Source organism: Oncorhynchus clarkii, chromosome 13 (assembly GCF_045791955.1).
Source record: "Oncorhynchus clarkii lewisi isolate Uvic-CL-2024 chromosome 13, UVic_Ocla_1.0, whole genome shotgun sequence".
Taxonomy (NCBI): domain Eukaryota; kingdom Metazoa; phylum Chordata; class Actinopteri; order Salmoniformes; family Salmonidae; genus Oncorhynchus; species Oncorhynchus clarkii.
Genome location: NC_092159.1, coordinates 30,107,328 through 30,251,506, shown reverse-complemented (window position 1 = coordinate 30,251,506; position 144,179 = coordinate 30,107,328). Strand labels below are relative to the sequence as shown.

Genomic DNA, 144,179 nt, shown 5'->3' with positions numbered 1-144,179 from the left:
TGTCAGAATATAATAGAGACAGTAGATTTAGCTGGTCTGTCATAATATAGTAGAGACAGTAGAACTAGCTGGTCTGTCATAATATAATAGGTACAGTAGATCTAGCTGGTCTGTCATAATATAATAGAGACAGTAGATCTAGCTGGTCTGTCATAATATAGTAGAGACAGTAGATCTAGCTTGTCTGTCATAATATAATAGATAGAGTAGATCTTGCTGGTCTGTCATAATATAATAGATAGAGTAGATCTTGCTGGTCTGTCATAATATAATAGATATAATAGATCTTGCTGGTCTGTCATAATATAATAGATAGAGTAGATCTTGCTGGTCTGTCATAATATAATAGATACAGTAGATATATTTGGTCTGTCATAATATAATAGAGACAGTAGATATAGCTGGTATGTCATAGTATAATAGAGACAGTAGATCTAGCTGGTCTGTCATAATATAGTAGAGACAGTAGATCTAGCTGGTCTGTCATAATATAATAGATAGAGTAGATATTCCTGGTCTGTCATAGTATAATAGAGACAGTAGATCTAGCTGGTCTGTCATAATATAGTAAAATATGTAGATCTAGCTGGTCTGTCATAATATATTAGAGACAGTAGATCTAGCTGGTCTGTCATAATTTAACAGATACAGTCGATCCAGCTGGTCTGTCATAAGAAATAGATACAGTAGATCTAGCTGGTCTGTCATAATATAATAGAGACAGTAGATCTAGCTGGTCTGTCATAATATAGTAGAGACAGTAGAAATAGCTGGTCTGTCATAATATAATAGATACAGTAGATCTAGCTGGTCTGTCATAATATAATAGAGACAGTAGATCTAGCTGGTCTGTCATAATATAATAGAGACAGTAGATATATTTGGTCTGTCATAATATAATAGAGACAGTAGATATAGCTGGTATGTCATAGTATAATAGAGACAGTAGATCTAGCTGGTCTGTCATAATATAGTAGAGACAGTAGATTTAGCTGGTCTGTCATAATATAGTAGAGACAGTAGAAATAGCTGGTCTGTCATAATATAATAGATACAGTAGATCTAGCTGGTCTGTCATAATATAATAGAGACAGTAGATCTAGCTGGTCTGTCATAATATAATAGAGACAGTAGATATATTTGGTCTGTCATAATATAATAGAGACAGTAGATATAGCTGGTATGTCATAGTATAATAGAGACAGTAGATCTAGCTGGTCTGTCATAATATAGTAGAGACAGTAGATTTAGCTGGTCTGTCATAATATAGTAGAGACAGTAGAAATAGCTGGTCTGTCATAATATAATAGATACAGTAGATCTAGCTGGTCTGTCATAATATAATAGAGACAGTAGATCTAGCTGGTCTGTCATAATATAATAGAGACAGTAGATATATTTGGTCTGTCATAATATAATAGAGACAGTAGATATAGCTGGTATGTCATAGTATAATAGAGACAGTAGATCTAGCTGGTCTGTCATAATATAGTAGAGACAGTAGATTTAGCTGGTCTGTCATAATATAGTAGAGACAGTAGAAATAGCTGGTCTGTCATAATATAATTGCTACAGTAGATCTAGCTGGTCTGTCAGAATATAATAGAGACAGTAGATTTAGCTGGTCTGTCATAATATAGTAGAGACAGTAGAACTAGCTGGTCTGTCATAATATAATAGGTACAGTAGATCTAGCTGGTCTGTCATAATATAATAGAGACAGTAGATCTAGCTGGTCTGTCATAATATAGTAGAGACAGTAGATCTAGCTTGTCTGTCATAATATAATAGATAGAGTAGATCTTGCTGGTCTGTCATAATATAATAGATAGAGTAGATCTTGCTGGTCTGTCATAATATAATAGATAGAATAGATCTTGCAGGTCTGTCATAATATAATAGATAGAATAGATCTTGCTGGTCTGTCATAATATAATAGATAGAGTAGATCTTGCTGGTCTGTCATAATATAATAGATACAGTAGATATATTTGGTCTGTCATAATATAATAGAGACAGTAGATATAGCTGGTATGTCATAGTATAATAGAGACAGTAGATCTAGCTGGTCTGTCATAATATAATAGAGACAGTAGATCTAGCTGGTCTGTCATAATATAGTAAAATATGTAGATCTAGCTGGTCTGTCATAATATATTAGAGACAGTAGATCTAGCTGGTCTGTCATAATTTAACAGATACAGTCGATCCAGCTGGTCTGTCATAAGAAATAGATACAGTAGATCTAGCTGGTCTGTCATAATATAATAGAGACAGTAGATCTAGCTGGTCTGTCATAATATAGTAGAGACAGTAGAAATAGCTGGTCTGTCATAATATAATAGATACAGTAGATCTAGCTGGTCTGTCATAATATAATAGAGACAGTAGATCTAGCTGGTCTGTCATAATATAATAGAGACAGTAGATATATTTGGTCTGTCATAATATAATAGAGACAGTAGATATAGCTGGTATGTCATAGTATAATAGAGACAGTAGATCTAGCTGGTCTGTCATAATATAGTAGAGACAGTAGATTTAGCTGGTCTGTCATAATATAGTAGAGACAGTAGAAATAGCTGGTCTGTCATAATATAATAGATACAGTAGATCTAGCTGGTCTGTCATAATATAATAGAGACAGTAGATCTAGCTGGTCTGTCATAATATAATAGAGACAGTAGATATATTTGGTCTGTCATAATATAATAGAGACAGTAGATATAGCTGGTATGTCATAGTATAATAGAGACAGTAGATCTAGCTGGTCTGTCATAATATAGTAGAGACAGTAGATTTAGCTGGTCTGTCATAATATAGTAGAGACAGTAGAAATAGCTGGTCTGTCATAATATAATAGAGACAGTAGATCTAGCTGGTCTGTCATAATATAATAGAGACAGTAGATATATTTGGTCTGTCATAATATAATAGAGACAGTAGATATATTTGGTCTGTCATAATATAATAGAGACAGTAGATATAGCTGGTATGTCATAGTATAATAGAGACAGTAGATCTAGCTGGTCTGTCATAATATAGTAGAGACAGTAGATTTAGCTGGTCTGTCATAATATAGTAGAGACAGTAGAAATAGCTGGTCTGTCATAATATAATTGCTACAGTAGATCTAGCTGGTCTGTCAGAATATAATAGAGACAGTAGATTTAGCTGGTCTGTCATAATATAGTAGAGACAGTAGAACTAGCTGGTCTGTCATAATATAATAGGTACAGTAGATCTAGCTGGTCTGTCATAATATAATAGAGACAGTAGATCTAGCTGGTCTGTCATAATATAGTAGAGACAGTAGATCTAGCTTGTCTGTCATAATATAATAGATAGAGTAGATCTTGCTGGTCTGTCATAATATAATAGATAGAGTAGATCTTGCTGGTCTGTCATAATATAATAGATAGAATAGATCTTGCTGGTCTGTCATAATATAATAGATAGAGTAGATCTTGCTGGTCTGTCATAATATAATAGATACAGTAGATATATTTGGTCTGTCATAATATAATAGAGACAGTAGATATAGCTGGTATGTCATAGTATAATAGAGACAGTAGATCTAGCTGGTCTGTCATAATATAGTAGAGACAGTAGATCTAGCTGGTCTGTCATAATATAATAGATAGAGTAGGTGTTCCTGGTCTGTCATAGTATAATAGAGACAGTAGATCTAGCTGGTCTGTCATAATATAGTAAAATATGTAGATCTAGCTGGTCTGTCATAATATATTAGAGACAGTAGATCTAGCTGGTCTGTCATAATTTAACAGATACAGTCGATCCAGCTGGTCTGTCATAAGAAATAGATACAGTAGATCTAGCTGGTCTGTCATAATATAATAGAGACAGTAGATCTAGCTGGTCTGTCATAATATAGTAGATAGAATAGATCTTGCTGGTCTGTCATAATATAATAGATACAGTAGATATATTTGGTCTGTCATAATATAATAGAGACAGTAGATATAGCTGGTATGTCATAGTATAATAGAGACAGTAGATCTAGCTGGTCTGTCATAATATAGTAGAGACAGTAGATTTAGCTGGTCTGTCATAATATAGTAGAGACAGTAGAAATAGCTGGTCTGTCATAATATAATAGATACAGTAGATCTAGCTGGTCTGTCATAATATAATAGAGACAGTAGATCTAGCTGGTCTGTCATAATATAATAGAGACAGTAGATCTAGCTGGTCTGTCATAATATAATAGATAGAGTAGATCTAGCTGGTCTGTCAGAATATAATAGAGACAGTAGATTTAGCTGGTCTGTCATAATATAGTAGAGACAGTAGAAATAGCTGGTCTATCATAATATAATAGATACAGTAGATCTAGCTGGTCTGTCATAATATAATAGAGACAGTAGATCTAGCTGGTCTGTCATAATATAATAGAGACAGTAGATCTAGCTGGTCTGTCATAATATAATAGAGGCAGTAGTTCTAGCTGGTGTGTCATAATATAATAGGGACTGTAGATCTGTCTGGTCTGTCATAATATAATAGATACAATAGATCTAGCTGGTCTGTCATAATATAGTAGAGACTGTAGATCTAGCTGGTCTGTCATAAGAAATAGATACAGTAGATCTAGATGGTCTGTCATAATATAATAGAGAAGGTAGATCTAGCTGGTCTGTCAAAATATACTAGAGAAGGTAGATCTAGCTGGTCTGTTCTAAGACAATAGAGACAGTAGATCTAGCTGGTCTGTCATAATATAGTAGAGACAGTAGATCTAGCTGGTCTGTCATAATATAATAGAGACAGTAGATATAGCTGGTATGTCATAGTATAATAGAGACAGTAGATCTAGCTGGTCTGTCATAATATAGTAGAGACAGTAGATTTAGCTGGTCTGTCATAATATAGTAGAGACAGTAGAAATAGCTGGTCTGTCATAATATAATAGATACAGTAGATCTAGCTGGTCTGTCATAATATAATAGAGACAGTAGATCTAGCTGGTCTGTCATAATATAATAGAGACAGTAGATCTAGCTGGTCTGTCATAATATAATAGATAGAGTAGATCTAGCTGGTCTGTCAGAATATAATAGAGACAGTAGATTTAGCTGGTCTGTCATAATATAGTAGAGACAGTAGAAATAGCTGGTCTATCATAATATAATAGATACAGTAGATCTAGCTGGTCTGTCATAATATAATAGAGACAGTAGATCTAGCTGGTCTGTCATAATATAATAGAGACAGTAGATCTAGCTGGTCTGTCATAATATAATAGAGGCAGTAGTTCTAGCTGGTGTGTCATAATATAATAGGGACTGTAGATCTGTCTGGTCTGTCATAATATAATAGATACAATAGATCTAGCTGGTCTGTCATAATATAGTAGAGACTGTAGATCTAGCTGGTCTGTCATAAGAAATAGATACAGTAGATCTAGATGGTCTGTCATAATATAATAGAGAAGGTAGATCTAGCTGGTCTGTCAAAATATACTAGAGAAGGTAGATCTAGCTGGTCTGTTCTAAGACAATAGAGACAGTAGATCTAGCTGGTCTGTCATAATATAGTAGAGACAGTAGATCTAGCTGGTCTGTCATAATATAATAGATAGAGTAGATATTCCTGGTCTGTCATAGTATAATAGAGACAGTAGATCTAGCTGGTCTGTCATAATATATTAGAGACAGTAGATCTAGCTGGTCTGTCATAATTTAATAGATACAGTCGATCCAGCTGTTCTGTCATAAGAAATAGATATAGTAGATCTAGCTGGTCTGTCAATATATAATAGAGACAGTAGATCTAGCTGGTCTGTCATAATATAGTAGAGACAGTAGATCTAGCTTGTCTGTCATAATATAATAGATAGAGTAGATCTTGCTGGTCTGTCATAATATAATAGATAGAGTAGATCTTGCTGGTCTGTCATAATATAATAGATAAAATAGATCTTGCTGGTCTGTCATAATATAATAGATAGAGTAGATCTTGCTGGTCTGTCATAATATAATAGAGACAGTAGATATAGCTGGTATGTCATAGTATAATAGAGACAGTAGATCTAGCTGGTCTGTCATAATATAGTAGAGACAGTAGATCTAGCTGGTCTGTCATAATATAATAGATAGAGTAGATGTTCCTGGTCTGTCATAGTATAATAGAGACAGTAGATCTAGCTGGTCTGTCATAATATAGTAAAATATGTAGATCTAGCTGGTCTGTCATAATATATTAGAGACAGTAGATCTAGCTGGTCTGTCATAATTTAACAGATACAGTCGATCCAGCTGGTCTGTCATAAGAAATAGATACAGTAGATCTAGCTGGTCTGTCATAATATAATAGAGACAGTAGATCTAGCTGGTCTGTCATAATATAGTAGATAGAATAGATCTTGCTGGTCTGTCATAATATAATAGATACAGTAGATATATTTGGTCTGTCATAATATAATAGAGACAGTAGATATAGCTGGTATGTCATAGTATAATAGAGACAGTAGATCTAGCTGGTCTGTCATAATATAGTAGAGACAGTAGATTTAGCTGGTCTGTCATAATATAGTAGAGACAGTAGAAATAGCTGGTCTGTCATAATATAATAGATACAGTAGATCTAGCTGGTCTGTCATAATATAATAGAGACAGTAGATCTAGCTGGTCTGTCATAATATAATAGAGACAGTAGATCTAGCTGGTCTGTCATAATATAATAGATAGAGTAGATCTAGCTGGTCTGTCAGAATATAATAGAGACAGTAGATTTAGCTGGTCTGTCATAATATAGTAGAGACAGTAGAAATAGCTGGTCTATCATAATATAATAGATACAGTAGATCTAGCTGGTCTGTCATAATATAATAGAGACAGTAGATCTAGCTGGTCTGTCATAATATAATAGAGACAGTAGATCTAGCTGGTCTGTCATAATATAATAGAGGCAGTAGTTCTAGCTGGTGTGTCATAATATAATAGGGACTGTAGATCTGTCTGGTCTGTCATAATATAATAGATACAATAGATCTAGCTGGTCTGTCATAATATAGTAGAGACTGTAGATCTAGCTGGTCTGTCATAAGAAATAGATACAGTATATCTAGATGGTCTGTCATAATATAATAGAGAAGGTAGATCTAGCTGGTCTGTCAAAATATACTAGAGAAGGTAGATCTAGCTGGTCTGTTCTAAGACAATAGAGACAGTAGATCTAGCTGGTCTGTCATAATATAGTAGAGACAGTAGATCTAGCTGGTCTGTCATAATATAATAGATAGAGTAGATATTCCTGGTCTGTCATAGTATAATAGAGACAGTAGATCTAGCTGGTCTGTCATAATATATTAGAGACAGTAGATCTAGCTGGTCTGTCATAATTTAATAGATACAGTCGATCCAGCTGTTCTGTCATAAGAAATAGATATAGTAGATCTAGCTGGTCTGTCAATATATAATAGAGACAGTAGATCTAGCTGGTCTGTCATAATATAGTAGAGACAGTAGATCTAGCTTGTCTATCATAATATATTAGATACAGTAGATCTAGCTGGTCTGTCATAATATAATAGAGACAGTAGATCTAGCTGGTCTGTCATAATATAGTAAAGAAGGTAGATATAGCTGGTCTGTCATAATATAATTGCTACAGTAGATCTAGCTGGTCTGTCAGAATATAATAGAGACCGTAGATATAGCTGGTCTGTCATAATATAATAGATAGAGTAGATCTTGCTGGTCTGTCATAATATAATAGATACAGTAGATATATTTGGTCTGTCATAATATAATAGAGACAGTAGATATAGCAGGTATGTCATAGTATAGTAAAGTATGTAGATCTAGCTGGTCTGTCATAATATATTAGAGACAGTAGATCTAGCTGGTCTGTCATAATTTAATAGATACAGTCGATCCAGCTGGTCTGTCATAAGAAATAGATACAGTAGATCTAGCTGGTCTGTCATAATATAATAGAGACAGTAGATCTAGCTGGTCTGTCATAATATAGTAGATAGAATAGATCTTGCTGGTCTGTCATAATATAATAGATACAGTAGATATATTTGGTCTGTCATAATATAATAGAGACAGTAGATATAGCTGGTATGTCATAGTATAATAGAGACAGTAGATCTAGCTGGTCTGTCATAATATAGTAGATACAGTAGATCTAGCTGGTCTGTCATAATATAATAGAGACAGTAGATCTAGCTGGTCTGTCATAAGATAATGGAGACAGTAGATTTAGCTGGTCTGTCATAATATAGTAGAGACAGTAGAAATAGCTGGTCTGTCATAATATAATAGATACAGTAGATCTAGCTGGTCTGTCATAATATAATAGAGACAGTAGATCTAGCTGGTCTGTCATAATATAATGGAGACATTAGATCTAGCTGGTCTGTCATAATATAATAGATAGAGTAGATCTAGCTGGTCTGTCAGAATATAATAGAGACAGTAGATTTAGCTGGTCTGTCATAATATAGTAGAGACAGTAGAAATAGCTGGTCTGTCATAATATAATAGATACAGTAGATCTAGCTGGTCTGTCATAATATAATAGAGACAGTAGATCTAGCTGGTCTGTCATAATATAATAGAGACAGTAGATCTAGCTGGTCTGTCATAATATAATAGATAGAGTAGATCTTGCTGGTCTGTCATAATATAATAGATAGAGTAGATCTTGCTGGTCTGTCATAATATAATAGATACAGTAGATATATTTGGTCTGTCATAATATAATAGAGACAGTAGATATAGCTGGTATGTGATAGTATAATAGAGACAGTAGATCTAGCTGGTCTGTCATAATATAGTATAGACAGTAGATCTAGCTGGTCTGTCATAATATAATAGATAGAGTAGATATTCCTGGTCTGTCATAGTATAATAGAGACAGTAGTTCTAGCTGGTCTGTCATAATATAGTAAAGTATGTAGATCTAGCTGGTCTGTCATAATATATTAGAGACAGTAGATCTAGCTGGTCTGTCATAATTTAATAGATACAGTCGATCCAGCTGGTCTGTCATAAGAAATAGATACAGTAGATCTAGCTGGTCTGTCAATATATAATAGAGACAGCAGATCTAGCTGGTCTGTCATAATATAATGGATGCAGTAGATGTAGCTGGTCTGTCATAATATAGTAGAGACAGTAGATCTAGCTGGTCTATCATAATATAGTAAAGAAGATAGATCTAGCTGGTCTGTCATAATATAGTAAAGAAGGTAGATCTAGCTGGTCTGTCATAATATAATTGCTACAGTATATCTAGCTGGTCTGTCAGAATGTAATAGAGACAGTAGATTTAGCTGGTCTGTCATAATATAGTAGAGACAGTAGAACTAGCTGGTCTGTCATAATATAATAGATACAGTAGATCTAGTTGGTCTGTCATAATATAATAGAGACAGTAGATCTAGCTGGTCTGTCATAATATAATAGAGACAGTAGATCTAGCTGGTCTGTCATAATATAATAGAGACAGTAGATCTAGCTGGTCTGTCATAATATAATAGATAGAGTAGATCTTGCTGGTCTGTCATAATATAATAGATAGAGTAGATATTGCTGGTCTGTCATAATATAATAGATACAGTAGATATATTTGGTCTGTCATAATATAATAGAGACAGTAGATATAGCTGGTATGTGATAGTATAATAGAGACAGTAGATCTAGCTGGTCTGTCATAATATAGTATAGACAGTAGATCTAGCTGGTCTGTCATAATATAATAGATAGAGTAGATATTCCTGGTCTGTCATAGTATAATAGAGACAGTAGTTCTAGCTGGTCTGTCATAATATAGTAAAGTATGTAGATCTAGCTGGTCTGTCATAATATATTAGAGACAGTAGATCTAGCTGGTCTGTCATAATTTAATAGATACAGTCGATCCAGCTGGTCTGTCATAAGAAATAGATACAGTAGATCTAGCTGGTCTGTCAATATATAATAGAGACAGCAGATCTAGCTGGTCTGTCATAATATAATGGATGCAGTAGATGTAGCTGGTCTGTCATAATATAGTAGAGACAGTAGATCTAGCTGGTCTATCATAATATAGTAAAGAAGATAGATCTAGCTGGTCTGTCATAATATAGTAAAGAAGGTAGATCTAGCTGGTCTGTCATAATATAATTGCTACAGTAGATCTAGCTGGTCTGTCAGAATGTAATAGAGACAGTAGATTTAGCTGGTCTGTCATAATATAGTAGAGACAGTAGAACTAGCTGGTCTGTCATAATATAATAGATACAGTAGATCTAGTTGGTCTGTCATAATATAATAGAGACAGTAGATCTAGCTGGTCTGTCATAATATAATAGAGACAGTAGATCTAGCTGGTCTGTCATAATATAATAGAGACAGTAGATCTAGCTGGTCTGTCATAATATAATAGATAGAGTAGATCTAGCTGGTCTGTCAGAATATAATAGAGACAGTAGATTTAGCTGGTCTGTCATAATATAGTAGAGACAGTAGAAATAGCTGGTCTGTCATAATATAATAGATACAGTAGATCTAGCTGGTCTGTCATAATATAATAGAGACAGTAGATCTAGCTGGTCTGTCATAATATAATAGAGACAGCAGATCTAGCTGGTCTGTCATAATATAATAGATAGAGTAGATCTTGCTGGTCTGTCATAATATAATAGATAGAGTAGATCTTGCTGGTCTGTCATAATATAATAGATAGAGTAGATATTGCTGGTCTGTCATGATATAATAGATACAGTAGATATATTTGGTCTGTCATAATATAATAGAGACAGTAGATATAGCTGGTATGTCATAATATAGTAGAGACAGTAGATCTAGCTGGTCTGTCATATTATAATAGATAGAGTAGATTTTCCTGGTCTGTCATAGTATAATAGAGACAGTAGATCTAGCTGGTCTGTCAGAATAGATACAGTCGATCCAGCTGGTCTGTCATAAGAAATAGATACAGTAGATCTAGCTGGTCTGTCAATATAAAATAGAGACAGTAGATCTAGCTGGTCTGTCATAATATAATAGAGACAGTAGATCTAGCTGGTCTGTCATAATATAATAGATAGAGTAGATATTGCTGGTCTGTCATAATATAATAGATAGAGTAGATCTTGCTGGTCTGTCATAATATAATAGATAGAGTAGATATTGCTGGTCTGTCATAATATAATAGATACAGTAGATATATTTGGTCTGTCATAATATAATAGAGACAGTAGATATAGCTGGTATGTCATAGTATAATAGAGACAGTAGATCTAGCTGGTCTGTCATAATATAGTATAGACAGTAGATCTAGCTGGTCTGTCATAATATAATAGATAGAGTAGATATTCCTGGTCTGTCATAGTATAATAGAGACAGTAGATCTAGCTGGTCTGTCATAATATAGTAAAGTATGTAGATCTAGTTGGTCTGTCATAATATATTAGAGACAGTAGATCTAGCTGGTCTGTCATAATTTAATAGATACAGTCGATCCAGCTGGTCTGTCATAAGAAATAGATACAGTAGATCTAGCTGGTCTGTCAATATATAATAGAGACAGCAGATCTAGCTGGTCTGTCATAATATAATGGATGCAGTAGATGTAGCTGGTCTGTCATAATATAGTAGAGACAGTAGATCTAGCTGGTCTATCATAATATAGTAAAGAAGATAGATCTAGCTGGTCTGTCATAATATAGTAAAGAAGGTAGATCTAGCTGGTCTGTCATAATATAATTGCTACAGTAGATCTAGCTGGTCTGTCAGAATGTAATAGAGACAGTAGATCTAGCTGGTCTGTCATAATATAATAGATAGAGTAGATCTAGCTGGTCTGTCAGAATATAATAGAGACAGTAGATTTAGCTGGTCTGTCATAATATAGTAGAGACAGTAGATCTAGCTGGTCTGTCATAATATAATAGATAGAGTAGATCTAGCTGGTCTGTCAGAATATAATAGAGACAGTAGATTTAGCTGGTCTGTCATAATATAGTAGAGACAGTAGAAATAGCTGGTCTGTCATAATATAATAGATACAGTAGATCTAGCTGGTCTGTCATAATATAATAGAGACAGTAGATCTAGCTGGTCTGTCATAATATAATAGAGACAGTAGATCTAGCTGATCTGTCATAATATAATAGATAGAGTAGATCTTGCTGGTCTGTCATAATATAATAGATAGAGTAGATCTTGCTGGTCTGTCATAATATAATAGATAGAGTAGATATTGCTCGTCTGTCATGATATAATAGATACAGTAGATATATTTGGTCTGTCATAATATAATAGAGACAGTAGATATAGCTGGTATGTCATAATATAGTAGAGACAGTAGATCTAGCCGGTCTGTCATATTATAATAGATAGAGTAGATATTCCTGGTCTGTCATAGTATAATAGAGACAGTAGATCTAGCTGGTCTGTCAGAATAGATACAGTCGATCCAGCTGGTCTGTCATAAGAAATAGATACAGTAGATCTAGCTGGTCTGTCAATATATAATAGAGACAGCAGATCTAGCTGGTCTGTCATAATATAGTAGAGACAGTAGATCTAGCTTGTCTGTCATAATATAGTAGAGACAGTAGAACTAGCTGGTCTGTCATAATATAATGGATGCAGTAGATGTAGCTGGTCTGTCATAATATAGTAGAGACAGTAGATCTAGCTGGTCTATCATAATATAGTAAGGAAGATAGATCTAGCTGGTCTGTCATAATATAGTAAAGAAGGTAGATCTAGCTGGTCTGTCATAATATAATTGCTACAGTAGATCTAGCTGGTCTGTCAGAATATAATAGAGACAGTAGATTTTGCTGGTCTGTCATAATATAGTAGAGACAGTAGAACTAGTTGGTCTGTCATAATATAATAGATACAGTAGATCTAGTTGGTCTGTCATAATATAATAGAGACAGTAGATCTAGCTGGTCTGTCAGAATATAATAGAGATAGTAGATATAGCTGGTCTGTCATAATATAATAGAGACAGTAGATCTAGCTGGTCTGTCATAATATAATAGATAGAGTAGATCTAGCTGGTCTGTCAGAATATAATAGAGACAGTAGATTTAGCTGGTCTGTCATAATATTGTAGAGACAGTAGAAATAGCTGGTCTGTCATAATATAATAGATACAGTAGATCTAGCTGGTCTGTCATAAGATAATAGAGACAGTAGATCTAGCTGGTCTGTCATAATATAATAGAGACAGTAGATCTAGCTGGTCTGTCATAATATAATAAATAGAGTAGATCTTGCTGGTCTGTCATAATATAATAGATAGAGTAGATCTTGCTGGTCTGTCATAATATAATAGATACAGTATATATATTTGGTCTGTCATAATATAATAGAGACAGTAGATATAGCTGGTATGTCATAGTATAATAGAGACAGTAGATCTAGCTGGTCTGTCATAATATAGTAGAGACAGTAGATCTAGCTGGTCTGTCATAATATAATAGATAGAGTAGATATTCCTGGTCTGTCATGGTATAATAGAGACAGTAGATCTAGCTGGTCTGTCATAATATAGTAAAGTATGTAGATCTAGCTGGTCTGTCATAATATATTAGAGACAGTAGATCTAGCTGGTCTGTCATAATTTAATAGATACAGTCGATCCAGCTGGTCTGTCATAAGAAATAGATACAGTAGATCTAGCTGGTCTGTCAATATATAATAGAGACATCAGATCTAGCTGGTCTGTCATAATATAGTAGAGACAGTAGATCTAGCTTGTCTGTCATAATATAGTAGAGACAGTAGAACTAGCTGGTCTGTCATAATATAATGGATGCAGTAGATGTAGCTGGTCTGTCATAATATAGTAGAGACAGTAGATCTAGCTGGTCTATCATAATATAGTAAAGAAGATAGATCTAGCTGGTCTGTCATAATATAGTAAAGAAGGTAGATCTAGCTGGTCTGTCATAATATAATTGCTACAGTAGATCTAGCTGGTCTGTCAGAATATAATAGAGACAGTAGATTTAGCTGGTCTGTCAGAATATAGTAGAGACAGTAGAACTAGCTGGTCTGTCATAATATAATAGATACAGTAGATCTAGCTTGTCTGTCATAATATAATAGATAGAGTAGATCTTGCTGGTCTGTCATAATATAATAGATAGAGTAGATCTTGCTGGTCTGTCATAATATAATAGATAGAGTAGATCTTGCTGGTCTGTCATAATATAATAGATACAGTAGATATATTTGGTCTGTTATAATATAATAGAGACAGTAGATATAGCTGGTATGTCATAGTATAATAGAGACAGTAGATCTAGCTGGTCTGTCATAATATAGTAGAGACAGTAGATCTAGCTGGTCTGTCATAATATAATAGATAGAGTAGATATTCCTGGTCTGTCATTGTAGAATAGAGACAGTTGATCTAGCTGGTCTGTCATAATATAGTAAAGTATGTAGATCTAGCTGGTCTGTCATAATATATTAGAGACAGTAGATCTAGCTGGTCTGTCATAATTTAATAGATACAGTCGATCCAGCTGGTCTGTCATAAGAAATAGATACAGTAGATCTAGCTGGTCTGTCATAATATAATAGAGACAGTAGATCTAGCTGGTCTGTCATAATATAGTAGATAGAATAGATCTTGCTGGTCTGTCATAATATAATAGATACAGTAGATATATTTGGTCTGTCATAATATAATAGAGACAGTAGATATAGCTGGTATGTCATAGTATAATAGAGACAGTAGATCTAGCTGGTCTGTCATAATATATTAGAGACAGTAGATCTAGCTGGTCTGTCATAATATAGTAGAGACAGTAGATCTAGCCGGTCTGTCATAATATAGTAGAGACAGTAGATCTAGCTGGTCTGTCATAATATAATAGGGACAGTAGTTCTATCTGGTCTGTCATAATATAATACAGTAGATCTAGTTGGCCTGTCATAATATAAAAGATAGAGTAGATCTTGCTGGTCTGTCTTAATAAAATAGAGACAGTAGATCTAGCTGGTCTGTCATAATATAGTAGAGACAGTAGATCTAGCTGGTCTGTCATAATATAATAGATAGAGTAGATATTGCTGGTCTGTCATAGTATAATAGAGACAGTAGATCTAGCTGGTCTGTCATAATATAGTAGAGATAGTAGATCTAGCTGGTCTGTCATAATATAATAGAGACAGTAGATCTAGCTGGTCTGTCATAATATAATAGATAGAGTAGATCTAGCTGGTCTGTCAGAATATAATAGAGACAGTAGATTTAGCTGGTCTGTCATAATATAGTAGAGACAGTAGAAATAGCTGGTCTGTCATAATATAATAGATACAGTAGATCTAGCTGGTCTGTCATAATATAATAGAGACAGTAGATCTAGCTGGTCTGTCATAATATAATAGAGACAGCAGATCTAGCTGGTCTGTCATAATATAATAGATAGAGTAGATCTTGCTGGTCTGTCATAATATAATAGATAGAGTAGATCTTGCTGGTCTGTCATAATATAATAGATAGAGTAGATATTGCTGGTCTGTCATGATATAATAGATACAGTAGATATATTTGGTCTGTCATAATATAATAGAGACAGTAGATATAGCTGGTATGTCATAATATAGTAGAGACAGTAGATCTAGCTGGTCTGTCATATTATAATAGATAGAGTAGATTTTCCTGGTCTGTCATAGTATAATAGAGACAGTAGATCTAGCTGGTCTGTCAGAATAGATACAGTCGATCCAGCTGGTCTGTCATAAGAAATAGATACAGTAGATCTAGCTGGTCTGTCAATATAAAATAGAGACAGTAGATCTAGCTGGTCTGTCATAATATAATAGAGACAGTAGATCTAGCTGGTCTGTCATAATATAATAGATAGAGTAGATATTGCTGGTCTGTCATAATATAATAGATAGAGTAGATCTTGCTGGTCTGTCATAATATAATAGATAGAGTAGATCTAGCTGGTCTGTCAGAATATAATAGAGACAGTAGATTTAGCTGGTCTGTCATAATATAGTAGAGACAGTAGATCTAGCTGGTCTGTCATAATATAATAGATAGAGTAGATATTGCTGGTCTGTCATAATATAATAGATAGAGTAGATCTTGCTGGTCTGTCATAATATAATAGATAGAGTAGATCTAGCTGGTCTGTCAGAATATAATAGAGACAGTAGATTTAGCTGGTCTGTCATAATATAGTAGAGACAGTAGATCTAGCTGGTCTGTCATAATATAATAGATAGAGTAGATCTAGCTGGTCTGTCAGAATATAATAGAGACAGTAGATTTAGCTGGTCTGTCATAATATAGTAGAGACAGTAGAAATAGCTGGTCTGTCATAATATAATAGATACAGTAGATCTAGCTGGTCTGTCATAATATAATAGAGACAGTAGATCTAGCTGGTCTGTCATAATATAATAGAGACAGTAGATCTAGCTGATCTGTCATAATATAATAGATAGAGTAGATCTTGCTGGTCTGTCATAATATAATAGATAGAGTAGATCTTGCTGGTCTGTCATAATATAATAGATAGAGTAGATATTGCTCGTCTGTCATGATATAATAGATACAGTAGATATATTTGGTCTGTCATAATATAATAGAGACAGTAGATATAGCTGGTATGTCATAATATAGTAGAGACAGTAGATCTAGCCGGTCTGTCATATTATAATAGATAGAGTAGATATTCCTGGTCTGTCATAGTATAATAGAGACAGTAGATCTAGCTGGTCTGTCAGAATAGATACAGTCGATCCAGCTGGTCTGTCATAAGAAATAGATACAGTAGATCTAGCTGGTCTGTCAATATATAATAGAGACAGCAGATCTAGCTGGTCTGTCATAATATAGTAGAGACAGTAGATCTAGCTTGTCTGTCATAATATAGTAGAGACAGTAGAACTAGCTGGTCTGTCATAATATAATGGATGCAGTAGATGTAGCTGGTCTGTCATAATATAGTAGAGACAGTAGATCTAGCTGGTCTATCATAATATAGTAAGGAAGATAGATCTAGCTGGTCTGTCATAATATAGTAAAGAAGGTAGATCTAGCTGGTCTGTCATAATATAATTGCTACAGTAGATCTAGCTGGTCTGTCAGAATATAATAGAGACAGTAGATTTTGCTGGTCTGTCATAATATAGTAGAGACAGTAGAACTAGTTGGTCTGTCATAATATAATAGATACAGTAGATCTAGTTGGTCTGTCATAATATAATAGAGACAGTAGATCTAGCTGGTCTGTCAGAATATAATAGAGATAGTAGATATAGCTGGTCTGTCATAATATAATAGAGACAGTAGATCTAGCTGGTCTGTCATAATATAATAGATAGAGTAGATCTAGCTGGTCTGTCAGAATATAATAGAGACAGTAGATTTAGCTGGTCTGTCATAATATTGTAGAGACAGTAGAAATAGCTGGTCTGTCATAATATAATAGATACAGTAGATCTAGCTGGTCTGTCATAAGATAATAGAGACAGTAGATCTAGCTGGTCTGTCATAATATAATAGAGACAGTAGATCTAGCTGGTCTGTCATAATATAATAAATAGAGTAGATCTTGCTGGTCTGTCATAATATAATAGATAGAGTAGATCTTGCTGGTCTGTCATAATATAATAGATACAGTATATATATTTGGTCTGTCATAATATAATAGAGACAGTAGATATAGCTGGTATGTCATAGTATAATAGAGACAGTAGATCTAGCTGGTCTGTCATAATATAGTAGAGACAGTAGATCTAGCTGGTCTGTCATAATATAATAGATAGAGTAGATATTCCTGGTCTGTCATGGTATAATAGAGACAGTAGATCTAGCTGGTCTGTCATAATATAGTAAAGTATGTAGATCTAGCTGGTCTGTCATAATATATTAGAGACAGTAGATCTAGCTGGTCTGTCATAATTTAATAGATACAGTCGATCCAGCTGGTCTGTCATAAGAAATAGATACAGTAGATCTAGCTGGTCTGTCAATATATAATAGAGACATCAGATCTAGCTGGTCTGTCATAATATAGTAGAGACAGTAGATCTAGCTTGTCTGTCATAATATAGTAGAGACAGTAGAACTAGCTGGTCTGTCATAATATAATGGATGCAGTAGATGTAGCTGGTCTGTCATAATATAGTAGAGACAGTAGATCTAGCTGGTCTATCATAATATAGTAAAGAAGATAGATCTAGCTGGTCTGTCATAATATAGTAAAGAAGGTAGATCTAGCTGGTCTGTCATAATATAATTGCTACAGTAGATCTAGCTGGTCTGTCAGAATATAATAGAGACAGTAGATTTAGCTGGTCTGTCAGAATATAGTAGAGACAGTAGAACTAGCTGGTCTGTCATAATATAATAGATACAGTAGATCTAGCTTGTCTGTCATAATATAATAGATAGAGTAGATCTTGCTGGTCTGTCATAATATAATAGATAGAGTAGATCTTGCTGGTCTGTCATAATATAATAGATAGAGTAGATCTTGCTGGTCTGTCATAATATAATAGATACAGTAGATATATTTGGTCTGTTATAATATAATAGAGACAGTAGATATAGCTGGTATGTCATAGTATAATAGAGACAGTAGATCTAGCTGGTCTGTCATAATATAGTAGAGACAGTAGATCTAGCTGGTCTGTCATAATATAATAGATAGAGTAGATATTCCTGGTCTGTCATTGTAGAATAGAGACAGTTGATCTAGCTGGTCTGTCATAATATAGTAAAGTATGTAGATCTAGCTGGTCTGTCATAATATATTAGAGACAGTAGATCTAGCTGGTCTGTCATAATTTAATAGATACAGTCGATCCAGCTGGTCTGTCATAAGAAATAGATACAGTAGATCTAGCTGGTCTGTCATAATATAATAGAGACAGTAGATCTAGCTGGTCTGTCATAATATAGTAGATAGAATAGATCTTGCTGGTCTGTCATAATATAATAGATACAGTAGATATATTTGGTCTGTCATAATATAATAGAGACAGTAGATATAGCTGGTATGTCATAGTATAATAGAGACAGTAGATCTAGCTGGTCTGTCATAATATATTAGAGACAGTAGATCTAGCTGGTCTGTCATAATATAGTAGAGACAGTAGATCTAGCCGGTCTGTCATAATATAGTAGAGACAGTAGATCTAGCTGGTCTGTCATAATATAATAGGGACAGTAGTTCTATCTGGTCTGTCATAATATAATACAGTAGATCTAGTTGGCCTGTCATAATATAAAAGATAGAGTAGATCTTGCTGGTCTGTCTTAATAAAATAGAGACAGTAGATCTAGCTGGTCTGTCATAATATAGTAGAGACAGTAGATCTAGCTGGTCTGTCATAATATAATAGATAGAGTAGATATTGCTGGTCTGTCATAGTATAATAGAGACAGTAGATCTAGCTGGTCTGTCATAATATAGTAGAGATAGTAGATCTAGCTGGTCTGTCATAATATAATAGATAGAGTAGATATTGCTGGTCTGTCATAGTATAATAGAGACAGTAGATCTAGCTGGTCTGTCATAATATAAGGCATCCAATGGTTCTAACGATGAATTTAGCAATAAGATGGTTTTGAGAAACCGTTCCCTGATGAACACTAGTGTACTGTAGTACTGTACTGTATTAACAACATAGGCACAAACTCTGCAGTTGTTGAACTGATGTTTGGTGTTAAAGTGGAAATCTGCAATTGCTACATCCATATCATTTTACTCAGCTCAGCAGCCTGATGAAACACCAGAGAATACACACAGGAGATAAACCTTATAGCTGTACTCAATGTAGGAAGAGTTTTACTCAGCTCAGCAGCCTGATAACACACCAGAGAATACACACAGGAGAGAAATCTTATAGCTGTACTCAATGTCGGAAGAGTTTTACTGATTCATCCGGCCTGATATCACACCAGAGAACACACACAGGAGAGAAACCTTATAGCTGTACTCAATGTGGGAAGAGTTTTACTCAGCTCAGCTGCCTGATAAAACACCAGAGAATACAGACAGGAGAGAAACCTTATAGCTGTACCCAATGTGGGAAGAGTTTTACTCAGCTCAGCAGCCTGATAACACACCTGAGAATACACCCAGGAGAGAAATCTTATAGCTGTACTCAATGTCGGAAGAGTTTTACTGATTCATCCGGCTTGATATCACACCAGAGAACACACACAGGAGAGAAATCTTATAGCTGTACTCAATGTGGGAAGAGTTTTACTCAGCTCAGCAGCATGATAACACACCAAAGAATACACACAGGAGAGAAATCTTATAGCTGTGATCAATGTGGGAAGAGGTTTACTACATCTGGCTCTCTGACTTTACACCAGAGAACACATACAGGAGAGAACCCGTATAGCTGTACTCAATGTGGGAAGAGTTTTACTCAGCTCAGCAGCCTGATAAAACACCAGAGAATACAGACAGGAGAGAAACCTTATAGCTGTACCCAATGTGGGAAGAGTTTTACTCAGCTCAGCAGCCTGATAACACACCTGAGAATACACCCAGGAGAGAAATCTTATAGCTGTACTCATGGTCGGAAGAGTTTTACTCATTCATCCGGCCTGATATCACACCAGAGCACACACACAGGAGAGAAACTTTATAGCTGTACTCAATGTGGGAAGAGTTTTACTCAGCTCAGCAGCATGATAACACAACAAAGAATACACACAGGAGAGAAACCTTATAGCTGTACTCACTGTCGGAAGAGTTTTACTCATTCATCCTGCCTGATATCACACCAGAGAACACACACAGGAGAGAAACCTTATAGCTGTGAGTAAACATAATCTGATAATAGATCTCTGACTAAACATAAAAAATACACAATGTTTCATCATATCAAGTAATAGTGTCACAATGTAGAACGCTTTAACATTGTAGTAGGAGTATTTTAATGATGTCACAATGTAGAATGTTTTAACATTGTAGTAGGAGTATTTTAATGATGTCACAATGTAGAATGTTAACACATTGTAGTAGGAGTATTTTAATAGTGTCACAATGTAGAATGTTTTAACATTGTAGTAGGAGTATTTTAATGATTTCACAATGTAGATGCCTAAACGTTTTCCCCCTCATGAATTGATTTCAACATGATATGGATATTAGCCCCAGGCGAAAAATCCAGGCTCTGAAATGGAAGAGTACTATGTATGTGATTTAGTTCAAATGTATTTACATATCCCTTCTTACATCAGCTGATATCTCAAAGTGCTGTACAGAAACCCAACCTAAAACCCCAAACAGCAAGCAATGCAGGTGTAGAAGTACGGTGGCTAGGAAGAAACCTAGAGAGGAACCAGGCTATGAGGGGTGGCCAGTCCTCTTCTGGCTGTGCCAGGTGGAGATTGTAACAGAACATGACCATGATGTTCAAATATGACCAGCATGGTCAAATAATAACAATCACAGTAGTTGTCGAGGGTGCAACAGGTCAGTGAGTTGGCTTTTCATAGCCGATCATTAAGAGTATCTCTACCGCTCCTGCTGTCTCTAGAGAGTTGAACACTGTAGGTCTGGGACAGGTAGCACATCCGGTAAACAGGTCAAGGTTCCATAGCCGCAGGCAGAACAGTTGAAACTGGAGCAGCAGCACGGCCAGGTGGACTGGGGACAGCAAGGAGTCATCATGCCAGGTAGTCCTGAGGCATGGTCCTGGTGCTCAGGTCCTCCGAGAGAGAGAAAGAAAGAGAGAATTAGAGAGAGCATACTTAAATTCACACAGGACACCGGATAAGACAAGAGAAGTACTCCAGATATATCAAACTGACCTTAGCCCCCCGACACATAAACTACTGCAGTATAAATACTGGAGTCTGAGACGGGAGGGGTCAGGAGACACTGTGGCCCCATCCGATGATACCCCCGGACAGGACCAAACATGAAGGATATAACCCCACCCACTTTGCCAAAGCACAGCCCCCACACAACTAGAGGGATATCTTCAACCACCAACTTACCATTCTGAGACAAGGCCGAGTATAGCCCAAAAAGATCTCCGCCACCGCACAACCCAAGGGGGGGGGGGCGCCAACCCAGACAGGAAGATCATGTTAGTGACTCAACCCACTCAAGTGACACACCCCTCCTAGTGACGGCATGAAAGAGCACCAGTTTGTCAGTGATTCAGTCCCTGTAATGGGGTTAGAGGCAGTTCGTTGCTCCAGAGCCTTTCCGTTCACTTTCACACTCCTGGGCCAGACTACACTCAATCATATGAACTACTGAAGAGATGAGTCTTCAGTAAAGAATTAAAGGTTGAGACAGAGTCTGCGTCTCTCACATGGATAGGCAGACCATTCCATAAAAATTGAGATCTATAGGAGAAAGCCCTGCCTCCAGCTGTTTGCTTAGAAATTATAGGGACAATTAGGAGTTGTGTTACACTTACCACGTTGGTGACCCACTTGAATCAAAATGCAACACTTCAAAATGTGGCGAGCTGTTTTCTACAAATTGTCCTCTAACCATTACTTCCAGATTCCGTGTGGTTTTTGAGCTGTTAGTTTTAACAGGACGTGCAACCTGATCTTTCTCCTCTCGCACAAATGATTTTAGCATATCGATGAGTGATGACAAATAAGTGTTGCATTCCCTTGTTTAGCGACTCCTAAATTTAAATGCATCACTCCCAAATGTAGCTGACTCTTCTGCAGGTTGTCCTCTAACCAGTGAGGTAAAATATATCTCCCATTTCCATGTGTTTTTTTTGTTGTGTCAGTTTCAACAGCACGTACAACCTCATTTCCCCCCTAATCGATATCAGTGATTTATTGCTACTTGTCAAAACAACAGCGTTTTTGGTGCTTGTGCAGTTTATAAGGGGCTTGTTTGAAAAAATACAAGTAATGTTATTATTGTGGCAGATGTTTGTGTATATTGCACATGTTAGGTTTTCAATTTATCCCAAACTGTTTCTGCATATTGGTTATTGATTTTGACACGTTAAAACTGTTTTGACATTGGGCTATCCCCCAAGCAAAATGCCATTGAAAAGACATTGAAAATATGACTATGCAATCAAATATTTCACATTTACATTTCATGTAACATTTGGTAGTGATATTTATTCATGCAACCAATTGACAATGTTTTGGTACAATTATAACGACATTGTTGCCCTGTTTTTAGAATATCAGGGTTAATTCTCAGATGTGCCAAACCAAATGTACTAGAGCATGACATTGGGGACTGGGCCCGATCCAACAATATGCCTATCGAGTGAACCCTGAAAAGAGAGAGAAGCTCCGCAGTGAGATGGAACGTTACTACGGTTATCGCAGGAGTTTTTTCTTGAAATCAGACATGTCCGTGGCAAGGACAACTTGGTTGCTGATTATCTCTGGGGTGGGCAGGCAAAAAGATTTGTGTTTTGCGTTTAGCCAGTGTGTTACCATGATCAAAATTTATTTGGAGTTTTATCTCTTATTCTTTTCCGTATTGAAAATGCACTGTTGGTTAGGGGCTCGTAAGGAAGTATTTCAATGTTGTATTCGGCGCATGTAACTAATACAATTTGATTTGAGTTTTGTTTGGGCTCGTTCCAAGGGGACGAGAGTTCTAGAAACTAGTGAGTTTTAGGAAGACGAGAGTTTTAGAAGCTAGTGAGTTTAAGGATTCTATAGAAAGAAAAAGGAGAAAAAAAGAATACGATTGTTTATTATTATTTAGGAATAGGTGTTTTTTCTTGTTTTTAATTGTTGACAGCCAGTAGACACCATGTTTATATTGGTGAAGGTGAAGCATTGTAGTTGATTATAATGTGAAATTGAAGTTGTTTTCTGTTGGTGGTGAGCAAATTTGTCCAACAAAAATATAGGATATATTTGAAGTCTTAAGGGGGAAGGTGTTCCAGGCTTTGGTTTTTCCATTTATGTTTTGAGGTTGGACTTCAACACGTGTAGCTCGTTAGCACTGATTGGTGTCACCTCGTTAGTCAGTATGTGTTACACCTGTGCTGGCTTGTCCTTCTCGTTAGTGGGAAGGTGTTTCACCTGAGCTGGTCCAGGTTCTATTATAGAGTGTCTGGCCCAGTGCTCCAGTAGAATTGAGAGATGTGGAGAGTCAACACCTTTAGTTGCTCCACCTTTTTGGTTTAAAAATGTTTTCATTTCAGGTTGAAGCTTCTTTCTGAAGAGAGCTTATTTTTTTAAATGAATCAATACAAGCAAACAAGATCGGTTCCGGGGATTGGTATGGCAAATACCTTACGATTTGCCTGGACTAAAAAGGAGATGGAGCCGTGGAGTAGAGAGACATTTGGAAGGACCATTTTGATGGGATGCCTCAGGATAGAGGTGAAGGAAGTGCTCTGCCTTCAAGGGAACCCGAATGAGAAGGCTTTCGATGTGACGTTTCACAAAGAAGAAAAACATGACGAAGTAATGAAGATGGCAAAGGAAGCGGAGAAAACGGGACCCCTGTGCCATTATGCGGTGACCAGCCTGGCGAAGAACAACTTCAGGGTGGTCACCGTAACTATGTACAATCCGCATGTGAAAGATGAAGAGGTGAGGGCCTTTCTGGGGAGGTACATGGACAATGTCTCCTCAGCGAGGTACCTCAGGGACTCCCTGGGTTTCTGGAACGGGAGGAGAGGGTTCCAGGCGTTACTCAGCGAGTCCCCGAAGAGTGTGGATGGCTACCTCCATCCTCCGGCTATGTTCTCCCTGGGGGCTGACAGGGGAACACTCTACTATGCCCGTCAGCCCCCGTTCTGCAGGCGTTGTATGGCCTACGGCCATATCCTGGCCTCGTGCAGTGCCAAGAGGTGTCAATTTTGTGGGTCGGAAGAGCACGAGGCCAAGGAATGTGACGAGCCCAAGGCTTGCCACGGGTGTGGCTCAAGAGTACACCTGTGGCGTGATTGCCCGGCTCGTCACAGGTCATACGCGTCTGCAGCTGGGGGGGGAGCGGGGGATGGGGGGAGGAAAGAGAGGACGCATGCGGATTGTACGGATGGCACAGGGGAAAGGACGGAGAAGGACGAAGAAGGGAAGAAGGAAGAGGCGAAAAGAAAGAGGAGAGAAGATGGAAAGAAGGAAAAAGAAGGAGAGATTAAAAAGAAGGTGGAAGAACGTGGAGGAGCGGAGAAGAGGGAGAAGGGGACAGTGGTACGAGAAGGAGTGGAAGAGGGAAGGGGGACAGTGACGGAGAAGGAGGGAGGAGTGGATGTGGGAGGGGGGGAGATGGGGGGGAAGGAGTGGGGGGACAGCCTGCCAGGCTTCCTCGAGGTCGAAATGAGGGATTTGGTGGAGGGGTTAGTGGGGATGGGACGTTGTGTCTCCCCGCTACCTCCTTCACCAAAGAAGAAAGGGATAAAGAGGGGGAGCTTGGCAGGAAGTGAGAGGGAGGGGGGTGTGGAGGGGGAGGGGGGGGGTTAAGAGAGTGGCGGGGGGGGGAGGGTAATTTGTCCTCCCGGTTTGCCTCAGCCCCTTGCATTTTAGTGGATGAATCCAGTGAGGGGTCGGTGGGTTGTTTGCTAGAGGGATCCCAACTCCTGTTTGGGGAGATGGGGTCCCCTATATGCAGCCCCGAGGCAAACAGGGAGGGGGGGATGGTGGGTGGGGAGGGAGGACCCAACACACTGCCTGGATCATGGGTTGGGATGGAGGACGGGGGGGCGTCAGGAGAGGAGAGGACGTCCCCGCCGGTGGAGATGGACCAGGGGAGCATCGGGTGAGTCTCCTGGTTTTTCTTTGGGTTTTGGGGTTTTTATTTGTTGTAAATAATTAAATGAATAGTTCTGTTTCTTTTTTTAGTCTAAATGTTAGGGGGTTAAGGGATAATGTTAAAAGGAGGGCGGTTTTTTGTTATTTATAGGGTGTGGGGTTTGATTTCTGTTTTTTACAGGAGGCTCACCTGAGGGATGGTGGGGATATGTGTAGATTTAAGAGGGAGTGGGATAAGGGGGAATCTTTTTGGGGCATAGGAGGGGTGCACTCAACAGGAGTAGGGATTTTGTGTGGGCATAGAGAGGTTAAAATAGAGAACACTTTTGTAATAATGCAGGGTAGAGTTTTGGGGATAGATGTTAAGTTTAGAGAAGCTAGATATAGGTTAATTGGGGTGTATGGGCCACAGGTGGCGGCAGACAGTAGGGAGATGGTGGACTGTCTGGCGCCCCTGTGTGTTACAAACAGGCACTTGGTGATAGGAGGAGACTTTAATATAGATTTAGGGTTAGGCGGTGATAGCAGTGCAGGTGCCATCTCTGGGCTAATGGCTTGCCATGGTCTGGTTGATGGTGGCCTGCACACTACTCCGGCAATGGTCGGTCCTACATGGCGCAACTCCAGGGGGGTTGCGCGGAGGCTCGACTACATTTTTGTATCCAGGTCTTTGGGTCAGTTGTCTGGGCGGCTGTTGCCTGTTTTCTTCACGGATCACGACGGGGTGTTCCTGCAGGTGGGGTCGCCAGTCTGCCTATTCGGTAGGGGGTACTGGAAGTTAGATCGGGATATACTGGAGGAGCAGGCTTTTGTTGATGCATTTTTTTGTTTCTTTCGGAGGCTTGACGGCCTCCGGTCCATGTGTGAGGGGGTGTTAGAGTGGTGGGATTTAGTCAAGGGGAGGATAAGGGCTTTTATAATAGGATATTGTAGAAGGAAAAAAAGGGAGGAAAGGAGGGAGGTGGATCGTATCCAAAGGTTAATTGAACTCGAGTACGAGGCAGGCAAACTCGGCGGGTCGATTGACTGGGAGAGATTCGCAGCCCTAAAGGCGCAGCTCAGGGAGCTGCAGGAGCAGAAGGCTCGAGCTTTCCTGGAGCGTGCGCATAGTGGCTTTCTAGAACATAATGAGACTTGTTCCGCTATGTTCTTTAAGTCGGTTAGGGCCAGACAGAGTAGGAAGGTAATGAAGGGAGTTAGGGAAGAAAATGGTATTATAGTAAGTAAACCAGAGGAAATGGTCAGGGTGACAACTGATCATTTCCAAGGTTTATTTAAGGAAAGGGAAATAGATGTAGAGCAGGGAAACGTGTTTTTAGAACACTTGTCCCGGCGGTTGCCAGAGGACATTAGAGACGTGATGGAGGCCCAGATCTCACTAGAAGAGGTTGAGAGCGCTCTTAGGAGGATGGGAAAAGGGAAGGTGCCTGGGATGGATGGGCTGCCGGCTGAGTTTTACCTCAAGTTTTGGGGTATACTTGGACCAGTGGTTCTCGAAGTCTTGAAGGCTTGAAGGCTGTTGGTGTGCTGTCACTTCTTTATAAGAAGGGGGAAGCAACTGACCTTGGCAACTGGCGGCCATTGACCATGCTGTGCGTAGATTACAAGATTCTTGCAAAGGTTTTAGCAGACCGGTTGCGCACAGCTCTTCCCTACGTCGTCCACGAGGATCAGACGTGCGGGGTAGAGGGCCGCTCTATAAGATGGAACCTACAGTTGATCAGGGATTCCATCGCTTGGGTTGAAGATAGAGGGCTGCCTTTAATGGTAGCAGCGCTAGATCAGGCGAAAGCTTTTGATCACGTGAATAGATATTTTATATTCAGGGTGTTAGGTAGATTAGGATTTGGGGAGAAGTTTATAGGATGGATCCGTACTTTATATGTCGGAGCGGGGTGTCGAGTTAGTGTAAATAGTCACTTAGGTGACGTTTTTGACCTCTCGTCTGGGGTCAGGCAGGGATGCCCACTCTCGGCTCTCCTCTTCGTTCTGTACATGGAGCCTCTGGGGGCTGCCATTAGGGCAGACACAGGGGTGGAAGGCTTGTTGATCCCTGGAAGCGGTGGGCTGCGTGTTAAGATGACGCAGTACGCCGACGACACTTCCTTGCTGTTGTGCAAGGACTCGTGCCTGACAAGGTCCCTTGCCATCTTTGGGGATTTCACCCGAGCGTCGGGAGCAGTTCTGAACCATGCAAAGTCTTCCGTCAAGTTTTTCGGAAGATGGCGCGGTAGAACGGATGTGCCTGGGGGGTTCTCTCTCTGTGAAGGGGCCCTGAGGATTCTCGGGGTTCATTTTGAGACCTCCGGCTCAGCGACGCTAAACTGGAACATGCGTATCGCAGTGGTACAGAGGAAGCTAGCAATGTGGAAGGCTAGGTATTTGTCTTTTATGGGCAAAGTCCTGGTCCTAAAGGTGGATGTGTTGCCGTCTCTTTTGTATGTGGCATACATCTATCCATTGCCGGCTTGTCTGAGGAGGCCTCTAGTGAGGCTTGTGTTTCAGTTTATGTGGAGTGGCAGGTGCGAGTGGGTCGCCAGGGCACGCATGATCTGTCCCATCGGGGAGGGAGGTAGGGGGGTACCACATTTCCCCCTCAAGCTGGACTCCGGTTACCTCCTGCGGGTGTTCTTCTCGTATAAGGCGAGAAGCGTAATGGTGTGGTCTAACGCGGGTCCTCGGGCGGAACAGCTGCCGCGTGCGCACCCCGAGGTTGAAGTTGCCCGAGTAGGTTTAGACCACAGGCACCTGTACGAGGAGGTCAGGCAGGCAGGGAGTCCTGCGCCTGTAGCGGGCATCTCGTCAGTGGTCTGGGAGGGAGTGCAGGCGCGGGGCCTGGACAACAGGCTCAAGGACCTGAATTGGTTGGGCCTCCATAAGTGCTTGCCGGTACGTGCCATCTTGTACCGGTATAGTTTGGTGCAATCCCCCACCTGTCCAAGATCCTCTTGTGGCAGGGAGGAGACTGTGCGCCATGCCTTTTGGGACTGTGCCTTTGCCGGACTAGTCTGGGCTAGGGCACGGGTAATGCTAGGTGTGGTTAGGAGTGATTTTGTTTTGACATGGGCTAGGCTAGAGAGAGGCGTAGGGAGAGCAAAGGGAACGGATAGGGACAGGTTTCTGCTCTGGCTTCTCATGAGTCTCTTTAAAAAGGGACTGTGGGAAGCCAGGCAGAATTTAGTCAAGACAGGGAGAGATTGGGGGGTGGAAGGGATAGTGAGAAGGGTGGAAGGTGATTTGAGGGGGAAGATGAAGAGGGAGGAGAGGAAGTGGGGGAAGCATGCGGCACGGGAGAGGTGGAAAGGGGGTTTAGGGCTGGGAGTGTTAGAGTGAGTTTGGTAAGGGGATAGATTAGGGAAGGGGAGATAGGGAAAGGGTTAGGTATTGGTTAGGTATGACGGGGAGGGACGATGCTCCCCTGAGGTTTGTTTTTGTTTGATGTTTTTGTAAATAGAATTAATTAAGAATGAATGAGAATTATGATTTTGTAATAGTATGAATGGTATTGATTGTAATAAATTATTTTAACCACCTTTTTGGTTTACTTCCTGTCTTTAAGTTTGGTGTGGGTTTTTCTTTTGTTTGCCTCTTCTTGGGCAGATTTAGTGGATCTCATGGTGGGTGTCTTATGTCCCAGTTGTTGTTACTAGTCAACTTCCATTGGACACTCCCATAGTGTCTTTCAGAGCCCCTCCTAAAAAACAAGCTAATATTTTGGGTTGGATATTCCATTCAATTAATATTTTAATCAATGGAATTTCCTTAATGTTCATTAGTATTTCAGTTGTTAATCTTATGTTTGCTGTGTACTAAATATTTTTGTTTATTTTAATTTTGTGTTTTTCCTGTGAAGCCATTGTGTTGCATCCATGTCTGAAATGTGCTGTATAAATAAAGCTTGATTTGATTTCAACAAATGAACCCAAAGACTGACCAATCAACAGACTCTTGGTCCCTCTTAGTATGAAAAACAGTATCAATCCCACTTTTCCAGCCTGCTGAAGGCGTGGTGGAGTGGTAAACACCACCCCCGGCTCTACCAAGGGCTTCAGGTGGTCTCCCACAGCTCTGCATATGACATGTTCTGTGGCCTTGCCGTTCCATTTCTTGACTGCCCCTGCAACACAGAAAGAAACACATTTAGTCATATTATATGAAACATTAAAAGTAATGGATATGGAGCGTCTATGGCCTCAGTTACACCTGGCACCTAAATGTGACTTCTGTCATCTGATCACTCCAAACTGCATTAGGTTCAGATCTATCAGGATGGGCCTTTGACAGTCTGGATGCAGTCAGGTCACTGAATATAAATAAGCAACGTAAAGAGGTGGGGTGAATGAGTGGGGAAAAGTACTATCTACACAAATGACCATAATAGCAAAGAACAAATGTGTGTGCCTGAGGGGAAATTAACTTTCATACAGCCAAAAGGGGTGGGAAATTACACCAATATCAGTGGTCAATTTGCACTAATGTAAATAAACATAGATGATGGAACATATTCCCTTTTGCTGATGTGATGAACAACTAAGGGGATATCAATATTTACCATCTAAACCATGTGTGACCTCACCTCTCTGGCTGTAGAAGTGTTCTTCCTAACCAGTCCCTCAACAGCTCTCTGACTGAGCTCCACCCTCACTGGGTCTTCAGAGGAGAGGAAGGCTGAGGAGGGTTGGAAGGATGAATGGATCAGTCACTCAATAAAGTGTAGAGCTGCTGTCTGATAAAATCACAATTTTAGAATTTCATTAAAATAAATCAGGCTTTATGACTGCTGAATACCAACTATCAATCACTTAGATTGTGTAATTTCAGGTAGCGATACATCCTTGGGACGTCCCTAGCCAATTGAAGTTTACATTTAAAATGGTTAAGTAAGGTTAGGGTTTAGGGTTTAGGGTAGGGATGTCCCAAGAATCCCAGATAGCATTGACCATTGTGCATTTGTAACCGATGTGAAATGGCTAGCTAGTTAGCGGGGTGTGCGCTAATAGCGATGGTAACGATGTTTCGTGGGATGCAGTTGTTTATGTGTGCAGAGCCCCTGGTTCGAGCCCAGGTAGGGGCGAGGAGAGGGACGGAAGCTATACTGTTACACATTCTTCAGTCTCTATTACGTAGCAGGTGTAAAAGAAACACAGACAAGACAAGTAGGCGCTCAGGTCATTATGGTCATTGTAGTTAAAAAAAGAAATGCATCTAATTATGTGTAACTGTATGTGGGGTTGTTAGAGAAGAATGTGATTGTCAGCCCTAACAATCCATTCTAGCACCTCATCAGGTTCTGAAAAAGTCTTCATTGATGACGTGTTCTTTCTATTCCAGTGGACAGCAGAGGTACTTCATCGATTCCACTCCTACATCAATACAAGCAGTGAACATCTGAAATTCACCCTCACAGTTGAGATAGGGGGCGCTCTTTTAATTTTTGGATAAAAAACGTTCCCGTTTTAAACAAGATATTTTGTCACGAAAAGATGCTCGACTATGCATGTAATTGACAGCTTTGGAAATAAAAAACTTGTTTCCAAAACTGCAAAGATATTATCTGTGAGTGTCCCAGAACGAATGCTACAGGCGAAACCAAGATGAAATTTCATACAGGAAATGGTCCAGATTTTGAATGCCCTGTGTTCCAATGTCTCCTTATATGGCTGTGAATGCGCCAGGAATGAGCCTGCACTTTCTGTCGTTTCCCCAAGGTGTCTGCAGCATTGTGACGTATTTGTAGGCATATCATTGGAAGATTGACCATAAGAGACTACATTTACCAGGTGTCCGCCCGGTGTCCTCCGTCGAAATTATTGCGTAATCTCCAGGTCCATGCGCGTTCCATTTTCTTCAGAGGAGAAAGTCAACTGCCACGAATGATTTATCATCAATAGATATGTGAAAAACACCTTGAGGATTGATTCTAAACAACGTTTGCCATGTTTCTGTCGATATTATGGAGTTAATTTGGAAAAAAGTTTGCGTTGTAATGACTTAATTTTCGGGTTTTTTCTTACCCAAACGTGAAGAACAAAACGGAGCGATTTGTCCTACACAAATAATATTTTTGGAAAAACTGAACATTTGCTATCTAACTGAGAGTCTCCTCATTGAAAACATCTGAAGTTCTTCAAAGGTAAATGATTTTATTTGAATGCTTTTCTTGTTTTTGTGAAAATGTTGCATGCTGAATGCTAGGCTTAATGCTCTGCTAGGCTATCAATACTCTTACACAAATGCTTGTTTAGCTATGGTTCAAAAGCATATTTTGAAAATCTGAGATGGCAGTGTTGTTAACAAAAGGCTAAGCTTGAGAGCAAATATATTTATTTCATTTCATTTGCGATTTTCATGAATAGTTAACCTTGCGTTATGGTAATGAGCTTGAGGCTATAAATAGGATCCCGGATACGGGATTGCTCGTCGCAACAGGTTTTAATGCGCATGAAACAAGTTACCCGATGGTTGGACGATACTTTTCTCATCAATCATTTTAAATACCATACTTAAAAACTGGAAATCAACCAATGAAACCTATGATGTTAACTACAACAGAAATAACTTACATGTAGAACTTTAAATTAAACCAATCGTTTGCACTCATGACTTGAGTGATTAAAGTATACCAACGTTTTGGAAATACATAATGCCATCTAACCAATCAAAGAATGTTAGCTATATGCAGTTATCTTAGCCAGCCAGCCAGCTAACGTTAGTTATTTAGCCAACTAGCTATTGGCCTAAACAGCGTGGCCAACCAGCACGGTTATGGTCAGCGAGACCAACTACCGGAGACCAGTTAGAACCCAACTAACAGTAAGCCAAGGTGGAAAGAAGTTACATAACTCCCGTAGTCGAATTCACAGAAAACATGCTGAAAAGTAGTGATGGGGAAACAAAGCTTCCTAAAGCATTGGCTCTTTCCAGACAATTGTTTAAAAAAAATAGGTTCATTACTCAAGGCTTTGAGCGACACAGAATTTAGAACAGCCACATTTTTACAAATGACGTCCCATACCGTAGCAGCGTAGCCTTCAGGTCTTCTACTAAACCACTGGCCTTCATCGAGAGCATCAAGTCCATGCTGCATTGTGGGTAAATGGTGACTGGCTGACTGATTTATAAATAATAATGAGTAGTTATTTATGATGCAAGGTGATTTGTAAATTAGTCAGCAGTCAGCAGCCTGCAGCACTGTCGGCTGCAATGTCGAGCGAGCCCAAAACCAAACCAATCAGGTGTTCGACGAAATGATTCTTCAGACGTCATTGATCACGTGGTGCTGATAAAGTGACACTGCTTTGAATTATACCGCTTAGCGACTTCAGTACATGCCTCATAGCTCCAGTCTCAAACTCAAACCCATTCCTGCTGAAGATGGAGAAAGAAGCGCTCGTGAAAGAGGTGGAGGAAGAGGAGGCTGTTACAATACAAAAACAAGTAGAGGTTGAGGCTGTTACCGTGAAAGAAGAGAAAGATGTTTCAGTTAAAGAAGAGGGAGACTCGTTCAGAGTTAATAAAGAGGGGGGGGACGACGTTTCAGTGAAAGAAGAGGAGGGGGAGGTGACTGTCACATCGGAAAATGAAGAAGAGGAGGAAACTGGATATCTGGGCCCGGTTTCCCAAGCGCATCTTAAGGTTCTAACGATAAACGGGCCCTGATTAACACTAGTAAGTACTGTCTTCAAAACAGAATCACAAACTCTGCGGATGGATGTTGAACTGATGTGTGGTGTTAAAGGGGAAATCTGCAATTGCTACATCAATATTTTGACTCTTAAATGATTTATTTATAGGCAACTCCTCCAAGCTAATGCGGAAACTGCTAGTTTTAGACGAAGGTTACTAATTAATTTATTAATGCAATTTATCACTTGCTCTATAAACACAACAAAGTCCACCTCTTTCACTATTTGTCTGTTGGGATCCTTCTCCTGCATGGCTTCACTGCAGACTGTGGGACATGAACTACCTTCTCCTCTCTACTCCTTTGGCTATTTTCACTGCCTCCACATAGGACACCTGCTGGATGGGCCTGATCATCCTTGCTACTACGACCTCCTTCATCCGTACAGGGCACTCCGGGTACTCTGGAACGTGATTCCCATCACAATTACAACATGCTTCATCTGACTATGACATATTTATTCCTTCGACAAGCACTTGCCACATGTCCAACCTTTTTTACAATTGTAACACTGCAGCGGCTTCTGTATATCTCACTTAACCAGGTTTTACATAAGATGGGAGACCCACTTCACCAAACCACAGTAAAACCTTCCGTCTATCATTCATTTTGATCCACATGCGTCTACCTGAAATGTTTAACCTAAACCACACAAAGCTTTCTCCTTTTGCACTGTTGACACACAATCGGCATCATACCGCTCCTGGTCACTCGAACCGATTCCACTTTACCCAATTCATCCTTCACCATCTTCGAGAACGTTAACAGGTCACCCACAAAAACATCCTTGCTGATGATTCCCACTCTGACCCTAAACTGCTGTTCATTACCAACTTTAGCCCTATTCACTCCACTCTTCTTCACCATCGTCCACTCAGTCTCACCAAATCAAATCAAATTTTATTTGTCACATACACATGGTTAGCAGATGTTAATGCAAGTGTAGCGAAATGCTTGTGCTTCTAGTTCCGACAATGCAGTAATAACCAACGAGTAATCTAGCTAACAATTCCAAAACTACTACCTTATACACACAAGTGTAAAGGGATAAAGAATATGTACATAAAGATATATGAATGAGTGATGGTACAGAGCGGCATAGGCAAGATGCCGAGTACAGTATATACATATGAGATGAGTATGTAAACAAAGTGGCATAGTTTAAAGTGGCTAGTGATACATGAATTACATAAAGATGCAGTAGATGATATATAGTACAGTATATACGTATACATATGAGATAAATAATGTAGGGTATGTAAACATTATATTAAGTAGCATTGTTTAAAGTGGCTAGTTATATATTTTACATAAATTCCCATCAATAACTATTATTAAAGTGGCTGGAGTTGAGTCAGTGTGTTGGCAGCAGCCACTCAATGTTAGTGGTGGCTGTTTAACAGTCTGATGGCCTTGAGATAGAAGCTGTTTTTCAGTCTCTCGGCCCCAGCTTTGATGCACCTGTACTGACCTCACCTTCTGGATGATAGCGGGGTGAACAGGCAGTGGCTCGGGTGGTTGTTGTCCTTGATGATCTTTATGGCCTTCCTGTGACATTGGGTGGTGTAGGTGTCCTGGAGGGCAGGTAGTTTGCCCCCGGTGATGCTTTGTGCAGACCTCACTACCCTCTGGAGAGCCTTACGGTTGTGGGCGGAGCAGTTGCCGTACCAGGCGGTGATACAGCCCGACAGGATGCTCTCGATTGTGCATCTGTAGAAGTTTGTGAGTGCTTTTGGTGACAAGCCAAATTTCTTTAGCCTCCTGAGGTTGAAGAGGTGCTGCTGCGCCTTCTTCACGATGCTGTCTGTGTGGGTGGACCAATTCAGTTTGTCTGTGATGTGTACGCCGAGGAACTTACTACCCTCTCCACTACTGTTCCATCGATGTGGATAAGGGGGTGTTCCCTCTGCTGTTTCCTGAAGTCCACAATCATCTCTTTAGTTTTGTACTCACGCCAAGATAATCCCTCAATGCTTCCTCCATTGCTCCTCCTGTCATCCCCCGGACTCCCTCGCTCTGTGCTGTGAAAGATGTGAGAGTTTGTTCTCAAAGTAGCATCTATATTGTTTTCATTCCAGCACATCTGTTGTGTCACCAACTTGTTAACCCTTTCGTCTGCACTACTTGCTGTCATTTCCCTTCCTGATTTTCCTCTCTTGGATGTCTCCACCATGCTCCTACTCTGTCAGTAATTCCTCTCTGGTTTATTAATTGGTAGTCATGTCAAACAACAATATATTAAAGGTGCTGCAAATTCTATTCCAAATCTAGAATTAGAATCGTCATTATGCTTCCATGATTTCAACAGTTCACCAGTTAACTAAGCCTATAATGTGGACACCAAGGATGTGGATACCAAGGAACTTGAAGCTCTCAACCTGCTCCACTACAACCCCTTCGATGAGAATGGGGGCGTGCTCAGTGTTTAGTTCCAGGGTCCTTCGCTTAGTGATGCGCTTTGAAGGACTATGGTGTTGGATGCTAAGCTGTAGTCGATGAACAGCATTCTCACATAGGTGTTCATTTTGTCCAGGTGGGAAAGTGCGGTGTGGAGTGCAGTAGAGATGGCATCATCTGTGGATCTGTTGGGGCGGTATGCAAATTGGAGTGGGTCTAGGGTTTCTGGGATAATGGTGTTGATGTGAGCCATGACCAGCCTTTCAAAGCACTTCATGGCTACAGACGTGCGTGCTATGAGTCGGTAGTCATTTAGGCAGGTGTCCTTAGTCCCTGTGCCCAAGAACACTATGGTGGTCTGAAACATGTTGGTATTACAGACTCAGACGGGAAGAAAATGTCAGTGAAGACCCTTGCCAGTTGGTCAGCGCATGCTTGGAGTACATCTGACGAGGGTTGGCGCCGATGTTCAAGGGGTATAGCAATCTCCCCAGGGTAGCAGTAATACTTTGAGATTTGTCCACAAAGGGAGACCCCTCCCATAGGTGGCTCATTATTGGGATTCATTGCTGATTCCTACCTGTAGCTCACTATGAAGTGTATTGATACAGGTATAGGGCCCTGTTGCATATTGCTGGTTGGTAGCTGAGTCGAGGGAACAAGCAGAGTTGGACACGGCCATGTTATTATTCCACACAGTCTCTGTGGTTTGTATGAACCCCGTTCCTGGGAATTAGATTTGATTAGAAATCGTCCCAGTCTGTTTCCACAGAAGGGGTCCGTTTGTCCCATTTCCAGCAAGATTACGAGGCGCTTTGTCATTATGTAGCTTGTTTTTGGTCACAGAATGGCTGAATAAGTGCAACATTTTACCTGGAGCTAACTATGCAGAGCGTAGCGCATGTCAAATGACTTTAGCTTCCCTCCAGGCCTGAGGGCACACGCTCTCTAGTAGGCTTAAATTAAAGATACGGAAAATAGGAGTGGCAATATAGTCCGCTATTATCCTCAGTAATTTAGATTGTCAGACCCCGGTGGCTTGTCATTGTTGATAGACAACAATAATTGTTTCACCTCTTTCACACTGACTTTACGGAATTCTAAATTACAATGCTTGTCTTTCATAATTTGGTCAGATCTACTTGGAAGTGTAGTGTCAGTGTTTGTTGCTGGTATGTCATGCCTAAGTTATGATTTTTTCATTTGGCAAGATTAGCAAAAAGTAGTGGGCTTTGTGATGAATGATTGTTTTGATTCAGTTAATGATGGAGCAAAGTTTGCCTTTTTTCCCAAAATTGTATGTACGGTTCTCCAAAGCTTTTTATTATCATTCTTTGTAATTTATCTTTGTTTCATTATCTTTTTATTCAGTTTGTCACATGATTTCTCAATTTGTCAATCGGTTGTACAGCCAGACTTATTTGCCATTCCTTTTGCCTCATCCTTCTCAACCATGCCATTTTTCAATTCCTCATCAATCCACTGGGATTTAACAGCTTTTACAGTCATTTTCTCAATGGGTGCATGCTTATTAGTAACTGGAATAAGCAATTTCATAAATGCGTGCAGCGTCTGGTTATTCCTCATTACACACCACAGAGCAGCAAATATTCTTTACATCATCAACATAGGAATCACCTGTTTTTATTAAGTAATTGAGACACACAAATGACTCGAGGGAACCAGAGATCAAGATAGCCTAACCATAAGAAAAAAACTCTTCCTCCTCACGCTGCTGCTGGCCTTCGTAAATTCTGACGATATGCTCCTGAAGTTTCCAGTAATAGGCTACAACAGCAGTCGGCAATGTTTTCCATTTGTAGTGCACATTTATCTGACCATTTCTACTGATCTGGTGCCAGTTATGATTTTCATATTCACATTTTACTGGAACAGTTTAATTTAATTTATAATAGTAATAATAATAATTAAAGTCTTTGTATCTCAAAATCATTTTCTATGATTAATCTACATTCTATCTAAATGAAAATGATACAAATCTAAACAACTTTTATTGCCGTTGCCAACTATGTAAAATAGCCTACATAAAAACAGCTAGAAAATATCCAGATAAAAATAAATCACATTGGCTGAGCATGGCCTGTCTACATAGTTGAAACAATGTTTCAAATTCTATCACCTAGGTTGGCCCGAAACTTGATATAAAATATTCTGGGTCCTCAGAGTTTCCCGTGCCAGTGAATTTGGGACAGACACAGCTGTAAGCTATTTGTGTAAGGGTTAAGAAGTAATCAGGTATTTTATGACATATCCACTGGATCAGAGCATTACATTTTTCCCTTTTATGCTGAGTGGTTATCAAGAGTGAGAGCTGGAAATATTTTACAAATACTTTGAGGAGCTATTGTCATTTGCCAATTGATTTTAATAAGACTTTGTTTACTTGCTGTTTGAGGTGAAGAGAAAATTACTTTGAGAAGCTCCACAAATCATTAGTGGTGGTGTGTAAATACTATCAGACATCCCCAAATAGGTGCATCGCTCTCGGCCCTTTGTGTTTGCTAAAATGCAATTTGGTTGCAGAAACTCTTCCAAGCTAATGCGGAAACCGCTAGTTATACCATAGACCTACTGTAGGACCAATAACTTCACCTAAAAACATAGACCTACTGTAGGACCCATAACGTAACCTAACAACAACAACAACATAGACCTACTGTAGGACCCATAACTTCACCTAACAACAACGTAGACCTACAGAAAGGTGCCTAAATTGGACACCAAAAGTTGTCTGGCACACTGCTTAGGATTTCAACAACTTCAAAAACGTATTTCTTGCATACAATCGTCGATGTTACTACTAATGTGAAAACCAGACAAAATTTGACTATTGTTGTTCACTTGACTGTCTTTAGACAAATGACAAGTAATGAACATTCATTACAGACGTCATAGTTTGTACAACATCATGGCTCCGCTGTTGGCATCACCTTTTTACAGTAGATTTTTGCTGTTGTGGGCCTTAAACCATCTGTCCGACTTTTTGTTCACACAGGAGAGAGACCTGACTATCATGGATCCTCTGGGGGGCCTCAACAACCTCATGATGCTGACGAGGCAGAGGAGAGTCTCTCCACGTCAAAACACCTCAAGAAACTCATTCATCCGGCCTGATATCACACCAGAGCACACACACAGGAGAGAAACCTTATAGCTGTGATCAATGTGGGAAGAGTTTTACCACATCTAGCTCTCTGACTATACATCAGAGAACACACACAGGAGAGAAACCTCATAGCTCATAACCTCATAGCCTCAATGTGACAAGAGATACTTTGATAAAAGATCTCTGATCGAACATCAGAAAATACATGAAGGAGTTGTATCATGATATTAATAAAATAATGTCACAATGTAGAATGTTTTAACATTGTAGTAGGAGTATTTTAACGATGTTCTACCTTATTGTTTGCCTTGTTCAATTGATTGCAGCATGATATGGATATTAGCCTCAGGGGAAAATTCAGGCTCTGAATTGAAAGAGTATTATTTAACAAAAAAAGAGCTGTGTTACACTTACTGCGTTGGTGACCCACTAATCAAAATGTAGCCAGCTGTTTTCTACAAGTTGAAAAAGCTGCTTGTTTAAAAAATACATGTAATATGATAATTGTTGCAGATGTTTGTGTATATACACACATGAAAGCAGTACAATAAATTGGTCTATAATACATTTTATTAACAATCTGACATCACTCCATTATTTTTTGACAACATTCAAATGTTAATTGTCTTTATTCCACTACTGAAGAAGCATGTCTCAAATCACCTCATATTTCAAACATCCAGCCTGACAAAATATACATGTTTTATTATTCCATGCCTCACCATTAAGTTAAATATTGCCAATACATATTAACAAAGGGGTGAACATTTGGTTTTGATTTTCATAATTATTTATGCAACCAGACAACCCTTTTTGGGTTTTTATTGGTACAATTATATTGACGTTGTTGCCCTGCTTTTAGAATATCAGGATTCATTCTCAGATGTGCCAACTCTAATGTACTAGAGCACGACAGTGGGGACTTGGCCCCGATCCAACAACATGCATATCGAGTGAACCTTGAAAAGAGAGCGAGAAGTAAGGTGGAAAGTTACTACGGATATTGCAGCTGTTGGTTGCTGATTGTCTCAAGGGTGGGCAGTCAGCAAGTTTTGCATTTAGCCAGTGCTTGGCCATGGATTACAATTTATTTTGACTGCATTTTTTTCCGTATTGGAGGTTAGAATTACAATTTATTTTGTTCCAAGGGGACGTGAGTTCTAGAAGCTAGTGGGGGGGAAATATAGGATCTATTTGTTGTCTTAAGGGGGAAGGTGTTACAGGCTTTGGTTTTGAGGTTGGACTTTCACACATAGGACGCACTGATTGGTGTCACCTCGTTAGTATGTGTTACACCTGTGCTGGCTTGTCCATCTCGTTAGTGGTAAGGTGTTTCACCTGTGCTGGCTTGTCCATCTCGTTAGTGGTACGGTGTTTCACCTGAGTTGGTCCAGTGCTCTAGTTGTCTTGATATATGTGAAGAGTCAACAACTTTAGTTGCTCCACCTTTTTGGTTTGCTTCCTGTCTAAGTTTGGAGTGGGTTTTTCTTTGTTTCCATCTTCTTGGGCAGATTTAGTGGGTCTCATGGTGGGTGTCTTTTAGGTCCCAGTTGTTGTTACTTGTCGACTTTCAGTGGACACAGAGCAAAACTGCAACATTATGTTATAATACTTTTATTGCATCAGAATAGAGGGTTCTTAGAACTATTGTGTCTGTGTGTTCTACTGTCAGTGTTTACCTTCAGCACGATCCATCTGTTTCAGTGTTTACCTTCAGCAGGATCCATCTGTTTCAGTGTTTACCTTCAGCAGGATCCATCTGTTTCAGTTTTCAGTTGTTGAATCCTTTGACGTATTGTTGATTTCAACATTTTTCAGGTTCAACAAATGCACTGTGTTGGTTGAAAAGTGATACTAAAATGACATACCATAGTGGAAGATATACTGAATTTACACTAAGATGGATCAAGATATTTGTTCATTTGTTGGTCATTGGGTTCATAATATGTTTAAATCAAGCTTTATTTATACAGCACATTTCAGACACAGGAAAAAACACAAATATTTAATACAAACAAGAGAAAAAACTGAACTAATGAGCATTCTAAGTAAATCCCATCGATTAAAATATTAACAATTCACTGCAATATCCAACCCAAAATATCCTGTCTTTCTCCATTGTTTGATGTTACGTTCTCCAGCAAGAAAACCAAAAATGTCCCTCAAACAGAAGAGGGAACTAACCACAACTAAACATGTTTTAGGAGGGGCTCTGAAAGACACTATGTGGGCGTCCACTGAAAGTTGACTAGTAACAACAACTGGGACCTAAAAGACACCCACCATGAGCCACTAAATCTGCCCAAGACGAGGCAAACAAAAGAAAAACCCACAGCAAACCAAAAAGGTGGATCGACTAAAGGTGTTTGCTCTCCACATCTATCAAGACAACTGGAGCACTGGGCCAGACACTCTTAAATAGAACCTGGACCAACTCAGGTGAAACACCTTACCACTAATGAGATGACACAAATCGGTTCTCCCTACATGCTAACGAGCTATACGTGCTAAAGTCCAACCTCAAAACCAAAGCCTGTAACACCAAATCAAATCAAATTTATTTGTCACATACACATGGTTAGCAGATGTTAATGCGAGTGTAGCGAAATGCTTGTGCTTCTAGTTCCGACAATGCAGTAATAACCAACAATTCCAAAACTACTACCTTATACACACAAGTGTAAAGGGATAAAGAAAATGTACATAAAGATATATGAATGTGATGGTACAGAGCGGCATAGGCAAGATGCAGTAGATGGTATCGAGTACAGTATATACATATGAGATGAGTAATGTAGGGTATGTAAACAAAGTGGCATAGTTTAAAGTGGCTAGTGATACATGTATTACATAAAGATGCAGTAGATGATATAGAGTACAGTATATACATATGAGATGAATAATGTAGGGTATGTAAACATATTAAGTAGCATTGTTTAAAGTGGCTAGTGATATATTTTACATCAATTCCCATTATTAAAGTGGCTGGAGTTGAGTCAGTGTGTTGGCAGCAGCCACTCAATGTTAGTGGTGGCTGTTTAACAGTCTGATGGCCTTGAGATAGAAGCTGTTTTTCAGTCTCTCGGTCCCAGCTTTGATGCACCTGTACTGACCTCACCTTCTGGATGATAGCGGGGTGAACAGGCAGTGGTTCGGGTGGTTGTTGTCCTTGATGATCTTTATGGCCTTCCTGTGACATCGGGTGGTGTAGGTGTCCTAGAGGGCAGGTAGTTTGCCCCCGGTGATGCGTTGTGCAGACCTCACTACCCTCTGGAGAGCCTTACGGTTGTGGGCGGAGCAGTTGCCGTACCAGGCCATGATACAGCCCGACAGGATGCTCTCGATTGTGCATCTGTAGAAGTTTGTGAGTGCTTTTGGTGATAAGCCAAATGGCTTGGAGATGGAGATGTTGTTATCTACCCTCACCACCTGGAGGCGGCCCGTCAGGAAGTCCAGTACCCAGTTGCACAGGGCGGGGTCGAGACCCAGGGTCTCGAGCTTGATGACGAGTTTGGAGGGTACTATGGTGTTAAATGCTGAGCTGTCGTCGATCAACAGCATTCTCACATAGGTATTCCTCTTGTCCAGATGGGTTAGGGCAGTGTGCAGTGTGGTTGAGATTGTATCGTCTGTGGACCTATTTGGGCGGTAAGCAAATTGGAGTGGGTCTAGGGTGTCAGGTAGGGTGGAGGTGATATGGTCCTTGACTAGTCTCTCAAAGCACTTCATGATGATGGAAGTGAGTGCTACGGGGCGGTAGTCGTTTAGCTCAGTTACCTTAGCTTTCTTGGGAACAGGAACAATGGTGGCCCTCTTGAAGCATGTGGGAACAGCAGACTGGGATAAGGATTGATTGAATATGTCCGTAAACACACCAGCCAGCTGGTCTGTGCATGCTCTGAGGGCGCGGCTGTGGATGCCGTCTGGGCCTGAAGCCTTGCGAGGGTTAACACGTTTAAATGTTTTACTCACCTCGGCTGCAGTGAAGGAGAGTCCGCATGTTTTGGTAGCGGGCCGTGTCAGTGGCACTGTATTGTCCTCAAAGCGGGCAAAAAAGTTATTTATTCTGCCTGGGAGCAAGACATCCTGGTCAGTGACGGGGCTGGATTTCTTTTTGTAATCCATGATTGACTGTAGACCCTGCCACATACCTCTTGTGTCTGAGCCGTTGAATTGCGATTCTACTTTGTCTCTATACTGACGCTTAGCTTGTTTGATTGCCTTGCGGAGGGAATAGCTACACTGTTTGTATTCGGTCATGTTTCCGGTCACCTTGCCCTGGTTAAAAGCAGTGGTTCGCGCTTTCAGTTTCACGCGAATGCTGCCATTAATCCACCGTTTCTGGTTTGGGAATGTTTTAATCGTTGCTATGGGAACGACATCTTCAACGCACGTTCTAATGAACTCGCTCACCGAATCAGCGTATTCGTCAATGTTGTTGTTTGAAACAATACGAAACATATCCCAGTCCACGTGATGGAAGCAGTCTTGGAGCGTGGAATCAGATTGGTCGGACCAGCGTTGAACAGACCTCAGCGCGGGAGCTTCTTGTTTTAGCTTCTGTAGGAAGGGAGCAACAAAATGGAATCTTGGTCAGCTTTTCCGAAAGGAGGGCGGGGGAGGGCCTTATATGCCTCGCGGAAGTTAGAATAGCAATGATCCAAGGTTTTACCAGCCCTGGTTGCGCAATCGATATGCTGATACAATTTAGGGAGTCTTGTTTTCAGATTAGCCTTGTTAAAATCCCCAGCTACAACGAATGCAGCCTCAGGATATGTGGATTCCAGTTTGCAAAGAGTCAAATAAAGTTTGTTCAGAGCCATCGATGTGTCTGCTTGGGGTGGAATATATACGGCTGTGATTATAATCGAAGAGAATTCCCTTGGTAGATAATGCGGTCGACATTTGATTGTGAGGAATTCTAAATCAGGTGAACAGAAGGACTTGAGTTCCTGTATGTTGTTGTGACCACACCACGTCTCGTTAACCATAAAGCATACGCCCCCGCCCCTCTTCTTACCAGAAAGATGTTTGTTTCCGTCGGCGCGATGCGTGGAGAAACCAGCTGGCTGCACCGACTCCGATAGCGTCTCTCGAGTGAGCCATGTTTCCGTGAAGCAAAGAACGTTACAGTCTCTGATGTCCCTCTGGAATGCTACCCTTGCTCGGACTTCATCAACCTTGTTGTCAAGAGACTGGACATTGGCGAGAAGTATGCTAGGGAAGTGGTGCGCGATGTGCCCGTCTCCGGAATCTGACCAGAAGACCGCTTCGTTTCCCTCTTTTACGAAGTCGTTGTTTTGGGTCGCCGGCTGGGATCCATTCCGTTGTCCTGGGTGAAAGGCAGAACACACTTTCCGCTTCGCGAAAGTCATATTCCTGGTTGTACTGATGGTGAGTTGACGCTGCTCTTATATTCAGTAGTTCTTCTCGACTGTATGTAATGAAACCTAAGATGACCTGGGGTACCAATGTAAGAAATAACACGTAAAAAAACTAAAAACTGCATAGTTTCCTAGGAACTCTTAAGACAAAAAATATATTGTATATTTTTGTTGGACAAGTTTGCTCACCACCAACAAAAAACAATTTCCATTTCACCAATATAAACACGGTGTCTACAATTTTAAAAACTCTTATTTAGCTTCTAGAACTCTCATCTTCCTAAAACTCACTAGATTCTAGAACTCTCTCCCTTTGGAACGAGCCAAAACAAAACTAATCTCAATACAAAATAAAATTGTGATCCATGGCAACACACTGGCTAAACGCAAAACACAAAACTTTTTGACTGCCCACCCTTGAGAAAATCAGCAAGCAAGTTGTCCTTACCACAGACATGTCTGATTTCAACAGGACTCCTGCAATATCTGTAACTTTCAGTTTTAATGTGTCCAAATCAATAACCAATATGCAGAAACAGTTTGGGATAAATTGAAAACCTAAACATAAAATGTGCTATAGACACTAACATCTGCAACAATAATCATATTACTTGTATTTTTTTAAACGAGCACCTTTTAAAATGCACAAGCACCGAAAATGCTGTTGTTTTGAAAAGCAGCAATAAATCACTGATATCGATTAGGGGGAAATCAGGCTGTACGTGCTGTTGAAACTAACAACAAAAAAAACACATGGAAATGTCATTTCAAAATCATTTGTGCGAGAGAAGGGAGATGAGGTTGCACGTCCTGTTAAAACTAACAACTCAAAAACCACACGGAATATGGGAATAATGTGTACATCCCTGGTTAGAGGACAACTTGGAGAAAACAGCTAGCTACATTTTGAAGTGTTGCATTTTGATTCACGTGGGTCAACAACGTGGTAAGTGTAACAACTCTTTTTTTGTTAGTCACTTTTAGTTAAATCTCATAAATAGTACTCTTTCAATTCAGAGCTTGGATTTCCCCCCTGAGGCTAATATCCATATCATGCTGAAATCAATAGATCAGGGGACAAACGTTTAGGGTCCTACATTGTGACATCATGAAAATACTCCTACTACAATGTTAAAACATTCTACATTGTAACATTAATTCATTGATATTATGAAACAACTCCATGTATTTTCTAATATTTGATATGAGATCTTTTATCAGATTATATCTGGTTACAGCTATAACATTTATCTCCTGTGTGTTCTCTGGGGTACTCTCAGACTGCTAGATTGAACAAAACTCTTCCCACATTGATTACAGCCATAAGGTTTCTCTCCGGTGTGTGTTCGGTGTGTTCGGTGTGTTCTCTGGTGTGATATCAGGTTGGTTGAATGAGTGAAACTCTTCCCACATTGATCACAGCTATAAGATGTATTTCCTGTGTGTGTTCTCTGGTGTACTGTCAGAAGGCTAGATGAAACAAAACTCTTCCCACATTGATTACAGCTATAAGGATGCTCTCCTGTGTGTGTTCTTTGGTGAACAATCAGATTGCCAGATGTAGTAAAACTTTTCTCACATTGATCAGATCTATAAGGTTTCTCTCCTGTGTGTGTTCTCTGGTGTGATATCAGGTTGCTTAGCTGAGTAAAACTTTTATCACATTGAGTACAGCTAAAATATTTCTCTCCTGTGTGTGTTATTTGGTGTATTTTAAGTGCTGATGAAGATTTGCAACATTTCCCACAATCAGAGCAGCAGTGAGATTTATGACCTGTGTGAATTCTCTGGTGTGGTTTTAGTGAATCTGATCTGGAGTAACTCTTCCCACAGTCAGAGCAGCAGTGAATTCTCTTCCCTGTGGGTCTCTGCGGGTGTTTCTTGAGGTGTTCTGATCTGGAGAGACTCTTCTCTGCCTCTTCAACATCATGAGGTTGTTGAGGCTCCCCAGAGAACACAAGATAGTCCCGTCTCTCTCCTGTGTGAACAACAAAGTCACACAGATGGTTAAAGGCCCACAACAGCAAAAAAAAACACTGTAAAAGGTGATGCCAACAACGTAGCCATGATGTTGTACAACAATCGACGTCTGTAATGAATGTTACAATTATTTGACAATTGACCTAAAATGAGCAAGAATAGTCATATTTTATCTTGTTTTCACATTAGTAGTAACATCGATGATTGTAGGCTAGAAATAAGTTATTTGTGTTGTTGAAGCAGTGTGCCAGATGACTTTGGTCTCCAATATAGGTCAATTTCTGTGGTTAATAAAATTGCGGCACGAGGGTGACGCCCACACAATTTGATTGCAGAAACTCCTCCCTGCAATGAGGAAACCGATAGTTATGGATGTACTATATCTGCCTGGAGCAAAAATGGTGAGCAAAGATTTTAGTTTTTTAAAATATATTTTGAATGTGAAATGGGGGAAAACTCAGGAGAGTAACCTCAATTTACAGGTTGCTTATGAGTGCATTTCACACTACTTTGGATTATAATTGTAAGGCTCGTTTGAATGTCCTGCTTAATATAATGTTTGTGTCATCATCACAAATCAACCGCTTTGTATTAAAAAAAAAACTTCAACCATTAAAATGCTTTTTTGGCTAGTTTTTCCATCAGCCTGACAATGTGGGGTTGTACACTGTTTGCCAAATTGCCCATAACTTCACCTAACAACAAATATACCTATGTTGTGATGTTTGTCATTTGATTGGCATTCAGAAAATTATTTCCTGGATCAGCTGATAGTTGAACACGTGACTGTAACTAAACAGCTACAGTATTAAGTGTCTATTATGATGTCATAATGACATAACCCTAAATCTATCTATGATGTCATAATGACATAACCCTAAATCTATCTTCAGAGTTTGTTCTGTTGCTTTATGCCACGCTTTATGTCTCTCTAATGTCAATATGCCTTGTATACTGTTGTTTAGGGTAGTTATCATTGTTTTATTTTACTGCGGAGCCCCTAGTCCCACTCAACATGCCTCAGAAAACTATTTTGTCCCAACTCCCACACATGCGTTGACCTCACCTAGCATAACTAATGCCTCCAGAGATGCAACCTCTCTTATCTTCACTCAATGCTTAGGTTTACGTCCACTGTACCCGCACCCTACCATACCCGTCTGTACATTATGCATTGAATCTATCCTACCACGCCCAGAAATCTGCTCCTTTTATTCTCTGTTCCCAACGCACTAGACGACAAGTTCTGATAGCCTTTAGCCATACCCTCATCCTACTCCTCTGTTCCTCATGTGATGTAGAGGTTAACCCAGGCCCCGTGTGTCCCCAGGCTCTCTCATTTGTTGACTTCTGTAACCATAAAAGCTTTGGTTTCTTGCATGTTAACATCAGAAGCGTGCTCCCTAAATTTGTTTTTTACTCGCTGCTTTAGCACACTCCGCCAACCCATTTCCATCCCCAACTACAACATTATCCGTCAAGATAGAACTGCCAAAGGGGGAGGAGTTGCAATCTACTGCAGAGATGGCCTGCAAAGTTCTATCATACTTTCCAGGTCCATGCCCAAACAATTCGAGCTTCTAATTTTAAAAATGAATCTCTCCAGAAAAAAAGTTCTTCACTGTTGCCGCTTGTTATAGACCCCCCTCAGCTCCCAGCTGTGCCCTGGACACCATATGTGGATTGATTGCCCCCCCATCTATCTTCAGAGTTTGTTCTGTTAGGTTACCAAACTGGGATATGCCTAACACCCCTGCCGTCCTACAATCCAAGCTGAATGCCCTCAATCTCACACAAATTATCAAGGAACCCACCAGGTACAACACTAGATCCGTAAACATAGGCACCAAGCTCATAGATATTATCCTGACCAACTGGCCCTCCAAATACACCTCCGCTGTCTTCAATCAGGATCTCAGCAATCACTGCCTCATTGCCTGTATCCGTTATGGGTCCTCGGTCAAACGACCACCCCTCATCACTGTCAAACGCTCCCTAAAACACTTCTGCGAGCAGGCCTTTCTAATCGACTTGACCCGGGTATCCTGGAAGGATATTAACCTCATCCCATCAGTAGAGGATGCCTGGTTGTTCTTTAAAAGTAATTTTAATCAGCTAAGACGACAACAACAGGTAAAATGGCGATGAATGGCAGAGAGGGGCAGTTAACTACACACAGGGCCGACAGATAAACAAAATAGAGTATCGAGTTTAATGAACAGTCCAATAGGCATCAGCTATGTAGCCAAGTGATCCGGTGCTTGGCCACAGTGATGTACTGGGCCATTTGCACTACCCTCTGTAGCGCCTTCACTGTCAGATCCCGAGCAGATGCCATACCAGGCGGTGATGCAACTGCCCAAGAAGAGGCAAACAAAATAAAAACCCACACCAAATTTACAAACCAAAAAGGTAGCGCATCTAAAGGTGTTGACTCTCCACATCTATCAAAATAACTGGAGCACTGGGCCAGACACTCTTAAATAGAACCTGGACCAGCTCAGGTGAAACACCTTCCCACTAACGAGATGGACAAGCCAGCACATACTGACTAACGAGGTGACACCAATCGGTGCGCCATACGTGCCAATGAGCTATACTTGCTAACGAGCTATACCTGCTTACGAGCTAAACGAGCTATACGTGCTAAACGAGCTAGACTTGCTAAACGAGCTAGACGTGTTAAAGTCCAACCTCAAAACATAAATGGGAAAACCAAAGCCTGTAACACCTTCCCCCTTAAGATAACAAATACATCCTATATTTTTGTTGGACAAGTTCGCTCACCACCAACAGAAAACAACTTCCATTTCACATTATAATCAACTGCAATGCTTCTACAATATAAACATAGTGAAAAAACAAGTATTTCTAAATAATAATATACAAAAAAAAACATACAGTCAAAATAAATTGTGATCCATGGCAACGCACTGGCTAAACGCAAAACTTGTTGACTGCCCACCCTTGAGACAATCAGCAACCAACTCCTGCAATATCCGTAGTAACTTTCCACCTGACTTCTCGCTCTCTTTTCAGGGTTCACTCGATAGGCATGATGTTGGATCGGGCCCAGTCCCCAATGTCATGCATTTGGTTTGGCACATCTGAGAATGAATCCTGATATTCTAAAAGAAGGGTAACAACATCAATGTAATTATATCTAAAAGCAGGGCAACATTGAATAAAGACAATTAGCATTTGAATGTTGTCAAGAAATACAGGAGTGATGTCAGATTGTTAATAACATTGATTATAGACCAATTTATTGTACTGCTTTCATGTGTATATACACAAACATCTGCAAAAATTATCATATTACATGTATTTTTTAAACAAGCAGATTATTCAACTTGTAGAAAACAGCTGGCTACAGTTTGAAGTCCAGCTCTATTTTTGTTATTCACTTTTTGTTAAATAATGCTCTTTCAATTCAGAGCCTGGATTTTCCCCGGAGGCTAATATCCATATCATGCTGCAATCAATTTAACAGGACAAACGATAATTTCATCATTGAAATACTCCTATTACAATGTTAAAATATTCTACATTGTGACATCATTAAAATATTCCTACTACAATGTTAAAATATTCTACATTGTGATATCATTAAAATATTCCTACTACAATGTTAAAACATTCTACATTGTGACATTAATTCATTGATAACATGAAATAATTCCATGTATTTTCTGATGTTTGATCAGATATCTTATCAGAGTATCTCTTGTCACATTGATCACAGCTATGAGGTTTCTCTCCTGTGTGTGTTCTCTGGTGTGAAGCCAGCTGGCTAGATGTGGTGAAACTCTTCCTACATTGATTACAACTATAAGGTTACTCTCCTGTGTGTGTTCTGTGGTGTGAAGTCAGTTGGCTAGATGTAGGAAAACTCTTCCCACATTGATCACAGCTATAAGGCTTCTCTCCAGTGTGTGATCTCTGGTGTACAATCAGATGGCTTGATGTAGTAAAATTCTTCCCACACTGATCACAGCTATAAGGTTTCTCCCCTGTATGTGTTCTCTGGTGTGTAGTCAGATAGCTAGATGTAGTACAACTCTTCCCACATTGATCACAGATATATGGTTTCTCTCCGGTGTGAATTCTCATGTGATTTTTTAGTGATTCTGATCTTAAGAAACTCTTCCCACAGTTAGAGCAGCTATAAGGTTTTTCTCCAGTGTGGATTCTCATGTGTATTTTTAGTATATCTGATCTTAAGAAACTCTTCCTGCAGTTAGAGCAACTATAAGGTTTCTCCCCTGTGTGATTTCTCATGTGTATTTTTAGTGCATCTGATCTTAAGAAACTCTTCCCGCAGTCAGAGCAGCAGTATGGTTTCTCTCCTGTGTGTGTTCTCTGGTGTTTAAGTACTGATGAAGATTTGCAACCTTTCCCACAGTCAGAGCAGCAATGAGCTTTCTTCCCTGTGGGTCTCTGCTGGTGTTTCTTGAGGTGTTTTGATGTGGAGAGACTCTCCTCTGCCTCGTCAGCATCATGAGGTTGTTGAGGCCCCCCAGAGGATCCACGATAGTCATGTCTCTCTCCTGTGTGAACAAAAAGTCGGACAGGTGGTTTAAGGCCCACAACAGCGATAATACACTGTAAAAAGGTGATGCCAACAGCGTAGCCATTATGGTGTACAAACAACGATGTCTGTAATGAATGTTCATTACTTGTCATAAGACAGTCAAGTGAACAACAATAGTCATATTTTGTCTTGTTTTCCCATTAGTAGTAACATCGACGATTGTATGCTAGAAATACGTTGTTAGGTGAAGTTATGGGTCCTACAGTAGGTCTATGGTATTGGTATAGCTAGTGGTTTCCGCATTAGCATGGAGGAGTTTCTTACTATCAAGTTTCAAAACAACAGGTGGTAGAACTTGAAACAGTGTATCAACTATGTAGACAGGCCATGCGCAGCCAATGTGATTTATTTTTATCTGGATATTTTCTAGCCATTTTATTGGTTGGCTTTTTGTAGGCTATTTTTACATAGTTGGCAATGATAATAAAAGTTATTTAGATTTGTATAATATGTGTAATTTTGATTTATATAGAATATAGATTAATCACAGATAATGAATATGAGATACAAAGACTATTATAATTACTATTATGAATTAAATGAAACTGTTCCAGTAAAATGTGAATATGAAAATCATAACTGGCACCAGATCAGTAGAAATGGTCAGATAAATTTGCACCACAAATGGAAAACTTTGCCGACTGCTGTTGTTGCATAACGCCAGAATTTACGAAGGCCAGCAGCAGCAGGAGGAGAATGCTTAGGAAGAGGTTTTTTTTCTTATGGTTAGGCTATCTTGATCTCTGATTCCCTCGAGTCATTTGTGCGTCTCAATTATTTAATAAAACAGGGGATTCCTATGGTTGATGATGTAAAGAATATTTGCTGCTCTGTGGTGTGTAATAAGGAGCAACCAGACGCTGCACGCATTTATGAAATTGCTTATTCTAGTTACTAATAAGCATGCACCCATTAAGAAAATGACTGTAAAAACTTAAATTCTAGTGGATAGATGAGGAATTGAAAAATGGTATGGTTGAGAAGGATGAGGGAAAAGGAATGGCAAATAAGTCTGGCTGAACAACTGATTGCAAATTGAGAAATCATGTGACTAAACTGAATAAAAAGAAGAAAAAAGACAATGAAACAAAGATAAATGACAATTTTGGGAAAAAAGGCAAACTCTGCTCCATCATTAACTGAATCAGATGGCTATTTCATCAAAGCCCTCTACTTTTATGATTTTTTCATTGGCAAGATTAGCAAACTTAGGCATGACATACCAGCAACAAATGCTGACACTACACATCCAAGTATGTCTGACCAAATGAAAGACAAGCATTGTAATTTAGAATTCCGTAAAGTCAGTGTGGAAGAGGTGAAAAAATTATTGTTGTCTATCAACAATGACAAGCCACCGGGGTCTGACAATCTAGATGGAAAATTACGGAGGATAATAGCGGACGATATTGCCACTCCTATTTTCCAGATCTTTAATTTAAGCCTACTAGAGAGCGTGTGCCCTCAGGCCTGGAGGGAAGCTAAAGTCATTCGACATGCGCTATGCTCTGCATAGTTAGCTCCAGGAAAAATGTTGCACTTATTTCAGCCATTCTGTGACCAAAAACAAGCTACATATGGACAGTACCAAAATAAACTGACTCTGGAAATGACAAAGCACCTCTTAACCTAGCTGGAAATGGGACAAATGGACCCCTTCTGTGGTAACAGACTGGGAAGATTTCGAATCAAATCTAATACCCAGGAACGGGGTTCATACGAACCACAGAGACTGTGTGGGATAATAACATGGCCGTGTCCAACTCTGCTTGTTCCCTTGACTCCGCTACCAACCACCAATCTCCAACAGGGCCCTTAACCTGTATCACTAGACACTTCATAATGAGCTACAGGTAGGAATCAGCAATGCATCCCAATAATGAGCCACCTTTGCAGCCCTTTGCAGACAAATCTCTCAATGTATTACTGTTACCCTGCGGAGATTGATATACCCCTTGAACACTGGCTCCGACCCTCGTCAGATGAGGCCTTGCAGACTATTACAGACAACAAAAGGGAAGCACAGCTGATAGATGCCCAGTGACACGAGCCTACAAGACAAGCTAAATTACTTCTATACTCGCTTCGAGGAAAGTAAGACTGAAACATGCATTACAGCATCAGCTGTTTCGGACGACTTCGTGATCACGCTCTCCACAGCCGATGTGAGTAAGACCTTTAAACAGGTTAACATTCACAAGGCCAGGGGCCAAACGGATTACCAGGACATGTACTCAAAGCATGCGCTCACCAACTGGCAAGGTTCTTCACTGACATTTTCATCCCCTGTCTGAGTCAGTAATACCAAGATGTTTCAAGCAGAACACCATAGTCCATGTGCCCAAGAACACTACGGTAATCTGCCTAAATGACTACTGACCCGTAGCACTCACGTCTGTAGCCATGAAGTGCTTTGAAAGGCTGGTCGTGGCTCACATCAACACCATTATCCCAGAGAACTTAGACACACTCCAATTTGCATACCGCCCCAACAGATCCACAGATGATGCAATCTCTATTGCACTCCACACTGCCCTTTCCCACCTGGACAAAAGGAACACCCATGTGAGAATGCCATTCATCGACTACAGCTCGCGTTCAACACCAAAGTACCCTCAAAGCTCATCACTAAGCTAAGGACCCTGGGACTAAACACTGAGCACGCCCCCATTCTCATCGAAGGGGTTGTAGTGGAGCAGTTGAAAGCTTCAAGTTCCTTGGTATCCACATCCTTGGTGTCCACATTATAGGCTTAGTTAACTGGTGAACTGTTGAAATCATGGAAACATAATGATGATTCTAATTCTAGATTTGGAATAGAATGTGCAGCACTTTTAATATATTGTTGTTTGACTACCAATTAATAAACCAGGGAGGAATTACCGACAGAGTAGGAGCATGGTGGAGACATCCAAGAGAGGGAAATCAGGAAGGGAAATGACAGCAAGTAGTGCAGACAAAAGGGTTAACAAGTTGATGAAGCAACAGATGTGCTGGAAGGAGAACAATATAGATGGAATGACAACAATATAGATGCTACTTTGAAAACACAAACTCTCACAGCAAAGGGCGAGGGAGTCCAGGGATGACTGGAGGAGCAATGGAGGAGCAATGGAGGAAGCATTGTGGAATTCTCTTGGTGTGAGTACAGTTGTTGAGACTGCGTGGAGGATGGTAAAGAACAGAACAGTCACTTTAACTTTACCTAAATGAACATATTACCTCAACTAACCGGTGACCCTGCACATTGACTCTGTACAGTTGGTTAGACTGGGTGGACGATGGTGAAGAACAGTGGAGTGAAAAAGGCTAAAGTTGGTAATGAACAGCAGTTTATGGTCAGAGTGAGAAATATCAGCAAGGATGTTTTTGTGGGTGACCTGTTAACGGTCTCAAAGATGGTGAAGGATGAATTGGGTAAAGTGGAATCGGTTCGAGTGACCAGGAGCGGTATGATACTGATGGTGTGTCAACAGCGCAAAAGGAGAAAGCTGTGTGTGGTTTAGGTTAAACATTTCAGGTAGACGCACGTTGATTATAATGAATGATAGACTGAAGGTTTTACTGTGGTTTGGTGAAGTGGTTCTCCCATCTTATGTAAAACCTAAGTAAGTGAGATATACAGAAGCAGCTGCAGTTTGGACATGTGGAAAGTGTTTGTCGAAGGAATAAATATGTCGTAGTCAGATGAAGCATGTTGTAATTGTGATGGGAATCACGTTCCCGAGTTCCCGGAGTGCCCTGTACGGATGAAGGATGTCACAGTAGCTAGGATGATCAGGCCCATCCAGCAGGTGTCCTATGTGGAGGCAGTGAAAATAGCCAAAGGAGTAGAGAGGAGAAGGTAGTTCATGTCCCACAGTCTGCAGTGAAGCCATGCAGGAGGAGGATCCTAACACACTAATAGTGAACAAGGCGGACTTTGTTGTGTTTATAGAGCAAGTGACAAATTGCATTAATACATTATTAGTAACCTTCGTCCAAACTAGCAGTTTCCGCATTATCTTGGAGTTTCTACAACAAAATTGTGTTTGCATTGCCCTCACTACCGCAGTGATAAATTGCATTAATAATAAACTAATCAAACATCTAAGAAGCTAGACATCATTGTGAAGGCGGCAAATAGATTTCTGGATCTCCAGGACTTCAGACAAAATGTTACAGGGTTACTGAATGAAGAAGTTCCCCCCTCCCAGGTTCCTGAACCTGTGTAGGGATCGGAATAGTACCCTTTATGTTTGAAATTCAGTGTAGTGGAGTGATTTTGGTTCGTGTTTATTTTACGTAATTAGTATGATTTGTTAATCCCATTTTTTTGCGTTTTGGTTATTTTTTACAACCCCGTACAGTAGGTGGCAGCAATACACCTGATGAGTGTAGTCTGACAAACCTCAGAGAAGAAGACATGGTAGGAACCAAATTGTTGGTCAGTTTCCAGTTGACCCTAATTAGATGTTACATTACATGTTGTTTTCTTACTCATGTAGCCGGCTAGTTAGCCAACATATTCATACTTTGCTTACTCCTCTCTGATAAGATACCGCTGCACAAACATGCTTATCTAGGCCTACACCGGCACTGGTACCAGGCAGTATTAGCTAGCTACGTTTGCTCTGACTCTTAATACATTTAGCAAGCTAGCTAACCCGCTAACTAGCGATTAGCATTAACAATAGCAGCTAACATTATTTGAGAAACACCTAAGAAAAGACAATATTTCACCTTTAATGTAATGGCATGCAAAGAATTGCCAGAATATTATACAATGACTTAACAGCTCTAACAATTTGACCCCAACAGGAAATCTATACTGGCAGGTATAGAAAGACCCATTTACTATATAACCATTGATTCTTGAAGAATATAACTTATATGTGCCTCAAATGTTTCAACCGTATTACCCCACCAGAAACCAAAACATAAGCTTGTATAACGCCACCGTTTGTAAACTAATACTATATGGCTGAGGAGTAGGGTCGATCCAAGCGTTCTGACCTCACAATGACAGTAAAGCACCCAAGCTAACTGGCTAACGTTGGATAGCTTGCTAGACACAGATCAGAGAAAACCTCACTCTTAACATGTTACTTTCCCTAGCAGAGCTGTTTAGGCTGTTTTCATGTTATCCAGAGCGTTGGTGACCAACTGTGCTGCTGGCAACCATGATCTTTTTTGCAGATGTTTACTGACACCGGCCATATTCAACGGGGTTGAGCGTTATTAAATTCATCAGTTATTCTGCGCTCTGGTACTCAGATGAGGGTGCTCTGCAATCGGAGTAGAGAGCCAGCACCCGAAATAACAATGTCCATTGAGAACGCAAACGAGCCCTCGGCTAAGAATGACGTAAATAATCAAGTCAATAAACGTTGGGTAGTTAGTTCGAATATAGTTACTATACTGGCAAGTTTGATGTATAAGTAGCCAAATAACGTTAGGTAGCTAGCTCACATACGGGTACATACTGCTGTAAAGATATGCTATGCGTTTTGTAAGGATAGTGTGGCTAACATAACGTGTGACGTAACTTATTTGAAAAGTCATTACTTTATTACATTGCTCAACATTTGTCATAATTATTTAAAGCAGGTCATTTGTATCCGCTCTCGTTGGATTTCGGCTGCATATTTTCCCCCCCATTTCTTCTCCCGTTTAAAAAAGCCACACAACAATCAATCAACCAATCTGCAGTTCAACCAATAACAAAGCCGTAATTCCACCACTGTTTTGGTAATAAAATGATGGATGGGGCTGGAGAAATGTAACTACTCTCAAATTCATAGACAGACCTATGGACAACATTATAGTTGTAACCATGTTTTGAGGCTATACAGTGTTGGTTTACATTGTTTCTAAACATTGACGTAAAAAAAGCTTATTTGTGGTTCTGATGGGGTACAACAGTTGAACTAAGCTCATGGGGCATGTGTTATATTCTTCAAGAATCAATGCCAATAAATAAATAATTTAAAAGTCAAAATATGGATGTAGCAATTGCACATTTCCCCTTTAACACCACACACACACACACACACACACACACACACACACACACCAGTTCAACAATCGCAGAGTTTGTGCTTCTGTTTTTAAGACAGTACTTACGAGTGTTAATCAGGGAACGGTTTCTCAAAACCATATTATTGCTAAGTTCACCGTTTGAGCCATCGGATGCCTTAAGATGCGTTTGGGAAACCGGGCCCAGATATCCAGTTTCATCCTCTTCTTCATTTTTCGATGTGACAGTCACCTCCCCCTCCTCTTCTTTCACTGAAACGTCGTCGTCCTCCTCTTTCACTGTAACAGGCTCGACCTCTACTTGTTTTTGTATTGTGACAAATTTCTCTTCCTCCTCCTCTTTCACTCTGAACGCGTCTTCCCCTTCTTTATCTGAAACATCTTCCTCTTCTTTAACTGAAACGTCTCTCTTCTTTAACTGAAACGTCTTTCTCTTCTTTAACTGAAACCTCTTTCTCTTCTTTAACTGAAACCTCTTTCTCTTCTTCTTTCACTGTAACAGCCTCAACCTCTACTTGATTTTGTATTGTAACAGCCTCCTCTTCCTCCTCCTCTTTCACGAGAGCGTCTTTCTCCATCCAGCAGACCTTATCTTCTTCAGCAGGAACGGGGTTTAGTTTGAGACTGGAGTTGAGGCATGTACTGAAGACGCTAAGCGGTATAATTCAAAGCAGTGTCACTTTATCAGCAGCACGTGAACAACGACGACTGAAGAATCATTTCGTCGAACACCTGATTGGTTTGGTATTGGGCTCGTTCGACATGCAGCCGACAGTGCAGGTGGCTGCTGACTGCTGACTGACTAATTTACAAATCACCTTGCATCATAAATAACTACTCATTATTATTTATAAATCTATAAATGACATATAGGCTTCACTGCTACGGTGTGGGACTTCATCTATAAAAATGTGGGTGTTCTAAATGCTGTGTCGCTCAAAGCCTTGAGTCATGAACCTATTTTTGACACAATTGGCTGGAAAGAGTCAATGCTTCAGGAAGATTTGTTTCCCCATCACTACTTTTCAGCATGATTTCTGTGAATTAGACTACGGGAGTTTTGTAATATTTTCCACCTTGGCTTACTGTTAGTTGGGTTCTAAATGGTCTCCGGTAGTTGGTCTCGCTGACCATAACCGTGCTGGTTGGCGAAACTGGTTACGCTAATAGCTAGTTGGCTAAATAGCTAACGTTAGCTGGCTGGCTAAGATAACTGCATATAGCTAACATTCTTTGATATTTGGTTAGATGGCATTATGTATTTCCAAAACTGTGGTTTACTTTAATCACCCAAGTCATGAGCGCAAATAATTGGTTTCATTTAATGTTCTACATTTGAAGTTATTTATGTTGTAGTTGACATCATAGGGAATAGGCTGGTCCTGCATATTACTTCACACCTGACTTTGGCATTCTTCTGAATTCTGATTGGTTTAATTTAATAACTCCAAAAATAGAACTGTGAGGTGTTACTTTGCATTGGAAATGTTAAAATATCGTATTTGATATTTTATAAACAATACAAAACATACAAACAACATCATACAAACATTCACTGCCCAGACCCACTAGAACACACCTCCATCTCCATTAACTACATCACACCTGCCCAGACCCACTAGAACACACCCCCATCACCATTAACGACATCACACCTGCCCAGACCCACTAGAACACACCTCCATCTCCATTAACTACATCACACCAGCCCAGACCCACTATAACACACCCCCATCTCCATTAACTACATCACACCTGCCCAGACCCACTAGAACACACCCCCATCTCCATTATCTACATCAAACCTGCCCAGACCCACTAGAACACACCCCCGTCTCCAGCGCCCGCATCAGCACCATTTTATTTCTCTTCGTCACTTTCAACTTTTAGATAATAAAGCATTTTAACTTTCATTTGAATTAACAACAGAGGATTGGTTGATTTCCAGGTTTTAAGTATAATATCTAAGATGACTGATTAGAAAAGTATCATCCAACCATCGGGTGGGTATCTCACTGCATCCTCATATGCCATGTCTTGAAATATGCAGACAGACCTATTTAAAGTAAATTTACATTTATAACACTGTACTTCTGACAGCCAACTTTCTAACTCCTCCCATAACTTTATGACATCATAACATTCCCAGAAGGATTATTGAGTCATTGTTAGTTTTACACTTAAGACATGACTGTCGTTATGCATTGTCACTAAAACCAATCAGTGAGCAGCTTCCCTTCCCCCACATCTCAGGCAGTTCTGTTACTCACAACACTTCCCCTGCTTTCCTTAACAATGGAAAAGCCCACTGAGCTAAAGCCTTGCCATTTTTACAAATAGGAAATAATATTTCATGTTTTACTCGTACCTCAGCCAGCATTGTGAATGGTTAGGAAATTAATGTCATGTTTTACTCATACCTCAGCCAGCATTGTGAATGGTGTCTGAGGCGGTGACATACTAGACCATGGCAGTAAATCTAATACTTAGGTGTTTTTAGTTACGCATGAAAGGTCTGTGGTGGTTCTGTGGTTATAAGTTACTGACCTTGGAATACATTTCTGGCCATGCTGGCAGGGTCTGAATCAAACCCAATGTCCACCTGGTACACTGACAGGGTCTGAATCAAACCCAAAGTCCACCTGGCACACTGACAGGGTCTGAATCAAACCCAAAGTCCACCTGGCACACTGACAGGGTCTGAATCAAACCCAATGTCCACCTGGCACACTAACAGGGTCTGAATCAAACCCAATGTCCACCTGGCACACTAACAGGGTCTGAATCAAACCTAATGTCCACCTGTCACACTGATGTATTGTTACACCATGTAGGGGCAGTATAGACCTAGTCTGTTCATTATATACATCTACATGATGTATTGTTACACCATGTGTAAATGTTGATTTTGTGCCCAATTAACAATTTCTTCGTGGATGTTGATGAGTCTTGCTAGAAGATCCACTTATGGCCAAGTGTCAGCCTCCTAGCAGAGAGGTAACCAGATTTTGGGCTAAAATATCCTGGTAGTGGGTAAAGTTTATTTATTTATTTTATACATACACTTTTGCTAATCTTTATCAAGGGTATCAATAACTAGGTGCTTATTTTGATATCTAGTTATGACTGAATCAGAAATACAGATGTGGAGTAGATATAGAGTTTGTTTAAAATTCTCCTCAAAAAATCTGAACTAATCAAACAACACTTGTTGCTCTTTGTACGTTTTGATATAATATTCATATTAAATGGAGAGGAAAAAAAACGTTTCCCTAAACTGCTTTATAATATTATAATTCAATGAAGAAGAAAAAAAGTTTTCCCTCCTCAACTCCGTTTCCTCCCTCCAGACAGCAGATGGCGATATGGTTCTTTCAGGCGATATTTCTACTGTGACGTATAATCTAGGGGACGGAACGCTTCTTCACCAACTGCAGCCACCTCGGTAGCTCGCCAGACAACAAAGTCGGAACATTCAAGTTCTTTAGACAATTTCGTGGTTTATTTGCCACTATGAGTTAAACATACGTATGTGGAAACAACTAGATACCCCATTTAATGTAATATTTACGTTGTAAGTCAACTTGCTGGCTGCTTAAATTAGCACTAGTCTAGTCGCTAATACTAACTAGCTATTATTCCCGTACATGAGTTCACTAAGCTACTCTCCTCCTGTTAAAGAAGAGGTCTGCTGGACGGAGAAAGAAGCTCTCGAGGAAGAGGAGGCTGTTACAATACAAAAACAAGTAGAGGGTGAGGCTGTTACAGTGAAAGAAGAAGAGAAAGACGCCTTCAGAGTGGAGGATGAAGACGTTTTTGGAATGAAGGATGAAGAGGGGGAGATTACTGTCACATTAGAGGAGGACGAAAAAGAGAAGACTGGAGATCTGATTAACACCAGAAAATACAGTGAGTACTACCTTATAAAACAGGGACATTGATTTGATTAACACCAGTAAATACAGTGAGCACTATCTTATAAAACAGGGACACAAACTCTGCAGTTCTTGGAAGTAATGTGTGATTTTTAAAAGGGCATTCTACATTGTTGATGACGTCCTCCAGTGATAAAAAAAAAACGTTCCTGTTGAAAGAGATATATAAATACAGTAAGAAAATAGTGTTTTTTTAGACGACTGCAAACTTGGAGTGAGTGATGTCATAGGAAGTCCTTCAAGGAGTTGGTTTGATGGGAAGTTGTGATGTCATCCAATATGTGATGGATCTTCATGTGAATATTAATTTTTCTTTTTAAAATCCTTCCTGTTCTGTCAAGTTGGATGTTGATCATTGCTAGAAAGCCATTTTCAAGTTTTGCCATAGACTTTCAACACAATTTAAGTCCAAACTGTAACTAGGCCACTTGGGAACATTCAATGTCATCTTGGTAAGCTCCTCCAGTGTAGATTTGGCCTTGTGGTTTAGGTTATTGTCCTGTTAGGACAGTTTTTTGTATTCAGATCTCTGAAATGCTCTCTAACTACGTAACATTTAGTGTCTCCTTATATTACGCTGGGAAAACAGTTTTCATGGCCACAGAAATCCTAAATCATTTCAGAGTTTGCAAAATCCAATGGTTCTAACCGAGAGTCACCTTAACTTTATTGACACCACCCAAATGGATACTGTCATTAACACGGTTCTTCAATAATTACACACAATATTTAATTCTGTAGCTATTTAGTTACAGTCACATGTTCAACTATCATCAGCTGATCCAGGAAATCATTTTCTGAATGACAGTCACATGACAAACATCACGACATGCAACAACAACCAAACTGCTTCTTCTTTCATTACTCTGGTAAAGACAGTTATGCCGTGCTCCGTGTTGGATCCAACATCCCTAACAAATTTATGTTTATAATGTGTTATTGTCTGCTTGATTTACAGTAGCGTCTCGTTAGTCTGTTTACGTACAGAGATACTTAGCTCATAATGTGTAGAGAACGGTTCCTTGATGGATAGGCTATTGAACAACACACAGAGCTATTTTCCTTTATTCAGGACATTTAGAATGACAACACATTACAGAATAGCCTCGTAGGATTATTCACAAAATTATCTGGTGATCAGGTTATGAAATGTCATGACAAAGACATTTTAGTTTCCATGTTTCACCTGAAATATTAAATGATTTATAGTCCTCGGTCTATGTTATTGTTAAGTGAAGTCATGGGTCCTACAGTAGGTCTACGTTGTTGTCTATGTTGTTGTTAGGTGAAGTCATGGGTCCTACAGTAGGTCTATGTTGTTGTCTATGGTGTTGTTAGGTGAAGTTATGGGTCCTGCAGTAGGTCTATGCTGTTGTTAGGTGGAGTTATGGGTCCTACAGTAGGTCTATGTTGTTGTTAGGTGAAGTTATGGGCCAATTTGGCAAACACTTAGTTTACAAACCCTCATTGTCAGGCTGATGGAAAAGCTAGCTAAAGAGCATTTTACTGGTTGAAGTGTTTTTTAAGTATGAAGCAGTTGATTTGAGACAATGAGATCTCCCCTGAGTTTTCCCCCACGGTGGTGAATTAGTGAATAGACACAGAGCTTAATGTGAGTTTCCTTGAGTAGCACTCCTGATCTTGCGCTGTAATATTCAGAATACATTTCCTCATTACCATATATACTACATCCATAACTAGTGGTTTTCTCATTACCAAATGTACTACATCCATAACTAGTGGTTTCCTCATTACCAGATATACTACACCCATAACTAGTGGTTTCCTCATTAGCAGATATACTACATCCATAACTAGTGGTTTCCTCATTACCAGATATACTACATCCATAACTAGTGGTTTCCTCATTAGCAGATATACTACATCCATAACTATCGGTTTCCTCATTAGCAGGGAGGAGTTTCTGCAACAAAATTGTGTGTGCTCCGCCCTCGTGCTACAGTTTTAGCAAACACAGAAAGGGGCCAAAATTGGAGACTAAAAGTCGTCTGGCACATTGCTTAGAGTTTCAGCAACTTTAATAACTTGTTTCTAGCCTCCAATCATCAATGTTACTACTAATGTGAAAACAATACAAAATTGTTGCTCACTTGACTGTTTTAAGACATTTGTCAAATAATTTAACAGACGTCAATTGTTGTACAACTTCATGGGTACGCTCTGGGCATCACCTTTTAACTCAAATAAACAGTGGATCTCTGCTGTTTTGAGCCTTTAACCATCTGTCCGACTTTATTGTTCACACAGGAGAGACGGGACTATCGTGGATCCGCTGGTGATCCTCAACAACATCATGATGCTGACGAGGCAGAGAAAAGTCTCTCCAGATCAGAACACCTCAAGAAATACCTACCGAGACCCACAGGGAAGAAATCTCACCACTGCTCTGACTGTGGGAAGAGTTACTCAAGAACAGATTCACTTAAACTACATAAGAGAATACACCAGCGAGTACACACAGGAGAGAAATCTCACCACTGTTTTGACTGTGGGAAGAGTTACTTAAAATCAGATTCACTTAAACTACACCTGAGAATACACACTGGAGAGAATCTTCACTGCTGCTCTGACTGTGGGAAGAGATTCACCTCTTCAGTAGACCTTAAAATACATCAGAGAATTCACACTGGAGAGAAACCTTATGGCTGTAATCAATGTGGGAAGAGTTTTACTCAGTCAAGCGGCCTGATAGTACACCAGATAACACACACAGGAGAGAAATCAAATAGCTGTACTCAATGTGGGAAGAGTTTTGCTACATCTGGCTATCTGAAGATACACCAGAGAATACACACAGGAGTGAAACCCTTTAGATGTGATCAATGTGGGAAGAGTTTTGCTACATCTGGCTATCTGAAGATACACCAGCAGACACACACATGAGAGAAACCTTATGGCTATGATCAATGTGACAAGAGATACTCTGATAAAATATATCTAATCAAACATCAGAAAATACATACATGAAGGAGTTGTTTCATGATATTAATTAAATAATGTCACATTGTAGAATGTTTTAACATTGTAGTAGGAGTATTTTAATGATGTCACAATGTAGCACCCTAAACGTTTGCCCCCTATTCAATTTGATAAATTGATTGCAGCATGATATGGATTTTAGCCTCAGTGATTTAACAAAAATGTACTAACAAAAAAAGAGTTGTGTTACACTTACCACGTTGGTGACCCACTGAATCAAAATGCAACACTTCAAAATGTAGACATCTGTTTACATCTATTACTATTTTTGTAAATGAATAAAAAGTGATTAACTAAAAAAGAGCTGGTATGATGTTGTCATGTTTTGTTTATACAATTAAATGTTTTCAATGACTTGATAAATTAATTTCAACGTACTTGCAGCCTAAACACCTGGACGCAGTATAATGAATTGGTCTATAATCAATTTTATTAACAATCCTATATCACTCCAGTATTTATTGACAACATTCAAGTGCTAAATGTCTTTATACCACTACTGAAGAAGCATGACTCAAATCACCTCATATTTCAAACATTCACCCTGACAAAGATACGTTTTATTATTCCATGCCTCACCAATCACATTTGCTTTTGATATTTGTACAATTCATGTAACATTTAGTAACATTTAGTTTTGACTTTAGTTTTTTGCTTTTCTTGATGGAGAACGTAACAACAAACAATGGAGTAAAACAAGTTTATCATTTGTATTGGATCCAATTGTTAATATTTGAATCAATGACATTTCCTTAAAATGCTCAGTCTTTCAGTTAAGTTTCTGTTCGTTGTGTACTAAATATTTTAGTTTGTTTGATGTTCTGCCCCTGAACAGGCAGTTAACCCACTGTTCCTAGGCTGTCATTGAAAATAAGAATTTGTTCTTAACTGACTTGCCTAGTTAAATAAAGGTAAAATAAAAATAAATAAAAAATGTAAGAAGGGCTATATAAATACATTTTATTTTATTTGATTCCCATGTTTTTATTTACTTTTTTTGCTCTTTTGTACACCAGTATTTCTACTTATACATCAGCTGCTCATCTATCACTCCAGTGTTAATTTGCTAAATTGTAATTGCATCGCTACTATGGCCTATTTATTGCCTTACTTCCGTACTCCATTTGCACACACTGTATGTAGATTTTTCTATTGTGTTATTGACTGTACGTTTGTTTATCCCACGTTTAACTCTGTTATTTTTTTCGCACTGCTTTGCTTTATCTTCGCCAGGTCACAGTTGTAAATGAGAACTTGTTCTCAACTGGCCTACCTGGTTAAATAAAGGTGAAATACAAAAAGTGTTAACTTTATTGACAACACCCAAATGGATACTGGTTCTTCAATAATTACACATAATTCTTAATACTGTAGCAAACATTATATTAAACAGGACATTCAAACGAGCCTTACAATTATAATCTATTATAATCCCTTATTCACATTCAGAATACATTGTGAAAAACTAAAATCTTTGCTCACCATTTTTGCTCCAGGCAGATATAGTACATCCATAACTATGAGGGAAAAAAACATAACTATCTGTTTCCTCATTAGCAGGGAGGAGTTTCTTCAACCAGATATACAGTGCCTTGCGAAAGTATTCGGCCCCCTTGAACTTTGCGACCTTTTGCCACATTTCAGGCTTCAAACATAAAGATATAAAACTGTATTTTTTTGTGAAGAATCAACAACAAGTGGGACACAATCATGAAGTGGAACGACATTTATTGGATATTTCAAACTTTTTTAACAAATCAAAAACTGAAAAATTGGGCGTGCAAAATTATTCAGCCCCCTTAAGTTAATACTTTGTAGCGCCACCTTTTGCTGCAATTACAGCTGTAAGTCGCTTGGGGTATGCTTTTACGCCAAACATAACGTTTTGCATTGTTGCCAAAAAGTTCAATTTTGGTTTCATCTGACCAGAGCACCTTCTTCCACATGTTTGGTGTGTCTCCCAGGTGGCTTGTGGCAAACTTTAACACTTTTTATGGATATCTTTAAGAAATGGCTTTCTTCTTGCCACTCTTCTATAAAGGCCAGATTTGTGCAATATACGACTGATTGTTGTCCTATGGACAGAGTCTTCCACCTCAGCTGTAGATCTCTGCAGTTCATCCAGAGTGATCATGGGCCTCTTGGCTGCATCTCTGATCAGTCTTCTCCTTGTATGAGCTGAAAGTTTAGAGGGACGGCCAGGTCTTGGTAGATTTGCAGTGGTCTGATACTCCTTCCATTTCAATATTATCGCTTGCACAGTGCTCCTTGGGATGTTTAAAGCTTGGGAAATCTTTTTGTATCCAAATCCGGCTTTAAACTTCTTCACAACAGTATCTCGGACCTGCCTGGTGTGTTCCTTGTTCTTCATGATGCTCTCTGCGCTTTTAACGGACCTCTGAGACTATCACAGTGCAGGTGCATTTATACGGAGACTTGATTACACACAAGTGGATTGTATTTATCATCATTAGTCATTTAGGTCAACATTGGATCATTCAGAGATCCTCACTGAACTTCTGGAGAGAGTTTGCTGCACTGAAAGTAAAGGGGCTGAATAATTTTGCACGCCCAATTTTTCAGTTTTTGATTTGTAAAAAAAGTTTGAAATATCCAATAAATGTCGTTCCACTTCATGATTGTGTCCCACTTGTTGTTGATTCTTCACAAAAAAATACAGTTTTATATCTTTATGTTTGAAGCCTGAAATGTGGCAAAAGGTCGCAAAGTTCAAGGGGGCCGAATACTTTCGCAAGGCACTATACTACATCCACAACTAGCGGTTTCCTCATTAGCAGGGAGGAGTTTCTGCAATCAAATTGTACATTCTACACAAATTACCTTAATAGTAAAGAACAAATGTGTGCCTGAGGGGAATTAACTTTCATACAGCGAAAAGGGGTGAGAAATTACACCAATATCAGTGGACAATTTGCACTAATGTAAATAAACATAGATTATGAAACATACTCCCTTTTGCTGCCGTGATGAACCACTAAGGGGACATAAATATTTACCATCTAAACCACGTGTGACCTTTCTGGCTGTAGAAGTGTTCTTCCTAACCAGTCCCTCAACAGCTCTCTGACTGAGCTCCACCCTCACTGGGTCTTCAGAGGAGAGGAAGGCTGAGGGGGGATGGAAGGATGAATGGATCAGTCAGTCAATAAAGTGTAGAGCTGCTGTCTGACAAAATCACTATTTTAGTAGTTCATTAAAGTAAATAAGGCTTTATGACTGCTGAATGCCAACTATCAATCACTTAGATTGTGTAATTTCAGGTGGCAATACATCCTTGGGACGTCCCTAGCCCATTGAAGTTTACATTTAAAATGGTTAAGTTAGGGGTTAAGGTTAGGGTTTTAGGGTAGGGATATCCCAAAAATCCCAGATAGCATTGACCATTGTGCATTTGTAACTGATGTGAAATGGCTAGCTAGTTAGCGGGGTGTGCGCTAATAACGATGGTTCGTAGGTGTCAGTTGTTGATGTGTGCAGAGGGTCCCTGGTTCGAGCCCAGGTAGGGTCGAGGAGAGTGCCGGAAGCTATACTGTTACACATTCTTCAGTCTCTTTTACGTAGCAGGTGTAAAAGAAACACAGACATGACAAGTAGGCGCTCAGGTCATTATGGTCATTGTAGTTAACAGTTAACAAAAAAAATACCATCTAATTATGCGTAACTGTATGTGGCGTTGTTAGAGAAGAATGTGATTGTCAGCCCTAACAATCCATTCTAGCACCTCATCAGGTTCTGAAAAAGTATTCATTGATGACGTGTTCCTTCTATTCCAGGGGACAGCAGAGGAACTTCGTCGATTCCACTCCATCATCAATACAAGCAGTGAACATCTGAAATTCACCCTCACCTTTGATGCGCATGAAACAAGTTATCTGGACATTTCGATTAAGAGGGAGGGGTGTGGCTTTAACACAGACCTATACAGGAAGCCGACTGACAGGAATTCCCTGTTATGTGGAGACAGCTTCCACCCTACACCCCTAAAAAAACAATTGTAATACTTGAGTAAAGAAAACATTTCAAATGTAAATTTGTCATTTTAATTTTGGAAATTTCAAACAAAAACATAACTGTGTGTACTTATAGGTAACCAGATCATGGCTACAACTAGCTTACTAAGTCTTTAACCACACTGTGTTGTTACACTGGTGAGTAAAAACTCGTGCTTTCTATCCTTTAACTTTTTGTCTGAAAATGAAATATACATTTTACTGAACTACGTCCAGTCAGCAGATGGACTTTAGGCCGCCCGTTGTGACTCCGTCAATAATTCAGCAGAGCAAGTTTGTATGAAGGTCTGGTAGTTAAATGGGTACATAGTTCAATAGTAATATCCTGTAACACCCTCTGGTGATGAACTTTGCTGCCCTGTTTCCAGTTGTCCACATGGCTGGGAGAACCTATTCAAGTAAGTAAGTAAATAGATTTGGAAATGAAAAAAAAAAAAAAGTAGTGTTATCTAACTAGCAACAGTCCCAACTCAAATGAGCTGCTAAATGAGCGAGCTAGGCAACTTCACATTCTGTATAGATAGATAGCTAAGTGAATTAAATATCACCAGCTACCTAACTTCATATTAGCTAGCTATCTTGATGTATTTATCACTTTAAAAAACAAACTCCAAATGCATTTGTAGGTAGCTAGCTAACAGCCATGGAGGAGGGTGAAAGGATAGCAGCCCCAACTGTCAGTGAGAGAGGAGGCTATTCTGGAAAGGGCAAGTACTTTTCTGTTGTTCCTGTCCCTAGAAGTGAGGACGGAGATAATAGTAACATAATATTCAGTGTGAGTTCATTTGACTATAATGAAGTCTGTTTCTTGTGAGGTTTTCTGTCCTCAGATAAAGAGCACTATGAAAGCCAGTCTACATATGAAGAGGTCGCAATGCAGAGCAGTGGTTCTCAGTCCTGGGGACTCAAAGAGGCACATTGTTGTTTTTTCCTCAGCACTGTACAGCTGATTCAAATGATAAACTCATCATCAAGCTTCAAGTGGTATTTATGTATTAATTTGTGATGCTATCCTTGATATGATCCTGTCATTGTCACATGCTACACATGCACATATGTGTGCCCATGCATCTATCAATCCAATGTTAGCATGATTTGTTATCAGGGATATTATACTTTAGTAATCCACAATGACCTGGTGATGTAACAGTCTAATAATTACATTGTCTTCCATATTACTACAGATACCTTGAAACTGGAGATTCCTTCAAAACGATTGCCTAGGGTTATCCAGGGTCATCTGGGACTGCCTCCTGGAATAATTCAGGTGTGTGAAGGCTACCTGTGTCCTGCATAACTTCATGAGGATGGACATGGGGATCTGCAGCTCGCCGCCGTGTCCCAGAGGAGGAGTCTGCTGCTCTGCAGGATGTTTCAAGGATGGGGTCCAACAACGCAGCAAGAGAGGCAATCCGTGTGCAGGAGATCTTCACCTCCTACTTCTTCAAAGAGGGGGCTGTTCCCTGGCAACACCATAGACTACAGTATGCACAACCAAAGGCTATTTTAAGAGCCATTCACATTGCAATAAGAGTATTCTTCCATTTACTTAGCTATGTCAACTGCAGTTATTCCATTCCCAGTTTCTCTTCCTTTGATTTCTACTTCTCAGGTGAGGGTGCTGTTTAGGTAAGGGTGTGAAGTCTGTGCAAAAGACAAAACAGGCTATTTTAAATCACCCATATTGCATTTTTTAAAGAACAATTAGACACCCTATAACCCACAACTACACACTCATGTATCAATCTGATTGTTGGATTGTGTTGTGCAGTAAGCAGGTTCAGGTGTATAACTGTGGCTCCTTCCACCTTCAAAGAATAGGCAAGAGGGCCAACCATGGAGAATAGTAAGACACTTCATTATTTCTATAATTACGCTACATTGTTTGTCCTTGTGGGTCCGTTCATGTTTTTCAGCATAAAGTACTCTGCAGCCACTTAGTGTGGTGTGGACACCAGGTGAGGCCACACACACAGATTCCTGTTGAACACAGGGTCCGTTTTAACTACCTTATTTTCTCAATAACAGTCTCTCTCCTTCACTTCATCCCTCTCTCCCCTTCTCCCTAAATCCTCTAGGTTATATCAGCTGTGTCGGTGAACCCCTCCTGCATCTGAACTAGCTACATAGAGGACACAGCATGATCAGAGGTGAGAGGTCACTTGGTCAGGTCAACAGTATTATTAAAGAGATGCTTTACATTGAAATACAGATAGATGCAGTAGTCCCAGAGTTAATGATCCAAGGTCAGTTTTACATTTCACCTCCTGATTGATGACTAACAATGTTAGAATAAAAAATAAAAACACAAGGCTTAAACATGCTCTCTCTAGCCTCCCGGATGGCGCAGTGGTTAAGGGCGCTGTACTGCAGCGCCAGCTGTGCCACGACCGGGAGGTCCCTTTCTGTATTTTACACCTCCTCTTTCTTCCTCTGTTTTTATAATTCACAACAGATGTGCATTGAAGTACAGATTAAACTTGTGTTTATAACACTTGGATAATGATCTTTTCAATAAAGCGTTTCACATTCTCTACTGGTTGAAATGAAGTGTAATGTGATGAAATACTCCACCTGTCCCGTGTTTATCAGATCAATGCAGATGAAGGGCATTAGATATGAGAGGAACCGGAGTATTTACATGATGCATAGGAGGTGTAGTGTACTGTTTTTTAACATTATATTTCTGTATATATGAAGTAACTAGTTGAATCCTGTTTCTAGTCTATTAGTTACAATGTGTAACCATTGATGTCCCAGGACCAAGATTGGTAAACACTGTTGAAGTGTATAATTGTAATACATACATGCAGACACAGCGTCATTCAAAGACTGGAATTTGATACTCCTGGTATTGGATATGACTGAAAATAATCTCAAAGACATTCATACCTAAACTGCACCTTTATTTGCCAAGGTAGAGTACATGATCAGTGAATATATTAAATGTACAGGCTACAATGTGGGGATCTCATGCATGGTAATAACTACATGTATATACAAATTTCATCATTGGCACAACATGATATTATATTCTACTCAATCCATAGGCTTCATTAATGTCATTCGGGCTGTTTTGAAGTTGATACAACTGGCTATGATAGCTAGGTTCTGAACTAATATGTATACCAAACGTTTGGGTCCATACACAGATCGGCTAGATAGCTAGCTACACATCCATGGGCATACAGGAATTTTAATCATCCACTGCACAATAAGCAAGAACATAGCTACGTTATTTCATCTATCTGCATGGCAAATATCCGCAAGGCAAGCTTACACAGTTGTACATTCAATTTGCAGTAAATTATTCAGCTAGATTCTATACATCCACTGTTTCACAAAACGACAGCCTGGTTTGCTGGTTGTTTCATGAGTCCCTAAAACAACCAGAATTACAATTTCATACTCATGTCACAACACCCATAAAGGTAGCCCAGCTAGCTGGCTAATGTTAGCTAGTCAGCTAGCTGGCTAAATCACGATTTTCGTAAATGAACATTATGATTAAAAAAATGCAAAATCGTTTGTCTCTACATTAACTAACATTCCTGTCAACTGTACATGCTGTTTGCATGATTCGTTATGAAGTTATAAACCCTCACATTTGCTTCCATCCTAGTATTTCTGTCCGCTATCTTTGATCCAGTTCAGTTCTATGTAGGGGTACCCCTCTCTCCTAGTATTTCTGTCCGCTATCTTTGCTGATGAAATTCTAACAGTCACGAGTGCAGCAGCAGCCTCTCCAAGTGCCGGACAGAAAAAATATATTGACTGATATTGATTTATTTAGGGGGGGCTAATTAATATTTTAGTTCTAGCGGCGTTTGAAAAGAAAAAAAAAACATTTTACTCAACTGCGTTACCCACTCCAGTCAGCAGATGGCGATCTGGGAATATAAGGTTATGCTGTTATTGTGACGTATAATCTAGTGGACGGAACGCTTCTTTCAACAGCACAACAGTTAGTCAGACACCACGGTTGCTTGCTAGACAAAATAGCCGAACCAATAAAGCTCTTTAGACGCTTTAGTGTATATTAGCCACTGTGTTTTAAACCCACTATTGTCGTCTAGTTAGTTATCCGATTTATTTTCATATTTACGTTGTTGTTATTAGTCAGCTAGCCGACTGGTTTAGTTAGCATTAGCCTAGCTAGCTAATATCTCCGACCATGAGTTCACTAAGCTACTCTTTTCCTGCTAAAGAAGGGGAGGTCTGCTGGACAGAGAAAGAAGCTCCCGTGAAAGAGGAGGACGAAGAGGTGGATATCTCAGTAAAACAAGAAGTAGAGGATGAGGCCGTTACTGTGAAAGAAGAGGAAGACGCGTTCAGAGTGAAAGAGGAGGAGGATGCAGTTTATGGAGTGAAAGAGGAGGAGGAAACTGGATATCTGGGCCCGGTTTCTCAAACGCATCTCAATAAGGCATCCAATGGTTCTAACGATGAATTTAGCCATAAGATGGTTTTGAGAAACCGTTCCCTGATTAACACTAGTAAGTACAGTCTTAAATACAGAGGCACAAACTCTGCAGTTGTTGATATGATGTTTGGTGTTAAAGCGGAAATCTGCAATTGCTACATCCATATTGTGACTTTTAAAATTATTTATAGCCATTGATTATTGAAGAATATAACACATAAGCTTAGTTCAACTGTTGTAAACAATGTAAATAAACACTGTATAGCCTCAACATGGTTAAAACTCTAATGTTGATGGATGGTCAGTCCTTGCATCCATAGGTCTGTCTATGAATTTGAGAATAGTTTCATTTCTCCATCCCCATTCATCATCTTATTACCAAAACAGTGGTGTAATTACAGATTTGTTATTGTTTGAACTGCAGATTGCTGGGCTGTGTGTTTTTTTTAGACAGCAACAAAATGGCTGCCCAGAGACTTGGTTTGGTAAACAGCTGAGGGATGGGGGCTGGAGAAATGTAACCACTCTCAAATTCATAGAGAAAGCTATTGTAGCAACCGTAACCCAACACCTAGCGACCTCGTCAAGAAGTTCAGACATCTTGGCCTAACAGTTATAAGGTGTTGGCTTGACAGTCGCTGGACCCAGGTTTGAGTTCAGCTCAAGGCTACCCCCTGAATTCACTACACTATGAATACAAAGACCGGCCATCCATGAGGTCAAAATTATAATTTTAAACAGATTGAGGCTATATAGTATTTTCTATAATTCATCCATGATGTCATAATGATAGTTTAACCAGGATTCTAGGATATATATAGTATATTCTAGAATTCATCCATGATGTCATAATGATAGTTTAACCAGGTTTCTAGGATGTTTTGTATATTCTAGCATTCATCCATGATGTCATAATGATAGTTTAACCAGGTTTTTAGGCTATATAGTATATACAGTGAGGGAAAAAAGTATTTGATCCGCTGCTGATTTTGTACGTTTGCCCACTGACAAAGAAATGATCAGTCTATAATTTTAATGGTAGGTTTATTTCAACAGTGAGAGACATAATAACAACAAAAAAATCCAGAAAACCGCATGTCAAAAATGTTAGAAATGTATTTGCATTTTAATGAGGGAAATAAGTATTTGACCCCCTCTTAATCAGGAAGATTTCTGGCTCCCAGGTGTCTTTTATACAGGTAACAAACTGAGATTAGGAGCACACTCTAATCTGAGTTTGTTACCTGTATAGAAGACACCTGTCCACAGAAGCAATCAATCAATCAGATTCCAAACTCTCCACCATGGCCAAGACCAAAGAGCTCTCCAAGGATGTCAGGGACAAGATTGTAGACCTACACAAGTTGGTACGATTATTCGCAAATGGAAGAAACAAAAGAACTGTCAATCTCCCTCGGCCTGGGGCTCCATGCAAGATCTCACCTCGTGGAGTTGTAACCACTGTCATGAGAACAGTGAAGAATCAGCCCAGAACTAGCCCAGAGGATCTTGTCAATGATCGCAAGGCTGCTGGGACCATAGTCACCAAGAAAACAATTGGTAACACACTACGCCGTGAAGGACTGAAATCCTGCAGCGTCCGCAAGGTCCCACTGCTCAAGAAAGCACATATACATGCCTGTCTGAAGTTTTCCAATGAACATCTGAATGATTCAGGGGACAACTGGGTGAAAGTGTTGTGGTCAGATGAGACCAAAATGGAGCTTTTGGCATCAACTCAACTCGCTGTGTTTGGAGGAGGAGGAATGCTGCCTATATACCCCAATAACACCATCCCCACCATCAAACATGGAGGTGGAAACATTATGCTTTGGGGGTGTATTTCTGCTAAGGGGACAGGGCAACTTCACCGCGTCAAAGGGACGATGGACGGGGCAATGTACCGTCAAATCTTGGGAGAGAACCTGAAAATGGGTCGTGGATGGGTATTCCAGCATGACAAGGACCCAAAACTCACGGCCAAGGCAACAAAGGAGTGGCTGAAGAAGAAGCGCATTAAGGTCCTGGAGTGGCCTCCAGTCTCCAGACCTTAATCCCATAGAAAATCTGTGGAGGGAGCTGAAGGTTCGAGTTGCCAAACATCAGTCTCGAAACCTTCATGACTTGGAGAAGATCTGCAAAGAGGAGTGGGACAAAATCCCTCCTGAGATGTGTGTAAACCTGGTGGCCAACTACAAGAAACGTCTGACCTCTGTGATGGCCAACAAGGGTTTTGCCACCGAGTACAAAGTAATGTTTTGCAGATGGGTCAAATACCTATTTCCCTCATTAAAATGCAAATCAAATTGTTACAGCTGTTGATAAGTCATTGTATAATATTCAGCCAATTTATTTTTATGCCATTATGTTAAAGGCGAAACATACCTAGATTCAATTACATTCATGAATTGGTTTGAAACCTTTGTTTTAAAACCTTCTCAAAGTTTGACGGATTTGATGGATTTGTAGAAAATGGTTTGTCATAAAACAATATTTATTTATTTATTTAAATGTCACCTTTATTTAACTAGGCTAGTCATTTTAGAACAAATTCTTATTTTCAATGACTGCCTACCCCGGACGACGCTGGGCCAATTGTGCGCCGCCCTATGGGACTCCCAATCACGGCCGGTTGTGATCCAGCCTGGATTTGATCCAGGGTGTCTGTAGTGACGCCTCAAGCACTGAGATGCAGTGTCCTCTGCACCACTCGGAAGCCCCAAAATCATGTTCTAGTGCTGTCCCCAACTAAAATACATCTTGGTCAACCAAGAGTCATCTGTTCTTTCTACCAATCACCCCATGTGTTTTTATAAAATCAAATATACGTACTGAACTTGTCTGATGCTTTAAGCATTCTGTTTGATCAAATAATTAAGACACACAAATTACTAAGTCATAACTAGAGAGAGCCGCTCGTCAACATAACCTGGCCAGAGGGAGCCGCTCGTCAACACAACCTGGCCAGAGGGAGCCGCTCGTCAACACAACCTGGCCAGAGGGAGCCGCTCGTCAACACAACCTGGCCAGAGGGAGCCGCTCGTCAACACAACCTGGCCAGAGGGAGCCGCTCGTCAACACAACCTGGCCAGAGGGAGCCGCTCGTCAACACAACCTGGCCAGAGGGAGCCGCTCGTCAACACAACCTGGCCAGAGGGAGCCCCCCCCTCCGCTGCTGGACTTCGTAAATTCTGCCGTTCTGCTCTTGAAGTTTGCAGTAATAGACTAATGGACTACAGATAGACTAATAGACTAGTAATAGACTACACCAGCAGTCTGCAACCTTTTCCAGTTGGAGTGCCAATTTATCTGACCATTTCTGCCAATCTGTGTTCCAGTTATGATTTTCATATGCACATTTTTGTGGAACAGTTTCATTTAATTTATAATAGTATCTCAAAATTATTGTCTGTGATTAATGTACATTCTATCTAAATCTAAATGAAAATTATAGAAATCTAAAAGTAACTTTTATTGCCATTGCCAACTTTGTAAAAAAAAAAATAGCCTACATAAAGCCAACAAATAAAAACATTGCACTCTGCAGGTAGAAAATATCCTGATAGAAATAAATATCCAAGAAATCACATTGGCTGCAAATGGCCTGTCTACAACAAACTTGAAACATTGTATCAACTATCAACTGGGTCAGGAAACTCAGATAGCAAGCTTGCAACATTGTATAAAATGTTATAGGCCCTCAGTTTCCTGCTCCAGTGAGTTCTGGACCCAGCTGTAGGTTATTTGTGCAAATGATAAGAAGTAATCAGGTATTTTATGACATTTCCACATTACATTTTTCCCTTTTATGCCGAGTGGTTATCGAAAGGGCGAGAGCTGGAAATATTTAACAAAAATACTTTGAGGAACTATTGTCATTTGCAATTGATTTTGATTAGACTTTGTTTACTTGCTGTTTGGAGGTGAAGAAAAAATTACTTTGAGAAGATCCACAACTCATTAGTGGTTCAGCGTTAAGACAATGAGAAATACTATCAGACATCCTCAAATGGACACATTTATAGGCCTACATTTGTGTGCAGGCCAGATATATTAATCCTACTTTTATATGGGTAATCCGGTGTGCGTCCTTACTCAACATTGACAGGAGTGTTACAAACAAAAGACAATGAATAAATTGACAAAACTGACGCATCTTGTAGGGTCAGGTCTGGGTGGTCTGCAGGGGGCAGTTTCATTTAGTATCCGTTTGGGTCGGCTGGGGAATGATTTTATTTCCCCATAGTATGTTGTTCCGAAGTTGACTGACTGAAAGGGAGTGTAACTTTGATTATAATTACACTTCCCTGAAGGAGGAAAACGATGAACAACACCTGTTTGTTCACAGCCTTTCCTGGGTCGGTGAAGAGCGGTATTAAATTTAAGGAATAAATCCAAGCCTCACGCTCATCACCTGTGGAAGGCGGGGCTTCCAGCAAGGCGTGGATTTGATACTATGTTGTACCTAGTTTCCCTCCTTCAGGGAACAGTAGTTATAGTCATAATGTTACGCTTGTCATATGATGACCTTTAACTAAAATATTGATCTTGCTGTCAGACAGTTTTTTTGTATTCTGAAATGCACTCGAACTATGTATCATTTAGTGGCTCCTTATGTTACGCTGGGAAAACAGTTTTCATGGGCACAGAAATACTAAATAATTTCAGAGTTTGCTAAATCCAATGGTTTTTAACAGAGTCATCTTGTAATCCACGATGGCATAGCATTAAGACCTGTTTGTTTTAAATGTTATGCTTTTTTGTATATATTGCAATATACAGTGCCTTGCGAAAGTATTCGGCCCCCTTGAACTTTGCGACCTTTTGCCACATTTCAGGCTTCAAACATAAAGATATAAAACTGTATTTTTTTTGTGAAGAATCAACAACAAGTGGGACACAATCATGAAGTGGAACGACATTTATTGGATATTTCAAACTTTTTGAACAAATCAAAAACTGAAAAATTGGGCGTGCAAAATACAGTTTTATATCTTTATGTTTGAAGCCTGAAATGTGGCAAAAGGTCGCAAAGTTCAAGGGGGCCGAATACTTTCGCAAGGCACTGTATTTCAATCTTTTTCCGTGTTTAAATTAAATATACCTTCCGGCAACCCGCCTCACCCAATGTGATCTGCTATTTTTTTTTAGACCTTATAGCTAGAACCTCCATCAGAAGCTAGCCATCAGAAGCTAACCAGCTAATTAGCTACTAATTTTATAGTCATTGTTAGCCACTGCTAGCAGCCTTTACCTTTTTAGCTCAGACACCAGACGCTTTTAGCCTGGATAATACCTGCCAGTCTGCACAGCGCGATATCAACCGTGAGCATATCGGACTGTTTTTCTCCACCACATCACCGTATTCCTGCCGTAAGCTCTGGACCATTACACCGGATAATCACAGCTAGCTAGCTGCTACCGAGTGGCCCAGACCCAAAGCTAACTGTTGTCTTACCCGTTGTTGTCTTAGCTAGCTCTCCCAATCAACACCTGTGATTGCTTTATGCCTTGCTTTGTCTCTAATGTCAATATGCCTTGTATACTGTTGTTTAGGGTAGTAATCATTGTTTTATTTTACTGCGGAGCCCCTAGTCCCACTCAACATGCCTCAGAGAACTCTTTTGTCCCACCTCCCACACATGCGGTGACCTCACCAAGCATAACTGGTTTCCTCCAGAGATGCAACCTCTTATCGTCACTCAATGCCTAGGTTTACCGCCACTGTACTCGCACCCTACCATACCCCTGTCTGTACATCATGCCTTGAATCTATCCTACCACGCCCAGAAATCTGCTCCTTTTATTCTCTGTTCCCAACGCACTAGACAACCAGTTTTGATAGCCTTTAGGTTCTTTAACCTCTCTTGGGTACGTGAGATGTTAGCGTCCCACCTCTTCAACAGCCAGTGAAACTGCTGGGCGCCAAATTCAAAACAAAACATATTTTCACTTCTGCAAGAAGGCCTTTCTAATCGATCTGGCCCGGGTATCCTGGAAGGATTTTGACCTCATCCCGTCAGTAGGGGATGCCTGGTTGTTCTTTAAAAGTAATTTCCTCACCACCTTAAATAAGCATGCCTCTTTCAAAAAATGTAGAACTAAGAACAGATATAGCCCTTGTTTCACTCTAGACCTGACTGCTCTCGACCAGCACAAACACATCCTGTGGCGTACTGCACTAGCATCAAATAGTCTCCGCGATATGCAACTTTTCAGAGAAGTCAGGAACCAATACACACAGTCAGTTAGGAAAGCAAATGCAAGCTTTTTCAAACAGACATTTGCATCCTGTAGCTCTAACTCCAAAAAGTTTTGGGACACTGTAAAGTCCATGGAGAATAAGAGCACCTCATCCCAGCTGCCCATTGCACTGAGGCTAGGAAACACTGTCACCACCGATAACTCCACGATAATCGAGAATTTCAGTAAGCATTTCTCTACGGCTGACCAGACACTCTTAAATAGAACCTGGACCAGCTGGCTACCCCAACCCCTGGCTACCCCCAACAGCTCCGCACCCCCCGCAGCTACTTCCTCAAGCTTCCCCAGCTTCTCCTTCACCCAAATCCAGATAGCTGATGTTCTAAAAGAGTTACAAAACCTGGACCCGTGCAAATCAGCTGGGCTAGACAATCTGGACCCTCTCTTTCTAAAATTTATCTGCCACCATTGTGGCAACCCCTATTACTTGTCTGTTCAACCTCTCTTTAGTATTGTCCGAGATTTATAAAGATTGGAACGCTTCCGCGGTCATCCCCCTCTTCAAAGGGGGTGACACTCTAGACCTGTTACAGACCTATATCCATCCTGCCCTGCCTTTCTAAAGTCTTCGAAAGTCAAGTTAACAAAACAGATCACTGACCATTTTGAATCCCATCGTACCTTCTCTGCTGTGAAATCCAGTTTCCGTGCTGGTCACGGGTGCACCTCAGCCACACTCAAGGTACTAAACGATATCATAACAGCCATCGATAAAAGACAGTACTGTGCAACCGTCTTCATCAACCTGGCCAAGGCTTTCGACTTTGTCAATCACCGTATTCTTTTCGGCAGACTCAACAGCCTTCTTTTCTTGAATGACTGACTCGCCTGGTTAACCAACTACTTCTCAGATAGAGTTCAGTGTGTCAAATCGGAGGGCCTGTTGTCCGGACCTCTGGCAGTCTCTATGGAGGTACCACAGGGTTCATTTCTCAGACTGACTCTTCTCTCTGTATATACCAACGATGTTGCTCTTGCTACGGGTGATTCCTTGATCCACATCTATGCAGACGACACCATTCTGTATACATCTGGCCCTTCTTTGGACACTGTGTTAACAAACTTCCAAACGAGCTTCAATGCCATACAACACTCCATCCGTGGCATCCAACTGCTCTTAACTTCTTATGGCTGCAGGGGCAGTATTGAGTAGCTTGGATGAAAGGTGTACGGAGGTGGCCATAGCAACTGGGCCTGAGGAGCAGGCAGTTTACTAATATATGTATATTATTATTAGTATTGGATAGAAACACTCTGAAGTTTCTAAAACGGTTTGAATTGTGTCTGTGAGTATAACAGAACTCATATGACAGGCAAAAACCTGAAGTTCCTAACTTCCTGTTAGAATTTTTTCTGAGGTGGCAGATTTTCAACCAAGCTCTCATTGAAATTACAGCGAGATATTGATGAGTTTTCACTTCCTACGGCTTCCACTAGATGTCAACAGTCAATAGAACTTTGTCTGATGACTCTAATGTGAAGGGGGGCCGAAGGAGACAGGAATTAGTCAGGTCTGCCACGAGCTGACCATGCTTTCACATGCGCGTTCACATGAGGAGGACCTCCCTTCCACTGCTCTTCTGAAGTCAATCTAATCTCAGATTCTAGTCTCAGATTATCTCAGATTATTGCATGATTTTCTTTTTCCGTAAAGTTGTTTTAATCTGACACAGCGGTTGCATTAAGGAGAGGTATATCTATAATTCCATGCTACCTTCACTCACGCTGCCTAACATACCCTCGTAAAACTGACTATCCTACCGATCCTTGACTTTGGCGATGTAATTTTCAAAATAGCCTCCAACACTCTACTCAGCAAACTGGATGCAGTCTATCACAGTGCAATCCGTTTTGTCACCAAGGCCCCATATACCACCCACCACTGTGACCAATATGCTCTCGTTGGCTGGCCCTCGCTACATATTTGCAATATTCGCCAAACCAACTGGCTCCAGGTCATCTATAAGTCTTTGCTAGGCTGCTTTCACTCAGCTAACTGGTCACCATAGCAACACCCACCCATAGCACGCGCTCCAGGAGGTATATCTCACTGGGCATCCCCAAAGCCAACACCTACTTTGGCCGCATTTCCTTCCAGTTCTCTGCTGCCAGTGACTGGAACGAATTGCAAAAATCACTGAAGTTGGAGACTTAAATCTCCCTCACTAACTTTACGCATCAGCTATCTGAGCATTTTACAGATTGCTGCAGCTGTCCACAGCCAATCTGTAAATAGCCCATCCAACTAGCTACCTCATCCCCATTTTTTTATTTTTCACACCAGTATTTCTACTTGCACATCATCATCTGCACATCTATTACTCCAGTGTTCATTTGCTAAATTGTTCATTTGCTAAATTGTAATTATTCGCTACTATGGCCTTTATTGCCTTACCTCCGACACTCCTTTTGCACACACTGCATATAGATTTTATAGATTGTGTTATTGATTGTACGTTGTTGTTAGGTGAAGTTATGGGTCCTACAGTAGGTCTATGTTATTGTTAGGTGAAGTTATGGGTCTTACAGTAGGTATATGTTGTTGTTAGGTGAAGTTATGGGTCCTACAGTAGGTCTATGTTATTGTTATGGGTCCTAGAGTACACTATGTATGTCATGCAACAACAACCAAAGTGCTTCTTCATTCATTACAGATATATTTGTTGTAAGGTGGTGTTATGGACCAATTTGGCAAACAGTGTACAAACTGTCATTGTCAGGCTGATGAAAAAGCCAAAGAGCATTTTACTGGTTGAAGTGTTTTTTTTAAGTACAAAGCGGTTGATTTGCGATGATGACACAAACATATTAAGCAGGACATTCAAACGAGCCTTACAATTATAATCCAAAGTAGTGTGAAATACACTCATTAGCAACCTAGAAATGGAGGTTACTCCCCTGAGTTTTCCCATATTCACATTCAGAATACATTGTGAAAAACTAAAATCTTTGTTCACCATTTTTGCTCCAGGCAGATATACTAGTTACAATTTTAGCAAACACAGAAAGGGGCTATATTGGAGACCAAAAATCGTCAGGCAAACTGCTTAAAGTTTCAACAACGTGAATAACTTATTTCTATTCTACAATCTTAGATGTTACTACTAATGTGAAAACAAGACAACATATGACTATTGTTGCTCATTTTAAGACAAATGTCAAATAATTATTACATTCATTACAGACGTCAATTGTTGTACAACATCATGGCTACGCTGTTGGCATCACCTTTTAGAGTGGATTTCTGCTATTGTGGGCCTTTAATCATCTGTCTGACTTTGTTGTTCACACAGGAGAGATACGGGACTATCGTGGATCCTCTGGGGAGCCTCAACAACCTCATGATAATGACGAGGCAGAGAAGAGTCTCTCCAGATCAGAACTCCTCAAGAAACACCTGCAGAGACCTACAGGGAAGATAATTCACCGCTCTGACTGTGGGAAGAGATTCACCTCATCAGCAGGCATTGGAATTCAGCAGAGAATCCACACAGTAGTGAAATCTTATTGCTGTACTCAATGTGGGAAGAGTTTTAAAACATCTAGCCATCTTATTGTACACCAGAGAATACACACAGGAGAGAAATCTTATAGCTGTGATCAATGTGGGAAGAGTTTTATTCAGCTAAGCAACCTGATACCACACCAGAGAATACACACAGGAGAGAAACGTTATAGCTGTGATCAATGTGGGAAGACTTTTACTCACGTTAGCACCCTGATATCACACCGGAGAATACACACAGGAGCAAAACCGTATAGCTGTGATGAATGTGGGAAGAGTTTTGCTAGGTCGAGCCATCTGACTCTTCACCAGAGAACACACACAGGAGAGAAACCTTATAGCTGTACTCAATGTGGGAAGAGTTTTACTCATTCAACCAGCCTGATATTACACCAGAGAACACACACAGGAGAGAAACCTTTTATCTGTGATCAATGTGGGAAGTGTTTTACTCAGCTAAGCAGCCTGATATCACACCAGAGAACACACACAGGAGAGAAACCATACAGCTGTGATGAATGTGGGAAGAGTTTTACTGAGTTGAGCAGTCTGACTGTACACCAGAGAATACACACAGGAGAGAAACCCTTTAGCTGTACTCAATGTGGGAAGTTTTTTTATACATCTAGCCATCTGAAGATACACCATAGAAGACACACAGGAGATAAATCTTATAGCTGTACTGTATGTGGGAAGAGTTTTGTTCAATCTGGGGGACTGAAGGTACACCAGCGAACACACACAGGAGAGAAACCTTATAGCTGTAATCAATGTGAGAAGAGTTTTGTTCGATCTGGGGAACTGAAGATACATCAGAGAACACACACAGGAGAGAAACCCTATAGCTGTACTCAATGTGGGAAGAGTTTTGTTCAATCTAACCAACTGAAGATACACCATAGAACACACACAGGAGAGAAACCTTATAGCTGTGATCAATGTGACCAGAGATACTCTGATAAAAGATATCTGATTAAACATCAGAAAATACATGCATGAAGGACTTTTTTTCATGATATCAAACATTGTAGAAGGAGTATTTTAATGTCACAATGTAGAATGTTTTAACATTGTAGGAGTATTTGGTTGCTGATTGTCTCAAGGGTGGGCAAAAAGTTTTGTGTTTAGCCAGTGCATCACTATTTATTTTGACTGCAAGTTTTTCCGTATTGGAGATGAGTTTTGTTTGGGCTCCTTCCAAGGGGACGAGAGTTCTAGAAGCTAGTGAGTTTTAGGAGGACGAGAGTTCTAGAAGCTAGTGAGTTTTAGGAAGACGAGAGTTCTAGAAGCTAGTGAGTTTTAGGAAGACGAGAGTTCTAGAAGCTAGTGAGTTTTAGGAAGACGAGAGTTCTAGAAGCTAATGATTTTTAGGATTCTATAGAAAGAAAAAGAAAAGATACGATTGTATATTATTATTTAGAAATACATGTTTTTTCTTGTTTTTAATTGTTGACAGCCAGTAGAAACCATATTTATATTCTAGGAGGTGAAGCATTGTAGTTGGATATAATGTGAAATGGAAGTTCTGTTGGTGGTGCAAACTTTTCCAACAACTGTTATAGGATATATTTGTTGTCTTAAGGGGGAAAGTGTTACTGGCTTTGGTTTTTCCATTTATGTTTTGAGGTTGGATTTCAGCACGTCTAGCTCGTTAGTACGTATAGCTTGTTAGCACGTAGGGCGCACTGATTTGTGTCACCTCGTTTATCAGTTATTTTGTTTGCCTCCTCTTGGGCCGATTTAGTGGGTCTCATGGTGGGTGACTTTTATGTCCCAGTTGTTGTTACTAGTAAGTGGACAGTGACAAAATTGCAAGATTATGTTATAATCCTTTTATTGCATCAAATGGTTGTTTTATGCAACAGAATAGAGGGTTCTTAGAACTATAGTGTCTGTGTTCTACCGAGGACGGGCATCTGGGAGAAAACAATGACAGGAGATTTACAATGTATTTTGGGTGATATAACCTAAAGTGACCGCATTCCAGAGTATGAGTTAATGTTTCTGTTGTCTATGGTACCAGGGAGAGATGACCCCAGGGCCAGATCCTGGTCTCAACACAGAGTTTTTACTGTTTTTACAGTAGATACTGTCTGCTGAGAATTATAACTATATTTGATAGAATGTAGGTTGAAGGGGGTGTATCTTGGCTGTAAAAGACCTTTGTACTTTTGTATCATGGCTCTCAATTAATCATCTGGGGGTGATTTGTCCACCAGCCATCATTATCATAGAGCACTTAATTGATTCACTTTATGTATTGACCTGCTCCCTTATTATTAAGTGAATAAAGATTTAGATTAAGAATAACTCATGTGAGAAGTTTGTTAATTTCTTTGATATCAATTGAGGAGACAAACACATTTGGCGATGGGGATGTGAATCCTGATTTGGTAACTGCTCCTGACGACCTGGGTAAATGGTGCACGAGGGATCCCTTTAACATGGGATCTCAGGGAGACCACACTTGGGGAACGGATTAGATGAACCCACCTTTGATCTGAGAGAGAGCGAGCTGAGTGGGTACCACATCTCCAACCTAGTTTTTTTTAAAGAAAGTTGAGCGAAACACTTAGTGGAGTTTTTATAAAAGCCTCGTAGACTCTTGTGTGTATTCCTGTGTGAGGGGGGCACCTTGGAGGTGTGATCAGGGCTGAGGCAGTAGGCTCTTGAGTGTGTATTGTTGTGTGAGGGGTACCTTGGAGGCGTAAACAGGGCCGAGTCAGGAGGCTCTGAGTGAACTAGATGAAAACTAATCTGTGTATACTAGTTAAGACAATTTATGATATAGATAGTAAGGTACACCTGTAATTGTTTTAAACCTGTAATTGTTTTAAACCTGGACCCCATTTTAGAAGTATTGAAAGATGTAATTGTATGTACAAATGTGAAAATATTCCTGCAGGTTAAAATATTGTTCAAAAACAACTAATTGATTAGGTATGTTTGGGAATAGCATTGTGTGACTGTGGTATGAGAGTTGCGTGACTGATATGAGAGATGTGTGACTGTGAGTTGTGTGACTGAGTCTTAATCAGAAGTTTGGATAGTAACATAGAGATCTGTAGGTCCTCACAGAGATCTATAGTTCCTCACAGAGATCTATAGGTCCTCACAGAGATCTATAGGTCCTCACAGAGATCTATAGGTCCTCACAGAAATCTATAGTTCCTCCTAGAGATCTGTAGGTCCTCACAGAGAGCTATAGTTCCTCACAGAGATCTATAGTTCCTCACAGAGATCTATAGGTCCTCACAGAGATCTATAGGTCCTCACAGAGATCTATAGGTCCTCACAGAGATCTATAGGTCCTCACAGAGATTTATAGGTCCTCACAGAGATCTATAGGTCCTCACAGAAATCTATAGTTCCTCCTAGAGATCTGTAGGTCCTCACAGAGAGCTATAGTTCCTCACAGAGATCTATAGTTCCTCACAGAGATCTATAGGTCCTCACAGAGATCTATAGGTCCTCACAGAGATCTATAGGTCCTCACAGAGATCTATAGGTCCTCACAGAGATCTATAGGTCCTCACAGAAATCTATAGTTCCTCCTAGAGATCTGTAGGTCCTCACAGAGAGCTATAGTTCCTCACAGAGATCTATAGTTCCTCACAGAGATCTATAGGTCCTCACAGAGATCTATAGGTCCTCACAGAGATCTATAGGTCCTCACAGAGATCTATAGGTCCTCCTAGAGATCTGTAGTTCCTCACAGAGATCTGTAGTTCCTCACAGATAGATCTATAGGTCCTCACAGAGATCTATAGGTCCTCACAGATAGATCTATTGTTCCTCACAGAGATCTATAGTTACTCGTATAGAAATATGCCTAATCAGATGATTGACATGTGGATAATAAGCTTTAAAATAACGTTATCTTGGGGTTCCGTTACTTCACTGCCCATCAGAGTATCATGGAGTGGTATTGAGAGCGGAATAATATTTTAGAAAGCAGCGGAAGGTCTATAGTTCCTGGGAGGCTTGATTTTGCCGTGGTTTCTGGGATGTTAGAGAACCGTTGAATTCCGGTCATTGTCCGGGAAACAAAAATATTTTTTTTTTGGTTCCGCTGGGAGTATGTTTGGAGAGCTGCTTCGTAGCTGCGGATAGTCCTTGAAAAAGCAAATGGAATGGTTGTCGTGAGTACCTGAGAATTCCTTACGTTTTATATGGATTCTGTGAAAATATGATGAATTGTATGTGTGTATAATGATTACTAGAGATTTGATAAAGTAATACTGGGAATATAATTAGATACAAATTAAACAACCCATATGTAGACGAACGTAGGTTTTAAGTTGGTATCTTTAATGGATAATTTGATAAAGATGAGGTTTAAGCATTATTAAACAGTCTACAAAGTCTGGGCAGTTGTCTCGGAAACTGATGGGAGTGGGTCCACTTTAGGGTAAGTTACCCTAAGGATGAAACTATAAAGCGCGTATTGGATTTTCTCTGACCGCGTGCTACATTTGAAATAAAACTCCACTGAAGGCCTGAAAACTCCGGGGGGGGGGGCTCTTCCCAATATGAGAGGAGTTGCTATATTTTTTGAATAAAGCTTTTTCCATAAAGTTAGAGTGAACCCCACCTAAGAAGTTATTTGAAGAACCTTCTGGGGCTGTTTTTCATTGTCAAGAACCCTACGGTTCTTAGGGGATCTGAGAACAACTCCAGTTGAACCCTTCATTTTTAGAGTGTAGTCGGCTCTATTTACTCTCAGATTCAAACATGATGATTAGCATCAACGATCGTGTCAGCTGCTGCTGCTCCAATACAGTATGAGGTGAGACGGTGAACTGATGTTGAACTGGGCAGTCAGCTGGTGCTGCTCCAATACATCATGAGGTGATATGGTGAACTGATGTTGAACTGGGCAGTCATTCATTCTGTACTATGAGAAATCTGTACTATCAATTCATCATTTCATTTCATTCATCAATCATTTCACTGTACTATCAAATCAAATTGTATTAGTCACATGCGCCGAATACAACAGGTATAGTGAAATGCTTACAGTGAATCCTTACAGTGAAATGCTGACTTACAAGCCCCTAACCAACAATGCAGTTTTAAAAAGTACAAATAAGAATAAGAAATAAAAGGAACAAGTAATTAAAGAGCAGAAGTTAAATATCAATAGCTAGACTATATACAGGGGGTAACGGTACCGAGTCAATGTGCGGGGGCACCAGTTAGTCGAGGCAATTGAGGTAATATATACATGTAGGTAGAGTTGTTAAAGTGACAATGCGTAAATCTTTTCAGTCTCCTGAGGGGGAATAGGTTTTGTCGTGCCGTCATCACGATTGTCTTAGTGTGCTTGGAACATGATAGTTTGTTAGTGATGTGGACACCAGGGAACTTGAAGCTCTCAACCTGCTCCACTACAGCCCCGTCGATGAGAATGGGGGTGTGCTCTGTCTTCCTTCCCCTGAAGTCCACAATCGTCTTCTTTGTCTTGGTCACGTTGAGGGAGAGGTTGTTGTCCTGGCACCACACAGCCAGGTCTCTGACCTCCTCCATATAGGCTGTCTCCTTGTGGTTGGTTATCAGGCCTACCACTGTTGTGGCATCGGAAAACTTAATGATGGTGTTGGAGTCATGCCTCGCCGTGCAGTCATGAGTGAACAGGAAGTGCAGGAGGGGGCTGAGCACGCACTCCTGAGGGGCCACTGTGTTGAGGATCAGCGTGGTGGATGTGTTGTTACCTTCCCTTAAAAAACATGAGCTGGCGCACACCCAGAAAAATACTTTGTGTGGAGGTGCTGACTAACGGCGAATAAACTATAAACTATCAAAATAAAGTCGCACACTCCATGTATGATCTCCCAGCAATTTAATGGGTATTTACCAACGCAACCCTAACCTTAACCCCTACCGTAACCATTTTAAATGTCAAAAGCCCATCCTGTTAGATCTGAACCAAATGGAGCGATCGGATGACAGAAATCACATTTATGTGCCAGGTGTAACTGAGGCCGTAGATGCTCCATATCCATTCATTTGAGTGTTTTATGTATGACTAAATATATTATATATTTATTACTGTGTTGCAGGGGCAGTCAAGAAATGGAACGGCAAGGGTGCAGAGCTGTGGGAGACCACCTCAAGTCCCTGGTAGAGCCTTCAGCAGGCCGGAAAAGTGGGATTGATCCATTTGTTCGTTTGTTTTCAGTAGTTGAATCCTTTAACATATGGTTGATTTCAACATTTTTCATCTTCAACAAATGAACTGGTTGAAAAGTGATACTAAACATACATACCATAGTGGAAGATTTTCTGAATTTACACTTAAGATGGACCAAGATATATCTTGCTTTTTCACATATTTGTTCATTGGTTTTGCAAGAGTCTTGATTGGTCAGTCATTGGGTTAATCTGTTTTGCTATATGTTCAAATCAAGCTTTATTTATACAGCACATTTCAGACATGGATTCAACACAATGAAAATAGACAAATATTTAATACACAATAACTGAAAACTAAACTGGAGACTAATGAGCATTCTAAGGAAATGTCATCAATTCACTGCAATATGCAACCGAAAATATCCTATCTTTCTCCATTGTTTGATGTTACGTTCTCCAGCAAGAAAACCAAAAATGTCCCTCAAACAGAAGAGGGAACTAACCACAACTAAACATGTTTTAGGAGGGGCTCTGAAAGACACTATGGGGGTGTCCGCTGGAAGTTGACTAGTAACAACAACTGGGACATAAAAGACACCCACCATGAGACCCACTAAATCTGCCCAAGAAGAGACAAACAAAAGAAAAACCCACAACAAACTTAAAAACAGGAAGCAAACCAAAAAGGTGGTTAAAATAATTTATTACAATCAATACCATTCATACTATTACAAAATCATAATTCTCATTCATTCTTAATTAATTTTATTTACAAAAACATCAAACAAAAACAAACCTCAGGGGAGCATCGTCCCTCCCCGTTATACCTAACCAATACATAACCCTTTCCCTATCTCCCCTTCCCTAATCTATCCCCTTACCAAACTCACTCTAACACTCCCAGCCCTAAACCCCCTTTCCACCTCTCCCGTGCCGCATGCTTCCCCCACTTCCTCTCCTCCCTCTTCATCTTCCCCCTCAAATCACCTTCCACCCTTCTCACTATCCCTTCCACCCCCCAATCTTTCCCTATCTTGACTAAATTCTGCCTGGCTTCCCACAGTCCCTTTTTAAAGAGACTCATGAGAAGCCAGAGCAGAAACCTGTCCCTATCCGTTCCCTTTGCTCTCCCTACGCCTCTCTCTAGCCTAGCCCATGTCAAAACAAAATCACTCCTAACCACACCTAGCATTACTCGTGCCCTAGCCCAGACTAGTCCGGCAAAGGCACAGTCCCAGAAGGCATGGCGCACAGTCTCCTCCCTGCCACAAGAGGATCTTGGACAGGTGGGGGATTGCACCAAACTATACCGGTACAAGATGGCACGTACCGGCAAGCACTTATGGAGGCCCAACCAATTCAGGTCCTTGAGCCTGTTGTCCAGGCCCCGCGCCTGCACTCCCTCCCAGACCACTGACGAGAAGCCCGCTACAGGCGCAGGACTCCCTGCCTGCCTGACCTCCTCGTACAGGTGCCTGTGGTCTAAACCTACTCGGGTAACTTCAACCTCGGGGTGCACACGCAGCCACTTGGCCGCATGGCCAAAATGCCACGGCAGCTGTTCCGCCCGAGGACCCGCGTTAGACCACACCATTACGCTTCTCGCCTTATACGAGAAGAACACCCGCAGGAGGTAACCGGACGGGTGTATAACCGGACGAGCAAGCTCCGTCAACAAGAAAGAAACAAAAATGGCGTCCAGCTTGAGGGGGAAATGTGGTACCCCCCTACCTCCCTCCCCGATGGGACAGATCATGCGTGCCCTGGCGACCCACTCGCACCTGCCACTCCACATAAACTGAAACACAAGCCTCACTAGAGGCCTCCTCAGACAAGCCGGCAATGGGTAGATGTATGCCACATACAAAAGAGACGGCAACACATCCACCTTTAGGACCAGGACTTTGCCCATAAAAGACAAATACCTAGCCTTCCACATTGCTAGCTTCCTCTGTACCACTGCGATACGCATGTTCCAGTTTAGCGTCGCTGAGCCGGAGGTCTCAAAATGAACCCCGAGAATCCTCAGGGCCCCTTCACAGAGAGATAACCCCCCAGGCACATCCGTTCTACCGCGCCATCTTCCGAAAAACTTGACGGAAGACTTTGCATGGTTCAGAACTGCTCCCGACGCTCGGGTGAAATCCCCAAAGATGGCAAGGGACCTTGTCAGGCACGAGTCCTTGCACAACAGCAAGGAAGTGTCGTCGGCGTACTGCGTCATCTTAACACGCAGCCCACCGCTTCCAGGGATCAACAAGCCTTCCACCCCTGTGTCTGCCCTAATGGCAGCCCCCAGAGGCTCCATGTACAGAACGAAGAGGAGAGCCGAGAGTGGGCATCCCTGCCTGACCCCAGACGAGAGGTCAAAAACGTCACCTAAGTGACTATTTACACTAACTCGACACCCCGCTCCGACATATAAAGTACGGATCCATCCTATAAACTTCTCCCCAAATCCTAATCTACCTAACACCCTGAATATAAAATATCTATTCACGCGATCAAAAGCTTTCGCCTGATCTAGCGCTGCTACCATTAAAGGCAGCCCTCTATCTTCAACCCAAGCGATGGAATCCCTGATCAACTGTAGGTTCCATCTTATAGAGCGGCCGTCTACCCCGCACGTCTGATCCTCGTGGACGACGTAGGGAAGGGCTGTGCGCAACCAGTCTGCTAAAACCTTTGCAAGAATCTTGTAATCTACGCACAGCATGGTCAATGGCCGCCAGTTGCCAAGGTCAGTTGCTTCCCCCTTCTTATAAAGAAGTGACAGCACACCAACAGCCATTGATCCCCCCGGGACCCCCGTCTCAAGGATGGCCTTCAAGACTTCGAGAACCACTGGTCCAAGTATACCCCAAAACTTGAGGTAAAACTCAGCCGGCAGCCTATCCATCCCAGGCACCTTCCCTTTTCCCATCCTCCTAAGAGCGCTCTCAACCTCTTCTAGTGAGATCTGGGCCTCCATCACGTCTCTAATGTCCTCTGGCAACCGCCGGGACAAGTGGTCTAAAAACACGTTTCCCTGCTCTACATCTATTTCCCTTTCCTTAAATAAACCTTGGAAATGATCAGTTGTCACCCTGACCATTTCCTCTGGTTTACTTACTATACTACCATTTTCTTCCCTAACTCCCTTCATTACCTTCCTACTCTGTCTGGCCCTAACCGACTTAAAGAACATAGCGGAACAAGTCTCATTATGTTCTAGAAAGCCACTATGCGCACGCTCCAGGAAAGCTCGAGCCTTCTGCTCCTGCAGCTCCCTGAGCTGCGCCTTTAGGGCTGCGAATCTCTCCCAGTCAATCGACCCGCCGAGGTTGCCTGCCTCGTACTCGAGTTCAATTAACCTTTGGATACGATCCACCTCCCTCCTTTCCTCCCTTTTTTTCCTTCTACAATATCCTATTATAAAAGCCCTTATCCTCCCCTTGACTAAATCCCACCACTCTAACACCCCCTCGCACATGGACCGGAGGCCGTCAAGCCTCCGAAAGAAACAAAAAAATGCATCATCGAAAGCCTGCTCCTCCAGTATATCCCGATCTAACTTCCAGTACCCCCTACCGAAGAGGCAGACTGGCGACCCCACCTGCAGGAACACCCCGTCGTGATCCGTGAAGAAAACAGGCAACAGCCGCCCAGACAACTGACCCAAAGACCTGGATACAAAAATGTAGTCGAGCCTCCGCGCAACCCCCCTGGAGTTGCGCCATGTAGGACCGACCATTGCCGGAGTAGTGTGCAGGCCACCATCAACCAGACCATGGCAAGCCATTAGCCCAGAGATGGCACCTGCACTGCTATCACCGCCTAACCCTAAATCTATATTAAAGTCTCCTCCTATCACCAAGTGCCTGTTTGTAACACACAGGGGCGCCAGACAGTCCACCATCTCCCTCCTGTCTGCCGCCACCTGTGGCCCATACACCCCAATTAACCTATATCTAGCTTCTCTAAACTTAACATCTATCCCCAAAACTCTACCCTGCATTATTACAAAAGTGTTCTCTATTTTAACCTCTCTATGCCCACACAAAATCCCTACTCCTGTTGAGTGCACCCCTCCTATGCCCCAAAAAGATTCCCCCTTATCCCACTCCCTCTTAAATCTACACACATCCCCACCATCCCTCAGGTGAGCCTCCTGTAAAAAACAGAAATCAAACCCCACACCCTCTAAATAACAAAAAAACGCCCTCCTTTTAACATTATCCCTTAACCCCCTAACATTTAGACTAAAAAAAGAAACAGAACTATTCATTTAATTATTTACAACAAATAAAAAACCCAAAACCCAAAGAAAAACCACGAGACTCACCCGATGCTCCCCTGGTCCATCTCCACCGGCGGGGACGTCCTCTCCTCTCCTGACGCCCCCCCGTCCTCCATCCCAACCCATGATCCAGGCAGTGTGTTGGATCCTCCCTCCCCACCCACCATCCCCCCTCCCTGTTTGCCTCGGGGCTGCATATAGGGGACCCCATCTCCCCAAACAGGAGTTGGGATCCCTCTAGCAAACAACCCACCGACCCCTCACTGGAGTCATCCACTAAAATGCAAGGGGCTGAGGCAAACCGGGAGGACAAATTACCCTCCCCTCCCCCCCCCCCCCCCTGCCACTCTCTTAACCCCCCCCCTCCCCCTCCACACCCCCCTCCCTCTCACTTCCTGCCAAGCTCCCCCTCTTTATCCCTTTCTTCTTTGGTGAAGGAGGTAGCGGGGAGACACAACGTCCCATCCCCGCTAACCCCTCCACCAAATCCCTCATTTCGACCTCGAGGAAGCCTGGCAGGCTGTCCCCACACTCCTTCCCCCCATCTCCCCCCCCTCCCACCCCCTCCCCTCCCACATCCACTCCTCCCTCCTTCTCCGTCACTGTCCCCTTTCCCTCTTCCACTCCTTCTCGTACCACTGTCCCCTTCTCCCTCTTCTCAGCTCCTCCACCTTCTTCCGTCCCCTTTTTCTTCTCTCCTTCTGTTCCATTCTTTTCTTCTCCTCGCCTCTTTCTTCCCACCTCATCCTTCTTCCCATCTTCTTCCTGCGCCGTCTTTTCCCCTGTGCCATCCATGCAATCCGCACGCGTCCTTTCTTTCCTCCCCCCATCCCCCGCTCCCCCCCCAGCTGCAGACGCGTATGACCTGTGACGAGCCGGGCAATCACGCCACAGGTGTGCTCTTGAGCCACACCCGTGGCAAGCCTTGGGCTCGTCACACTCCTTGGCCTCGTGCTCTTCCGACCCACAAAAACAACATTTCTTGGCGCTGCACGAGGCCAGGATATGGCCGTAGGCCATACAACGCCTGCAGAATGGGGGCTGACGTGCATAGTAGAGTGTTCCCCTGTCAGCCCCCAGGGAGAACATCGCCGGAGGATGGAGGTAGCCATCCACACTCTTCGGGGACTCCCTGAGTAACGCCTGGAACCCTCTCCTCCCGTTCCAGAAACCCAGGGAGTCCCTGAGGTACCTCGCTGAGGAGACATTGTCCATGTATCTCCCCAGAAAGGCCCTCACTCCTTCATCCTTCACGTGCGGATTGTACATGTTTACGGTGACCACCCTGAAGTTGTTCTTTGCCAGGCTGGTCACCGCATAATGGCACAGGGGTCCTTTTCTTTCCGCTTCCTTTGCCATCTTCAATACATCATCATGTTTCTCTTGCTTGTGAAACGTCACATCAAAACCCTTTTCATTTGGGTTGCCTTGAAGGCAGAGTACTTCCTTCACCTCTATCCTGAGGCATCCCATCAATATGGTCCTTCCAAAAGTTTCCCTGCCCCAAGGTTCCATCTCCTTTTCAGTCCATGAAAATCTTACGGTATTTGCTATACCAATCCCCGGAACCGACCAGGTTTGCTTGTTTGTATTCATTTTTCTTCTTCAAAAAAAAGCTCTCTTCAGAAAGAAGCATCAACCTGAAATGAAAACATCTTAAACAAAAAAGGTGGAGCAACTAAAGGTGTTGACTCTCCACATCTATCAAGACAACTGGAGCACTGGGCCAGACACTCTTAAATAGAACCTGGACCAGCTCAGGTGAAACACTTTACCACTAACGAGATGGACAGGTGTAACACATACTGACTAACGAGGTGATACCAATCGGTTCTCCCTATATGCTAACAAGCTACACGGGCAAAAGTCCAACCTCAAAACATAAATGGAAAAACAAAAGCCTGTAACACCTTCCCCCTTAAGACAACAAATATATCCTATATTTTTGTTGGATAAGTTTGCTCACCACCAACAGAAAACAATTTCCATTTCACATTATAATCAACTACAATGATTCACCTTTACCAATATAAACATGGTGTCTACTGTCAACAATTAAAAATAGGAAAAAAAACTCTTGTCTTCCGAAAACTCACTACCTTCTAGAATGCTCATCCCCTTGGAACGAGCCAAAACAAAACTCATCCCCAATACAAAAAACCGTGCAGTCAATTGCACGTCCTGTTAAAACTAACAGCTCAAAAAACACACGGAATCTGGGAGTAATGTGTACATCCCTGGTTAGAGGACAATTTGGAGAAAACAGCCAGATACATTTTGAACTGTTGCATTTTGATTCAAGTGGGTCACCAACATGGTAAGTGTAACACAACTCTTTTTGTGTTAGTCACTTTTTGTTAAATCACATAAATAGAACTCTTTCAACTCAGAGCCTGGATATTTCCCAAGGCTAATATCCATATCACGCTGAAATCAATTGAATGGGGCAAACGTTTAGGGTTCTACATTGTGAAATTCCTTAAAATACTCCTACTACAATGTTAAAACATTCTACATAGTGACATTAATTCATTGATATCATGAAATAACTCCTTCATGTATGTATTTTCTGATGTTTGATCAGATATCTTTTACCAGAGTATCTCTTGTCACACTGAACACAGCTATAAGATTTCTCTCCTGTGTGTGTTCTCTGGTGTGATGTCAGTTTATCAGATCTACCAAAACTCTTCCCACATTGATCACAGCTATAAGGTTTCTCTCCTGTGTGTATTCTCTGGTGTTGAGTCAGATGGCCAGATGTAGTAAAACTCTTCCCACATTGACCACAGCTATAAGGTTTCTCTCCTGTGTGTATTCTCTGGTGTGAAGTCAGATGTAGTAAAACTCTTCCCACATTGACCACAGCTATAAGATTTCTCTCCTGTGTGTGTTCTCTGGTGCAATGTTAGATGGCCAAATTGAGGAAAACTCTTCCCACATTGACCACCGCTATAATATTTCTCTCCTGTGTGTATTCTCTGGTGTAGAGTCAGAGTTCTAGATGTAGTAAAACTCTTCCCACATTGAACACAGCTATACGATTTCTCTCCTATGTGTATTCTCTGGTGTGATATCAGGATGGTTGACTGAGTAAAACTCTTCCCACATTGAACACAGCTATAAGATTTCTCTCCTGTGTGTATTCTCTGGTGTGATATCAGGATGGTTGACTGATTAAAACTCTTCCCACATTGACCACAGCTATAAGGTTTCTCTCCGGTGTGTATTCTCTGGTGCAATGTCAGAGAGCCAGATGTAGTAAAACTCTTCCCACATTGAATACAGGTAAAAGATTTCTCTCCTGTGTGGATCCTCTGATGAATTTTAATGCCTGCTGAGGAGGTGAAAGTCTTCCCACAGTCAGAGCAGTGGTAAGATTTATTCCCTGTGGGTCTCTGCAGGTGTTTATTGAGTTGTTCTGATCTGGAGAGACTCTTCTCTGTCTCTTCAGCAATCATGAGGTTGTTTAGGCTCCCCAGAGGATCCACTATAGTCCCGTCTCTCTCCTGTGTGAACATCAAAGTCAGACAGATGATTAAAGGCCACAACAGCGGTAATCCAGTGTAAAAGGTGATGCCAACAGCATAGCCATGATGTTGTACAACTATTTTTGTTCTTAAGGTATGTTAAAAGTATTTGACAATTGTCTTAAAATGAGCAAAAAGTCATATTATGTATTTTTTCACATTAGTAGTAACATCTAAGTTGTAGACTAGAAATAAGTTATTCATGTTGTTGAAACTCTAAGCAGTGTGCCAGAAGACTTTTGGTCTCCAATACAGGCCCCCTTCTGTTTTCTAAAATTGCGGCACAAGGGCAATTTGACTGCAGATACTCCTCCATGCTAATGAGGAAACCACTAGTTATGGATGTAGTATATCTGGTAATGAGGAAACCACTAGTTATTTATGTGGTATATCTGGTAATGAGGAAACCACTAGTTATGGATGTAGTATATCTGCCAGGAGCAAAAATGGTGAGTGTAGATTTGAGTTTTTCACAATGTATTCTGAATGTGAATGGGGGAAAACTCAGGGGACTAACCTCCATTTCCAGGTTGCTTATGAGTACATTTCACACTACTTTGGATTAAAATTGTAAGGATCGTTTGAATGTCCTGCTCAATATAATGTTGGTGTCATCATCGCAAATCAACAGCTTTGTACTTAAAAAACACTTCAACCAGTAAAATGCTCTTTGTCTAGCTTTTCCATCAGCCTGGCAATGAGGATTTGCCAAATTGGCCCATAACTTCACCTTACAATAAATATACCTGTAATGAACGAAGAAGCACTTTGGTTGTTGTTGCATGACACACATAGTGTATACTCTAGGACCCATAACAACATAGACCTACAATAGGACCCATAACTTCACCTAACATAGACCTAATGTAGAACCCATAACTTCACCTAATAATAATATAGACCTACTGTAGGACCCATAACTTCACCTAACAATAATATAGACCTACTGTAGGACCCATAACTTCACCTAAGAACAAATATAGGAAAATAGCTGCGTGTGTTGTACAAAATTCCATCAAGGAACAGTTATCTACACATTAAGAATGAAGAAGCACTTTGGTTGTTGTTGCATGTTGTGATGTTTGTCATTTGACTGGCATTCAGAAAATGATTTCCTGGATCTTCTGATGATAGTTGAACATGTGACTGTAACTAAACAGCTACAGTATTAAGAATTATGTGTAATTATTGAATAACCACGTTAATGGCAGTATCCATTTGGGTGTTGTCAATAAAGTTACGATTATTATATATATATTTTTTCACCTTTATTTAACCTGTTGCGACTCTAGGGGCAGTATTTTCATTTTTGGGAAAAAAACGTTCCCGTTTTAAACGGGATATTTTGTCAGGACAAGATGCTAGAATATGCATATAATTGACAGCTTAGGATAGAAAACACTCTAACGTTTCCAAAACTGTAAAGATATTGTCTGTGAGTACAACAGAACTGATATTGCAGGCGAAAGCCTGAGAAAAATCCAACCCGGAAGTGCTCCATATTTTGAAAGCGCTGCGTTCCAATGAGTCCCTATTGAGCTGTGAATGTCGTATCAACCAGCTTACGCTTTCTACGTTTTCCCAAGGTGTCTACAGCATTGTGACGTAGTTTTACGCATTTATGTTGAAGAATAGCCGTAGGCGGCTACATTGCGTAAGTGGTCACCTGATGGCTCCCAGGGTGACTCTCGCGTAAAATACAGAGGTAGCCATTTTTCCAATCGCTTCTACTGAGAAACTAATTGTCCCGACGGATATATTATCGAATAGATATTAGGAGAAAACCTTGAGGATTGATTATAAACAACGTTTGCCATGATTCTGTCGATATTATGGAGCTAATTTGGAATATTTTTCGGTGTTGTCGTGACCGCAATGTCCGGGCGATTTCTCAGCCAAACGTGAATAACAAACGGAGCTATTTCGTCTACAAAAATAATATTTTGGGAAAAAATGAACTTTGGCTATCTACCTGGGTGTCTCGTGAGTGAAAACATCTGAAGTTCATCAAAGGTAAACGATTTAATTTGATTGCTTTTCTGATTTTCGTGACCAGGGGCCTGTTGCACAAAAGTAGAATTAAGACATCCGGGATAAATGACTCAGCTGAGCTCAATGAAGCCAAAACATGTGCGTCCAGGCTTAATTGGTTGCACAAAGACCAAGCCAGGATGAGCAGACACGGATTCATTAAGCCAGGTGAAACCAATCCTGGATAGGTGCGCGCTCACGGCTCACTCAAATAGACCCCGCCACAGATCACAGATTAACTGATTTACCATGGCAACTAGAGCCGCGTACTTTTCCCCGTCGGAAGCACAAATTCTCATGGAGGCATACGAGGAGGTAAAAGATATAATTAAGAAGAAAGGCAACACCGCCACAGTGATAAAGCAAAGAGAAAAAGCGTGGCAAAGTATTGCAGACCGCCTGAATGCGTAAGTAGTGCACAATTACACACTCACCGCTCCGCTGAAACATCACAATTACAATTCAAATATTTAATTCACATCTCCAAAAATGCAGTTGTACTGTAATTTTGAAACGGTTAATTTTTTTTATTGAAATGCACTGCAGATATGAGTGAAATTGTGTAAAGTAACTCCATCACACTGTATAAAGCTATGATAAAATTTTTGATATTTTTACTGAAAACAAGACAAAAATACCAAGTAATTTTTTGCAGTGTGACTCCATTAAGTGTGTGTGTGTGTGTGTGTGTGTGTGTGTGTAGATTAAACATGAACGGGCCAAAACGGACATGGCAGCAGGTCAAAATCAAATACAAGAACATTCTGCAGAATGGTATGGTCCCTGACTAATATTTAACAAAGCACAAGCATATATTGTACCCAGAAGGTGCCTGCTCACACATTGTCTGTACTGTTTTAGCAGTGAAAAAGAATACCCACAGACAAGGCACGGGTGGTGGGTCACCAAAGGCTGACCTTACCCCAGCAGAGGACATGGCCTTGGAGCTAAATAAAGGCAGGCCCGTCTTAGAGGGGATCCCTGGGGGGAAAGAGACGAGCATAGGTTCCTCCCAAGATGCCACCCGCTTCATTCAAGGTATGTCCTTCCATCTCTACATGGGATACAACCACATTCATATTGAATCAATTTGGACTGTCTGACTTTGGTTTACCTATTGCCTTGCAGTGTCTGGCAGCACTGTGTTCCTGTTAGAGCCACCAGCACAAGCACCAGACGATGCTGATCCAGTGAGTACTCCATCAAAGGCATACTGTAGGCCTGGCATGTCTTGTCTACTAGCTTCAATATGAATCCGATTAAATGTGATAGGGTGAAGGCCCCAGTGCAGCAGCAACAGCACATGATGGAGACGATGATGAGGAGGAGACCATCTCTCTGGATTCCAGAAGGCATGAGGTATCATGTTAAGACTGTGAAAGTACTATTTACTCTACAATGGTGAGGAGTCCTCATCAAAATCAAAAAATCTAATTTCTTTTACAGGACCCAGATGCTATACAGTGGGAAAACCAGCCTGGCAACATAGTGCGTATTAATAAAAGGACACCACATCCTGCCAAATTCCAGCTGCGCTAATTGTATTGTGTTCACAGAGCTCACAAGCTATCAGAAAGTTGTATGGCAACCACCTCCGGTGCCAAATAGAACTGGCAGACATAGACATTCAGTACAAGAAGAAAAAGATGGAAAATCTTGCACTGGAGTTCGAAATAAAAAAGAGGACAATTAGGAAACTGGACCTTGAAATAAAAAAACTTGAGAGGGAGGTGAGATATGCCTTCAATGTACACTGTATGCTAACTGTAACACAAATGTATTAATCATTATTTTTCTTTCCTCCCCCAGCTCCAAGAAGATGACACAGCTCAAAATAAAAATTAGGTATATTCTCGTAAAGTCAAGTGAGCCATGACATATGAGCTCTTATTGTGAGCACACAGGACGGTGGCATCTTTCTAAGGTTTTTTTTATTTTCCCAGCAATCAGTACAACCAAGTCATCGTTATAAGGCATCGCCCTCTTTTGCCCACCCCCCCCAGCACCAGGTGTGGCCACTAGCCTATATGAAGGCCCAAAATTGTGTGTTCCTTTCTGCTCTGACAATGGCATGCCCATTCGTGCGAGATGTGGTGGATGAAGAAGCACTTGTGCTGAGGAGAGCCTTCAGGTGAGAAAGGGTCTTCAGGGACCGGTTGGACCCACTGGCCTTCCCTGATGACCATCTATATGAAAGATACAGGTTTTCTGCAGATGGCATCAGGTATCTATGCAGACTACTGGGTCCCAGGATTAAGCACCGCACTGCACGGAGCCATGCACTGAGTGTGGAGCAAATGGTTTGTGTGGCCTTGCGCTTTTTTGCTAGTGGAGCCTTCCTGTACTCAGTGGGGGATGCAGAACAGCTGAACAAGGCCACAATTTGCCGCACAATAAGGAGTGTGTGTCTGGCTATCAAAGCATTAGCAGATGTCTTCATCTCCTTCCCTGGCCACAGAAGACTCTGTGACATCAAAGAGGAGTTCTATAGGATTGCAGGTAAGAGGATCTACAAATTACAGGACAACTGTTAACACATAGTAGGATACTCATTACTTTGTGTGACAGGTTTCCCCAATGTCATTGGTGCAGTGGACTGCACACACATAAGGATAAAAGCCCCCTCAGGTGCCCATGAGGCCGATTTTGTGAATAGGAAATCCTTTCACAGCATTAATGTTCAGGTGAACATAACTTTTTGATATTGTCCATTGACGAACACTCTGCATTGCCAGTGATGTGCATTGATTGGTGTAATATTCCTCATCTTATGATTTCAGATGGTCTGCAATGCTGACTGTGTGATCAGCAATGTTGTGGCAAAATGGCCTGGCTCAGTCCATGACTCCAGAATCTTTCGGGCCTCTGAAATCTATCAGTGCCTATCACAAGGTAAGCCACACAACCCCTATTTATAACCATCATGGCTGTGTCAAGAATATCACTGTGTTTATGAGGTAGTAATGATGAGATTTTGTGTTGACAGGTGAATTCTCTGGTGTGTTGCTGGGAGACAGGGGGTATGGCTGCCAGCCTTTTCTCCTGACACCTTTCACAGACCCCCAGGAAGCACAGCAGGCCTACAACCATGCCAGGACCAGGGCCAGAGTTGAAATGACCTTTGGCCTCCTGAAGGCACGCTTTCACTGCCTTCACAAATTAAGGGTCAGCCCTGTTAGGGCATGTGATATTACTGTGGCTTGTGCCGTCCTTCACAATGTGGCCTGCCTGAGGAAGGAGAGGGCCCCCAGAGTGCCACCAGCCATGGACTGGGACAATCCGGCAATCTTCCCTGATGACGACAGTGGTCGGCTGCTGAGGGACCAATATGTGTTGAATTATTTTAGTTAGTATGTGTGCTTTCAATTTTGGTTAAATATGTCCTGCGGTGGCAGAGGAATTTGGGTTTTTTTGGGTTCGTTTTTTGACGAATTTGGCCTCTTATGATGTTTGTGCGGTATACTGTGTGTAATACAAGGCTGCAGGGAGGCTACTGCATCCATTCATTTGTCTGTTCAGTTGATGTGTATGGATTTGTCCTGCATTTATTTTATTGTGCAGACATGCAGGGTGTGTTATACACATTCAAAGGTCTGTATATGTATCATTTTGTATAATATGCTTAGATTCTGTGCTTTCCATCTTGTAGAGTCACTGTGACTTCAGTTTTGAAAGGAGCTGATGGTTTACCTGCTTTGTTTTGTCCTTATTCAATAAAGGAACATAATGTTACACATTGTGTTTTTATATTCATATGGAATGTGTATTTGTTTATATGACAGAGTACTAGGGCCACACTGAAGAAAAAGGATAAAGTCATAAATTTATGAGGCTGGTTCTTTCTGCAGAAAAGCTACATATTGTTTTTACAGTTTTGATACTTATGACAATGTGATACTTAATATTCTGGCACATCAGCATGTCTTTGTTTATGAAACCATACTGAAGTACAATTTCACGAAATGCCCCACATCTGTCATTTTAACAACTGTCCTCCTTTAAAACAACTGGTTACAATATTATGACTTGTGTTTTTTTCCCCTCTGTGGCCCTAATATTCTAGCATTTTATATATAGCCTTATAGTCTATGGGAAACTGTAAATTATCTAATGATAGCAACATCATCTAAAAATCATTTTTTATCCAAAATCATTGAAATTAATGATCACAAACGTTTAAATAACAGTGGGTCTAGTTATATGTGATAACAATGTATAGTGAGCAGTGAAATAACTATTGGTTTCCATTTGTGGTGACTGCTGACTGACATTAGGGATGAGATTAAATAGATCCTGGAATTTAGCCTGGTCTGGAGCAGGCTAGCTCCACAGAATAAATCTCCATGGTAATTTATACCATAACATATCCTCCTGCCCCCTATCCATCTTTAGTGCAACCGGATTACGGATCAATTGAGCCAGGATCACCAAGATATCCTGGCTTAATCCCTTATCCTAGTTTTGTGCAACAGGCCCCAGGTTGCCTGCTGCTAGCTAGGCATAATGCTATGCTAGGCTATCGATAAACTTACACAAATGCTTGTCTAGCTTTGGCTGTAAAGCATAATTTCAAAATCTGAGATGACAGGGTGATTAATAAAATACTAAGCTGTGTTTGAATATACACTGCTCAAAAAAATAAAGGGAACACTTAAACAACACAATGTAACTCCAAGTCAATCACACTTCTGTGAAATTAAACTGTCCACTTAGGAAGCAACAGTGATTGACAAGAAATGTCACATGCTGTTGTGCAAATGGAATAGACAACAGGTGGAAAGTATAGGCAATTAGCAAGACACCCCCAATAAAGGAGTGGTTCTGCAGGGGGTGACCACAGACCACTTCTCAGTTCCTATGCTTCCTGGCTGATGTTTTGGTCACTTTTGAATGCTGGCGGTGCTTTCACTCTAGTGGTAGCATGAGACGGAGTCTACAACCCACACAAGTGGCTCGGGTAGTGCAGCTCATCCAGGATGGAACATCAATGCGAGCATCTGTCAGCGTAGTGCGTCTGTCAGCGTAGTGTCCAGAGCATGGAGGCGCTACCAGGAGACAGGCCAGTACATCAGGAGATGTGGAGGAGGCCGTAGGAGGGCAACAACCCAGCAGCAGGACCGCTACCTCCGCCTTTGTGCAAGGAGTAGCACTGCCAGAGCTCTGCAAAAAGACCTCCAGCAGGCCACAAATGTGCATGTGTCTGCTCAAACGGTCAGAAACAGACTCCATGAGGGTGGTATGAGGGCCCAACGTCCACAGGTGAGGGTTGTGCTTGCAGCCCAACACCGTGCAGGACGTTTGGCATTTGCCAGAGAACACCAAGATTGGCAAATTCGCCACTGGTACCCTGTGCTCTTCACAGATAAAAGCAGGTTCACACTGAGAATGTGACAGACGTGGGTGGGTCAGTCATGGTGTAGGGTGGCATTTCTTTGTGGGGCCGCACAGCCCTCCATGTGCTCACCAGAGGTAGCCTGACTGCCATTAGGTACCGAGATGAGATCCTCAGACCCCTTGTGAGACCATATGCTGGTGCGTTTGGACCTGGGTTCCTCCTAATGCAAGACAATGCTAGACCTCATGTGGCTGGAGTGTGTCAGCAGTTCCTGCAAGAGGAAGGTATTGATGTTATGGACTGGCCCGCCCGTTCCCCAGACCTGAATCCAATTGAGCACATCTGGGACATCATGTCTCGCTCCATCCACCAACGCCACGTTGCACCACAGACTGTCCAGGAGTTGGCGGATGCTTTGGTCCAGGTCTGGGAGGAGATCCCTCAGGAGACCATCCGCCACCTCATCAGGAGCATGCCCAGGCGTTGTAGGGAGGTCATACAGGCATGTGGAGGCCACACACACTACTGAGCCTAATTTTGACTTGTTTTAAGGACATTACTTGTTGGATCAATTGGATCTGTAGTGTGGTTTTCCACTTTAATTTTGAGTGTGACTCCAAATCCAGACCTCCATGGGTTGATAAATTTGATTTCCATTGATAATTTTTGTGTAATTTTGTTGTCAGCACATTCAACTATGTAAAGAAAAAAGTATTTCATAAAAATATTTAATTCATTCAGATCTAGGATGTGTTATTTTAGTGTTCCCTTTATTTTTTTGAGTAGTGTATTTCACTTGTGATTTCACTTGTGATTTCATTCACTTGTATTTTCTTAGATTTTTTGTCCGTTGCGTTATGCTAATTAGTGTCAGTTGATGACAATTCTCCCGGATCAGGGATGGGTAGTTCCAAGAGGTTTTGTCTTTTGTTTGAAACACTCCTGTCAATGTTGAGTAAGGACACACACCCAATTACGCATATAGAAGTAGGACTAGTCTACCTGGCCTGCACACAAATGTAGGCCTAGAAATGTGCCCATTTGGGGATGTCTGATTGTCTTAACGCACCACCACTAATGGGTTCTGGAGCTTCTCAAAGCTTCTCTAATGCTTTATTCACCTCAAACAGCAAGTAAACAAAGTCTAATCAAAATCAATTGCAAATGAGAATAGTTCCTCAAAGTATTTTCGTAAAATATTTCCAGCTCTCACCCTTTCGTTAACCACTTGGCATAAAAGGGAAAAATGTAATGCTCTGATCCAGTGGAAATGTAATAAAATACCTGATTACTTCTTATCCTTTTCACAAATAGCCTACAGCTGTGTCTGTCCAGAACTCACTGGAGCAGGAAACTGAGGGACGAGAATATTTGATACAATGTCGCAAGCTTGCTATCTGAGTTTCCTGACCTAGTTGATAGTTGATACAATGTTTCAAGTTTGTTGTAGACAGGCCATGTGAAGCCAATGTGATTTCTAGGATATTTATTTTTATCAAGATATTTTCTACCTGCAGAATGCAATATTTTTATTTGTTGGCTTTATGTAAGCTATTTTTTTTAAATAGTTGGCAATGGCAATAAAAGTTACTCTTAGATATGTATAATTTTCATTAAGATTTAGATAGAATGTAGATTAATCACAGACAATAATTTTGAGATACTATTATAAATTAAATGAAACTGTTCCACAAAAATGTGCATATGAAAATCATAATTGGCACACAGATTAGTAGAAATGGTCAGATAAATTGGCACTCCAACTGGAAAAGGTTGCCGACTGCTGGTGTAGTCTATTACTGAACATTTCAGGAGCAGAACGGCAGCATTTACGAAGTCCAGCCTCCCCAGAGTGGGGAGGGGGGCTCCCTCTGGTCGGGTTACGTTGACGAGCGGCTCCCTCTGGTCGGGTTACGTTGACGAGCGGCTCCCTCTGGTCGGGTTAGGTTGACGAGCGGCTCCCTCTGGTCGGGTTACGTTGACGAGCGGCTCCCTCTGGTCGGGTTACGTAGACGAGCGGCTCCCTCTGGTCGGGTTGCGTAGACGAGCGGCTCCCTCTGGTCGGGTTACGTAGACGAGCGGCTCCCTCTGGTCGGGTTACGTAGACGAGCGGCTCCCTCTGGTCGGGTTACGTAGACGAGCGGCTCCCTCTGGTCGGGTTACGTAGATGAGCGGCTTTCTCTATGAATTGAGAGTGGTTACATTTCTCCAGCCCCCATCCCTCAGCTGTTAACCAAACCAAGTCGCTGGGCAGCCATTTTGTTGCTGTCTAAAAAACCCACACAGCCCAGCAATCTGCAGTTCAAACAATAACAAATCTGTCATTCTACCACTGTTTTGCTAATAAAATGATGGATGGGGATGGAGAAATAAAACTATTCTCAAATTCATAGACAGACCTATGGATGCAAGGACTGACCATCCATCAACATTATAGTTTTAACCATGTTGAGGATATACAGTGTTTATTTACATTGTTTACAGCAGTTGAACTAAGCTTATGTGTTATATTCTTCAAGAATCAATGGCTGTAAATAAATAATTTAAAAGTCACAATGTGGATGTAGCAATTGCAGATTTCCGCTTTAACACCAAACATCAGTTCAACTGCAGAGTTTGTGCCTCTGTTGTTAAGACAGTACTTACTAATGTTAATCAGGGAACGGTTTCTCAAAACCATCTTATGGCTAAATTCGTTAGAACCATTGGATGCCTTAAGATGCGTTTGGGAAACCGGGCCCAGATATCCAGGTTCCTCCTCCTCCTTCGATGTAACAGTCATCTCCTCCCCCTCCTCTTTCACGCCATAAACTGCATCTTCCTCTCCTTTTACTGTAACATCATCCTCCTCTTTCACTCTGAACGCGTCCTCCTCTTCTTTCACAGTAACGGCCCCACTCTCTACTTCTTGTTTTACTGTGATATCCTTCTCTTCATTAGAAGGAGAGTAGCTTGGTGACCACATGGTCGGGGATGTTAGCTATGCTAATGCTAACTTAACCAGCCCGCTAGCTGACTAATAACAACACCGTAAATATTAAATTAAATCGGATAACTAACTAGACGACAGAAGTGGGTTTAAAACCGTGGAATAGCTTAGTGACCGCATGGTCGGGGATGTTAGCTAGGCTAATGCTAACTTAACCAGACCGCTAGCTGACTAATAACAACACCGTAAATATGAAATTAAATCGGATAACTAACTAGACGATAGAAGTGGGTGTAAAACACAGTGGCTAATATACACTAAAGCGTCTAAAGTAATGTATTGTTTCGGCTATTTTGTCTAGCAAGCTACCGAGGTGTCTAACTGTTGCTGCTGACGAAAGAAGCGTTCCGTCCACTAGATTATACGTCACACCAACAGCATAACCTTAAATTCCCAGACCACCATCTGCTGACTGGAGTGGGTAACCCATTTGAGTAAAATGTATATTTTATCTTCAGATAACAAGTTAAAGTGTAGGAAGCAGGAGTTTTTACTCACCAGTGTAACAATACAGTGTGGTTAAAGACTTAGTAAGCTAGTTGCCGTCACGATATGGTTACCTATAAGGACAAACAGTTATGTTTTTGCGTTATTACATATTAACTTATTTTGTGAACTCTTCCAATCTACCCACAATGCAGTATTTCTTCACGTCATATGGATGATTTTCTCTGTGCTACTGAGTTTGTATGCCGGTGTAATGAAGTTACATTTTTTAAATATATTTAACGAGGCAAGTTGTTACGGAGACTAGTTGATAGGTAATCGACTAGCCGGACTGTTCCCCGGGACTCCAGTTGTAGGGATTTGTACAATGCACAAACAAGGCTATTGAACCTGACATTGGTGTCTGTCTTTATTCCTTTATCTGACATATCATACTGAAACATGGTATCAGAAGTGGCTCGGAAAACACACGTTTGTTATTTTTGTAGCTAAGTACAGTATAGGCGCAGTTACGTTCCATATGCGAACACACGCCGTTTCCTACTCACAACACTGATCAACTCGTTGTTAGCTGGCTAGCTAGCATCACTACCTACGTCGATGACTGAAGGCAAAGAAATCTCATATTCAATTGCTATGGCAGCGAACATTCCGCCACCAAATCGCATGGTTCTCACAGGGGACTGGAACACTAATTGGGACAACTTCAGGGATGAATTCGAGGACTATGCGCTGGCGACCGGTCTACATGAGAAAGCCAACGAGGTACAAGCTGCAAGTTTAATGGGCAGCGAATGCAGGCATATCTACCGGCACAATCTCACCCTCACAGCACGACAACAGTGTGATGCAAAGGCTATATTGGATGCATTGGAGAATTACTTCAAACCCGCCAGAAACCTAATTTATGAGCGTTTCGTTTTCGGAAGCTGTAAACAGGAAGAGGGTGAGTCAGTACACAACTTTGTAACCCGTTTGAGAGAGAAATCCGCCACTTGTGAATACGGGGGATTGAAAGATGAATTGATTTGTGACAAAATAGTGCTGGGAATTGCAAATGAGGATACACGCTGGCGTCTACTGAGAGAGAGAGACTTAACATTAGTAACTGCCATCGAAATGTGCTGCACTGCTGAAGTCACTGACATGAGAATGAGAGCAATGGAAATCGAAACCCCACGCCCCGACGTTGATACTGTTCACGCTGTTGCTAGGCAGACATTCAGACTAAACCAATCGAGGCAGAGCAATTCACCACGAACGGTGAACACAGAGAGCCCCGTAGAATGTAAATACTGTGGGAATACACACACATGTGGCAAAGAGCACTGCCCTGCCTATGGAAAACCATGCAGAGCTTGTGGAACTAATAATAATTTTGCAAAAGTGTGTCTCAAAAGTAAAAGAAGGGTGATTGAGGGCAAGATTCACTGTGTTGATGATGTCACTCAATGTTCAGAGCTGAAAAGTGAAAGTGACATTTACATGCATGAATCCATTGGGGATGTACACTCAAGAGGGAAGAAATGGTTTGTGACACAACGATTACACAACAAGCAACAACAATGTCAACTGGATTCCGGTGCTACATGCAACGTAATGAGCTACAAAGACAAAATCAATCTGGCACCTGACACACATCTATTGCCCAGCGATACTAGACTAAAGCTGTACTCAGGAGAGCTAATGAGCTCTATGGGCACCTTTGAGACCGAATGTGTTATTCGGGGACGCAAACACAAGCTGGAGTTTGAGATTGTAAAAACCAGTCAACATCCTCTCCTCTCAGGCTCTACATGCGAACGCCTGGGACTGATGCAGTTCACTGTACCAAATGACCTGCACATTGTGGATCATGTCCAGCATGGACCCTGTCCAAAGAACAACTACTCAGCAGATATGACAATGTATTCAACATGCCCGTTGAATCTGTGCCTGGGGAGGTACACTTTGAAGTGGATGAGAGCATCACTCCAGTCCAGTGTGCTCCTCGCAATGTGCCCATTGCAATGAAAGTGGCTGTGAAGGCCCAGCTGGACAAGTATGAGGCCGATGGCCACATGACATCTGTGACTGAACCAACTGACTGGATCAGCAACATGGTCATAGTGAAAAAAACAGAGAAGCTGAGGGTCTGCATCGACCCAAAGCATCTGAACCAAGCACTGAAACGATCCCACTACATCATGCCGACACTGGAGGATGTCCTCTATAAGCTTCCCAAGGCCAGGATTTTCACCTTGGTGGATGCCCGAGATGCATTCCTTCAATGCAAGCTGGATGAAGAAAGCAGCCTCATGACTACCTTCTGGACCCCCTGGGGTCGGAAACGCTGGCTCAAGCTCCCGTTTGGTGTCTCAGTGGCGCCTGAGATATACCAACGTAAGCAGCACGAGTTACTGGCTGGACTCAAGGGCATTGAACCCATCGCCGATGATGTCCTGATCGTAGGCTGTGGTGACACAGACGAAGAAGCAGAACGCGACCACGATGTGAAGCTCCTGGCACTGATGGAGCGCTGCCGATCAGTTAAGCTTCGCCTTGGCCTGAAGAAGCTGCAGTTCAAGGTGAAAGACTTCCACTTCCATGGCCACATTCTCTCAGCAAAAGGCCTGAAGTCGGACCCAGACAAGGTCAGAGCGATCCTCGACATGCCAAACCCCTCTGATGCAAAAGGAGTACAGCGTCTCATCGGCTTTGCAAACTATCTTGCAAAGTTCATGCCACACCTATCAGCAGTCTGTGAGCCTCTGCGCTGGTTGCTGGACAAAGACACACCATGGCACTGGCTACCCAAGCACGAGGCCGCAGTGCAGGAGATGAAATCTCTGCCGTCATCCATGCCAGTGTTACGCTACTACAACGTCATGAAGCCTGTCACAATCCAGAGCGACTCCAGCCAAAGGGGACTTGGATGCTGCCTTATGCAGGAAGGCCAGCCCGTTGCGTTTGCCTCGAGAGCGCTCACCCCCACCGAACAAAACTATGCACAAATTGATAAAGAGTGCCTCAGCATCGTCTTCTCCTGCCAGCGATTCCATCACTACTTATATGGGCGAGACCTGGTCACCGTTGAAACTGACCACAAACCACTCATTGCCATATTCAGTAAACCTCTCCTCAACGCGCCCAAGAGGCTTCAAAGCATGCTCCTGACTCTGCAAAACTACAGCCTGAAGGTCATTTACAAGCCAGGACCAGAGATGTACATCAGCGACACACTGAGCAGGGCAACAACACAATGTACAGGCAGAGGCACTGTCTATCAGCGGCAGGCCATCTGTTCGCTACAGCAGGAACAACAAGATGTTCAACAGATCAATCAGGCAGACTACTTAAACGTCACAGATCACCGCCTAGCCCAGATAAGGCAACACACTGACAAGGACGAACACCTACAGTCACTGAAGTCCATGGCTCTCGCAGGTTGGCCATACCTGAAAGAGGAGACACCTTTCACAGTGAGAGAATACTGGACCTTTCGAGATGAGATCAGCGTGCAAAATGGCGTCTTGTTCAGAGGTCAGAAGGTCATTATTCCCAAATCACTACGTCCAGAGATGCTTACCCGCATACACTCCAGTCACGTTGGAGGTGATGCATGCTACCGCCAGGCTCGTGAAACATTATACTGGCCAAACATGCAAGCAGAAATTAAAGACTTTGTCAGCAACTGTACCACATGCAACGAGTACGCTCATGAACAGCAAAAGGAAACCATGATGTCACACGAACTGCCCACAAGGGCCTGGCAAATCGTCAGCATGGACTTATTCAGCTACAGACAAAAGGACTATCTTCTCATCGTTGATCACTACTCTGACTTTTGGGAAATTGAACTGCTCCCTGACTTGTCTGCAGAGACGGTCATAAAGCGCTGCAAGGCGCAGTTTGCAAGGCAAGGTCAGCCTGACAAGGTAATCACGGACAATGGCCCACAATTCACTGCACAGTTCAAGCGTTTCGCCTCAGAATGGGAGTTTGACCACGTGACCTCCTCTCCAAGACACCCAAAAGCAAATGGCAAGGCAGAATCAGCTGTCAAGATTGCAAAAAACCTGTTAAGCAGGGCCTTGCGCGACAGCAATGACCCATGGAAAGCGATCTTACAGTGGAGGAACACACCCACCGAAAACATGGACAGCAGCCCAGCACAACGCCTTCTGTCCAGACGTCTGAAGACTACAATCCCCGTAGCTAACAAGCTACTTGAGCCCTGCGTCATGGTTGGCGTCACGGACAAACTGCGTCACAGAAAGCAGCTCGCTAAGTGCTTCTACGACCGGACTGTTCGGGACCTACCAGAGCTGGAGATGGGTGAAACGATAAGGATGAAAGCGCTGCCGGGAGACCACACAGGACTTTGGAGGCTGGGCACATGCCTGCAGAGAGTTGCACCACGTTCTTACCTGGTGGATGTTGGTGGCTCCCTCTATCGTCGCAATCGGGTGGATCTGCGTGTAGCAGAGCAGACAAACCAGAACACGCCATACACTCACCTAGATGAGCTGGATCACAGTCCAGGCCCAAGGGTAAGGGGCGCAGAATTGAGACATGGGCCAACTGAAGGTGAGGCTTCTACCTCACCAAGCTCTCCAGCTCGTGCCCCTAATCCTACCCCTGTCAGAGCTAATACCTACTCGCGGGTGGGTCGGCTGTGCAAGCCACCGGACAGGCTTACTCTGTAAGCAAGGGACTGTTAACTTGCCCTTGGTTAATTAAAATCAATATTTTTTTTTGAAATAATTAAATTACAATTAAAAAAGGAAGATGACAACTGGAGTAAAAAAGAATGTAATGCTTTTTCTATTGTTATGACCTGACTGTTAAGAACTTAATGTTGTGCCTTTATGTTTGCACTTTCTATTGAAAAGGATGATGTTACGGAGTCTAGTTGATAGGTAATCGACTAGCCGGACTGTTCCCCGGGACTCCAGTTGTAGGGATTTGTACAATGCAAAAACAAGGCTATTGAACCTGACATTGGTGTCTGTCTTTATTCCTTTATCTAACATATCATACTGAAACACAAGTCAGTTAAGAACAGTACCTTAGACCGCTGCGCCGCTCGTGTGATAAAGGTATTGGATTCTGGGTAATCCACAGCAGATTTATGGAGAACTTGAAAATTTAGTGGTCCTGGGATAGAAATGTATAAAATTGACATTATATCATTAAATCCACGTTTTAAATCATACATTAGCAATTTATGTTATAGTAACTACTGTTGTTGGTTTGGTGTCAAGTCAGCCTCTCTTTATATGTTATTTGCCAAATCTCTGTTTTCCATGTTGGTTTTATGCTAAAGTTCCCTCTTTCAAGTTGGTATCTAACTGGAAAATGCATCTTCTTTAGGAGTGCTATTTTTACCCTGTTCACTACTGATCATTCATCCACACTGTGTGTCTTATCAATGCAGGTAATTTATGACAAATGTATAAAGTATATGTTTTATAAACTCATGAACACCAGCGAGTTTATTAGCCCAGTTTTGTTAGTTTAGGTGTATTATACTTCTTCGCCACGAGGGGGACATTGATTAATATTTCAGGTTAATTTTATATTTTTTATACTAAAATGGATGACAGTTTATTCTGATGTAGTGAATATGAGACACATGGAAACAATGTATTTATTTTTATTATAGTAATTTAGGAATTAGTAGGAATTGTTAAATCCATTATATGATCACAATAACTTGGATAGACATTTCAACTGCTTTTTTGTTAGTATATTATAGGGCAGATTTATGTAGAATTGCTGTGGGAGTGCTATTTATATCCCGTCACTACTGATCATCCATCCATACTGTGTGTGTCCCATCATTGCAGCTTTGGAAATAAATGAACTATCCATCCATTGCAACTTCCTGTGTTGACTCACTGACTTGAGAGACGGGACCAGAAAGGTCACACTAGGTCGATATCAAGTTCAGGCTTGCAAATGTTACACACACCTCCATCTCCATTAACTTCATCACACCTGCCCAGAACCATGAGAACACAGCCCCATCTCCAGTGCCCTCATCAGCACAATTTTATTTCTCTCTGTCACTTTCAACTTTTAGATAATAAAGCTTTTTTTCCTTTCTATTGAATTAACAACAGAGGATTGGTTGATTTCCAGGTTTTAATTAAGTATAATTTTTTAGATGATTGATGAGAAAAGTATCATCCAACCATCGGGTATCTCACTGCACCCTCAAATGCCATGTCTTGAAATATGCAGACAGACAGATTAAAAGTAATTTTACATTGTATAACTAACTAACTGTACACTGCTCAAAAAAATAAAGGGAACACTAAAATCACACATCCTAGATCTGAATAAAAATATTCTTATTAAATACTTTTTTCTTTACATAGTTGAATGTGCTGCTGCACTACTGCTGCAGTAGTTTATGTGTCGGGGGGCTAGGGTCAGTTTGTTATATCTGGAGTACTTCTCATGTCCTATCCGGTGTCCTGTGTGAATTTAAGTATGCTCTCTCTAATTCTCTCTTTCTCTCTTTCTTTCTCTCTCTCGGAGGACCTGAGCCCTAGGACCATGCCTCAGGACTACCTGACATGATGACTCCTTGCTGTCCCCAGTCCACCTGGCCGTGCTGCTGCTCCAGTTTCAACTGTTCGGCCTGTGATTATTATTATTTGACCATGCTGGTCATTTATGAACATTTGAACATCTTGGCCATGTTCTGTTACAATCTCCACCCGGCACAGCCAGAAGAGGACTGGCCACCCCACATAGCCTGGTTCCTCTCTAGGTTTCTTCCTAGATTTTGGCCTTTCTAGGGAGTTTTTCCTAGCCACTGTGCTTCTACACCTGCATTGCTTGCTGTTTGGGGTTTTAGGCTGGGTTTCTGTACAGCACTTTGAGATATCAGCTGATGTATGAAGGGCTATATAAATAAATTTGATTTGATTTGACAACAAAATCACACAAAAATTATCAATGGAAATCAAATGTATCAACACATGGAGGTCTGGATTTGGAGTCACACTCAAAATTAAAGTGGAAAACCACACTACAGGCTGATCCAGCTTTGATGTAATGTCCTTAAAACAAGTCAAATTAGGCTCAGTAGTGTGTGTGGCCTCCATGTGCTTGTATGACCTCCCTACAACGCCTGGGCATGCTCCAGGAACTGCTGACACACTCCAGCCACATGAGGTCTAGCATTGTCTTGCATTAGTAGGAACCCAGGTCCAACCGCACCAGCATATGGTCTCACAAGGGGTCTGAGGATCTCATCTCGGTACCTAATGGCAGTCAGGCTACCTCTGGTGAGCAAAGAAATGCCACCCCACAAAATGACTGACCCACCGCCAAACCGGTCATGCTGGAGGATGTTGCAGGCAGCAGAACGTTCTCCACGGCGTCTCCAGACTCTGTCACGTCTGTCACATGCTCAGTGTGAACCTGCTTTCATCTTTGAAGAGCACAGTGGCGAATTTGCCAATCTTGGTGTTCTCTGGCAAATGCCAAACGTCCTGCACGGTGTTGGGCTGTAAGCACAACCCCCACTTGTGGACGTCGGGCCCTCATACCACCCTCATGGAGTCTGTTTCTGACCGTTTGAGCAGACACATGCACATTTGTGGCCTGCTGGAGGTCATTTTACAGGGCTCTGGCAGTGCTCCTCCTGCTCCTCCTTGCACAATGGCGGAGGTAGCGGTCCTGCTGCTGGGTTGTTGCCCTCCTACGGCCTCCTCCACATCTCCTGGCCTGTCCTGGCCTCCTGGCCTGTCTCCTGGTAGCGCCTCCATGCTCTGGACACTACGCTGACGGACACAGCAAACCTTCTTGCCACAGCTCGCATTGATGTGCCATCCTGGTTGAGCTGCACTACCTGAGCCACTTGTGTGGGTTGTAGACTCAGTCTCAGGCTACCACTAGAGTGAAAGCACCGCCAGCATTCAAAAGTGACCAAAACATCAGCCAGGAAGCATAGGAACTGAGAAGTGATCTGTGGTCACCACCTGCAGAACCACTCCTTTATTGGGGGTGTCTTGCTAATTTCCTATAATTTCCACCTGTTGTCTATTCCATTTGCACAACAGCATGTGAAATGTATTGTCAATCAGTGTTGCTTCCTAAGTGGACAGTTTGATTTCACAGAAGTGTGATTGACTTGGAGTTACATTGTGTTGTTTAAGTGTTCCCTTTATTTTTTTGAGCAGTGTACTTCTGACAGATGACATTCTAAATCCGTCCATAACTTTATGACGTCATAACATTCCCAGAAGGATTGTTGAGTCATTGTTATTTTTACACTGAATACATGACTCTGCCGTTGTGCTGTAGATTAAGGTCTCTTGTATAACAAGGGACTATAATTTGTCCCAACATCACAGGCCACAGATTTTGATAAGGAACTCCAAAAGTGTTTCTGCAGTTTGACTAAGTTTTTTTAATGGGGTTTCTCCATGTTCACCTGCCAATGTAAATCCATTAAATGAGACAAGTTACCAGACAGGAGATCTTGCTAATGCTCTTCCCATTGATAACCTGAATGACAATTAACTTGTGGGCGGTGGTGGTGATGACGGCCTATTGGATGATGTCGTCCATCGGGATTCCCCAAAAAAGAAGACGCTCTGGATTGATCACTGGAGTCAGATGTGAAGGAGGAGGTTGATCATCAGGAGTCAGATGTGAAGGAGGAGGTTGATCATCAGGAGTCAGATGTGAAGGAGGAGGTTGATCATCAGGAGTCAGATGTGAAGGAGGAGGTTGATCATCAGGAGTCAGATGTGATGGAGGAGGTTGATCATCAAGAGTCAGATGTGATGGAGGAGGTTGATCGTCAGGAGTCAGATGTGAAGGAGGAGGTTGATCGTCAGGAGTCAGATGTGAAGGAGGAGGTTGATCATCAGGAGTCAGATGTGAAGGAGGAGGTTGATTATCAGGAGTCAGATGTGAAGGAGGAGGTTGATCATCAGGAGTCAGATGTGATGGAGGAGGTTGATCATCAGGAGTCAGATGTGAAGGAGGAGGTTGATTATCAGGAGTCAGATGTGAAGGAGGAGGTTGATCATCAGGAGTCAGATGTGATGGAGGAGGTTGATCATCAAGAGTCAGATGTGATGGAGGAGGTTGATCATCAGGAGTCAGATGTGAAGGAGGAGGTTGATCATCAGGAGTCAGATGTGAAGGAGTAGGTTGATCGTCAGGAGTCAGATGTGAAGGAGGAGGTTGATCATCAGGAGTCAGATGTGAAGGAGTAGGTTGATCATCAGGAGTCAGATGTGAAGGAGGAGGTTGATCATCAGGAGTCAGATGTGAAGGAGGAGATTGATCATCAGTGAACCTCTAGGATTGTGGCTGGGCTGGCGTTTCCACTTCCAGCTTGGTCATATATTTTTGATACATTGAATGTTGATATTTTGAACCTATGTTATATATTTGTACCTCCTGTTTCAGGAAGTGATGTCACTAAGTACTGTCCCTATATATACAGTGCATTTGGAAAGTATTCATACCCCTTCACTTTTTCAACATTTTGTTACGTTACAGCCTTATTCTAAAATGGATGAAATTATATTTTCCCCTCATCAATCTACACACAATACCCCATAATGACATCACAATACCCCATGATGACAAAGCAAAAACAGGTTTTTGTGAATAATGAATTAAAGAAAATTATTTTCTTTCAAAAACAAGGACATTTCTAAGTGACCCCAAACTTTTGAACGGCAGTGTACCTGTACAGGATGTATTGTTACACCATGTAGGAGCAGTATAGACCTAGTCTGTTCATTATATACATCTACATGATGTATTGTTAAACCATGTAGGAGCAGTATAGACCTAGTCTGTTCATTATATACAGTGGGGCAAAAAAAGTATTTAGTCAGCCACCAATTGTGCAAGTTCTCCCACTTAAAAAGATGAGAGAGGTCTGTAATAGTCATCATAGGTACACTTCAACTATGACAGACAAAATGATAAAAAAAATTCTCCAGAAAATCACATTGTAGGATTTTTAATGAATTTATTTGCAAATTATGGTGGAAAATAAGTATTTGGTCAATAACAAAAGTTTATCTCAATACTTCGTTATATACCCTTTGTTGGCAATGACAGAGGTCAAACGTTTTCTGTAAGTCTTCACAAGGTTTTCACACACTGTTGCTGGTATTTTGGCCCATTCCTCCATGGAGATCTCCTCTAGAGCAGTGATGTTTTGGGGCTGTTGCTGGGCAACACAGACTTTCAACTCCCTCCAAAGATTTTCTATGAGGTTGAGATCTGGAGACTGGCTAGGCCACTCCAGGACCTTGAAATGCTTCTTACGAAGCCACTCCTTTGTTGCCCGGGCGGTGTGTTTGGGATCATTGTCATGCTGAAAGACCCAACCACGTTTCATCTTCAATGCCCTTGCTGATGGAAGGAGTTTTTCATTTAAAATCTCACGATACACGGCCCCATTCATTCTTTCCATTACACGGATCAGTCGTCCTGGTCCCTTTGCAGAAAAACAGCCCCAAAGCATTATGTTTCCACCCCCATGCTGCACAGTAGGTATGGTGTTCTTTGGATGCAACTCAGCATTCTTTGTCCTCCAAACACGACGAGTTGAGTTTTTACCAAAAAGTTATATTTTGGTTTCATCTGACCATATGACATTCTCCCAATCTTCTTCTGGATCATCCAAATGCTCTTTAGCAAACTTCAGACAGGCCTGGACATGTACTGGCTTAAGCAGGGGGACACGTCTGGCACTGCAGGATTTGAGTCCCTGGCGGCGTAGTGTGTTACTGGTAGGCTTTGTTACTTTGGTCCCAGCTCTCTGCAGGTCATTCACTAGGTCCCCCCGTGTGGTTCTGGGATTTTTGCTCACCGTTCTTGTGATCATTTTGACCCCACGGGGTGAGATCTTGCGTGGAGCCCCAGATCGAGGGAGATTATCAGTGGTCTTGTATGTCTTCCATTTCCTAATAATTGCTCCCACAGTTGATTTCTTCAAACCAAGCTGCTTACCTATTGCAGATTCAGTCTTCCCAGCCTGGTGCAGGTCTACAATTTTGTTTCTGGTGTCCTTTGACAGCTCTTTGGTCTTGGCCATAGTGGAGTTTGGAGTGTGACTGTTTGAGGTTGTGGACAGGTGTCTTTTATACTGATAACAAGTTCAAACAGGTGCCATTAATACAGGTAACGAGTGGAGGACAGAGAAGCCTCTTATTAAAGAAGAAGTTACAGGTATGTGAGAGCTTAATGAAACTGCCTTTAATGTGCTGTAGTAAACATTTTTTATTCACACTAATCAATACACATTCAAGTCTTTGTATGTCTCAATATAATAGTTTTATTTAATTAAATCCATTTAAAATAATCTTGGTCTGAAAATAAAATATGATCCTCAACTGCGTTTCCCCTCCAGTCAGCAGACGGCGATGTGCGTCTTTCAGGCGACGCTGCCAGTATAATCTAGTGGACGGTTCTTCAGAAACAGCTAGCTTGCTAGCCAACATAGCCGAAAGATTCAAGCTATTTATACGCTTTCGGTGTATATTAGCTACTGTGTTTTCGACACACTTCTGTCGTATCTACTTGTTAACCTATTTAATATTACGTTATTTTGTATTAGTCAGCTATAGTATCTGTCTGGTTAAGTTAGCACTAGTCTAGTCGCTAATGATCGCTACCTAACATCCCCGACCATGAGCTCCCTAAACTTCTCTCCTCCTGGTAAAGAAGAGTTGATCTGGTAGCCTGGTTCCTCTCTAGGTTTCTTCCTAGGTTTTGGCCTTTCAAGGGAGTTTTTCCTAGCCACCGTGCTTCTACACTTGCATTGCTTGCTGTTTGGGGTTTTAGGCTGGGTTTCTGTACAGCACTTTGAGATGTCAGCTGATGTACGAAGGGCTATATAAATACATTTGATTTGATTTGATCTGCTGGATGGAGAAGGAAGCTCTGGGGCTGAACATTGTCGTGAAAGAGGAGGAGGAAAAGGAGGATGTAACAGTAAAACTAGAAGTAGAGGGTGAGGTTTTTACAGTAAAAGAAGAAGAGAAAGACGTTTCAGTGAAAGAAGAGGAAGATGCGTTCAGAGTGAAAGAGGAAGAGGATGTTACAGTAAAAGAAGAGGAGGCAGAGAAAGAGGAGGATGCAGTTTTTGGAGTGAAGAAGGAAGGGGAGATGACTGTCACATTGAAAGATGAAGAGGAGGGAATAGGAGATCTGAATAACACCATTAAGTACCGCCTTAAATTCGTTTTTTACTTTCGATATTCGGAGTTGGCTCGTCAATACCTCTTCAACGGAGGGCCCTAGGATGATGACTGATATGTCTAGAATCAGTCGACGCAGAGAGCAAGCTACCCCTTGTTTTCTCCGTTCCGTTTCCAAAAAGTGACTTAACATATATATTTGAGAATAGTCTATCTGCTGACCGTAGACTGGGGGACACAGCATTTAGTGATTTTAATGTAGTGATGATTTACTACACACCGTGCCCCCCAATAGTGCCATGTGAGAGTTGGGTTGGCTACACCAAAGATTATGGATATACTGACAAGATATCTCTCCGCCCTAACAAGGGGAGTCATTGTCCACAAAGTGGCACTGCGGGTCCTCTATCTCCCGCCTACCCCTTTCTTTGGATTGGTGGATACATCTTATTATTGTAATCTATTGTTTATATTCTATGAGGGTTGTTGTCGTCAACCACCTGTATTCAATGGAGAGAGATGCTAAGCTACTAGCATGAATATGCATAGCGATCTGGAGACAACTCCTATAGTGTTTTTATCAAAGTTGTCGGTATGTCGCGTGTCCTCATAACTTAAGCATTACGAAACTTCTGTTTCCAGTAATAATGATAATTTGTATCTTCCTATCCACATGTGGGATCCCATCATAATGCCAACCAAAACAGGCTTAGATTTTTTGCAAATGTGTGAAAACTATTTCCCAGGATAACTAGTCTGAGTAATGTAAGATCCCAGGATAACTTGTCTGAGTAATGTTAGATCCCAGGATAACTAGTCTCAGAGTAATGTAAGATCCCAGGATAACTAGTCTGAGTAATGTAAGATCCCAGGATAACTAGTCTCAGAGTAATGTAAGATCCCGGGATAACTAGTCTCGGAGTAACGTAAGATCCCAGGATAACTAGTCTCAGAGTAATGTAAGATCCCAGGATAACTAGTCTCAGAGTAATGTAAGATCCCAGGATAACTAGTGTGAGTAATGTTAGATCCCAGGATAACTAGTGTGAGTAATGTAAGATCCCAGGATAACTTGTCTCAGAGTAATGTAAAATCCCAGGATAACTAGTCTCAGAGTAATGTAAGTCTCAGATAGTTTTAACCCATTACAGTCTAAGCCTTGTATGGGGGGGTGGGGGTTCTTCTAAGCTATATGGAATTGTTTTAAGAAGGTTTAAACAACATGAAGGGCTTCCCCAGTATAGTCCTGTAGAAACACCCTCCAACATGAAGGGCTTCCCCAGTATAGTACTGTAGAAACACCCTCCAATATGAAGTGCTTCCCTAGTATAGTACTGTAGAAACACCCTCCAATATGAAGTGCTTCCCCAGTATAGTACTGTAGAAACACCCTCCAATATGAAGTGCTTCCCCAGTATAGTACTGTAGAAACACCCTTCAACATGAAGGGCTTCCCCATTCTTTATTCATGGCTGTGTTCTTAGGCAAAATTGTGAGTGAGCCCACTCCCTTGGCTGAGAAGCAACTTGTCTTCTCCTGACAAGCTTTTTACCAGATGCCCCAAACAATCGGAAAGGGGATTCATCAGAGAAAATGACTTTACCCCAGTCCTCAGCAGTCCAATCCCTGTACTTTTTGCAGAATATCAGTCTGTCCCTGATGTGTTTCTTGGAGAGAAGTGGCTTCTTTGCTGCCATTCTTGACACCAGGCCATCCTCCAAAAGTCTTTGCCTCACTGTGCGTGCAGATGTACTCACACCTGACTGCTGCCAGTCCTGAGCAAGCTCTGTACTGGTGGTGCCACGATCCCGCAGCTGAATCAACTTTAGGAGACGGTCCTGGCGCTTGCTGGACTTTCTTGGGCGCCCTGAAGCCTTCTTCACAACAATTGAACCGCTCTTCTTGAAATTCTTGATGATCCGATAAATGGTTGATTTAGGGGCAATCTTACTGGCAGCAATATCCTTGCCTGTGAAGCCCCTTCTGTGCAAAGCAATGATGAAGGCACGTGTTTCCTTGCAGCTAACCATGGATGACAGAGGAAGAACAATGATTCCAAGCACCACCCTCCTTTTGAAGCTTCCAGTCTGTTATTCAAACTCAATCAGCATGGCAGAGTGATCTCCAGCCTTGTCCTCGTCAACACTCACACCTGTGTTAACAAGAGAATCACTGACATGATGTCAGCTGGTCCTTTTGTGGCAGGGCTGAAATGCAGTGGGATTCAGTTAATTTGCATGGCAAAGAGGGACTTTGCAATTAATTTCAATTAATCTGATCATGCTTCATAACATTCTGGAGTATATGCAAATTGCCATCATACAAACTGAGGCAGCAGACTTTGTGAAAATTAATATTTGTTACCTTTCTCAAAACTTTTGGCCACGACTGTACACACAATACCTCATAATGAAAAAGCTAAAATAGGTTTGTAGAAAACATGTCACATTTATTAATAAGAAAAAACAGATACCTAATTTACATAAGTATTCAGACCGTTTGCTATGAGACTTGAAATTGAGCTCAGGTGCATACTGTTTCCATTGATCATTGTTGAGATGTTTCTACAACTTGTTTGGAGTCCACCTGTGGTAAATTACATTGATTGGGCATGATTTGGAAAGGCACACACCTGTCTGGCTACCACAGCATTCTGAAGCGATGCGCCATCCCATCTGGTTTGTGCTTAGTGGGACGATCATTTGTTTTTCAACGGGACAATGATCTAACACACCTTCAGGACTATTTGACCAAAAAGGATAGTGATGGAGTGCTGCATCAGATGACCTAGCCTCCACAATCACCTGACCTCAACCGAATTGAGATGTTTTGGGATGAGTTGGGCCGCAGAGTGAAGGAAAAGCAGCCAAAAAGTGGGAACTCCTTCAACACTGTTGGAAAAGCCTTCCAGGTGAAGCTGGTTGAGAGAATGCCAAGAGTGTGCGAAGCTGTCATCAAGGCAAAGGGTGGCTACTTTGAAGAATCTAAAATATATTTTGATTTGTTTACCACTTTTTTGGTTACTACATGATTCCATATGTGTTTTCATAGTTGTCATGTCTTCACTATTATTCTACAATGTAAAAAATAGTAAAGATAAAAACCAACCCTGGAATGAGTAGGTGTGTCCAAAGTTTTGACTGGTACTGTATATCTCATTAATGTTTTTACATTCAGTTACATAAAGTCACCACTTCTTCCATAGGCAAACATGTACGGAAAGCTTTTTTTTTAGGGATGCTGTCAAAAATGTATTGAATTCAAATGGATTAACCCAGCCTACAAAGCACTCCAGCCACTCTGTTGTGGGATCTAGTCTCAATTAAACCTCATAGGAAGACCAGTTTTATCATGTGGAGGTTTCATTCAGGTCTCTGTTTAACGAGATACTCTGTCTTTGGCAGGAGAGAGACCAGACTCTCACTCTGACAGCGGGAAGAGTCCTTCAGGGGAACCAGACCCAGAGACGCCCAAACCAGTGAGACAACACCACTGCTCCCACTGTGAAAAGCGTTTTTGCTGGTCAGGGAACCTAAAACTGCATGAGAGGACACACACAGGAGAAAAGCCTTACCAGTGTTCCCAGTGTGGAAAGAGTTTTGCCGGGTTAACTAACCTGAAAAGGCATGAGAGAATACACACAGGAGAAAAGCCTTATCACTGTTCCCTCTGTGGAATCAGTTTTATTCAGTTAGGGCACCTAAAAGCTCATGAGAGGACACACACAGGAGAAAAGCCTTTTCAATGTTCCCAGTGTGGAAATAGTTTTACTAAGAAAGGGCAAGTAAAAGAGCATGAGAGAATACACACAGCAGAAAATGCCTTTCCAATGTTCCCATTGTGGAAAGAGTTTTGCCATATTAACTAACCTGAAAAGGCATGAGAGAATACACACAGGAGAAAAGCCTTTCCAATGTTCCCAGTGTGGAAAGAGTTTTATTCAGATAGGGTACCTAAAAGTTCATGAGAGAATACTTACAGAAGAAAAGCTTTACCAATGTTCCCAGTGTGAAAAGAGTTTTACTCAGATAGGGTACCTAAAAGCTCACGAGAGAATACACACAGGACAAAAGCCTTTCCAATGCTCCCAGTGTGGAAAGAGTTTTACCATGTTAGCTAGCCTGAAAAGGCATGAGAGATTACACACAGGAGAAAGGCCTTTCCAATTCTCCCAGTGTGGAAATAGTTTTACCTGGTTAGGGAGCCTGAAGGAGCATGAGAAGACACACTAAAAAAGCCCTACCACTGCTCTTTCTCTCTGTGTGGAAGGACATTTTTCCAGTCAGAGAACCTGAAATCACATGAGAGAATAAAGGTGCTGTGTTCTGACTTATTTTTGACTGAGAATTTGTGTTTTTGTTTATGCCACATGAAATCATATTGTTTATGATTATACTTGTCTATTTAAGGTCCCACAGTTAACAATGCATGTCAGAGCAAATACCAAGCAATGAGGTCAAAGAAATTCTCCGTAGAGCTCAGAGACAGGATGGTGTCGAGGCACAGATCTGGGGAATGTTACCAAAAATGTCTGTAGCATTGGAGATCTCCAAGAACACAGTGGTCACCATCATTCTTAAATGGAAGAAGTTTGGAACCACAAAGATTCTTCCTAGAGCTGGCCATCTGGCCAAACTGAGCAATTGGGAGAGAAGGGCCTTGGTCAGCAACCCGATGTTCACTCTGACAGAGCTCCAGAGCTCTTCTGTGGAGATGGTTTTCCTTCTGGAAGGTTCCCCCATCTCTGCAGCACTCCACCAATCAGGCCTTTATGTAGCAATGATTAAAACCTCTTAAGGATGCGCCCCTTTTTTTCCAAAAACCTGTTTTTTTTTCATTTGTCGTTCGTTTGTCGTTATGGGGTATTGTGTGTAGATTGATGAGGAGGGGGAAAAAAATCAATTTTAGAATAAGGCTGTAACGTAACAAAATGTGGAAAAGGTGAAGGGGTCTGAATACTTTCCGAATGCACTGTATACCACTGGCAGAGTTTTCTACCGCTGTCAGAGGTTTCTACCGCTGTCAGGGGTTTCTACCGCTGTCAGAGGTTTCTACTGCTGGCTGAGATTTCTACCGCTGGCTGAGATGTATACCGCTGGCTGAGGTTTCTACCGCTGGTAGTTTTGTACACTGTCATGTGATACGTGGTATAGAAAAATCCAATTTTAGGAGAGTACATGGGAGGCACTATACTGTGTCTCTGCAGGTGTCTATCTGGTCAAGACCACTGAAACAGGTGCCCCTCCACCCTCTGGTGGGATGGATCATGTCTACAGAGAAACCTAGATTCAAATACTTAGATTTGTGTGTATTGGGTATTTGTTGTGAAATTGTTAGATATTACTTGTTAGATATTACTGCACTGTCAGAGCTGGAAACACAAGCATTTCGTTACACCCTCAAAAACATTTGCTAAACAATGTATGTGACCAATAAAATGTGATTTGATTTTGATTTTAAATAAATGTCCTATTTATCAAAGGTGCTTTTGGCTGGGGTCAAAATGTCTCCAAAGGATTTGAATTTGTTAAAAGTCAATTTTCATACAGAAACACTAAACCAAGATTTAGATTAAATAAGAACCAGGTGATTGACAAAGTCATGAAAATTGAAAGAATTGAATAAACCACATTTTGGCTATGATAAAAGAAATGCCTCTGGGGTCAAAATGATCCTTGTCAGAAGTATGGTTCAAGGCCTCCCGGGTGGCGCAGTGGTTAAGGGCGCTGTACTGCAGCGCCAGCTGTGCCATCAGAGTCCCTGGGTTCGCGCCCAGGCTCTGTCGTAACCGGCCGCGACCGGTCCGTGGGCGACGCACAATTGGCCTAGCGTCGTCCGGGTTAGGGAGGGATTGGTCGGTAGGGATCTCCTTGTCTCATCGCGCACCAGCGACTCCTGTGGCGGGCTGGGCGCAGTGCGCGCTAGCCAAGGTTGCCAGGTGCACGGTGTAGAGGGTGAGGCTGTTACTGTGAAAGACGTTTCAGTGAAAGAAGAGGAAGATGCGTTCAGAGTGAAAGAGGAGGAGGATGTTACAGTAAAAGAAGGAGAAAGAGGAAGATGCAGTTTTTGGAGTGAAAGAGGAGGATGCAGTTTTTGGAGTGAAAGAGGATGAGGGGGAGATGACTGTAACATTGAAAGAGGAGGTTGGAGATATGTTTAACACCAGTAAGTACCGTCTCTGCAGTCGTTGAACCAATATGCAGTAAAGGGGTTCTACACTAATGTTGTTCTGTAGGAATGGCTGAAGCTACACTATAACGTGTAGAACATCAAGAATGGACCATCAACAAAACGTTAACAATTGATCAAATGCATCCAATGACAATGCCTGAAATACTGTATTCCTCAATAGCTCCTATTAGCTTAGCCCAATATGTAGTCGTAAAGGGGCAATCAGCAGTTGTTACATCCATTTTGGGACTTATACATTAATGATATGTACCCACCTGTTTCTTGAAGAATTCACCTATAAATGCCTGGTGAGCTTAGTTCAACTGTATTTGTCAATATTTGTCAGTAAATATAAACAAACACTGTATAAAAGGAGCAAGCAGGCTGATTTTGTCTTTCGTTTTGAGCCCACGGCAAGAAGGCAGCAGAGCCTACTGTGCTAACGGGTTCCCACTAGATAACACACAGTGCATGAGGAGTGGCTAACTTTTCAAGCTTGCGTACAAACTCAGCAGCACAGAGTCGATCCCTCATATGATGTTGAGAAATAGTGCATTGTGGGTAGTGTAGAAGACCCCTCTTTTCCGCTGCTGCTACTCTGTTAATTATCTTTGAGTCACTATGAGTCACTTTAACTATCTACATGTACATATTACCTTAATTACCTCTGTAACCGTTGCCCCTGCACATTGACTCTATACCGGTTCTCCTTGTATATAGCCTCCACATCACATTGACTCTGTACCGGTACCCCCTGTATATAGCCTTGCTATTGTTATTTTACTGCTGCTGTTTAATTATTTGTTACTTTAAAAAAAAAAAGTTTTTACTTCACACATATTTTTCTTAACTTCCTAAATCATTGTTGGTTAAGGGCTTCTAAGTAAGCAGTTCACTGTAAAAAAATAAAACAAATAAAAAAATCAAATACCTGTTGTATTTGACGCATGTGACAAATACAATTGTATTTGATTTGATATCCAGAAATAAGTTAAAGAAATATGTAATAACGCCAAAACATAACTGTGTGTACTTATAGGTAACCAGATCGTGACTACAACTAGCTTACTAAGTCTTTAACCACACTGTGTTGTTACACTGTGTAGTGGAAATTTCCTGTATTTACCAAATCATGAGAGCAAACCACACACAAGTCAGAGTTATCATAAAGTCCATCTTTAATTATATGAGCTCCATCACAACCCTGTGACTCTCAGATCAATTCAGTGTCTATAAATTAATTATCTGAGATTCCTTACACATTGCAAATGAGATCTTTTATAGCAAAGACACACATAGCCTGACAGCATTGGCTATAAATTATCATTCAGCTTTGTCTCCTAAACTATGTTCTTATCTCGCTCTCAGGACCATAAAACAAAACCTCATCAACAGGCATATATCAAATACACCCCTCCTGGACAAGATCACAGAGACACAGTGACTGATGGCCTTGAGATAGAAGCTGTTTTTCGAGAGACTGAAAAACAGCTTCTATCTCAAGGCCATCAGACTGTTAAACAGCCACCACTAACATTGAGTGGCTGCTGCCAACACACTGACTCAACTCCAGCCACTTTAATAATGGGAACTGATGGGAAATGATGTAAAATATATCACTAGTCACTTTAAACAATGCTACCTAATATAATGTTTACATACCCTACATTATTCATCTCATATGTATACGTATATACTGTACTCTATATCATCTACTGCATCTTTATGTAAAACATGTATCACTAGCCACTTTAACTATGCCACTTTGTTTACATACTCATACTCATATGTACAGTGCCTTGCGAAAGTATTCGGACCCCTTGAACTTTGCGACCTTTTGCCACATTTCAGGCTTCAAACATGAAGATATAAAACTGTTTTTTTTTGTGAAGAATCAACAACAAGTGGGACACAATCATGAAGTGGAACGACATTTATTGGATATTTCAAACTTTTTTAACAAATCAAAAACTGAAAGATTGGGCGTGCAAAATTATTCAGCCCCTTTACTTTCAGTGCAGCAAACTCTCTCCAGAAGTTCAGTGAGGATCTCTGAATGATCCAATGTTGACCTAAATGACTAATGATGATAAATACAATCCACCTGTGTGTAATCAAGTCTCCGTATAAATGCACCTGCACTGTGATAGTCTCAGAGGTCCGTTAAAAGCGCAGAGAGCATCATGAAGAACAAGGAACACACCAGGCAGGTCCGAGATACTGTTGTGAAGAAGTTTAAAGCCGGATTTGGATACAAAAAGATTTCCCAAGCTTTAAACATCCCAAGGAGCACTGTGCAAGCGATAATATTGAAATGGAAGGAGTATCCGACCACTGCAAATCTACCAAGACCTGGCCGTCCCTCTAAACTTTCAGCTCATACAAGGAGAAGACTGATCAGAGATGCAGCCAAGAGGCCCATGATCACTCTGGATGAACTGCAGAGATCTACAGCTGAGGTGGGAGACTCTGTCCATAGGACAACAATCAGTTGAATATTGCACAAATCTGGCCTTTATGGAAGAGTGGCAAGAAGAAAGCCATTTCTTAAAGATATCCATAAAAAGTGTTGTTTAAAGTTTGCCACAAGCCACCTGGGAGACACACCAAACATGTGGAAGAAGGTGCTCTGGTCAGATGAAACCAAAATTTAACTTTTGGCAACAATGCAAAACGTTATGTTTGGCGTAAAAGCAACACAGCTGAACACACCATCCCCACTGTCAAACATGGTGGTGGCAGCATCATGGTTTGGGCCTGCTTTTCTTCAGCAGGGACAGGGAAGATGGTTAAAATTGAAGGGAAGATGGATGGAGCCAAACACAGGACCATTCTGGAAGAAAACCTGATGGAGTCTGCAAAAGACCTGAGACTGGGACGGAGATTTGTCCTCCAACAAGACAATGATCCAAAACATAAAGCAAAATCTACAATGGAATGGTTCAAAAATAAACATATCCAGGTGTTAGAATGGCCAAGTCAAAGTCCAGACCTGAATCCAATCGAGAATCTGTGGAAAGAACTGAAAACTGCTGTTCACAAATGCTCTCCATCCAACCTCACTGAGCTCGAGCTGTTTTGCTAGGAGGAATGGGAAAAAATTTCAGTCTCTCGATGTGCAAAACTGATAGAGACATACCCCAAGCGACTTACAGCTGTAATCGCAGCAAAAGGTGGCGTTACAAATTATTACCTTAAGGGGGCTGAATAATTTTGCACGCCCAATCTTTCAGTTTTTGATTTGTTAAAAAAGTTTGAAATATCCAATAAATGTCGTTCCACTTCATGATTGTGTCCCACTTGTTGTTGATTCTTCACAAAAAAATACAGTTTTATATCTTTATGTTTGAAGCCTGAAATGTGGCAAAAGGTTGCAAAGTTCAAGGGGGCCGAATACTTTCGCAAGGCACTGTATATACTGCACTCAATACCATCTACTGTATCTTGCCTATGCCGCTCTGTACCATCACTCATTCATATATCTTTATGTACATATTCTTTATCCCCTTACACTTGGTAGTAGTTTTGGAATTGTTAGCTAGATTACTTGTTGGTTATTACTGCATTGTCGGAACTAGAAGCACAAGCATTTCGCTACACCCGCATTAACATCTGCTAACCATATGTATGTGACAAATAAAAATGTGATTTGATTTGATTTGATTGGCACACAGACATTGTGGAGCCAAGAGATAATTGGTTTAAAAGATATGTTTACATATGAAGACAAGCTTGACCTCTCCCCTCTCTGCGGCCCAAGTAACTGAACCCAGGACAGAGAAAGGATAACTGCAAATGGCCACCACTATAGTACAACAAGATACATTCTAAATGAGAAGTAACTCACAAGCATATAATGAAAATTTAACATCTTATCTCTGTTACCCAACTATTCTGATTATTCCCCAACAACTGGTGAGTAAATACTCATGCGTCCTACACTTTAACTTTTTGTCTGAAATGCTGTTGGTGTGACACATAATCTAGTAGACGGGACACTTCTTTCAACAGCAGCAACAGTTACAGGCTGATATTGCAAAATATATTTTATTATTCAATTATTTCACCCATACTGCTTACGCGCACCAATGAGCGTCTGCGTTAAGGGCTAAAATAGAAGTCATTCAGATGAGTTAGGCAGTTGGATGGGCTATTTACAGATGGGCTGTGTACAGCTGCAGCGATCGGTAAACTTCTCAGATAGCTGATGCATAAAGTTAGTGAGGGAGATATAAGTCTCCAACTTCAGCGATTTTTGTAATTCGTTCCAGTCATTGGCAGCAGAGAACTGAAAGGAAAGGCGGCCAAAGAAGGTGTTGGGTTTGGGGATGACCAGTGAGATATACCTCCTGGAGCGTGTGCTATGCGTGGGTGTTTCTATGGTGACCAGCGAGCTGAGTTAAGGCGGCAGGCAAAGACTTATAGATGACCTGGAGCCAGTGGGTTTGGCGACGAATATGTAGCGAGGTTCAGCCGACGAGAGCATACAGGTCGCAGTGGTGGGTGGTATATGGGGCTTTGGTGACCAAACAGATTGCATTGTGATAGAAAATACATACACGAATGAGTTATTTCATGATATCAATGAAAAAATGTCACAATGTAGAATGTTTTAACATTGTAGTAGGAGTATTTTAATGATGTCACAATGTAGAACCCTAAACGTTTGTCCCCTGTTCTATTGATTTCAACATGATATGGATATTAGCCTCAGGGGGAAAATCCAGGCTCTGAAATGGAAGAGTATTATTTAACAAACAGTGATTAACAAAAAAATAGTTTTTGTTACACTTACCACGTTCGTGATCCACTTAAATCAAAATGCAACACTTCAAAATGTATCAAGCTATTTTCGGCAAGTTGTCCTCTAACCAGTGATGTACACATTACTCCCAGATTCAGTGTGGTTTTTGAGCTGTTAGTTTTAACAGGGCGTGCATCCTCATCTCCCTTCGGCACAACTGATTTCAACACGACATCGATGAGTTATAACAAATAAGTGTTGTGTTCCTTTGTTTAGTGACTCCTAAATTTAAATGCATCACTCCAAAATGTAGCTGGCTGTCTTCTGCATGTTGTCCTCTAACCAGTGAGATAGAAGATATCTCCCATTTCAATGTGTTTTTTTAGTTGTTAGTTTCAACAGCACGTACAACCTAATTTCCCCTCTAATCGATATCAGTGATTTATTGCTTCTTGTCAAAACAACAGCGTTTTTGGTGCTTGTGCAGTTTATAAGGAGCTTGTTATAAAAAATACAAGAAATATGATTATTGTGGCAGATGTTTGTCTATATAGCACATTTTATGTTTAGGTTTTCAATTTATCCCAAACTGTTTCTGCATATTGGTTATTGATTTGGAGATGTTAAAACTGTGTTTTGACATTGGGGATATCCCACCTAGCAAAATGTCATTGAAAAGACGTTGAAAATAAGACTATGTAACCAAATATTTCATATTTACATTTCATGTAACATTTAGTAATCATAATTATTTATGCAACCAACTGACAATTTTTGAGTACAATTATATTGACATTGTTGCCCTGCTTTTAAAATGTCAGGGTTAATTCTCAGATGTGCCAACACAAATGTACTAGGGCATGACATTGAGGACTGGGCCCCAATCCAACAACATGCCTATCTAGTGAACCCTGAAAAGAGAGAGAAGCTCCGCAGTGAGGTGGAAAGTTACTACGGATATTGCAGGAGTTTCCTCTTGAAATCAGACATGTCTGTGGTAAGGACAACTTGGTTGCTGATAGTCTCAAGGGTGGGCAGTTAAAACGTTTTTTGTTTTGTGTTTAGCCAGTGCTTTGTTATGGATCGCAATTTATTTTGACTGCATGTTTTTCCGCATTGGAGATTCGTTTTGTTTGGGCTCGTTCCAAGAGGAAGACAAGAGTTCTAGAAGCTAGTGAGTTCTAGGATTTTATAGAAAGAAAAAAGAGAAAAGATACGATTGTATATTATTATTTAGAAATACGTGTTTTTTCTTGTTTTTAATTGTTGACGGCCGGTAGACACCATGTTTATATGTAAAAGGTGAAGCATTGTAGTTGATTATAATGTGAAATGGAATTTGTTTTCTGTTGGTGGTGAGCAAACTTGTCCAACAAAAATATAGGATATATTTGTCTTTGTTTTCCTCTTCTTGGGCAGATTTAATGGGTCTCATGGTAGGTGTCTTTTAGGTCCCAGTTGTTGTTACTAGTCAAATTTCAGTGGACACCCCCATAGTGTCTTTCAGAGCCCCTTCTAAAAAAACAAGCTTATTTTTGGGGTTGGATATTGCATCCAATAAATATTTTAATCAATGGCATTTCCTTAGAATGTTCATTAGTATTTCAGTTGTTAGTCTTCTGTTTGTTGTGCACTAAATATTTATGTTTATTTTCATTGTTTTTTTCCTGTGAAGCCATTGTGTTGCATCCATATATGAAATGTGCTGTATAAATAAAGCTTGATTTGATTTCAACAAATGAACCCAATGACCGACCAATCGACAGACTCTTGGTCCGAAAATCAATATCAATCCCATGTGAAAGGATTCAACTACTGAAAACTGTAATAAACAAATGAATCAAACAGATCAATCCCACTTTTCCAGCCTGCTGAAGGCGTGGTGGAGTGGTAAACACCAGCCCCGGCTCTACCAGGGGCTTGAGGTGGTCTCCCGCAGCTCTGCTTATGTCATGTTCTGTCACCTTGCCGTTCTATTTCTTGACTGCCCCTGTAACACATTTAGTCATATTATATAAAACACTCAAAGTAATGGATATGGAGCATCTATGGCCTCAGTTACACCTGGCACCTAAATGTGCCTTCTGTCATCTGATCACTCCAAGTTGCATTAGGTCTGGATTGCACAAAGTCACAATGTGCTCGCATTAAGGTAGGGGCTAAGGTTAAGGTTAAGGGTAGGGATGTCCCAAGGATTCCAGATTGCATTGACCATTGTGCATTATTCTGTATCTTTTACGTAGCAGGTGTAAAAGGAACACAGACCAGACAAGTAGAAATTCACACTCACCGTTCATGCGCATGAAACAAGTTACCCGATGGTTTGACTATACTTTTCTCATCAATTATTTTAAATACTATACTTAAAAACTGGAAATCAACATATCCTAAATTGTTAACACAATAGAAGGTCAAATGCTTTAGTATCTAAAGATGTAAAGTGCTGGGCGACGGTGAGAAATGAAATGGTGCAGTTTGAGGCCATGTGACGGACAGTGATGCAGGAGCTGGAGATGGAGGTGTGTTCTAGTGGGTCTGGGCAGGTGTGATGTAGTTAATGGAGATGGAGGTGTGTTCTAGTAGGTCTGGGCAGGTGTGATGTAGTTCATGGAGATGGAGGTGTGTTCTAGTGGGTCTGGGCAGGTGTGATGTAGTTAATGGAGATGGGGGTGTGTTCTAGTGGGTCTGGGCAGGTGTGATGTAGTTAATGGAGATGGAGTTGTGTTCTAGTGGGTCTGGGCATATGTGATGTAGTTAATGGAGAAGGAGGTGTGATCTAGTGGGCCTGGGCAGGTGTGATGTAGTTAATGGAGATGGAGGTGTGTTCTAGTGGGTCTGGGCAGGTGTGATGTAGTTCAGGTTTGTATGATGTTGTTGTTTGTATGTGTATGTATTGTATTGTTTATAAAATATCAAATAAACTTCAAATTCAACCAATCTTTTGCACTCATGACTTGAGTGATTAAAGTAAACCACAGTTTTGGAAATACATAACGCCATCTAACTAAAAATCAAAGAATGTTAGCTATATGCAGTTATCTTAGCCGGCCAGCTAACATAGCTATTTAGCAAACTAGCGAGATGGAGCCCAACTACCGGAGACCAGTTAGAACCTGATTAACAAAACCCAACTAAAACATGACTGCAGATAAAAAAAAAGCAGAGACATACAGTAAGATCGCTGGGAAAATCCCCAACATCCAAAATAGAAAGATTACAGATGCCAGTCAGCTAGTGCGCAAGCAGTAAGCCAAGGTTGTAAAAGTTACAAAACTCCCATAGTCTACTGCTGAAAAGTAGTGATGGGGAAACAAAGCTTCCTGAAGCATTGGCTCTTTCCAGCCAATTGTGTCAAAAAATAGGTTCATTTCTCAAGGCTTTGAGCGACACAGAATTTAGAACAGCCACATTATTACAGATGATGTCCCACACACCGTAGCGCTTGTGCAGTGTTACCTTTATGTCATACCACTGGCCGTGTTCGAGAGCATCAAATCCATGCTGCATTGTGGGTAAATGGTGACTGGCTGACTGATTTCTAAATAATAATAAATAGTTATTTATGATGCAAGGTGATTTGTTACTTAGTCAGTCAGCAGTCAGCAGCCACCTGTACTGTCGGCTGCAATGTCGAACGAGCCCAATACCAAACCAATCAGGTGTTTGACGAAGTGATTCTTCAGACGTCATTGATCACGTGCTGCTGATAAAGGGACACTGCTTTGAATTATACCGCTTAGCGACTTCAATACATGCCTCATAGCTCCAGTCTCAAACTTAAACACGTTCCTGCTGAACAAGAGTAGGTCTGCTGGATGGAGAAAGAAGCTCTCGTGAAAGAGGAGGAGGAAGAGGAGGCTGTTACAATCCAAAAACAAGTAGAGGGTGAGGCTGTTACAGTGAAAGAAGAAGAGAAAGACGTTTCAGTTAAAGACGAGGAAGACACGTTCAGAGTTAAAGAGGAGGACGACGACGTTTCAGTAAAAGAAGAGATGACTGTCACATCGAAAAATTATGAAGAAGAAAAGGACGGAACTGGATCTCTGGGCCCGGTTTCCCAAACGATGCGTTTAAGGCATCCGATGGTTCTAACGATGACCGGGCCCTGATTAACACTAGTAAGTACTGTCTTAAAAACAGAAGCACAAACTCTGCGGTTGTTGAACTGATGTTTGGTGTTAAAGGGGAAATTTGCAATTCCTACATCCATATTTTGACTTTTAAATTATTTATTTATAGGCATTGATTCTTGAAGAATATAACACATGCCTCATGAGCTTAGTGCAACTGTTGTACCCCATCAGAACCACAAATAAGCTTTTTTTACGCCAATGTTTAGAAACAATGTAAACCAACACTGTATAGCCTCAACATGGTTAAAACTATAATGCTGATATTATGGATGGTCAGTCCTTGCATCCATAGGTCCCTCTATGAATTTGAGAGTAGTTACATTTCTCAAGCCCCATCCATCATTTTATTACCAAAACAGTGGTGGAATTACAGCTTTGTTATTGTTTCTGCAGATTGATTGATTGATGTGTGGCTTTTTTAAATGGAAAACTTAGGATTTAAACAGAAACAAAATGGCTGCCCAGAGACTTGGTTTGGTAAACAGCTGAGGGATGGGGGCTGGAGAAATGTAACCACTCTCAAATTCATAGAGAATGCTATTGTATCAACCTTAACACAAGACCTAAGGACCTCGTTTATACATTTATAGGCCTACATTGGCGTTCAGGCCAGGTAGACTAGTCCTACATCTATATGTGTAATCAGGTAGACTAGTACTATTTCTACATGTGTAATCAGGTAGACTAGTCCTACTTCTATATGTGTAATCAGGTAGACTAGTCCTACTTCTATATGTGTAATCACGTAGACTAGTCTTACTTCTATATGTGTAATCACGTAGACTAGTCCTACTTCTATATGTGTAATCAGGTGTGCTTCCTTACTCAACACTGACAGGAGTGTTTCAAATAAAATACAATTAATAAATGGACAAATCTTGCGAAGTTAGGTCTGGGTGGTCTGCCAGGGTCCGTTTCATTTAGTATCCGTTTGGGTCGGCATGGGGAATGATTGAATTTCTCCATAGTATGTTTTAACGAAGTTGACTGACTTCTTCATGTGAATATTCATTATTCTTTTAAAAATCCTTCCTGTTCTGTCAAGTTGGTTGTTGATAATTGCTAGAAAGCCATTTTCAAGTTTTGCCATAGACTTTCAACACGATTTAAGTCCAAACTGTAACTAGGCCAATCAGGAACATTCAATGTCATCTTGGTAAACTCCTCAAGTGTAGATTTGGCCTTGTGGTTTAGCTTATTGGCCTGTTAGTACAGATCTTTGTATTCAGATCTCTGAAATGCACTCTACCTACGTAACATTTAGTGGCTCCATATATTATGCTGGGAAAACAGTTTTCATTGGCACAGAAATCCGAAATAATTTCAGAGTTTCCTAAATCCAATGGTTCTAACCGAGAGTCACATTAACTTTATTGACAACACCCAAATGGATACTATCATTAATGTGGTTCTTCAATAATTACACATAATATTTAATTATGTAGCTATTTAGTTACAGTCACATGTTCAACTATCATCAGATGGTCCAGGAAATCATTTTCTGAATGACAGTCACATGACAAACATCACAACATGCAACAACAACCAAAATGCTTCTTCTTTCATTACTCTGGTACAAACAGTTATGCCGTGCTCCACGTTGGATCCAACATCCCTAACAAATTGATGTTTATAATGTGTTATTGTCTGCTTGATTTACAGTAGTGTCTCGTTAGTCTGTTTGGACACAGAGATACTTAGCTCATAATGTGTAGAGAACTGTTCCTTGATGGATAGGCTATTGAACAACACACAGAGCTATTTTCCTTTATTCATGACATTTAGAATGACAACACATTACAGAGTAGACTAGTGGGATTATTCACAAAATTATCTGGTGATCAGGTTATGAAATGTCATGACAAAGACATTTTAGTTTCCATGTAGTTAGTTTATTTTCCAAATATTAAATGATTTAAAGTCCTCGGTCTATGTTGTTAGGTGAAGTTATGGGTCCTACAGGAGGTCTATGTTATTGTTAGGTGAAGTTATGAGTCCTACAGGAGGTCTATGTTATTGTTAGTGAAGTTATGGGTCCTACAGTAGGTGTATGTTATTGTTAGGTGAAGTTATGGGCCAATTTGGCAAACACTTAGTTTACAAACCCTCATTGTCAGGCTGATGGAAAAGCTAGCTAAAGAGCATTTTACTGGTTGAAGTGTTTTTTAAGTATGAAGCAGTTGATTTGAGACAAACACAAACATTACACAAAGCATTACACAAAGTTTCTGTTTGTTGTGTAGTAAATATTTCAGTTTCTGTTTTTCCTGTGAAGTCATTGTGTTGCATCCATGTCTGAAATGTACTATATAAATAAAGCTTGATCTGATCATATTGCAAAACAGATTAACCCAGTGACTAACCAATCAACAGACTCTTGCTAAACCAATGAACAAATATGTGCAAAGGCATATCTTGGTCCATCTTAGACTGAATTTATATTGTTTTTCATGCTATCTTCCTTATCATTATAGTGCATGGTCCATCTTAGTATGAAAAACAGCATCAATTCAGTGCATGGTATGTAAGTTTAGTATCACTTTTCAACCAACCCAGTGCATTTGTTGAAAATGAAAAATGTTGAAATGAACAATACGCCAAAGGATTCAACTACTGAAAACTGAAACAAACAAATGGATCAAACAGATTAATCTCACTTTTCCAGCCTGCTGAAGGCGTGGTGGAGTGGTAAACACCACCCCCGGCTCTACCAGGGGCTTGAGGTGGTCTCCCACAGCTTTCTGTCATCCGATCGCTCCATTAGGTTCAGATCTAACAGGATGGGCCTTGGACGCGGTCAGGCCACCAAATATGCATAAGCAATGTAGAGAGATGGGGAAAAGTACATTCTACACAAATTACCTTCATAATATCAAAGAACAAATGTGTGTGTCTGAGGGGAAATTCACTTTCATACAGCCAAAAGGGGTGAGAAATTACACCAATATCAGTGGACAATTTGTACTAATGTAAATAAACATGGATGATGGAACATATTACCTTTTTCTTACGTGATGAACCGCTAAGGGGACATAAATATTTACCATCTGTGACCTCTCTGGCTGTAGAAGTGTTCTTCCTAACCAGTCCCTCAACAGCTCTCTGACTGAGCTCCACCCTCACTGGGTCTTCAGAGGAGAGGAAGGCTGAGGAGGGATGGAAGGATGAATGGATCAGTCAGTCAATAGTGTAAAGCTGCTTTCTGACAAAATCACTATTTTAGTAGTAAATTAAAGTAATTAAGGCTTTATGACTGCTGAATACCAACCATTAATCACTTAGATCATGTATTTTCAGGTAGAGATAGATCCTTGGGACGTCACTAGCCCATTGAAGTTGACATTTACAATGGTTAAGGTAGGGTTTAGAGTAGGGATGTCCCAAGGATCCCGGATAGCATTGACCATTGTGCATTCTTCTGTCTCTTTTACATAGCAGGTGATGGGTTCTGACTTCTGAACTTGAAAATATGAAATATCCTTATAATGTGAAATTGAATGAAACAATAATGTATGTTGATGCTAATATGATGTACAATATTCCATGATGTGATGTGATATGATATGATAATAATAGCCTAATATATTTAATATGCCATACACTATTTTTTTTTACAGTTTCACTAATTAATTTTAATTAACTTAATTATTATGATTCAACATCACTTCACCATCTCACCTTATACTGTATTGGAGCAGCAGCAGCTGACTGCCCAGTTCAACGTCAGTTCACCGCCTCACCTCATACTGTATTGGAGCAGCAGCAGCTGACTTGATCGTTAATGCTAATCATCATGTTTTGAATCTGAGAGTAAATAGAGCCGACTACAACTCTAAAAATGAAGGGTTCAACTGGAGTTGTTCTCAGATCCCCTAAGAACCGTAGGGTTCTTGGTCAATGAAAAACAGCCCCAAAAGGTTCTGCAAAGAACTTGTTAGAAGGTGGGTTCATCGAGGAACCTCAGCTGTTGCTGGACTTCTTCCGGGAACTTCGCAATTACAACTGAAAACGATGGTGACAAGTTTGGATGCGACAACAAGTTAAAAAGGTTAAGTTGGGTTGATGTTTGGTTCTGAATATGTCTCGAAATAATTTATATAATAATATAACATACTAATAATGAATAACAAAGACAATTATGTTTTTCTGTGAATATCTTCCATAACGTTACTATAGTTAATTACCGTAAATATTAGAAAGCCTGGTTTGACCGTGGGCGTTGTATGAGCTACAGTACAGTACCGTTATCTAGCTAGATAATGTTATGTCCTAACTAGGCACAACTAGGTTTGGATTATTTCCCTCAACTATATTCGTTCCCATATATTGTATATCATTTCCATAAAGCCAACATGGCTTTACACTCATTAACGTAAGTTTCCGATCTAGAGCAGTTCTCAGTTTTGTGATAATGAACGAGCAAACGTTAACTAACTAAGGACGGTGACCTATCCAGACGAGATGTTACAACGAACTGAATCGTCAATGGAGGTCTTCCTCTTTATATAGCCTGCTACAGCATGCAATACTATTAACTCACAAGGGGGCATAACGTTACATGGAGAATACGATCCCATTTTGGAAACGGTACATGTACAATACTATCCCATTTTGGAAACGTTACATGTCCGCGTTAATTATCTGAAATATCTTTTCAGATCTTCTCAGAAATTAATCAAGTCCATGGAATGGATACAGACAAAACAAGATTTCAAGGACTAGCAGAGGTAGAGAGGCAGGGGTGAGGACATCATACAGAAGAGGTATTTGCTCTTATTCCTTCCCTTTCTCTAATGTATTTTGTAATAAAATTAGCAAGTGTAGTAAGATCCATGCTTTACTAGGACGAGACCACAGCAGTGATTCTGTTCTTGTCCTACCTCTTCAAAGAGGACCCGAGTGGCCTTTATTTCCGTGACAAGGTATGCCTATGCACCAATCATCTGTTTCTTCATAAACATAAGTGTGCATGCTTATATAAAACTACAGCTGAACATTTGTTATGATCTTTGTTAATTGTACGTGTATTAATCTTTTCTTACTTTTGTTGACACAGATTTCACCGCTCTTCACTCCTTTACTGCACATCGGCTGAAATCCATATCACCATGAGAGTGAAAACCCGCTGGCCTTTGACGGGGAGAACATCCACGCCCTCGAGGACGTCCCCATGGGACTTGGGGTTCCGCTAGGGCTGTTTTTTTTTTAAATGTCCCTTAAATTTCCCCAAAATGTCAGAAAAACACTTATGTTGTTAAGTTAATGTGTTCTGGGGAGAAGAGAAGTTGGGGTGGAGATACCAGGGCCGGTCAAAAAGATGGAAAACTTCCTAACATAACTAAGTGGATACGATATACACACTAAAGCTGAAAAATCTGTATTTAGCATCAAGTCAACAATATTGTTAGTTTACCTATGATTCATTTTTAATGTATGTTTGTTTTTATTTTACATAATTTCAGATTTTTTTTAGATGTCATGAAATGCACTTTACAAAGTAATTTTATTATTTATTATGGTCTGACATGTCTGCAGAAATGTTGCAATTTTGTAATGTGTTTTGTTTGGTAAATTGTTTTGTAAATATGAATTCACATTTGTGGATCCACTAAATAAACAATTAATTATTTAAGTCAATATTGTCAATATTATTATGTTTTTATAATGGAGGGAGGGTGGACAGGGAGTTAAAAAATGAACCCCAAAAGGTTCTTCGAGAAACCATGATAAGGGGTTCTTCAAATAACTTATAGGGGTTCCCACAAAAGGTTCTTCAAATAACTTTTTTAGCTTTTTTGTCTGAAAGTATTTTCTCAACTGCGATACTAACTCCAGTCAGCAGATGGCGATGTGTGTCTTTCAGGTGATTCTGACACTGTGACATATAATCTAGTGGACGGGACACTCCTTCAACATCAACAGTTAGTCAGACACTTTGGTTCACTCTAACTTGATGGAAAAAAGGTTTAGTCAATAAATCTAGCAACTCCTCTCGCAAGACCCCCACAGGCCTTAAGGGCAGTTTTATTTCAAATGTAGTACCCGTACGTAGAAAATCCAATAAGCATTTTATAGTTTCATCCTTAGGGTAACTTACCCTAAAGTGGACACACTCAGTTTCTGAGACAACTGCCCAGACTTTGTAGACTGTTTAATAATGCTTAAACCTCATCTTTATCAAATTATCCATTAAAGATACCAACTTAAAACCTACGTTCGTCTACATACAGGTTGCTTAAATTATATCTAATTATATTCCCAGTTTTACTTTAGCAAATCTCTAGTAATCATTAAACACACATACAATTCATCAAATTTTCATATATTCACAGAATCCATATAAAACGTAAGAAATTCTTAGGTACTCACGAAAACCATTCAATTAGCTTATTCAAGGACTCTCCATAGCTAAGAAGCAGCTCTCCAAACATACACCCAGCAGAATAAAAAAATAAACTTTTGTTTCCCAGACAATGACCATGGGATCGTCAAAGGTTCTCTAATCTCCCAGAGACCATGGGAAAATCACGTCTCCCAGGAACAATAGACCTTCCGCTGCTTTCTAAAATATCATCCCGCTTATTATCCAAATTTCAATAATCTGAATAGGCATATTTCTATATGTTACTATCCAAACGTCAGATTAAGACTAATTTCCACATTCACACAACTCTCATATCAGTCACACAATGCTATTCCCAAACACAACTAATCAATTAGTTGTTTTCCAACAATATTTTAACCTGCAGAAATATTTTCACATTTCTATGTCATGGTTAGTTCCTAGGATAATGTAACTCATACATTTACATCTTTCAATACTTCTAAAATGGGGTCCAGGTTTTAAAAAATTACAGGTGCACCTTACTATCTTATACTATACCATAAATGGTCTTAACTAGTAAACACAGATTCTAGTTTTCATCCAGTTCACACAGATAGCTGCCTCGGCACTGTTTACACCTCCAAGGTGCCCCCCTCACACAGGAATACACACTCAGAGCCTACGAGGCATTTCTAAAAACTCCACTGTACATGTTTCGCTTGTCTTTTTTTTTAAAACTACGTTTGAGATGTGGTATCCACTCGGCTCGCTGCCTCTCAGATCAAAGGTGGGACAATCTGCTCCGTTCCCAAAGTGTGGTCTCCCTGAGATCCCATGTTTGAGGGATCCCTCATGCACCATTTATCCAGGTCGTCAGGAGCGGTCACCAAGTGAAGATTAACATCCCCATCGCCAAATGTGGTTAATTTCTTTAATATCAAATGAGACAGACTTATCACACAAGTCAGAGTTACATTTAAATATTTATTAACTTATTAACAAGGGAGCAGGTCAATACAAAGCACAAATATAAAGTGAATCAATTGAGTGCTCTACGATAATGATGGCTGGTCAACAAATCACCCCCAGATGATTCGTTGAGAGCCACGATACAAAAGTACAAAGGTCTTTTACAGTAAAGATACACCCCTTTTAACCTACATGACCAACAACAGATGTATAGAACGGGTCACAAGGTTAAGATTTGTATGAAACATACTCTCTGTTGAGAATTTCAAGTATCTGCTGTAAAAACATTACTCTTTGTGTAGAGACCAGGGTCTGGCCCTGAGGTCATCTCTCCCTGGTACCATATAGAACAGAAACATTAACTCATGCTCTGGAATGCGGTCTCTTTAGGTTTTATCACCCAAAATACATTGTAAATCTCCTGTCAGTGTTATCTCCCAGAGGCCAATCATCAGTAGAAAACACAGACACACTAATAGTCCTAAGAACCCTCTATTCTGTTGAATAAAACAACCATTTGATGCAATAAAAGTATTATAACATAATGTTGAAGTTTTGCTCTCAGTGTCTACTGAAATTTGGCTAGTAACAACAACTGGGACCTAAAAGACACCCACTAAAACTGCCCAAGAAGAGGGAAACAAAAGAAAAACCCACACCAAACTTAAAAACAGGAAGCAAACCAAAAAGGTGGTTAAAATAATTTATTACAATCAATACCATTCATACTATTACAAAATCATAATTCTCATTCATTCTTAATTAATTCTATTTACAAAAACATCAAACAAAAACAAACCTCAGGCGAGCATCGTCCCTCCCCGTCATACCTAACCAATACCTAACCCTTTCCCTATCTCCCCTTCCCTAATCTATCCCCTTACCAAACTCACTCTAACACTCCCAGCCCTAAACCCCCTTTCCACCTCTCCCGTGCCGCATGCTTCCCCCACTTCCACCTCCTCCCTCTTCATCTTCCCCCTCAAATCACCTTCCACCCTTCTCACTATCCCTTCCACCCCCCAATCTCTCCCTGTCTTGACTAAATTCTGCCTGGCTTCCCACAGTCCCTTTTTAAAGAGACTCATGAAAAGCCACAGCAGAAACCTGTCCCTATCCGTTCCCTTTGCTCTCCCTACGCCTCTCTCTAGCCTAGCCCATGTCAAAACAAAATCACTCCTAACCACACCACACTCCTAGCATTACCCGTGCCCTAGCCCAGACTAGTACGGCAAAGTCCCAGAAGGCATGGCGCACAGTCTCCTCCCTGCCACAAGAGGATCTTGGACAGGTGGGGGATTGCACCAAACTATACCGGTACAAGATGGCACGTACCGGCAAGCACTTATGGAGGCCCAACCAATTCAGGTCCTTGAGCCTGTTGTCCAGGCCCCGCGCCTGCACTCCCTCCCAGACTACTGACGAGATGCCCGCTACAGGCGCAGGACTCCCTGCCTGCCTGACCTCCTCGTACAGGTGCCTGTGGTCTAAACCTACTCGGGCAACTTCAACCTCGGGGTGCGCACGCAGCCACTTGGCCGCATGGCCAAAATGCCACGGCAGCTGTTCCGCCCGAGGACCCGCGTTAGACCACACCATTACGCTTCTCGCCTTATACGAGAAGAACACCCGCAGGAGGTAACCGGACGGGTGTATAACCGGACGAGCAAGCTCCGTCAACAAGAAAGAAACAAAAATGGCGTCCAACTTGAGGGGGAAATGTGGTACCCCCCTACCTCCCTCCCCGATGGGACAGATCATGCGTGCCCTGGCGACCCACTCGCACCTGCCACTCCACATAAACTGAAACACAAGCCTCACTAGAGGCCTCCTCAGACAAGCCGGCAATGGGTAGATGTATGCCACATACAAAAGAGACGGCAACACATCCACCTTTAGGACCAGGACTTTGCCCATAAAAGACAAATACCTAGCCTTCCACATTGCTAGCTTCCTCTGTACCACTGCGATACGCATGTTCCAGTTTAGCGTCGCTGAGCCGGAGGTCTCAAAATGAACCCCGAGAATCCTCAGGGCCCCTTCACAGAGAGATAACCCCCCAGGCACATCCGTTCTACCGCGCCATCTTCCGAAAAACTTGACGGAAGACTTTGCATGGTTCAGAACTGCTCCCGACGCTCGGGTGAAATCCCCAAAGATGGCAAGGGACCTTGTCAGGCACGAGTCCTTGCACAACAGCAAGGAAGTGTCGTCGGCGTACTGCGTCATCTTAACACGCAGCCCACCGCTTCCAGGGATCAACAAGCCTTCCACCCCTGTGTCTGCCCTAATGGCAGCCCCCAGAGGCTCCATGTACAGAACGAAGAGGAGAGCCGAGAGTGGGCATCCCTGCCTGACCCCAGACGAGAGGTCAAAAACGTCACCTAAGTGACTATTTACACTAACTCGACACCCCGCTCCGACATATAAAGTACGGATCCATCCTATAAACTTCTCCCCAAATCCTAATCTACCTAACACCCTGAATATAAAATATCTATTCACGCGATCAAAAGCTTTCGCCTGATCTAGCGCTGCTACCATTAAAGGCAGCCCTCTATCTTCAACCCAAGCGATGGAATCCCTGATCAACTGTAGGTTCCATCTTATAGAGCGGCCCTCTACCCCGCACGTCTGATCCTCGTGGACGACGTAGGGAAGGGCTGTGCGCAACCGGTCTGCTAAAACCTTTGCAAGAATCTTGTAATCTACGCACAGCATGGTCAATGGCCGCCAGTTGCCAAGGTCAGTTGCTTCCCCCTTCTTATAAAGAAGTGACAGCACACCAACAGCCATTGATCCCCCCGGGACCCCCGTCTCAAGGATGGCCTTCAAGACTTCGAGAACCACTGGTCCAAGTATACCCCAAAACTTGAGGTAAAACTCA

General features: G+C 41.1%; 2 protein-coding genes and 2 pseudogenes across 2 annotated transcripts; 2 read left to right on the top strand and 2 right to left on the bottom strand.

The window, feature by feature from the left end:
- Positions 1–49,917: 49,917 nt before the first annotated feature.
- On the bottom strand, positions 49,918–57,634 carry LOC139424144 (zinc finger protein 436-like; annotated as a pseudogene).
- A 2,883-nt stretch (positions 57,635–60,517) lies between these two features.
- On the top strand, positions 60,518–64,740 carry LOC139424143 (zinc finger protein 239-like). The gene is made up of 3 exons (XM_071175836.1): positions 60,518–60,779; positions 62,091–62,110; positions 63,074–64,740. Exons 1-3 carry the CDS (start codon positions 60,518–60,520, stop codon positions 63,707–63,709), a joined length of 918 nt encoding a protein of 305 aa, XP_071031937.1. The 3' UTR covers positions 63,710–64,740.
- A 7,080-nt stretch (positions 64,741–71,820) lies between these two features.
- Positions 71,821–123,182, top strand: LOC139424142 (zinc finger protein 271-like). Its single transcript, XM_071175834.1, has 5 exons — positions 71,821–72,332; positions 81,817–82,583; positions 82,752–83,019; positions 122,505–122,742; positions 122,828–123,182. The coding sequence occupies exons 1-5, from the start codon at positions 72,011–72,013 to the stop codon at positions 123,180–123,182; spliced, it is 1,950 nt and encodes a 649-aa protein (XP_071031935.1). The 5' UTR covers positions 71,821–72,010.
- LOC139364495 (zinc finger protein 180-like) lies at positions 94,997–95,988 on the bottom strand (annotated as a pseudogene).
- Positions 123,183–144,179: the final 20,997 nt, after the last annotated feature.

Excerpts from the sequence above, each read along its gene's own strand:
- LOC139424142 (XM_071175834.1), top strand. The coding sequence starts at position 72,011 with ATGAGTTCACTAAGCTACTCTTTTCCTGCTAAAGAAGGGGAGGTCTGC. Across the intron at positions 82,584-82,751 it reads CTGAGTTGAGCAGTCTGACT|GTACACCAGCGAACACACAC; the intron begins GTACACCAGAGA and ends GGGGGACTGAAG. Across the intron at positions 122,743-122,827 it reads AAGAAAGGGCAAGTAAAAGA|GCATGAGAGAATACACACAG; the intron begins GCATGAGAGAAT and ends TAACCTGAAAAG.
- LOC139424143 (XM_071175836.1), top strand. The coding sequence starts at position 60,518 with ATGAGTTCACTAAGCTACTCTCCTCCTGTTAAAGAAGAGGTCTGCTGG. Across the intron at positions 60,780-62,090 it reads GATTAACACCAGAAAATACA|GTGAAGTCATGGGTCCTACA; the intron begins GTGAGTACTACC and ends TGTTGTTGTTAG. Across the intron at positions 62,111-63,073 it reads GTGAAGTCATGGGTCCTACA|GAGAGACGGGACTATCGTGG; the intron begins GTAGGTCTATGT and ends TTGTTCACACAG.